The sequence below is a fragment of the Drosophila novamexicana genome, unplaced genomic scaffold (assembly GCF_003285875.2).
Source record: "Drosophila novamexicana strain 15010-1031.04,08,12 unplaced genomic scaffold, DnovRS2.1 tig00001062-arrow-arrow-pilon, whole genome shotgun sequence".
NCBI classification, from domain to species: domain Eukaryota; kingdom Metazoa; phylum Arthropoda; class Insecta; order Diptera; family Drosophilidae; genus Drosophila; species Drosophila novamexicana.
Window position 1 is genome coordinate 1 of NW_020824838.1, and position 116,836 is coordinate 116,836.

Genomic DNA, 116,836 nt, shown 5'->3' on the forward strand with positions numbered 1-116,836 from the left:
AAACCATGAAGAAAAATCCGAACTTCGTGAAAATCGGATGAGATTTGACCGAGTTATGGGGGTGGTAATTTTTGACCCATGTCTATATACGAATCTTGGGGTAAGATTTGGACATGAATTTGGACTAAAAAATCGATGTTCCGATTTGAATGCCAGACTAATCTAGAGGGAAAACCATGAAGAAAAATCCAAACTTCGTGAAAATCGGATGTGATTTGACCGAGTTATGGGGGTGGTAATTTTTGACCCATGTCTATATACGAATCTTGGGGTAAGATTTGGACATGAATTTCGACTAAAAAATCGATGTTCAGATTTGAATGCCAGATTAATCTAGAGGGAAAACCATGAAGAAAAATCCGAACTTCGTGAAAATCGGATGAGATTTGACCGAGTTATGGGGGTGGTAATTTTTGACCCATGTCTATATACGAATCTTGGGGTAAGATTTGGACATGAATTTCGACTAAAAAATCGGTGTTCCGATTTGAATGCCAGACTAATCTAGAGGGAAAACCATGAAGAAAAATCCAAACTTCGTGAAAATCGGATGTGATTTGACCGAGTTATGGGGGTGGTAATTTTTGACCCATGTCTATATACGAATCTTGGGGTAAGATTTGGACATGAATTTCGACTAAAAAATCGGTGTTCCGATTTGAATGCCAGACTAATCTAGAGGGAAAACCATGAAGAAAAATCCAAACTTCGTGAAAATCGGATGTGATTTGATCGAGATATGGGGGTGGTCATTTTTGACCCATGTCTATATACGAATCTTGGGGTAAGATTTGGACATGAATTTCGACTAAAAAATCGGTTTTCAGATTTGAATGCCAGATTAATCTAGAGGGAAAACCATGAAGAAAAATCCAAACTTCGTGAAAATCGTATGAGATTTGACCGAGTTATGGGGGTAGTAATTTTTGACCCATGTCTATATACGAATCTTGGGGTAAGATTTGGACATGAATTTCGACTAAAAAATCGATGTTCAGATTTGAATGCCAGATTAATCTAGAGGGAAAACCATGAAGAAAAATCCAAACTTCGTGAAAATCGGATGAGATTTGACCGAGTTATGGGGGTGGTAATTTTTGACCCATGTCTATATACGAATCTTGGGGTAAGATTTGGGCATGAATTTCGACTAAAAAACAGCTGTTCATATTTGAATGCCAGATTAATCTAGAGGGAAAACCATGAAGAAAAAGCCAAACTTCGTGAAAATCGGATGAGATTTGGCCGAGATATGGGGGTGGTCATTTTTGACCCATGTCTATATACGAATCTTGGGGTAAGATTTGGACATGAATTTCGACTAAAAATTCGGTGTTCAGGTATGAATGCCAGATTAATCTAGAGGGAAAACCATGAAGAAAAATCCAAACTTCGTGGAAATCGGATGAGATTTGACCGAGTTATGGGGGTGCTAATTTTTGACCCATGTCTATATACGAATCTTGGGGTAAGATTTGGATATGAATTTCGACTAAAAAATCGATGTTAAGATTTGAATGCCAGAATAATCTAGAGGGAAAACCATGAAGAAAAATCCAAACTTCGTGAAAATCGGATGAGATTTGACCGAGTTATGGGGGTGGTAAATTTTGACCCATGTCTATATACGAATCTTGGGGTAAGATTTGAACATGAATTTCGACTAAAAATTCGGTGTTCAGATTTGAATGCCAGATTAATCTAGAGGGAAAACCATGAAGAAAAATCCAAACTTCGTGAAAATCGGATGTGATTTGACCGAGTTATGGGGGTGGTAAATTTTGACCCATGTCTATATACGAATCTTGGGGTAAGATTTGGACATGAATTTCGACTAAAAATTCGGTGTTCAGATGTGAATGTCAGATTAATCAAGAGGGAAAACCATGAAGAAAAAGCCAAACTTCGTGAAAATCGGATGAGATTTGGCCGAGATATGGGGGTGGTCATTTTTGACCCATGTCTATATACGAATCTTGGGGTAAGATTTGGACATGAATTTCGACTAAAAATTCGGTGTTCAGGTATGAATGCCAGATTAATCTAGAGGGAAAACCATGAAGAAAAATCCAAACTTCGTGGAAATCGGATGAGATTTGACCGAGTTATGGGGGTGCTAATTTTTGACCCATGTCTATATACGAATCTTGGGGTAAGATTTGGACATAAATTTCGACTAAAAAATAGGTGTTCAGATTTGAATGCCAGATTAATCTAGAGGGAAACCCATGAATAAAAAGCCAAACTTTGTGAAAATCGGATGAGATTTGACCGAGTTATGGGGGTGGTAATTTTTGACCCATGTCTATATACGAATCTTGGGGTAAGATTTGGACATGAATTTCGACTAAAAAATCGGTGTTCAGATTTGAATGCCAGATTAATCTAGAGGGAAAACCATGAAGAAAAATCCAAACTTCGTGAAAATCGGATGTGATTTGACCGAGTTATGGGGGTGGTAAATTTTGACCCATGTCTATATACGAATCTTGGGGTAAGATTTGGACATGAATTTCGACTAAAAATTCGGTGTTCAGATGTGAATGTCAGATTAATCAAGAGGGAAAACCATGAAGATAAAGCCAAACTTCGTGAAAATCGGATGAGATTTGGCCGAGATATGGGGGTAGTCATTTTTGACCCATGTCTATATACGAATCTTGGGGTAAGATTTGGACATGAATTTCGACTCAAAAATCGGTGTTCCGAATTGAATGCCAGACTAATCTAGAGAGAAAACCATGAAGAATAAGCCAAACTTCGTGAAAATCGGATGAGATTTGACCGAGTTATGGGGGTGGTAAATTTTGACCCATGTCTATATACGAATCTTGGGGTAAGATTTGAACATGAATTTCGACTAAAAATTCGGTGTTCAGATATGAATGCCAGATTAATCAAGAGGGAAAACCATGAAGAAAAATCCAAACTTCGTGGAAATAGGATGAGATTTGGCCGAGATATGGGGGTGGTAATTTTTGACCCATGTCTATATACGAATCTTGGGGTAAGATTTGGACATGAATTTCGACTAAAAAACAGCTGTTCATATTTGAATGTCAGATTAATCTAGAGGGAAAACCATGAAGAAAAATCCAAACTTCGTGAAAATCGGATGAGATTTGACCGAGTTATGGGGGTAGTCATTTTTGACCCATGTCTATATACGAATCTTGGGGTAAGATTTGGACATGAATTTCGACTAAAAAATCGATGTTCAGATTTGAATGCCAGATTAATCTAGAGGGAAAACCATGCAGAAAAATCCGAACTTCGTGAAAATCGGATGAGATTTGACCGAGTTAGGGGGGTGGTAATTTTTGACCCATGTCTATATACGAATCTTGGGGTAAGATTTGGGCATGAATTTCGACTAAAAAACAGCTGTTCATATTTGAATGCCAGATTAATCTAGAGGGAAAACCATGAAGAAAAAGCCAAACTTCGTGAAAATCGGATGAGATTTGGCCGAGATATGGGGGTGGTCATTTTTGACCCATGTCTATATACGAATCTTGGGGTAAGATTTGGACATGAATTTCGACTAAAAATTCGGTGTTCAGGTATGAATGCCAGATTAATCTAGAGGGAAAACCATGAAGAAAAATCCAAACTTCGTGGAAATCGGATGAGATTTGACCGAGTTATGGGGGTGCTAATTTTTGACCCATGTCTATATACGAATCTTGGGGTAAGATTTGGACATGAATTTCGACTAAAAAATCGATGTTCAGATTTGAATGCCAGAATAATCTAGAGGGAAAACCATGAAGAAAAATCCAAACTTCGTGAAAATCGGATGAGATTTGACCGAGTTATGGGGGTGGTACATTTTGACCCATGTCTATATACGAATCTTGGGGTAAGATTTGGACATGAATTTCGACTAAAAATTCGGTGTTCAGATGTGAATGCCAGATTAATCAAGAGGGAAAACCATGAAGATAAAGCCAAACTTCGTGAAAATCGGATGAGATTTGGCCGAGATATGGGGGTAGTCATTTTTGACCCATGTCTATATACGAATCTTGGGGTAAGATTTGCACATGAATTTCGACTAAAAAATCGGTGTTCCGAATTGAATGCCAGACTAATCTAGAGAGAAAACCATGAAGAATAAGCCAAACTTCGTGAAAATCGGATGAGATTTGACCGAGTTATGGGGGTGGTAAATTTTGACCCATGTCTATATACGAATCTTGGGGTAAGATTTGAACATGAATTTCGACTAAAAATTCGGTGTTCAGATATGAACGGCAGATTAATCAAGAGGGAAAACCATGAAGATAAAGCCAAACTTCGTGGAAATCGGATGAGATTTGGCCGAGATATGGGGGTGGTCATTTTTGACCCATGTCTATATACGAATCTTGGGGTAAGATTTGGACATGAATTTCGACTAAAAATTCGGTGTTCAGGTATGAATGCCAGATTAATCTAGAGGGAAAACCATGAAGAAAAATCCAAACTTCGTGGAAATCGGATGAGATTTGACCGAGTTGTGGGGGTGCTAATTTTTGACCCATGTCTATATACGAATCTTGGGGTAAGATTTGGACATGAATTTCGACTAAAAAATCGATGTTCAGATTTGAATGCCAGATTAATCTAGAGGGAAAACCATGCAGAAAAATCCGAACTTCGTGAAAATCGGATGAGATTTGACCGAGTTATGGGGGTGGTAATTTTTGACCCATGTCTATATACGAATCTTGGGGTAAGATTTGGGCATGAATTTCGACTAAAAAACAGCTGTTCATATTTGAATGCCAGATTAATCTAGAGGGAAAACCATGAAGAAAAAGCCAAACTTCGTGAAAATCGGATGAGATTTGGCCGAGATATGGGGGTGGTCATTTTTGACCCATGTCTATATACGAATCTTGGGGTAAGATTTGGACATGAATTTCGACTAAAAATTCGGTGTTCAGGTATGAATGCCAGATTAATCTAGAGGGAAAACCATGAAGAAAAATCCAAACTTCGTGGAAATCGGATGAGATTTGACCGAGTTATGGGGGTGCTAATTTTTGACCCATGTCTATATACGAATCTTGGGGTAAGATTTGGACATGAATTTCGACTAAAAAATCGATGTTCAGATTTGAATGCCAGAATAATCTAGAGGGAAAACCATGAAGAAAAATCCAAACTTCGTGAAAATCGGATGAGATTTGACCGAGTTATGGGGGTGGTACATTTTGACCCATGTCTATATACGAATCTTGGGGTAAGATTTGGACATGAATTTCGACTAAAAATTCGGTGTTCAGATGTGAATGCCAGATTAATCAAGAGGGAAAACCATGAAGATAAAGCCAAACTTCGTGAAAATCGGATGAGATTTGGCCGAGATATGGGGGTAGTCATTTTTGACCCATGTCTATATACGAATCTTGGGGTAAGATTTGCACATGAATTTCGACTAAAAAATCGGTGTTCCGAATTGAATGCCAGACTAATCTAGAGAGAAAACCATGAAGAATAAGCCAAACTTCGTGAAAATCGGATGAGATTTGACCGAGTTATGGGGGTGGTAAATTTTGACCCATGTCTATATACGAATCTTGGGGTAAGATTTGAACATGAATTTCGACTAAAAATTCGGTGTTCAGATATGAACGGCAGATTAATCAAGAGGGAAAACCATGAAGATAAAGCCAAACTTCGTGGAAATCGGATGAGATTTGGCCGAGATATGGGGGTGGTCATTTTTGACCCATGTCTATATACGAATCTTGGGGTAAGATTTGGACATGAATTTCGACTAAAAATTCGGTGTTCAGGTATGAATGCCAGATTAATCTAGAGGGAAAACCATGAAGAAAAATCCAAACTTCGTGGAAATCGGATGAGATTTGACCGAGTTGTGGGGGTGCTAATTTTTGACCCATGTCTATATACGAATCTTGGGGTAAGATTTGGACATGAATTTCGACTAAAAAATCGATGTTCAGATTTGAATGCCAGAATAATCTAGAGGGAAAACCATGAAGAAAAATCCAAACTTCGTGAAAATCGGATGAGATTTGGCCGAGATATGGGGGTGGTCATTTTTGACCCATGTCTATATACGAATCTTGGGGTAAGATTTGGACATGAATTTCGACTAAAAAATCGGTGTTCCGATTTGAATGCCAGACTAATCTAGAGGGAAAACCATGAAGAAAAATCCGAACTTCGTGAAAATCGGATGAGATTTGACCGAGTTATGGGGGTGGTAATTTTTGACCCATGTCTATATACGAATCTTGGGGTAAGATTTGGACATGAATTTCGACTAAAAAATCGGTGTTCCGATTTGAATGCCAGACTAATCTAGAGGGAAAACCATGAAGAAAAATCCAAACTTCGTGAAAATCGGATGAGATTTGACCGAGTTATGGGGGTAGTCATTTTTGACCCATGTCTATATACGAATCTTGGGGTAAGATTTGGACATGAATTTCGACTAAAAAACAGCTGTTCATATTTGAATGTCAGATTAATCTAGAGGGAAAACCATGAAGAAAAATCCAAACTTCGTGAAAATCGGATGAGATTTGACCGAGTTATGGGGGTAGTCATTTTTGACCCATGTCTATATACGAATCTTGGGGTAAGATTTGGACATGAATTTCGACTAAAAAATCGATGTTCAGATTTGAATGCCAGATTAATCTAGAGGGAAAACCATGCAGAAAAATCCGAACTTCGTGAAAATCGGATGAGATTTGACCGAGTTATGGGGGTGGTAATTTTTGACCCATGTCTATATACGAATCTTGGGGTAAGATTTGGGCATGAATTTCGACTAAAAAACAGCTGTTCATATTTGAATGCCAGATTAATCTAGAGGGAAAACCATGAAGAAAAAGCCAAACTTCGTGAAAATCGGATGAGATTTGGCCGAGATATGGGGGTGGTCATTTTTGACCCATGTCTATATACGAATCTTGGGGTAAGATTTGGACATGAATTTCGACTAAAAATTCGGTGTTCAGGTATGAATGCCAGATTAATCTAGAGGGAAAACCATGAAGAAAAATCCAAACTTCGTGGAAATCGGATGAGATTTGACCGAGTTATGGGGGTGCTAATTTTTGACCCATGTCTATATACGAATCTTGGGGTAAGATTTGGACATGAATTTCGACTAAAAAATCGATGTTCAGATTTGAATGCCAGAATAATCTAGAGGGAAAACCATGAAGAAAAATCCAAACTTCGTGAAAATCGGATGAGATTTGACCGAGTTATGGGGGTGGTACATTTTGACCCATGTCTATATACGAATCTTGGGGTAAGATTTGGACATGAATTTCGACTAAAAATTCGGTGTTCAGATGTGAATGCCAGATTAATCAAGAGGGAAAACCATGAAGATAAAGCCAAACTTCGTGAAAATCGGATGAGATTTGGCCGAGATATGGGGGTAGTCATTTTTGACCCATGTCTATATACGAATCTTGGGGTAAGATTTGCACATGAATTTCGACTAAAAAATCGGTGTTCCGAATTGAATGCCAGACTAATCTAGAGAGAAAACCATGAAGAATAAGCCAAACTTCGTGAAAATCGGATGAGATTTGACCGAGTTATGGGGGTGGTAAATTTTGACCCATGTCTATATACGAATCTTGGGGTAAGATTTGAACATGAATTTCGACTAAAAATTCGGTGTTCAGATATGAACGGCAGATTAATCAAGAGGGAAAACCATGAAGATAAAGCCAAACTTCGTGGAAATCGGATGAGATTTGGCCGAGATATGGGGGTGGTCATTTTTGACCCATGTCTATATACGAATCTTGGGGTAAGATTTGGACATGAACTTCGACTAAAAAACAGCTGTTCATATTTGAATGTCAGATTAATCTAGAGGGAAAACCATGAAGAAAAATCCAAACTTCGTGAAAATCGGATGAGATTTGACCGAGTTATGGGGGTAGTCATTTTTGACCCATGTCTATATACGAATCTTGGGGTAAGATTTGGACATGAATTTCGACTAAAAAATCGATGTTCAGATTTGAATGCCAGATTAATCTAGAGGGAAAACCATGAAGAAAAATCCGAACTTCGTGAAAATCGGATGAGATTTGACCGAGTTATGGGGGTGGTAATTTTTGACCCATGTCTATATACGAATCTTGGGGTAAGATTTGGACATGAATTTCGACTAAAAAATCGGTGTTCCGATTTGAATGCCAGACTAATCTAGAGGGAAAACCATGAAGAAAAATCCAAACTTCGTGAAAATCGGATGTGATTTGACCGAGTTATGGGGGTGGTAATTTTTGACCCATGTCTATATACGAATCTTGGGGTAAGATTTGGACATGAATTTCGACTAAAAAACAGCTGTTCATATTTGAATGCCAGATTAATCTAGAGGGAAAACCATGAAGAAAAAGCAAAACTTCGTGGAAATCGGATGTGATTTGATCGAGATATGGGGGTGGTCATTTTTGACCCATGTCTATATACGAATCTTGGGGTAAGATTTGGACATGAATTTCGACTAAAAAATCGGTTTTCAGATTTGAATGCCAGATTAATCTAGAGGGAAAACCATGAAGAAAAAGCCAAACTTCGTGGAAATCGGATGAGATTTGGCCGAGATATGGGGGTGGTAATTTTTGACCCATGTCTATATACGAATCTTGGGGTAAGATTTGGACATGAATTTCGACTAAAAAATCGATGTTCAGATTTGAATGCCAGATTAATCTAGAGGGAAAACCATGAAGAAAAATCCAAACTTCGTGAAAATCGGATGAGATTTGACCGAGTTATGGGGGTGGTAATTTTTGACCCATGTCTATATACGAATCTTGGGGTAAGATTTGGACATGAATTTCGACTAAAAAATCAGTGTTCAGATTTGAATGCCAGATTAATCCAGAGGGAAAACCATGAAGAAAAAGCTAAACTTCGTGAAAATCGGATGAGATTTGACCGAGTTATGGGGGTGGTAAATTTTGACCCATGTCTATATACGAATCTTGGGGTAAGATTTGGACATGAATTTCGATTAAAAATTCGGTGTTCAGATTTGAATGCCAGATTAATCCAGAGGGAAAACCATGAAGAAAAAGCTAAACTTCGTGAAAATCGGATGAGATTTGACCGAGTTATGGGGGTGGTAAATTTTGACCCATGTCTATATACGAATCTTGGGGTAAGATTTGGACATGAATTTCGATTAAAAATTCGGTGTTCAGATATGAACGGCAGATTAATCTAGAGGGAAAACCATGAAGAAAAAGCCAAACTTCGTGAAAATCGGATGAGATTTGACCGAGTTATGGGGGTGATAAATTTTGACCCATGTCTATATACGAATCTTGGGGTAAGATTTGGACATGAATTTCGATTAAAAAATCGGTGTTCAGATATGAACGCCAGATTAATCTAGAGGGAAAACCATGAAGAAAAAGCCAAACTTCGTGAAAATCGGATGAGATTTGGCCGAGATATGGGGGTGGTCATTTTTGACCCATGTCTATATACGAATCTTGGGGTAAGATTTGGACATGAATTTCGACTAAAAAATCGGTGTTCAGATTTGAATGCCAGATTAATGTAGAGGGAAAACCATGAATAAAAAGCCAAACTTCGTGAAAATCGGATGAGATTCGACCGAGTTATGGGGGTGGTAAATTTTGACCCATGTCTATATACGAATCTTGGGGTAAGATTTGGACATGAATTTCGACTAAAAATTCGGTGTTCAGATATGAATGCTAGATTAATCAAGAGGGAAAACCATGAAGAAAAAGCCAAACTTCGTGGAAATCGGATGAGATTTGGCCGAGATATGGGGGTAGTCATTTTTGACCCATGGGTATATACGAATCTTGGGGTAAGATTTGGACATGAATTTCGACTAAAAAATCAGTGTTCAGATTTGAATGCCAGATTAATCAAGAGAGAAAACCATGAAGAATAAGCCAAACTTCGTGAAAATCGGATGAGATTTGACCGAGTTATGGGGGTGGTAAATTTTGACCCATGTCTATATACGAATCTTGGGGTAAGATTTGGACATGAATTTCGACTAAAAATTCGGTGTTCAGATATGAATGCCAGATTAATCAAGAGAGAAAACCATGAAGAAAAATCCAAACTTCGTGGAACTCGGATGAGATTTGGCCGAGATATGGGGGTGGTCATTTTTGACCCATGTCTATATACGAATCTTGGGGTAAGATTTGGACATGAATTTCGACTAAAAATTCGGTGTTCAGATATGAATGCCAGATTAATCAAGAGGGAAAACCATGAAGAAAAAGCCAAACTTCGTGGAAATCGGATGAGATTTTGCCGAGATATGGGGGTGGTCATTTTTGACCCATGTCTACATACGAATCTTGGGGTAAGATTTGGACATGAATTTCGACTAAAAAATCGGTGTTCAGATTTGAATGCCAGATTAATCTAGAGGGAAAACCATCAAGAAAAATCCAAACTTCGTGAAAATCGGATGAGATTTGACCGAGTTATGGGGGTAGTAATTTTTGACCCATGTCTATATACGAATCTTGGGGTAATATTTGGACATGAATTTCGACTAAAAAATCGGTGTTCAGATTTGAATGCCAGATTAATCTAGAGGGAAAACCATGAAGAAAAAGCCAAACTTCGTGAAAATCGGATGAGATTTGGCCGAGATATGGGGGTGGTCATTTTTGACCCATGTCTATATACGAATCTTGGGGTAAGATTTGGACATGAATTTCGACTAAAAAATCGGTGTTCAGATTTGAATGCCAGATTAATCTAGTGGGAAAACCATAAAGAAAAAGCCAAACTTCGTGGAAATCGGATGAGATTTGGCCGAGATATGGGGGTGGTCATTTTTGACCCATGTCTACATACGAATCTTGGGGTAAGATTTGGACATGAATTTCGACTAAAAAATCGGTGTTCAGATTTGAATACCAGATTAATCTAGAGGGAAAACCATAAAGAAAAAGCCAAACTTCGTGGAAATCGGATGAGATTTGGCCGAGATATGGGGGTGGTAATTTTTGACCCATGTCTAGATACGAATCTTGGGGTAAGATTTGGACATGAATTTCGATTAAAATTCGCTGTTCATATTTGAATGCCAGATTAATCTAGAGGAAAAACCATGAAGAAAAAGCCAAACTTCGTGAAAATCGGATGAGATTTGACCGAGCTATGGGGGTGGTAATTTTTGACCCATGTCTATATAAGAATCTTGGGGAAAGATTTGGACATAAATTTCGACTAAAAATAGGTGCTCAGATTTAAATGCCAGATTAATCTAGAGGAAAAACCATGAAGAAAAAGCCAAACTTCGTGGAAATCGGATGAGATTTGGCCGAGATATGGGGGTGGCAAATTTTGACCCATGTATATATACGAATCTTGGGGTAAGATTTGGACATGAATTTCGACTAAAAATCGATGTTCAGATTTGAATGCCAGATTAATCTAGAGGGAAAACCATGAAGAAAAAGCCAAACTTCATGAAAATCGGATGAGATTTGACCGAGTTATGGGGGTGGTAATGTTTGACCCATGTCTAGATACGAATCTTGGGGTAAAATTTGGACATGAATTTCGATTGAAAAATCGCTGTTCATATTTGAATGCCAGATCAATCTAGAGGAAAAACCATGAGGAAAAAGCCAAACTTGGTGGAAATCGGATGAGATTTGGCCGAGATATGGGGGTGGTCATTTCTGACCCATGTCTATATACGAATCTTGGGGTAAGATTTGGACATGCATTTCGACTAAAAAATGGGTGTTCAGATTTGAATGCCAGATTAATCTAAAGAGAAAACCATGAAGAAAAAGCCTAACTTCGTGAAAATCGGATGAGATTTGACCCAGTTATGGGGGTGGTAATTTTTGACCCATGTCTATATACGAATCTTGGGGTAAGATTTGGACATAAATTTCGACTAAAAAACAGCTGTTCATATTTGAATGTCAGATTAATCTAGAGGGAAAACCATGAAGAAAAATCCAAACTTCGTGAAAATTGGATGAGATTTGACCGAGTTATGGGGGTGGTAAATTTTGACCCATGTCTATATACGAATCTTGGGGTAAGATTTGGACATGAATTTCGACTAAAAAATCGGTGTTCAGATTTGAATGCCAGATTAATGTAGAGGGAAAACCATGAATAAAAAGCCAAACTTCGTGGAAATCGGATGAGATTTGGCCGAGATATGGGGGTGGTAATGTTTTACCCATGTCTAGATACGAATCTTGGGGTAAGATTTGGAATGAATTTCGATTAAAAAATCGCTGTTCATATTTGAATGCCAGATTAATCTAGAGGAAAAACCATGAAGAAAAATCCAAACTTCGTGAAAATCGAATGAGATTTGGCCGAGATATGGGGGTGGTAAATTATGACCCATGTCTATATACGAATCTTGGGGTAAGATTTGGACATGCATTTCGACTGAAAAATCGGTGTTCAGATTTGAATGCCAGATTAATCTTAAGAGAAAACCATGAAGAAAAAGCCTAACTTCGTGAAAATCGGATGAGATTTGACCCAGTTATGGGGGTGGTAATTTTTGACCCATGTCTATATACGAATCTTGGGGTAAGATTTGGACATAAATTTCGACTAAAAAACAGCTGTTCATATTTGAATGTCAGATTAATCTAGAGGGAAAACCATGAAGAAAAAGCCAAGCTTCGTGAAAATTGGATGAGATTTGGCCGAGATATGGGGGTGGTAATTTTTGACCCATGTCTATATACGAATCTTGGGGTAAGATTTGGACATGAATTTCGACTAAAAATTCGGTGTTCAGATATGAATGCCAGATTAATCTAAAGAGAAAACCATGAAGAAAAAGCCAAACTTCGTGAAAATCGGATGAGATTTGACCCAGTTATGGGGGTGGTAATTTTTGACCCATGTCTATATAAGAATCTTGGGGAAAGATTTGGACATAAATTTCGACTAAAAATAGGTGCTCAGATTTAAATGCCAGATTAATCTAGAGGAAAAACCATGAAGAAAAAGCCAAACTTCGTGAAAATCGGATGAGATTTGGCCGAGATATGGGGGTGGTAAATTTTGACCCATGTATATATACGAATCTTGGGGTAAGATTCGGACATGAATTTCGACTAAAAATTCGGTGTTCAGATATGAATGCCAGATTAATCTAGAGGAAAAACCATGAAGAAAAAGCCAAACTTCATGAAAATCGGATGAGATTTGACCGTGTTATGGGGGTGGTAAATTTTGACCCATGTCTATATACGAATCGTGGGGTAAGATTTGGACATGCATTTCGACTAAAAAATCGGTGTTCAGATTTGAATGCCAGATTAATCTAGAGGGAAAACCATGAAGAAATAGCCAAACTTCGTGGAAATCGGATGAGATTTGGCCGAGATATGGGGGTGGTAAATTTTGACCCATGTCTATATACGAATCTTGGGGTAAGATTTGGACATGAATTTCGACTAAAAAACAGCTGTTCATATTTTAGTGCCAGATTAATCTAGAGGGAAAACCATGAAGAAAAAGCCAAACTTCGTGGAAATCGGATGAGATTTGGCCGAGATATGGGGGTGGTAATTTTTGACCCATGTCTATATACGAATCTTGGGGTAAGACTAAAAAATCGGTGTTCAGATTTGACTGCCAGATTAATCTAGAGGGAAACCCATGAAGAAAACGCCAAACTTCATGAAAATCGGATGAGATTTGACCGAGTTATGGGGGTGGTAAATTTTGACGCCCAAAAAAGGACATTCGATACCGGAATTTTCTTAAAATCAGTCTAATTTTTCAAAAACTCAAGACTGAAAAAATTGAAAATTTTTTAAAAATAAAAATTTTGAAATTTTGAAAAAATTGAAAATTTTTAAAAATTGTAAAAATTCATTTTTAAATTTGTACTATAAATCTTATAATAAAGTCTAACTTATTCTGCATTCCAAAATTTAGAGCCAATGTAAAAAAAATAGAAAATGGCATATTACTATTACAATCTTTTTTACGTTTTGAAAGAAGAATTTAGTTGCAAACCCAGTTTTAACCTAGCTGAATTTATGCTGCTTGCTTTTTCGATGTATGCACAACTTGTTGTGCCTTATAATTAATTTTTAGTTGTTGTCGTTTTGAGCCCCTTCCGTGTGCGACGCCCCTGTTCTGTTTGCTAATGATACTTGTGTGCATGTATGGGGAAAACCTTTTAATTTTGTCGTTTTCGGGGTTTTGTAAATTGAGCCGCATCACGAAAATCCAAATGGCATATTGGAAATTTTGTGAACGCATCCGATGACATAAAAATGCCTTAAAGGGCGGCTAAATAGGCAGCAACAAGCGGGCAATGGCGACCACTTTTTGCGAGGGGGTTTCAAAAAGCGCCCAGTGAGAGTAGGGGGAGGGGGAGGGGGGCGCACATTGACAAAGTGGCGCGAGATGCTCATCAAATGCCAAGCGAATGGTGTAAAATGCCTCATTGAATACTGCGCGACGTCTCCAAGCACAACTTACCTTCTATATACATATCTAAATGAATATATATGTGAATGTATGTGTATGTATGTGTATGTATGTGTATATGTGTGTGTGTATGTATGTGCATGCTTCGGACCCAATGAAAAGCGCGCGCTGTCTGTCTGTCTGTCTGCTCGGTATTGGGTGCAAAGTGGGGCCTTCTGATGAGCGGCTTTTACTACTGCTTCTTCTTTGTTAACAGCGACCTGCGTTGGCCTCGACGCGACGCTGGCGCAATTGCTTTTTCGGGACTGTTGGAAACAGTGGTGCCAACTTTTAAGTGGCAATAGAATGAAAACTCTAGCGGAAAATCGGGTCTAACGGCGAAGGCAAATAAAAAGCCGAAAAAAAACTTCCGCAATGTCGATATTTTATTTGTTTTACTTGCTTAAAACACATCCCTTTATTATCTCTATTTATTAGCCTTAGCTTTAATACTGTTGCTGCAAATTTATTCAGCCTTATTAGAGAGGTATCGCTTAAGTATGCCCTGCGGCTTGCACGAATCTCATAGTTTTCTCTTGAGGCGTTGATTTGTGAAATTAAACAGTAAACAAGAATAAGGCAAGGAAATTCTTGTCTTGCCAATGCTAACAAAGTTGCAGAAGAGAGAGAGAGAGAGAGAGAGAGAGAGAGAGAGAGGGGGAGAGAGAGAGAGAGAGAGGGGACGAGAGAGAGGACGAGAGAGAGGACGAGGGAGAGGGGGAGAGAGAGTTTGCTGCTCTTCTGTGTAGCGACAGCTTTTGAAGAATTATTCAGTGACCAGCTTAAGGTCACGTACGTATCCAATTCGTAAGCCGCCTAGAAGGCTTTTCATAGCACTGCTTTTCCTTATTTTCTGCGCAAAAAAACTAAATGTTAGTTTTGAAAGAGGATGCATGCAGCACAGCTTAGAGTTGATAAACTTAGTGATATCAGCTTTAAGTTTTGCCTTGTTTCATTTTGCTTTTATTTTTATATAATTAAGAAAAACGAAAAAAATGAAAAGCAGACTTCGTGTCCCACTATTTCATTGACGAACAAAAATTCTGCAATTAAAAAAAGCCAGATTTGACGGAAAATCAGCGGCCATCATGGCCAGCACTAGCGACTGTGCGGCCACCAACAAAACAGACGCTGGGCGCTAGGTGGCGCTGCTACGAGCGTGCGTTTTGCTGAGATTTGTTATGCACTGCGTTTGAGGCAGGCAGACCCGCCCACGCGGCCTAATGTGGGCATGTATACATATAGTGTCTGCTTGTGTATGTGTGTGTGTGCGTATTTGTTTTACAACCACAGCAGGGGTGGGCAGGGTTAGGGGGGAGTTGAAGCTTGGCGGGTCGCAGCCTTGCAAGAAACGCTGCTTTTTATGTGACCATTTCCACAGTGCTGCGACTGCGTTCGTGTTCATTAACGTTGCTATTACATTTTAACACACCGAATCGGAATGTGTCCCGTCGTCGTTGTAGAGCCCAGCCCCCCAACCCCCCTAACCTCCAACCCTGCGTCGCCTTTTACTTTCATTTGTCGTTGCGTTCATTTGTTGAGTTTTTGTGTTCTTGAATGTTGAAATATCCTGTTTAACTTTATTTCATTTTTCCACAGCATCCGACACGTGCCTGCCACACGCAGGCGTGTACGTGCGTGTGTCCTCTGTGTCCATGTGTGTGTGTTTTAGTTGGTATGCATAAATTTTTACGTTTGTTGTTGTCTTATCAGATCATTTATGTCGACTAGGGTAGGCAGCCTGCGGGACCGCTGCTGCTGGTGCCTCTGCTGCTGCCTCTGCTGTTGGAAGGTCGCCACGCATTACTCTTGTTATTTGCATGTTGTAGAAAAATATCAATTTGCGCACCTCCGACGCCGACGCCTCTGTCGACAGCGACGCTAGCGGCGAGCGTTTAACATTTTCCGCTATTTGCAGGCCTTTTGTGTTGTTGTTTTTATTTTTCTTCTACATTTATCAATGGCCCTCACACACACACACGGTTACACTCGTGTATCTAAATGTTGTGCAAATGCTTGGCAAGTGCTTCCATTTGAATGTATATACAAAATTTATAGCGTATGCCGACAACGTTGCGTATACGCAATTTATGTAATTCACAATGCTATTTACATAACTATGAGCACTTTACGCGTTTGTCCTTGCCTGTTATTGTCTTCTGAACTGCAGAAAATCAGGAGAAAAATTGTCAGTGATTCGGTGCATAGCTCAAAACTGGTTTTCAACATCCATGAATTCAGGTTTTGGTCTATGTCATGGTTCGTCACAGTCATCCAAATTTCAAATATAAAATCAAATCATAATTTGAACTTTATTACACTGTCGCAAGGTCCAGCGATTACAGACTCATACTAAATAACTAGATTTCCATGGTATATTGCCGGTCAGCTCATTTCATAGGGATCTAGAGACGAAATTAAGTATAATTTCACCTCAGCCGATCGTCTAAATAATCACAATTGGCTAGACAGCTGCCTGACTCGATCATCTTCTAAAAAAAGCCTTTAAAAAGACATTTCAGCAAGCTGTTAGCACGCTTGTCGTCTTCCTGTGACGACTGACCAGTTTTAGCTTTATGCTAATTGATTTATATATATATTCTTAAGTAGAGCTTCAAGCCTTGGCTGATAAGCAAATAAGTTACATGCCATCTTCGTCTTAGCGTGCATTTATATCACATAAGGTAAGGTAGAAAGACAGTCAGTCAGTCAGATAGTCAGTCGGTTTGTTTGGCAGTCAGCTAGTTTGGCAGTTAGTCAGTCAATTATATCTATCGTCAATCAGTCAGTTAGTCAGTTAGCTAGTACTTAATAAGTTACATAGTTAATCAGTCAAACAAACTGTCACTCATTCAGTCAGTCAGTCAGCTAGTTAGTTAGTTAATCAGTTTCTCAGTTAGTCAGCCAGTCAGTCAGTCAGCTAGCTAGTCAGTTAGGTAGTTAGTCAATCAGTCAGTCAATCAGGCAGTCAGTTAATTAGACGATCAGTCAATCAATTAGTCAATCAGTTAGTCGATCAGTCAGTCAGGACAGATGTTATATTTAAGTAAAGCCTTCTTATGCTCGCTTTTAAACAACAAAAATCCTTTGATTCACTAAGATGTATGCTTAATTGTGCTTGGCTAATTTTTGAGCAGAAATATAAGGAACAAATTTGGGTAACATTGTTAAAAATTAAACACGACTAAACTATTCATTACTTGGGAACAGAACACTGTAAAGTAGGAATTTGTATTCCAGGTTGAAATCAGCAGCCTTGTTGCTTTTTGGTTTTATGCCAAGCATTATGATGATATGTTCTGGTCTCCAACTAGCCGCATAAAATCCATTGGGCCAAGCACTTTTGGCTACTTCATTTTTATTTGAGCTTCCTCTAGCTTGGATTTATCACTGCCGCCCTTTTGTTGCCGCATTAGTGCAAAAGCTGTAGCGAAGGTAAAGTGCAATTTGAGTTGGTGGCATCGAGATTTTTTTTGTTTTTTTTTTTTTTCTGCTAGCTGTGGTTCCATTTGCTTGCTGCCGCTTATTCCCACGAGTCACGTAACTTCCGTTAGCGTCTACGTGGCCGGACCAGAACACCAAGCAGCTAACAGCAACAACAACAACAAGAACAACATCTCCTGCTCGTTTGGGGCATTAATAAATTTTATGCTTAGCAGCAGCCACCAATAACTTTGCCGATAATATCTAACAATCACCCAGGCAAGTAGCCAGAGCTTTAAGCCCACCCAACCAGCAGTCATTCACTCATTCGGTCAGCCAGTTAGCCGTTTGGCCAGTTGGCCAGTTGTTCAGTTGTTCAGTCAGCCAGTTAGCCCGTCGGCAACATCAACTCGCTAAGCAGCTGCTGGCCAAAACATTTGCTCACTCTTTTCCCCCGGTTTCCTGCAGTTTCATGGCTGTGACGCGTTGCATGTCACACACACACATTTTTGGGAGGGGGCGACTCTAATGAACAGCAGCAACAACAATCACAATTCACGCACACACGCACTCGCACATACGCACACAAGCACATATGTGTGTGAAGCCAGCCTGGTAACAAAAAATCACATAACAGACAAGCTCTAGCTACGATTAGACGAATTTGATATACCCTTGCTGATAGGTGTGGAATCAGATCTTCTGAAAATATATAAAGGTCAGATTTTTAGCCATTTGTCCGCTAAGTAATATAATATTTTTGATATATTTTAAGTTTTTTGGTATGTTTTGTTTATTTTCTGCTTCTTAGTATTAGGAAACTTCATACAGAACGGAAAGAAAATTGTTGCTTTTTATACCCTGAACCCATTCAAAATGGGTATAAGGGTATATTGTATTTGTGCGAAAGCCAAATGTATGTAACAGGCAGAAGGAAGCAACTCCGACCCCATAAAGTATATATATTCTTGATCCGTCCGTCCGTCCGTCCGTATGTATGAACGCAAGGATCTCAACCTATTAGAGCGAGAGACTTGAAATTTTAGATGTAGGTGCTCCTAGTGCCTGCGCACATCGAGTTTGTTTCCGATAATCGATAACTTACTCCGTTTCTAAGCAATCGATAAAAATCGATATCGATATCCTGTTTTTTGGGTAATTTTAGTAAATAATAAGAGCTAGAGTCACCAAACTTGACATATAGCTTCTAAAATAGAATATATATATATGCATTTGATGTTGGAAGAGGGATCAGGGTAACCCCTAGTCGGGAGCTCCCGACTAGAACCTCTTACTTGTTTAGGTTTCAGTTATTTGGAAAAGTTGCTAGATATAAGCATTTGTGCAATAGGGTCTTAAAATACTTTCTTCTGCTCTTCATTACCAAGGTAAATTTCTAAGATAAGGCAAAATTCGTGAAACAGTGTTGCATAATGCTTGTATGTTATGTTACGCAGAATTCCAACAGCTCGATTGGAAAATTCGTAGAAAAGGGTTGTGTAAAAGTTTTTCCCATTTCCATTTATCTCAAATTATATTTTAATGATGGTTGTGAAAGTTTCTTGGCGTTCTATTCATATATCAAGCTGGGAAAAGTTGTGTAGGCGAAAGAAAAATTTGCATACAACGAATTTCATGCTGAAATTCAAAGTGCTAGCGAAATGTACATGTAGGACTTATGTCAGATTAAGATATTGATAAGATATAGTTGTCATGCTTCGATCAAATTTAAATAAACAAAATTATGGATCTATCCAAAGCTTTAGTAAGGTACCTTCAAAAGTGGGTTTGGATAGAACTGCCAGACGGACATTGACTCAATATTGTTGATACTGACGCGAATAAATATGGATTGAGGTCTGAGTTACGCATTCTCTAACAAAATCATGACACATTTTGTGTAGGGTAGCTGAAAACGATGGCGATGACATCGCAACTACGCCAACTATTCATGGGTCGTATACTTAATGTGTCTGCTTGATATGTGCTCGCGACAGGGCTAAAGTGAATGAGAGGGGGTGGTGGGGCGTATGGATACGAATGTAGTTTGGCTTGTTTATTTCGGAGACTGAGCATCAGCAACTCGGTTAGCAAAGTGTTTGTTTAATATTGTGCAGCACACTTTTACTCAGATTCAAAAAAACTTTGCCATACAATTGATTTTAATTAAAATACAATAAATACAATTAAAATTCATTTTATTTATTTATGTGAAATTAAAATAGTTTTGTAATGTTGCATAGCAAATTAGGGCGTTTGTTTGTGTTGTGTTCTTGATACTTGTTATTATTTTATGCATTGCTTATGTGTGGCATGCAACAATTGAATACACTGGAGCTCATTACGTATACGCAGCGTGTATTCTTTTGATTGTGTTTGACCCAATTATGTATGTATGCATATGCATGCATATAATAATGAAATTCATCAAAAATGCCTTTTGACATTGACGAGAGCGCATTTACATACTTAATATATATACATTAATAATATACATAAGCGATTTCGCTTCGCTCTATCCCTAGGGAAATGGGCGTCTCTTATGTCCTTGTGCGTGTCCCACATGTCGCTTAAGCAAGACGCGCACATAAATTTATGTATGTGTGCATAATGTGTTGGGGTGGCATGCATGTACCCCCCGCCACCTATTTACTGAGCATATTTAGTTAACGTTGGGCCAAAGCAACAAAGACAAAGATACAAGATACAAGATAAAGATATAGATACAGGCGAAGCGCTTCCTGCACCCCTCCCAACTTCCAACTCACAGCTCGCTATTCTCTTATCGATATTTGCAAAATAATAAAAACGCAAAAGACAACGGCAAAAAAAGAAGTATTTATGTGTTTATAGGAAAAACCAGAAACAACAGCTAGCTGCGGGCTGTCGAGAATTAAATACGCTCACTTAGAAGCTGAAACAACAGTCAAATCAAGCCTGAAAAGCTCTGTTTTTTTTCCTGTAGGAACCGAACCCTGAACCTACAAACCTACAAAATATATAAACTTCGACTTTTGGCAAGTACACAGAAATGTTTGCTGAATAATTCAATTTGTTATTGTTTTGCTATTAAGATTTTTCGATTTTTCCGATAGACCTGATAGATTCTTAAAACACAATATACCCCTTTTATTCTGTAAACGTGTATACAAATTATTCGATTACGATAAATCAAAATTATTCATATCATTTTTAATTAAAAGAAAATTAGATGAGCCAAGGTTTGAACTTTATGGAACGAGCCTTAGGGCAAGGTTTGAACCGTCAACGGATCAATTTTCTTTTATTTCCGTATTCATAATTAATTTATACTCTTAGTTTTCATAAAACAACTTAACTTTACTCCGATTGTGTCTTTATAATAATAAATTGAGTCTCTATAATAAATCATAATAATGTTTATGATATCGATCTTGCTTAAAGAATGAGGCTGTGCTCAAAATAAAATGTGCTCTTAGAAATTTCTATATGATTCAACGAAAAAAAAAAGACAACGCTTCTGGGAAGAGTATATGCCTTATGCGTTGACAGATCTCAGCCTCTATACGTTGCATATATCATGACTAATGCGTAGTACCCTCAGTTAGTGTATAACAGCACAAACACAACTGATACGGCAGACTTTGAGCCCATCTACATGACATATCCACTTGCTGCTGGCGCATCTCAACAGCGCCCATCTGTTTCGATTGTGATTTGCGCATAAGGAGCAGGCGGCTGCTGTAGCTGCGTCGGGCTTGGTCCTGGCCTGGCCTGGTCTGGTCTCAGCTGGGCCAAAAACACTTTTGATAACGTTTTTGCTCGTCTGTGAGAAATTGCCTGTCGCCAATGCGCCTCAGATATGCCGTATACGAATTTTTAAAGTGTCAAAAATATCCGCTTAAGTATGTAAACAAGTATATGCATACATAATATACATACTATAGATATATAAAAGATATATAAGTGTATTTTGGGCCGCATGAATATGTAAACAGATAATGACCGTCTTTTAGTTTCCTTTCCCGCGCCCTTCTACAACTTATTTGCCCGATTTTGTTGGCACAAAAAACAAGCAAAATTTTATGTTTTTGTTGCCTTCCTTTTTTTTTTGTTTGATTTTTCCTTTTTGTTTTTCTTTTTTTTTTTTTTTGGTACACAAAAAGTTGAAATCAACATATTGATTTTTGTTCTTTTGCGGGTCGCTCAAAGAGAAGTGCCTGCAGCATGGACCACAGCGTACGGATACACACGCACACACACAGGCGCACAGGCACACCGCGTGATGTGTGTATCTTGTATCTTTTGTGTGCCTCAAATGTTTGCACACATATTCGCATTTTGCCAATTGTACAGAAAGTTCGTTGCTTGTATGCTACAATTATTTATTAAATATTCAATTTTATGTTAGCTGCAAAAAATTGGAATTTCTGATGGTGCTCGTGCACGGAATTTGGTTGGAATCTATGCTCGTCAAATTTCTAATCAAAAAATTTAGTTTATTAATAAATCCATAATACTCAACCTTTTAAATAGTTTACCGAATACAAAAAAAATGATTACTAATATTTTCCTATATAGAAAATTCTCTGCAATTATGAAAGCTATTCATTTTATTTATTCATTATTTATTTATTATTCATTTAATTATCCAAACAAAAGTGTTGAAATAATAAAAAACATATTTATTCTAAACATGCTTTGGTTGAGTTTTTAGCAATTGATTTGAAGCGAGTTTTGTGCTAGGCAACATTTTTTTACTGGTCTTAAAATCAGATATCAGCCTGCTTAATGTTACATTTCCTGCTCATTCCGCATGCTCGTTTACATATCCATTCCCCATCCGAACAGCTATACAGCAAAAAACAATTGATTCCTGAATGATTAAGCCAAGTTTATGTAAGTAGACCAGCCAGCTGTAAATTAGAATAAAACTCCATGCCTCATTTTATGTGAGGTTAGGTTAGGTTAGGCTAAGTTAGATTATGTTTTTAGGTTATGATCCTAAAGATCGATATAAAATGGGACTATCGCTTCGACGAGAACCCGTTAGCTTCTTCATATCCTTCAATTTATAATTATATAGTGATGCATGGAAAAACGAAAACTACTCGCGGTTGCATACAGGGTATATAGAATTCGTATGCTTGCAGCTGCAAAGTTCTTGTACTTGTTGTGTGCTTTGCTTTTGATTCATTCATTGGGTCAAAGCGAAAAGTTTTTCAAAAAAATGTATTTGCTAATGGTTATTTTTGTTATGCCGGCATATATCTGTGTGCATCTGCATCTGTGTCCGTGTATCTCTCTGTACGGCCATAATATCTGGTACTAGCTCCGAATTCTGTCTGTGCGGCAATATCAGTTTTTCTATACAATTTCATTAGCCATTGAAAGGCTTTTCCAAAGGCAACCTTTTTTTATTTTTGTTCTTTGTTTTTACTGTACTTGACGCTGTGGTGCAGTGTGGTGCGGTATTTTACTTTATCCTTTAGCTCTCCGTTCTGTCGCGCGTCCTACACACACACACAGACACACACACACACTCTTAGCCATATATAGGCAAATACCAGATAAACGGCAATTTAACAATGAAAAATTAAAAGGAAATACAAAGTATTTTTTTGTGCCCTTTGCCCGAAAAGCAGCTTATTTTTCATAGCTTTAACTGAGCGGGTGGGTAATGGACATGCCGAGTAATTACATTTGAATTGTGACTAAAAACAAAAGTTGTTTAAGCAGCAGAGCGAGCGAGAGGGATAGAGACTGAACGAAAGAGATAGCCAGAGATTCTGGCCAAATATTTTTTCGATTTTTCTTTCTTGTTTTCTTTTTTTATTTTATTTTTTTGCTTTGTCGCAGTTTGCGCATATTTGTGCCCTGCCCAAAAGCTCTATAACAAATATTCCACGTGGACCATTTGTCATTGGGTGCTGAATATTGTTTCTGTATTTTATTTTTAAAGTACATTTTCGACTTTTTCCTTAAGCTCGACTACATAATGTTTAATTAATGAGTGAGCCATTAAATATTGCAATTGCAGGGCATTAAATATGTATAAATGAATAAAGCGCAGGCGGAAGACCAATCGCGAAGCAAATCGGACTGCTCGACCCGACGCTGATTAACTAGAAGATACACTGAGGTTAGTTATAAATATGCATACATATATATACGTCAAATATTATCGATTCGATTAGTATTATATATTTTTCCTGCCACCAAGAAATGGGTTATTTACATAGATTTCAATCAATATCTATCTTGGTTTTAATTGAGTATACGCAACGAAAAATAAGTTTTATTTAATAAGATCGATTTTTATCGTTTTTAAAGATTATTAATATTGAGAATCTGCTTTTAAAAAAATACATCGATTTTTATCAATTATTAGCATCGATTTGTATTGCTTAGTAGTACCCATAAATGGGTTATACTTTATATCAATTGATTTCTATCGCTTATTATCTAGATTTGAATTGAGTCGGAGTATACTAACATCGATTTTTATCGATTACCCAAGAAATAGGTACAATTTATTTACATCGATGATTATCCTGATTTTAATTGCCTAGCAGCAACGAGAATAAAGTTATATATATGTTCATTGATTTTTATCGATTATACCTAGCGACTTTATAGATTCATAACTCTGCAAAACGGCTTTCAAATATATACATATATTTTTATCGATAATCATCGAAATTTATTGATGATCAGCATCGAATATAATATCGTATAATCGTTTCTTATTAAAAGATTATTGATTTTTTTTTATCAATTTAATCTACTATTCTATTAGATGATCGATTTTAATCGATAGTTAAAGTAAAGTATCGAGTATCGTTCTGAGGATTGTAAGCCTAGCGAGATTTGTGAATCTAACCTCCCTTATAATTAGACTAGAATATAGAATGCTGGAGAAAGACAACTTAAATTTAATTTAAATTTTTGAGATAGATAATGTGATATACCCATTTCTCAACTAGCCATACAGGGTATTCAAATGTTATACATATTTAAACCTTAAAAATACACCCAAAACCTAACATTAATGCAAAGCACAAATGTTGCATCAAAAAGTATGCTAAATGCAAAGCGAATCATATTACAAAGCGGTGTCTATTGTAGGGTGGGCGAGCGGAAGTCCAATGCGAAGCCCCACATGACCACATAATATGGCAAAAAAAAAGAATAAATAAATGAAAACCCCGTAGGAGACACTTTTAAAATGTCATTAACATGCACGTGCCCCACAACTGAGACTCTACTCTTGACTTCTTACCATAAATCATTGCATATTTCACGGCTTAAAAGCGGCTGTTGTTGTTGTTGTTGTTGTTGTTGCTCCAATGCCATTTGCCTGGTTGTGTCAACTGGGTTTAGCTTATATATATGTATATATATATATATATATATATATATATATATATATATATATATATATATATATGTGCATATATACCTATATACAAATAGGTTCAACTCCAAATTTTGCTCATTCGCTGTGTTTGCTGTGCGTGCGTTTATTTTCTGCCTTTACAATTTACAACGGAACCAAAAAGTTATGAAACTCATTAAAACACGAAACTAATTCAAACGCCCCGGGCCTAATTGCCGCCACATAGCCACCGCGCCCCAACCCCTCTCCCTCTACCTACCGTCTGGCACACTCCTTGGGGCAACAACAGAAATGATTCCCCAAAAATTATTTAGCGTTAATATCCATAGAAAAATGTGCGCGTCAACAGAAATTAAGTGTCCCAGCTAATTTAGCAATGCCGTCCAGAGAGCTCACGGGCTCCAGCTGCGTGGCTCAGCTCCCAGCTGCCCGAGTTGCCCCAGCTGCCACAAGCTGCTACAACTGCTGACGCAGTCCAACGCATTGGAATACTTACAATTTTAATTTGAATAATTTTGCAGGCTTTAAACGTAAATTACCCTCACATTTCGCTGTAGTATTATATGCATATATATATATATATATATATATATATATATATATATATATACTCTGTTAACAAGGTGAAAGCCAGTCTGTTGGTTGTGTACAAAGACTTGAAACTTAAAAAACCATGCTGCTGTTTTTTTTGCCTCGAAGAGTTAACATTACTTGGCTCACTATGGTGCCAACAAAGCGCATAAATCGATAGCTCCCACAGACCTAGAGCTAGAATTGATAACTTTGAGCTTCTCTAAATATCGCTGTTAAAATACGTTTAAATTTTAGATAACAATGGGGGCAAGTGTGCAAGAAATGCTGTATAACTGTAAGCTACACAAGAACTTACTTTGGGCTCTCGAACTCTAAAGAACTTGTTTGAAAAATCGATACTTATCGATATTATTAATTTTAAGGAATCATATCGTTAAAAGAGGATATACTCATTCTATAAAGCTCGAACTATTGTGGTCAGCGCCGTCCAAACAAAGAGCTTACATCAATATTTCCTAAAGACAAAGTTTGACAGTCACTGCCTTGGGCTTAAGGTCTTAGAGTCACCGACTGCGTGCGGCTGTTTAGAGCTTTTGCTCAGCTGTAAATAGAGTATTGCGCAGTCGCGTTCACCCGACTAAAATGTTCTTGCTTGATTTTTTCTTGCTGTGCCCTTTTTTATTTCTCTTTTTTACTCGTTTTTTTTTTGCATAAGCATTTTGAGAGATTAAACTTGGCGTACTTGAATGTTATTATACGTGGCAGCAGCAGCAGCTTCGGTGGCGGCGGAGGGGGGACGGAGGCGGGGTCGGCGACAACGTTGCGCCCAGCGCCAACACTTTCATTTATTATTATTTTTTTATGCCCGGGTTCGCGACACCCAAACCCTAACATCCCGCCCTAGGCAGCAGCGCCCAATTGTTGCCCCAAAACCAAACCATACAGAAAAAAAAATCACACATCGTTAGCTCAGCATTTTTTTTGTATGTGTGTGTGTGTGTGTGTGTGTGTGTGTGTGTGTGCCCTTGTGCCCAGCTCACAGCTCAGAGTCTCATAATGTGGAATTTTCGTAGCATTTTCCATAAAAATTGCTTTGCTTGGCAGTTACCAGGGTCGACTGCGGGAGGGGAAGAGCGCGAGGGTTTTAGGGGCAAAGACGCAGTTGAAGGCACAACCGAAGCTCGGGCCCAGGCTTGTCTTCTGTTAACTGTCCCGTTTGAGTTTGTGGATACATTTGAGAGAACTTGTTCTCACACACACACATGCACACTCATAATGTGTGTGTGTATGTGTGTGTGCTCAAAGTTTCTTTATTTAATTCAGTGAACTGTAAAATGTGCTGAAATGTTAGATTATTGCTTTCCAGCAACAGCCCAGCTCTAGTATAGAACGCACCCAACTAGCGGCCAGAGATACTTTTGCGCATTCTTGCCACACACTTTACTTGCTTCCCCACCCCCCTAGCAACGCGTCCAACCCACCTTCCACCCACCACCAACACCCCATAGACCCCCATAGACAGGCAACTTTTGTTGTTGCCGCGGCTGTTTCTCTTACTGCCATAACAATTTCGAACTGCACTCCTTTGACAAGATAATACGTTGATAGCCCCAGTCCCACAGCCAGCACCCTCTACCTCCCATCGACCAGCATCTTGTTGGGGCTCCACAGTACAACGAAAAATTGGGCAATTTGCTTACACAACCAACAACAAGCACGGCAACAGGAATAAGCATACAAGCAAAATGTTCAAGAAAAACCAGAAAGAGAAAACCAAACAAATATGTGTGTTCTAGTCAAGAGTGCCCAACGGGCAGTTACTCTGTACCGAACTTAAAATTTAAAAACTATTCCCCAAAAAATATAAGGCTCTGCAATATTTTATGTCCTTCGACATTTGAAAAATTCATCAGTTCGGTGTTTCCAAATTTTCCCTATACTAAGTTTATTCTTTAAAGTAAGGGACGATTTGAGGTATCGAAAAAAAACAAGTATTTTGGATAATAGTAAGCTATAGATGGATCTGCATACAAGGATTGGTGAATCGAAGTCTTATAATCTTCCAGTTATGCTTAGAAACCATGTCTAAAAATCGATATTAATCGAAACTTGAAAATTTTGAGCAAATATTGAAAAAAACGATAAACTTGTCTTACGAAAATATATATTTCCACACCAAGTAGTTGCCATAACCATAGTCGAACAGACAGATGGGGGCAGACATGACTAGATACAAGCAGCTCATCTTGATCGCGAACTCCTTAAAAAAAATATACCATATTTTCACAAATACTCAATATATACAGGGTATGAAAAGAAAACCAGACGAAAAAAAAAGAAGAAAAAAAAAACGCAAAAGAAACAGAAAGTAGCAACAGCATCGCTCGCTCAAGTTGAGTTGGGTGTGGATTCTCATTTTCGGTTTGGTAAAAGGTTTGCGGCACGTGTTGACGTCGCTTGCTCGCTCGCTCGAACACTGCCTGCACAATACTCTAGCGAGGGGGGGTAGAAGAAAAATCCAAAGAAAATTCGTAGCTTTTCAATTCAGCCCCTAAGTGGCATGGACGTGCGTCTCTCAAGGGAAGGGAAATAGGCGAGAACGAGAGAGTGAATGGTGTTTGCCTTCATCAATAAAGTTAATTTAAAATTTATTTATTAACATTTCCTAAAAGTATAAGAATACCCTTAGTGCAACTTTCGATTGTCTCGATAACTGAAACTTTTTTAAGCCAGCAAGAATGCGCCAGAAAGCAATTTATGCAGTAACGAAACAAACTTCGATAGGTTCGACCATATAAGTTAAACAATAGTTACATCAAACAATTTCTATGCTAATAGGGAAAAATGTATGGGAATATGCTTAATGCAACACTCGATAGTCTCGATAAATAATACTCAGCAGTAGACATAGCTGGGTGCCAGAATATATTTATATATAGCTTTCGTTCTTCTCTTGTGAGTTACTCAACGGATATTTTAAAACTTGCGATTATTATAGTAGCTTTAAAGGTATTCGATTATTCTACATACAACTTTTGATAGCCTCGACAAAAAACTAATTAGAGTACTCAAAAATTAGGTATCTTATTAATAGACAAAAGCTTATTAGAGTACGAGTTCGACTGGCTCGTCAATTTAAGCGGGAGATAAAAAAGCTTAAGAGTATCCCTAATGCAATTGTCGACAGTGTTGATTATTCAAATTTCGTGATTGATAAAAAGACTAAACAAATTTCTAGCACGTACTTTCGATTAATCAAATCACTCAGCTGAAAGGGTAAGGTTAACGCTTGACTTTCTACAACTTTCTATAGCTCAAGAATATAAACAAATGGATTTATTGATCAATATAATAATGTCAGGTAGAGCGGCTTTTGTGACTTTCCTATAATCTCGATTATTCACAATATGCAACGATATTCATTTACGATAACTTAGAAAGGCTATGTTATCAATACTATCGATAACCTCGAAGCTTTAAAATGAATGAATTTTCTATGGCATTCACTGCATAACAAAGTATCGAGAAAAAAAATCAATTTTAAGCGCTTTCGCTTTCTAAGCTGCTTATGTTCTTAGTGTCCCGGCTAAACTGTTGAGAGTTTTATTTTTTTAAGCGGTATTTGGTGCGCGTTCCCCCATTGTACGAGCTCTCGCTGGCGTATAGCTCTTTGCCCATTCGTTCGTTAAACGAGTTTATGAAAAATTCTGTGCATGCTCTAGCGAAAATATTCGTTAGTCCCCCATAATCTTAATGACGAAACTTAAAAAATTTACGTGAGCTGCCTTGAATAATGGCGGGGCGTGGCACCGCAACAGCTGGGTAAGGGGATTACCTGTTAACAGCTGCCAATGTGGTGGCCTGTCCCCTGCAGGACCTGGCTGTCAGCGATTTTCGCCGCACAGTCCAAAATATTGCTAGCTGGCGGCGGGCATCTCAAGCTGAAGCCAGACAAAAAGCATTGTAAATTGGGGTCGACAGGCAATGGCAGCGGCAGCGACGACGGAGGCGACAGATAAAGTGGCAAGCAGATTGGCTCCTTGCTGGACAGACGCCTCGAATGGGCAATGGCTTTCACTGGCAAATGCAGCGCTCAACATTGACGTTTAAGTTGTGAGCATCCGTGCCAAAGACGGCAAAACGCGCGCGGAGTGTCGACACCAGCAACACGCCCCTTGGCCCGCTCGCTTGTTGAAGGTGCCTCCAGCTCAGGGGCCAACACGGCCCCCCCTCCACCCCCTTTCGATGAGGCTGCCATTGCTGTTTATGTCCTTGCCACGCTGTCTGCTCGTCTGTCTGCTCGTTCGTGCCTAACGAGCTGCACTTCGAAAAAAAAGGAAGAAAATATATACAAAATAAATAACAAAATACAGAAACGTAAAGGAAAATTTATTTACAGACTGCCGAAGTTTGAATACCCTTGCATGTGCAAATGTCTCGTTAAAAACAACAACAAAATTATTCAAAAACTCTGGATGTTAATCGAGCTTTTTTGAGTTTTATTCAAAAAAGGAAAGTTGTTTATCTATAAAAAGTCTGTTTGCGATCGCAAAAATTATTATGAATTTTCACAAGAATTTTAAAGCTCAAGGCTCATTTTTAAATTAAATTTAACTCTAATTCTGGCAGATTGTTCGCTTGAAGGCTTTCTGATATAGTAATCCGATTTGATATAGATATCTTGAACATAAAAGTCTTTCATATAAAAACTTCACCTTGTTTCAATTGGAAATAAAAAGATTCCTTTTTTTGCTGTATTCATGAGGAACATTTTGAAGAACTTAAATTTTGATTATTGTTCAGATATTTCGATGCGTCGATGTTGATAAGATTTAGCTTTAATGTAATTCGTTTTTATGTCAGCTATATGATAAATTTATCCGATTCGGCCGACAGCGACAATTTGTATTGTCTTAAGCACGAAGACAAATCTCTGTCAAGTCTAATCAAGATAGCTTTGGTTGGCATATAAATGGACAGAAAGCTATTTCAACTTGTGTCTGCAGCTACTGATCTAGAGTATATATACCTTCCGCGTGTAACACATGTTGTGCCAATCAATAATACCCTCTGCTAGGGTATAGAAAATGCTTGTGGCGTTCCGCGTAGACGCTGGTGATGGCAATGGATAACCAAGTTGCTGGATGCCTCGTTGATTTCGCTTGATTCCTTTGGCCCCGACGACGACACCGATGCCGACTTCAACTCCATAGGCGACCCCGTACCCGGTCCGGCCATCCGGCCATGTGGCCTTCAAGCTTTCCTCTGCGTGGTTGCCAGGCTGATTGCCAGCACTGTTAAGTTGTTTGGCTCGCTTGTTGTTTTCCACAGATTGTTGATGTTCGATTTAATTTTAGCGCTGCTGATTTTTGCGTTATTTATTTTATTATAATACCCTTTACATTTAACGGCACGATAAGGCATATTGACTTTGACATTAATTGCTTGGCCGTGTTTTTTGCCATTGTTCGAGCCCTAAAGGCATGTCCCGTTACTGCCACTTAAGCACGGCTTTTATTGACGGTCATTAACGTCACCGTCACCGTCAGCCCAGCCGCCCAATCGAGCCAAAAGGATTGCCGCATCCTCCTCGGCCCCATTTTACGTTTTAGTGCGTTTTAGTTTTCTTCGAGCCTGCGAGTCAGAAAACAATTGAATTTTAATTTCATATATCTTAATTGCTTTATTATCATCCAAGTGCATTTTCGCAAACTTTAATTCGATTGCATTAGAAACTTATTGGAAAGATCTATCTTTCGCATAATAACGGAATCGAATTTGAGCTGAATAGAATATAGGAACACTAAATATAGAAGAACAAAAGTATTGTGATAAGAACTTGTTTGTATACCAGGCTGCTGGTTCAAATCTTCGACTTCTGCTGGCATCATAAATAGTTGGCGCCACCACCAGCTGCATAATAAAAGAAAAATATTTAGAAAATAAAAAATCCTTCTGGCATAAGTCCAAGGGGCTTAGTTGCCAGTGTTATTTTTAAATTAAGTGAATAAAATACCAAGAAACGAAAAAGCTTAAGCTATTGTGCGATTGACACCTTTAAGCTGACCCATCAGAGCTGCTGCTTTGGGCAAGAAGAGCTCAAAGCTGTTGATGCCATAAAAGGCACATCGATCAGTCAGGACGTCAGCTTGCAACTTGCTGCACTTGATGAAATTGCCAAATTTTCCAATTTACGCGTTTTACAAAGCTGCCAATTGTTCAAGCTTCAAATACATGCTAACAAAGTAAAATCTCATCTCCTTTTTGGGCCAAATAATAATTTTTCACTTCAATTTTTAAAAGATCTATTTTGATATATATATATATTTTTTAGATTAATCGCTTTAAATAAAAGTTAAAATTTTTAAGCGCCCAATATTAGCCTAAAAGCATGCTATAAATAATCGTAACGCTTTGCTGGTGAACTAAAAAGTTTGCACAGCCGGATCAGGTTCCTTCCAAATTGGCCCATATGACTCTTAACTGGTTCCTGTGCTCCTCCACAAAATCCATGCTGGCACCCTATTTCCAGAAGAAGTCTGAAAAGCTTTGCTACTCAAGCAAGAGACTCCGATTCGTCGCTAGCTTTTGAAACTGGTAACCTTTCAAGAGATGACATAAGACACCGCAAAAAAGGCCTCTCCCCTGGCACAGATTGTGTGCTTTACTTGGAAGAAGATGGATCAATTATGCAAATTGGGAAAGGAGGCAGGCATCTGGGCAAAGAGATTGTCTCACCAGCTCAGAGCAAAGAGAGTACTGATTTCCATTATTAGAGAGGTCAAGGAACTGTTGTTCACTTGCGGCGTGCCAAGCACAATTGTTCTTGTATAAAAAACGTTTTTGTTTTTTTGTTTGTTTTGTAGATATTTTAGCATGTACAAGTTCTACTATCCTCCTTATATATAAGCCAGAGGTTATCTTATCATTATATTAATGGGAAAAATCGATCGTAAAATGAGCATAGAAAACTTTTTTGTCCCTTAAGATATCCTCATCAGCTATGAGCTTCATAACTCTACCCTAGTTTCTGCAAACCCGTAATGTGTTTATAGGTATATGGATTACAATAGCCGATATTTATATAGGTTCATTTGGTGTGCGTTAATCTTTAAACAGGACATTGAAGCTGGTCAAAGGCAGCTCGAGTTTCTCAAGTAACTTAAGCACTCCACACGCACACACATATATACATGCACACGCATACATACTCACTCATGAATATTCATAGTTAGCCAAGGATCTGAGGGCGTTTGTATTTGTATTTGTATTTGCAATTGCCTTGCTTCGCCTTGCAAATAGACACAAGAGGCAACGTGTGTGCCCTGCAATACACACACACTCACATACACACACACGCACGCGCGCAGACACACGTGCCTAATCAAAATGCTGCATTAGAATAATCTTTAATCGAGTCGTATTTTTAGCTGGAAATGATTAACCAAGGCATTTAGAGCCGGGCAACCTTTTCGATGAGCCAAGGAATCTCTGTGGCCAAATCTGAGCAACTTCCTGGGATTAGTCGAGTCATACGAATGCCAACCAGACCGTGTGTGTGTGTGTTGTTATGCGCGTGTGTGTGTGTGTGCGGGCGTATGTGTGTTAGCATGTGGCATTTACTGGGTCTTTACAATTTAACGCACTGCCAAGTTCAAATACACAAAAGCGCTGCCATCGACTTGGCCAAAAAAAAAAAAAAACAAGTATCAAAATTTCAGTCGGGCTTAAGCGACTGGGCCATACTTTGTTTGCAGCTAAAAAGAAGAGTCTGGTTAATTGTTGTCCTTGGCGACTCGATGACTAAGCCCAAAACAGTGGACGTGGCTAAAATATTTTTGGCTCTTTAGACTACATTATTTATCTGCTTATCTGATTAGGGGCTTGAGGAGGAGTATGTCGTTTCGATACGAAGGAAAACGTGTATATATTTTAAGTGTCAAGTCTCTAGCAGACGGACATAGCACACGGCGAATATGCTCCTGTATACTTTGTAAACAGAGTATTAAAAACACAGCGTAAAAGGTGGGACGCTCGGCAGGATCCAATGCACACGCCTCCGTTAACAATAATTTACGCAACTTTGCGCCTCTTTTGTAAAAAGAAAATAGCTTACAAAAAGCGATCCTGAAACATGCGCAACCAAGGGGCAACAAAATGCTGCCCAGATGGACGGCAAAAACTCATAGTAAAAGACCATTAAATTATCCAGCGGGAAACATGTGAATGGAGAGGGCGGGGGCACAACAACAATAAATGTGCGTGTGTGTGTGTGTGTGTGTGGCACATTTGTCAAATTGCCGAACCACAAGTTGGCAGCTTTAAGAAGCCGTCAACAACAAGAACAATTGCTCAATATTTTATTAGTCTAATTTAATATTTGTTACATTCGTTTTTTGTTTTTCGTATTTTTTTGTCAGCCCTGGCAGATTGACGAATTCTTGTGGTGGCCCTCTTTAATATTTATTAAAAGTCCTGTGCGTGCCGCCACTCGGGGGAATTACTTGAACTTCTTGACTCAAGCGTGCATAGCCCAGGCTAAGCATTGCTTGAGTCTGAGGTTTTGCTCTTCTTCTTTTTGTCGACTTTGGGACAGCTTTGTAATATGAGAAATCCATCGCCATCAGCTGTCCGGCTGTCTGCCTGTCCGTCTATCTATTGTTTGATGACTGCTGCTTCCACGTAATTTTGTACTCATTTTCTACTTGTTGTGTTGTTTTTTTTTTTGGCGTCACAAAAAAATTTTGCATTTATTACATCGAACGCCTTCATTACATCCACAGCGAACTGACAAGTGACGAGCGTTTTCAGCGTGGGTGTTGCACAGTGGCACAAGCTAGCGCAAGCAGTGTGCGAAAATGTTTAGACAATGGAAAATACTGTTAATTCAGCATTTAATAGTTGTTACGCTTGAATATATGTGTAAAATGCTGTTGTATAACAGTGGCTTGCAACAGTGAAATATACCAGTGGCTTATGGTATATAATAATGGCGTATAACAGTAGTGTATAACAGTTATACGCAAAATATAACCGAATTGTACCATTTTCAATAAATTTAAATAAATGTTTAGATGCCATCGAATGCTCACTTAATACGTAAAGGAGTAATAAATAGAAAGCAATTAATGTAAGGGAATAATATATTTTGGTCTTCTTAAGAGAAAAACAGGATATCTAAACCAGATTAATATGGTCACGTTTAACACTTGAGAGCATAGTCTATTGATATGCAAATAAGAGAAGAGTCCTTAAGTTTAAGTAGTCATAGTTTCTTAAAGGAAAATATTTGCTAATATGAAGCATCGGTGTTCTTCCCTCGTAAATAAGTAAATTTGAATGACATGCAATATGTTGAACTGTTAAGCGATATTAATTAAAATTTAAATAATTCAAATTGAATCATTGATGACAATTGCCTTTGGCAAAGCCGCACTTCAATAATGACATAACCAGCTTGTAATTAACAGATTTTCAGACCTTCTGTGGCTCGATAAGTGGGTTTAATGAATTTAATTTACTCTGAAATTGATATCAATGCCTGGGCCTCATTTCACAAATGTCGTTGCATTTTGTGCGTATTGAAGGTCGATTACACTGCAAGAAAAACAATAACAACAACACGAACTATGTGGAATTTATCCACTGTGGCGCCGGCTGCCCAGCCTCTTCCCAACAGCAAAAGGCGCATTGCATGAGCCTGCCTCTGCCTGTCATTTAGTATGTAAATTGAGATAAATCGTTTCTTGTGTCTGCCACACACCCACATACACCCGCACACACCCGCACACACAATAATGTACAGGCATATACATATTATATAGCGACTTATATATGCATGTATTGTATATGTGCATATGTATAGGCAACGTAATATATAAGAAGGCCGTAAGTAAGTAACACGTCCTTATGCCAACAACAAAGGCAACACCAAACACCAACAACAACACGAATAACAACGGCAGCGGCAACAGCAACTGTCGCTGATGTATGGCGAGTGCGGCATACGGCGCGTATGAGTTATTTCCTGTACGAAGCCATTTTATTATTAAAAAACCCAGAAGCGTCCGTCAGTTGGAGTGAGATGGCATAACACGAGCCTGGCGAGCGTGACTAGCTTTGATGTTTGACTGAAGGCAGCCACATCATTTGGGGCGTGGCCGCAACTGCAACGGCTGCTGCTGCTGCAACTGCAACGTCTGCTGCTGCTGCTGCTGCTGCTGCTGCTGCACGCCACTTGAAGCTTTAAGTGCATAATTGCCTTAATTAGCCACCAAAACGACGTTTGGCTTGGCTGTTGGCTTGCGTGCGAACTGCCAGTGCTTGCAGCGCTCCTTGCAGGCGCTGCCTCAAGGACTCAACTCACACTCGCCTACACACACACACACACACGCACACATACATACATAAATGCATACACTCAGCGAAAAAAGAAAGGTATTAGATTTCATGCCCTCCAAAAATTACATACGTACATTCATTTTTCAAATAATTTTTTATTATTTTTATAAATCTTTTTTGAATTTAAAATCAACAGCGTGATACTTATTTCAAGAATGTTTAAATTGAAAAAACCTGTACAACGTTATAAATCTTAAAGCTAGCCACGAGAATATTGTCGTCGGTGATTGACTGACTGACTGAAATGCTGGAACTAGTTTAATTCAAGTCCACATTCCATGGGAATTATGAACTTTCTTTCATTTGGTCGTTTTAACATTTGGAAGGCACATTTCAAAATAGGATTTTATCGCACTTGCAGAAATGGTTGCATTTTATTTGGGTACAACATTGTGTTGCCTTTTCTCTGAGTGTATATGTATAATAGCTCTACTCCCTAGCTACCAATGCTAGGGCTAGCTATCAATGTGCTATGGTGCTGCTGCTCTGGCTGCCAAACTGATTAATCGCCCAAACGCTTTGTAAGCACTTTGTATATGCCGTTGCCCCAGCGACCCCATTTAACAGTCCAGCGACCGAAACCGGGCGACCAGCCCTCGCGCCCTCGCACAAATCACAAAAACTACACGAGCTCTTGTAATGCGCTTATAAATTTTGTCTGCACAAATTTTCACCCACACACACACACACACACACACATAGTGGGGCAACCAACCCCAAGCCCAAAACCAGTCCCCGTCATCGTATTTCGATGATGGCTTTCTTTCGTAGAGTCACGAGGTGGGGGGAGAGTCTATTGCGTAAAAGCTATCGATTATTTGTATAGTGTTCGTAATGCAACAAATGCAAAACCTGCAAAATTTTCCCATTTTCCCTCAATTTCTTTATTTTATTCTACCTTCTTTTTTGTTGCTGCCACGTGCCGCACAGTGTTAACAGGCACCTCCATTAAAAGGCCAGAATATTGTGTTTTTTGTTGTACATTTGAAATTCTTGCCAACTTTAAGTATAATTAATTCTTTTTACAATTTTAACTTTTTTCTTGTGAGCTCGGCTTTTAAGCTTGATGAAAAACGCAAACAATTTATAATTTCAATTATTGCCCCGGTTAAATTTAATGAAATTTCTACATGATTGACTTAATTGTTGCAAGTATTCAAAAGAAATGTTTATTTTTTACGAATGCATGAGTTTGATATTTATATTTAATTATTAGGAGACATACGATGGCCGCTAACGTGTTAAACTTTTATAAAAAATAATAGTATACATTTTTTAATAAGCATTACATTAATTTAAAAAAAAATGTTAAAGCATTGGCCGCTTCTAATGTGAGTATTGAAATGAATGCAATTGGTAGCGCAGTTGTTTGTGGGTTTGACGACAATTTCAGTACAAAGCCGCGCAGTTTGCCCTCAAGCATTCGCTTTGAATTTGCATGACAGCATTGCCGTTGACAAAAGAAACGAAATATCAATTTTAATTATTAATAAAACAATAAAAAAAACAGAGATATATAAAAAATAATTAAAAAGAATTGAGTGAATTCATTCAATAATAAAAATAATTTTAACTTTAAAAATTTGCAGCATTTGCTTTTGCCTTTAAGTCCGACGCCTAGACACTTGCCTTTATACCTCTCGTTCGCCAAAGAAACTTGTTGCTGTTTTTGACCACAGATTTTCCCCACTTACAGATCGAATTTATTCAATCCCAACTTAGTTTTCGATCAGAACAAACTCTTATATGTATAGATACACATATATGTATACATAGATCGCAAGTCAGAAAATCTAGTATATATTTAGCTGAAAAGGCTAGAAAATCATAGAAAACTTTCTGAATTACACTGTTTTTTACTCTATTTCATTCTTTTATCTCTCTTTACTTTGCAGCTTTAACCTGCGTCTCATCCTGATTGCATTGGTTTCACTGTGCTACAGGTAAGGCTAAATATATATGGACCAATTTAATTTTCACAGCCGCTTCCGTTGCTTATGTGCTTTTCTGTGTGTGTGTGTGTGTGTGTGTGTAGCGATTGCTGCTCTACCCACACACACGAACACACAACCACTGTTGAACCCATATAGGCGCTTGTTTGGTTGCCTATCAATGAATATTTGTGTGTGTGTATTATTTTTTTATTTTCTTGTTTAGGCAGCTGTATATGTGGGTCGGTAATTGCTTTGCAACGAAATAGAGCATAACAAATTTCACGAGGCGTAAGTTTATGCACAGCCCAGCTCGCTTTACAGCCACAAGCTGCAGCTTGAGCCGCCAGAAAATCGGGCCCAAAAAGCTGAAGCTAACAAGTTAGGCCGTTCTAGTCGGGCGTAAACGACCGCCCAATACTCTAGCCAGGGCTGCTAAGCGGATTTCAAGGGAGCCGACTCGAATCCGAAATTCGAATTTAGTTTTTACAACGAACCGAACCTCAAACCCAATCAAAAAAGGGAACCAAACTGAAACCTGAACTATATGTATTTTTTCAATGCAAATTGCTTGAGCTTAGGCCGTTATAATTGCAATAATTTAACCATATTTGATAGCTGGCAACTTTTCGCAGCGATCAGATTTAATTATTGGAATATTTTCGGTAGAACGAGCAATTGTTAATTAAAAACTAAATTCATTTCAATCTAATTTAGTTACTATATAAATAACAAGGGTTTGAACTAATATCTGGGTTCAATTGTGTAAAACCCCAGCTTCACAAACTGAACCTTGAAGCAAGCAGTTAGTTCAGTATATAAATTATATCAAGTATCATAAGGCATACAAAATATACTCTCTTGTACACTCTGTAAACAGTGTATAAGAAGTGTGGGTCCAGTCAACAGTTTGTTAGCGCCGTTTGTGTGTGTGCGGCGGCTAATCGAAGTTTCACTTAGCAAATCAACAAAGTTGTTCGCATTTGTTGTTGTTTTTGTTGTTGTGCACACCTAGGCATGATTAGCATTCCGAGCAAAGCCACAACGACGCAACAATTTGCAAAGTGAATTAACATGCCAGCGTCCACGTAGTTAGCCAAAATCCATGCCCCTCCTCCCCCGCCGCACAGCCAAAAAAGGACACCAGTCGCGGCGACATGTTCAACTTTGAATACAGGCATTGACGTCAGAATCAGAGCCACAGCCAGTGTTGGGCAACGAGCTGTTTGGGGAATTGTGCGCGCATTATCTCGTTGCTGCCAGCAGGCAGGGTGGGCGTGTGGGCGTGGCACTGTTGGCTAATTGGCCAACGGCAGCACAAAATTATAATTTGCATTTATAATTTTATTGACAATAAAAAGTATTTAATTTTTGGCCCAAAAATCTGATGGCCTCGTGCTGCTGAGCTCTCTGCTGCTGCCGCTCTGAGCTCTGAGCTCTTTTGGCACGCTGCGGGCGTCAACCAGTTACCAACAAGTCAACACTTTAACTAATGCTGCTCCTAACGACAACAACAACAGCAGCAACAACAAGGACACATTGGGCAAGCAGAGCGCCAGAATTTGTCATGAAAAATTAAAAAACAAACTGAAAATTGCATATTTCGACAGCTTTTCAGGCGTTTGCTGACGTGCATAAAAGTGGACAGCGGATGGTTGAGCCACACGGGTCGGGTCGGGACGGGGACGGGGGCGGGGCGGGACGGTTTGGGTAACTGAAAGGCTAGCGGAAAACTCGAAAATCCTCTTAATAATTCATAAAACTTTAGAAAACTACTTAACTCTCTCAAACTACTAACTGAATCAAACTAAACTAAAGCAACTGCTGGCGCTGTTGCGATTGGAGACCGGGCAACTAGTTGGGTTTCCTCTGCTCTAAGGAGGCCAAGTGCCTGGCGGCAATAAAAAAAAATACACACACAAAAGAACAGCTATCTAAGACACGACGAAGATGAAATGCTCTTGTAGATATGTTGCATAGAAATGCGTTCCTTTTCCGCTTGCAATTCTCAAATGGTTTTAGTTACGGCCAGCTTAAGGCTTGTTGCGAGTTGCCAACACGCTACTTTTCTTGTCTTCAGAAGCAATAATGTTCAATAAACGTCGAGGCAGAGCTTTCTTGCTGACAAAAATGATATAACATTAATACACGTTTAATAATATTAGCATTAACTCCCTTACTTTATGAGCGGTCGTATATACGATTCATTTTTAATAACTAATTCATCCTGAGATGAAAATAGAGCTATATGCTACAGTGAACCGATATTGATAAGACTTGGCACATATAAAAGGAGCACAGCTAAACTAATAAATGCCAAGTTTGGTCAGAATATGAGAACTTGATGAGCAACTGGAAGGTTTTGTCATACCAGAACTAAACTTTCGACGGAGGAATGCACCTTCAATATAATGTACCGATTCAGCCCATTTTGATATATATATTGTCCGCGACAGAAAAACATATACAATATTTTAACTTATAAATATACACTCTTTGGTACAAACAAGTTTCCTAGTATGCGTTGCACATGGCATAAGATAAGTATAATACCCTTTAAAAGGGCATAAGAAACCGGCAGAAGAAGTGGGCGTGCCGCTGCTGTTATATAGTTACACCTAGAGCCTACATCTTCAGCTTTTCAGCAGCTGCGAGAGAGAGAGAGCGAGCAATAGAGAGAGCAAGAGAGAAAGCGAGAGCTGCCCGCCGCTGGGCAGTCGTAAACTTGGCCAAGTTTGTCGCCTTCAGACTCGCAACTGTGGCACACAGTGATGAAGTCCGGGCCCGGCAACAGTTCATCATATTTACAGCTTTGTTAAGTTATTTTTGCTAGATCCTTCCCCCTATCCCACTGAAAAAGCGTTGCATGAAAGATGCATGAATGCTGCCCCCTGCAGCCCGCCTCCGACAAATTTAGTTGTACGTATTGTTGAGATTGCCTGTTTAAAAGCTAATTTCGAGCGTGCCAAACAAAAAAAAAAAAGAAGATGTATTTATATATAAAGCTCGTGTATATGACAAAAGTTGTCGGTCGGCAAGTTTTGCGCCTTTCAATTTCTCTTAACTAAGTTTGAGTTGTCTGCTCTGCGCTCCTCCTGGCTGCTTTTGTAAGTGACAAGCCAAATGGCATGTCTTCAGCTACACGCACTGCAATCTAATGCTGCTTCGTTGTAAGAAAATGGCAGAAACAGCAAGAAAAGACATGTTCCTATCTACCCGACGGCGCTTAAATACCCTTGCAATTGCAATTGTTCAAAGTTATTTTTTGTTAGCCAGAAACTTTATTTCGGAACAATTGTTTCTTTTTAACAGTTATAAGATTCAGTTCTCCGTCAAAATAGCAAAAATTCCTAAAAACCTAACAATATCAAGGCGAACCGATTTGCTACTGGGATTGACACGAACAGCTTGCTCAACAGGTGAAGTCTGCCGAGACTAACATTATAGAATTAATGGATTCTTTAAAATTCCTCTTGCTATACATAGTGACTGCCCTATGATTGCATGGAATACACAACAAACGACATGTCCCCTAGATTTATACCCAATAGTTGCAAAATATCTGATACTTAGTTCTTAACACTGCAGGCTTTCTTATCTCTTATAATTATTTGCAAAATTTTGAGAAAAAAAACAATGTATCGATGTCGAATACATTCTTATCCAAAGTACATATTAGTAAGAAGGGAATATATAGTAAAATTTGGAGAATATTTTCAATTATTCTTTTTCGAGTCACGAACTTAATTATGCTCACGTTCAGCTATTCAGTCCATGAATTATTTGATTGTTCCGCTGACTCAAAACAAGCATGAATAGGTTTTTTGGTTTCTCAGCTACACTCAACGAAACGTCACAAATTTCCTGATGAAATGGTCATAGCCTCTACAAAAGGGTATTAGAAGTTTCATATCAAAAAATGAGAAACTACTTAACTATAAACTATAAACAGAATTCGAAATGAATGCCGCTTTTAGCTGGCTTCAGCTGTTGCTGCTGCTCCTGCTACCTTTGCCCATTGAGCTGCTCCAGCTAATTGGGTCAGTTGGCGGAGGTTGGCCATTGACCAATGCAGTTGCCAGCAGTTCGTGCTGTAATTAACTGAAGTCTCCGATGCACACAATTCTAAGGAAATCCAAATCACTCATGTGAACAATTGCCAATTAAAGAATTACCCTTTGGTTGCTACCGGCAAATAACAAAAATATATAAGCAGACGAAGATTATTAAGCCTAATTAAAATCAAGTGCAGATAAGATAGTAATTTAATGGTCAAGGATTCAAAATCTAAATTTATAAAAAATAGAATTAACAGAAAGACACTTATAACATAACAATTGTATATTGAAATGCGAAGCAGAATCTTCATAATCAGTCAAGAAGTTAAACCATGATCAAAATAATATCAAAAGTAAAACTCGCTACACTTTTGACAAAGTCTTAAAACTTTGAGGTTGAGCAATTCATTAACTATGAAATCAGAAACTTCTCATCTTGTGATTCATGCCATTTTTGACTTTAGACCCAGATAAATATGTTATTATTAGAAGAAATTCAACAAAAAACACAGTTCGTTCCTTCTATTTATATGGAGTGTTTTTATATATTTGAATGATATTTTTAATTAACTGAAAATCAACCCTTTCACGGCGTTGACTGCTCTGTAATTATTTGACACATTAAACGTTTTGTGATTTATCCGATGTGAATAAATGAATGCGAACGAGCACAGCAAGGCACAGCCAGGGGGCAAAAGGTGAGACAGGGTAAAAAGCATAAAAATAAAGGTTTGAAATTTTAATCGCTCCTTTGCATGCAGCCAGGAATCCCAGAGGAAGCATTAGAGAGAGGCATAAAAAAAAGAAAACAAATAGAAAAGAAAAAACAAAGCCAAATAAAAGTTAAATAAGAAATGCTTGAAAAGTTTTCACACTCTTCCGTTTTACTGGAACTGAGGAACTGGCTGGTAGCTGCCGGTTGATGATTGTTATCAGAGTTTGACTTGAAGTTAATGTTGTTGTTTCTGCAACATGCTATGCCACATTTCTATACCCTGTTCACAATGTGAAAAAGGGTATAATAGTTTTGAAAAGTCAGTCTTATTGGGTTTGGTTTTTTTACTTCATATAAATATTCTTGTGTACATTCACGTGAGACAAATTTTAAAAGTTATTTTGTGTGGCTTACAGTTTTAGAGTCATCAAGCCACCCTTCTTAAGTATGATTAAAAACTATTTTTGCCACGCCCACGCCCCTTAAATCCGTATAAATTGATATTTGCTTCCAGTTTTCAAGTCACTGCACTCTTAGAATGGCCCACGACTTTCTCTTAAAACTCCACAAATCTACATTTGCTTACAGTTTGAGTCACTGATTTAGTTTTACAGTCACCAAGCTACAATGAAGCAAACTCTTTTTATCTAATTTCATCGATAAAAAATTGTATGCAGAGTATTTCTCAGTCGCTCACACCCCTTTGCCTCATTTTTATTGTTATTTTTTGAGTGCTTTGTAGTTAATTTGCAAAACGCCAAATGATCCAAAGTTGTGACCAGCTACCGGAGACTGCTTAAGGGTCTTGACCTGAGCCATAAATGTTGTTGGCATTGTTTGTTTGTTTTTCTTCTATTTTGTTTATTATTTTTATTTTCTGCCTAGCTTCTGTAATATGCAACACTTAAAAGCCGCTTAATATTCTTCCGCATTGCTTTGGCCGCATTCAGGGGCTGCACCACAGTTCGCTGCGGCCGGGTTATGAACCACCTATAGAAACCCACCGGGTCTAAGGAAATGCAACTAATTTTTGGATAGGCTGCATGCATAAAATTTGCACACACAACAACTGCAGCAGCAGCAGCAGCTGCTGAACTGAAATCCTGTGGGCTCGACCATGTCATGAAAATGAATATATGAGTATGCTATACGAATAACTGCAGTTCCTCAAAACCAAGTCAACATCCTTTTTGGTTAGCAGCAAAACGGAGGCTGAATTACTATTGTTGTTGTTCTTGTTGTTGCACTTGCAGCTGCTGCTGCTGCTGCTACTGCTGCTGTTTGCTTAACACACTTCCACTTTACTCAATGGCCGCTGCAGTGCTTCACACACACACACACACATCCCTTCATATAATACATACATATTCATACGTATGAATGAGCTATGTAAATTCGAGGTGCACCACATAACTCCAAACAATTTCATTTTATTTTCCCACCGGTTTTTTTAATAAATGTCCCTCAAAACTGATTAAAAAATATGTATCTATAGTCAAATAAAAATTAAAACGATACTTAGGGCTCAAAAATATTATTACGATGTTTTAGATTTGTGCACTTAAGCTTCTGTTATTTATATTATTTTTTTCATCAGACAAAATTAATTGTATCTGATTAGGCGACTATCCACAAAACAATCGATCGGCTTACCCTATTACGGATATTGGTTTATCTAAAGAACTTTCGATTCTCGTCAATATCGATCTGGAAATTGTAATATAGTTAACCAAGTGGAAATATTAAAGACTTCTATTGAGATATCGATTTGAAATTCTGTTACAGGTAACCTATTATAAATGATCAAGACCATCGCTTTCTTAATCGGCAATCGGTTCTCCAACTATTAAGCTATAAAATTTGAATTTAATTAACATATTGAGGGCTTATTGTATCGATAGAACTATCGATTATCGTAGCCGTCGTTTGCCAGGTTCCGAAATAGTTGACCCGTACAAAATATTCAGTATTTATACTAAAGACTATCGGATTTTGCACTATCGGACTATCAAAGTTATTGATTTGAAAAACCAATTTAAAAATACTTTGACTATCGATACTTCTATCGACTGTTGCATCGATAAACTTGTAAAGCATACCTCGTTAAACCAAATGTACATACGTGTGAAAAATGGATGTATCTATGCATTCATGTGCGCGTAAGTGTGTGTGTGCGTGTGTGTGTGTGTGTATGTGTGAGATAACTGTGTGTACTGTCGTAATAGACGGCTAGCCTCTTCCTTTTGGCCGCACGTCTGGCCATGTTCTTATCTTTCTGTGGCAGAACTCCGGCTAGCTTTAGCCTTAGCCTTAGTCCTGGCTGTCGTTGTCATTGTTGCATGCTCCTTCTTCAGCTTCTTCTTCTTCTGGTTCAACGCTGCCGCCATCTTATGCCACAGTCGCTGTTGCATCTACCACTTCCGGTTGCGGCATTTCACATTCTGTTGCACGTTTGTTTGTATTGTAATTGTCTGTCCTGACGAAATATATGTGTGTGGATGTCTGTCGCTGTATGCATACAAATAACCGCCGTGTACACACTATCTGTGTGTGTGTGTGTGTGCGCGTCTACAATCGTTGTGTTTATTGTCATTTACCCCTCGTTGTTGTTATTGCTGCTGGCTCAACTGCTTCTGCTCGTCAAACAGATACAAAATTGTGGTTGTTGTCTATACCCTGTAACTATGGCAAACGTTTCAAAAAAAAAAGATAAAATGCATTTTTGCAAAGGCTGTAATATGCTGTGGCAGACATCTGTAGCCCCTTCAAGTTGACTGGATTTATCTATCGATATCAGAGACTAAGCACTAGTAACTGCAAATTTGAAGTAAAGGTACTTAGATTTTTTCTATCGATCCTATATTCAATTTTAATCGATAAATATTATTAAAGCTTAGATTTGAGAGACTTCCGGGATCCATTCGCAGTACAATAAAAGCTTATAAGTCGGGCTTAAATTGATTCGAAGTGCTTTGCAACCTTGTATAAGGGGTATATGCTAGTTGTTCAGGCTCAACTTAAGCACACTTGCTTATTGCGTTTGGCTGTGTATTTTTGCGGTTGCACACAAATATAGTGCTCCCTGGCAAGCCCAAAGCCCGTGCAGCCAGTGCTGCGCGCACACACACGGCCACAGACACACAAAAGGAGCTGGCCGCCTGCTGGCTACCAAATTGTGCCATGTCGCTGAGGTCATGTCCATGTCGCTGGCGTCGCCGTTGACGTCGATGATTTCTGTTGTGCAGAGCGGAGCAGCAAACGGAGTTGGTGATGGAGATGGAGCTGAAACTGGAGACGGCAGCGGGTCCGGCGGCGACGGCGGCTTCGTTGTCAACTGAAATGGTTTTCAGTTGTATAGCTGCCAAGTGCAGCGCAGCTGCTGCTGTAGCGTCAGCTCGGAACGGAATTGCAGTTAGCCACGAGGACACAATGGCAAACAATTGTAAGCTCTGACAAGGCAACAACAACAACAGCAACAACCAGCCGGGCAGGGGTTAAGCATCTTCCTGCTGTTGGCCTCCAAAGGCGAATGTCCTGCCATAGTTTCTTCTCTTCCATCTCCTCTTGCTGCTCACGTACAGCGCGCACTTTGCTGACAGATAATTGCATTGCACTCTGCATGTGTGTGTGCCTGTGTGTGTGTGTGCATGAGTGTGTGTGTGTATTTATGAAACCATTTCCATTTCCGCACAGCAATAAAACTCCCAACACGGTCACTAATCTGCGCCCGAGGCGGCCAAGTGTCATTAATTTTATTTTTCTGTGACATTTTCCGATTATATGCGGGGATTTGCCTGCCTGCCAACTTACTGAGGCGACTCCCCCTGCCGCTCTCTGCCCCTCCCTACCCTCCTGCTTATGGGCAAGTTTTGCAGTTTACACTTGGCTTGTTGTCCTTGAAAGATTGCTGCGCCTTAGCGTTCAAAACAAATAGGCGTGCGATAAGAGCAGCCTGCTCCACTTTTTCATCATTTTTTTTCTTATACATATACCCTGTAAGCATTAAAAAATGAATACACGTTAAGGGTATGCTGATTTCGTGGAAATGCATGCAACAGGCAGCGGGAGCTGCCTCCGAGCCTACATTGTCTACATATACATTTAATTAGCATGAACCGCTCGTTCAGGGACTTTTAAAGCTAGAGAAATTCCAAATTTGAAATATAGGTTGGCCCTATCGATAACTCTTTCCATTCTCCCGATATCGATACAAATCGATCACAGACTTCTGGCTTTTGGAACATAACTCAAAGATTATAAGAGCTAGGGACACCAAAGTTGGCATATACATTTTCGTAGTGTACTTTATAGCCTCGAGCTGAATGAGAGGCAGAAGAAGCACAAACTGTACACTAGAAGGTAGTTCGCTGTGCTGAGGGTATCTACTAGTCAAGCACTCTCGACTGTTGCACTGCTATTTGTTTAATTTTTATTTAGCGCCTGTTTTGCCTTTTCGTTAATGTTTGCTCAATTTAAAAAGTTTTCTATCGCCATTTGCATTCGCACGTGCCTCAGCCTCTGTCTCCGTCCCGCGTGCAGCAGCAGCAGCGGCAAGAACAATGCGAATGGGCGGCGCCCGCGGAGGCGCTGCCAAGTGGCAGAGGCAGAAGGAAAACCATTTGCATACGCACCGTGGTACGAGCTGGACGATGTCAAACTAAAAGTTTTCTTATATACATAAATGTATAAACTTTTTTTTTTTTATTTGCCAAAACTTTGTTTATTTTTTGTGTGCTTCGTGTACATTTTGTTGTTGTTATTGTTATTTTTTTTATTACTATTTGTTTTTTGCACTTTTATTCAGTTTTAATTTGGTAATGCAGCGTCGGCCAGCGACGCCTCTAATTGTTGGTCCTTGAACAATAAATTGTGCTTCGTTTTTTTTTTTTTTTGTATTTTGCTCCGCCTCTCTAGAATTTCAATTTCATTAGTTTCACAAATGAGCGGGGCGTGGCAAGTTTTAATTTACATACTGAGCCACAGTTTAAATTGCACGTCAATTGAATTGCGAGCGGCCAAAGTTTGGGGCCAAGTGTGGCATTGTGGAGCAGGCAAATAAATATATATAAGTTTATGTTATGCGACAATACACATATGTATTTAATTATGTAAAAGTTGTGAAAAAATAAGGGTTTCAATGCAATTACGCCTGTCTTGCATTTAAATTAAATTATACCCTGTACGTAAATTATTTACGAACGCGTCGCAGCAAAGCATAGTAAATATGCTCTTCAGGGATTATGTTAAAGATGAACGATAGAGAGATAAAGAGAAAAAGAGAGAGAAAAAGAGAGAGAAAAAGAGACTGCATAAATGTAACACGCAAATGCAGCTATCTATATTTAGTTAAGTGTGAAATCCTTGTTCAATTTGATGAATGTGTTCAATTGTTCATTTGCGTTTCGTGATAAACGAATAACACTTATACACATTATATAAAAAAGATATTGAATATTGGATGTGCTGCCATTTCAACTAAAATGCACAGCAAATCATTTCTTCTTAGTTTTCTTTTAAAGTAAGAAGTAAAATATCTGTTGACAACTGTTTATTAAAAAAATTTAGCCTTTTTGCTATGCAAATTGTACCTGTTTTAGAACAAAATGTGTATTAAAAATTTGCAAATATCCTAAGCGCATTTATTTAAAAAAATATTGAATATTTTTTAAAAATAAGAAAAAATGCTTTAGTGTTAAACTCAACAGCTTTTCAAGAACTGACTCAGTTCACGGTTCCGTTCACAGTAAAAATTTAAGAGGAACTTTCCAATTCGGAGCGGTTGGATTAATATAATTGAATTTTTGATATTAATATATATTAATATATATATTAATCAAAGGCTTATAGCCTGTGAATCATAAATCAAGTTTTAGCTATCTATAAATATATATATATATCTATATATATAGCTATATGTATCTATATAAATAGTCAAAATCCAATATTCAAACCAAATCGAGTAGCATAAATAACCGCAATTTAATCAATGCTCATAAAACAACACAAGATATGGTCTTAAATTTAAATTCAATTCAATTGATACCTTTTTTATAACTTTTTGTATTGAAATAATATCTAAATTGTCTGGCCAGACCCTTGACCTCGGTCGTGCCAGGCGACAGACTGAAAAGACGTCTCTGAGGGCAACAACTCCGCCTGTCTCAGTCGCGACGCCTACGGGCCAGCATATGCACCTCAGCCACCTTCATTTGGCATTTCAAAGAACTTGTTGTGTTTCTTTTAAATAAGCTTTTACTCCCAGAGCTACTTTTAAATATCAAAGAAATTTAAATCAAGGCCGCAAAGCGGCTTAAAACCCAAACGGTTCGAAACAGTAAATTCAAATCTTTCCCAATCAGAGCACGAATTTGATCCGAATAGGCAGCCCAACTAATAGGCAACACGTAACAAATAAAATTGTTTTGGGTAAGAAACAGTTTCTGTTTTTGATATTTGAAATTGTTTTTGCATTTTTTATTCCATTAACCCATTAAAAATGGATATAAAGGGTAAATTGTTTTCAGGCAGAAGGAAGCAGTATAAAAGTATATATATTCTTGGCCTGCATCAAAAGCCGAGTCGATATTGCCATGTCCTGTCTGTCTGCCCGCCTGTATATATAAACGCAAGCATATCCTGCATGTATCGTCTAGAAGAGTATATATAGGGCAAGTATCTTTCTAGAAGAGGGTTTATCGTATCCCCTAGTCGGGAACTACCGACTAGAGCCTCTTACTTGTTATTCCCTAAAGAAGGAATTATCTCCGACTCCATAAGTATATATATTTTCTTGATCAGGGCGACGAGCTTTCGTCTGTCCCTTTAAATAAAAGCGTCGAACTCGAAAACTTCAGAAACTAGAGTTGTGAAAATTTAAAAGTATTGTTCCTATAACGCATGCACACATTTTCGATAAATATCCATTTATTCTTCGAATTTCTCAAAAATGAAAACAAAGGCCTTGCTCTTTGTTATAAACACACATTTGTTTGCCATATTTAAACAATCTGAAAATAAAGAGAATTATAAAAATTTAATTTCATCACGAATGCGTTTACCTTGTGTGGGGCAAAAAGAAGAAGAAGCACATGCGGTCAATTGATGTGGAAAATCAGGTTCACTTGCATTATAATTTACAATTATACTTTTTTCTCAAGTCTGATATTTTTGACCATGATTAAAAATTAATGTTTATGACAATAATAGTATAAATACTCTTCAAACATTTCACATTGCAGTTCAATTGTTAATTAGCTGGATTTATTCATGCGTGATGCTTGCCCAAGGTCTAGACTCTAGACTCGAAATTCATATCAGCCTCACACAAATTAGTTGTATGTCAATTAATTAAGTTACGCATACGCCTCGTTGGCTGCGTGTGTTTTCATTACAAAACATATCGAACATCAGTTTTATGAACATGCTCAAATGGCAATTAATATTTAATGTTCCGGGCGTGTCAATATTGATTGTAAACGACATTCGCATTGACTTCAATATGTGTGTGCACTTATTGTTGTAATGGAGTCTAAAAAGTTGTACGTTTCTTGGTATTGCGGGCGGTTCTGTTGAAATCTCTGAGGATTTGGTTTCACAAATGATTCGCTTTGTTTTATTGGATGGTTTTGTTATTTTTCTGTTTAAAATATATTGCCTTGTCTTGTTTACTAAAGCGATACCCTACAAATGTTTTGTCAAATGGGTAGTTACAATGCGGAGAATCTATATATAATAAGAGAAAGACTATGTCTTTTGCTTGTAGTGTTACATCTGTACTTTTTACTCGGCCTCAAATTTAATTTAAAAACCTAAAAAATATGAAAAAAATAGTGTTTTGTAGATTTTCAATAATAACTTTTATGGGAATGTTTTTCTTTCCTCAGGACACATATTAATACATTTTCAAAAGATATTAGTAACATATCCTATAAATCATGTATCACAGTTTTCGTAAAATCCACCTTCCAGCGTGGAAAATGTTGGGCTAATGTTTCGATCGACTTTAACTTTATATTTTTTTAAAAATGTTTTTAAATTTAGTAAAATAAAAATACTTTGCTCGGGTTATGTTGCAAAATTCTCGCTTTTAAATCAAATAAATTACGGGGCATCCAAATCGAATTTGTTTCGTTTTTTTAACTTTTTAATATATTTCCAACATATTTGTTAGCTTTCTGAATTTAGGTAAACCAAATTATTTTGGCACAATGGCAGGCACGAATATTGTTGGTGGATGCACAAAGAAATCCAATTATGGCCGACGGCTAACTGATTTTGTTGGCCTGCTTTTTTGTTAGCCACTCGCAAGAGCTTAACTACAAGAAATATATCTATATCTAACTACATAACTGCATTTGGCAGTTCAATCTGCTTAGGCAGCACAACTGTATTGATCTTTATCTAAGCTTATGCCTGGGTGCATCAGTTAATTGATTTGCCTTGCGACATGCGGCTGCAGTTGGCTTTACATATATAAACGCAGATCCTATCATAATATATATATATTTTTTTAATATTCTGCAATCGTTTGTGGATTTTTTCTTGGCAATTGGCCATCAAATTAGCTTTTTGCTTTTGTGGCCCACTGTGCCACATTTATGAATATATCAACGAGCCAACGTCGAGTGTCTACCGCTGCGGATCTCTTCAAGTGAGTGTATAAATGTAAGTATGTGTGTGTGTGTGTGTGTGTGTGTGTGAGTGCTCATAAAGCTGCACAAATAAAACTGTCGACGATTGTAAGGCACAGCTCACACTCACACTCACACACAGACACAGACACTGACACAGTGGCAGCCACAAAAGGCAGGCGGGGAAAATCAGTTGAATTGCCAGAGCAGAGGTAGAGGCGCCGTCATGAAGGGTTGCCTGTGGGGTCGGATGAAGCCCGAACAGGCGCAGCCGTTGCAATTGCGCCCGCCAACTGCTGCACTGGCACAGGAAATATTATCCGCATTGCCAAAGCATCTTAGCCAAGTCAGAGCGCAAAATGGACAGACAGACAGAGAGAGAGAGAGAGAGAGAGAGAGAGAGAGAGAGAGAGAGAGAGAGAGAGAGAGAGAAAGAGAGAGAGGGAGAAAAGTAGATAGAGAAAGATGCGCTATGAATAAGGCTGTCGATGGCTGTTCCGGGGAAGGGGGGGCTTGGTGTGCGGGCAGGACAAAGCGCAAAAGCGGCCAAGTGAATTTCTCAAATACAAATTCAAATGGCAAATTGACAAATGAACCTTCAGAGCATTTTACGTTTCCATTGTGTGTGGGCTGGTGTGTGAGAGTGTGTGTGTGTGTCTGAGTGTGTGTAGGTCAGCAGTTTGTGCAGTATTTCCTTGCTGCAGCAAGGGGCAAATTTCACTTTTGCCTCATTTTCCAGCTGATGCTTTACTTTGAGCGTAAACAAAAAACAAAAAATATGAGAAAAGAAAAAAAAAATAGAAGAAAAAAACTTGTAAAGCAAAAAACACCATTCGACAGGCTTTTGATGCTGATTTTGTGAAGATGCCTTTGCCAGCAGCAGAAGGAGGGCGTGGCACGGGCATCTGTTGGCTGTTGCGCCGCATTGTTGCGCCATTGTTCTCTGTGTGCGGCACCAAGTGGCATGAGTTGGTCTATTGAAACACCCGCCCAACCACTGAATCGACAAACCCAAACCCAGACCCAAACTCAAACCCAGACCCAGACCCACGCCCGGCATGAACAACAAACTACAAATTGTTGTTGATAGGCGATTTTAAAGCTTTGGCTAAAGGCCGATCCCATCGGCCATTGTTTGGCATTCCATTTACTGGCCGAGCTTCGGTAAATTGAGATTACCAATGAGCCAACTACAATTACAATCAAAACAACAACAACAACAACAACAACATGGGCACACAATGCGCATTGTTCCTGAAAATGATGCTCTAAGTAAAGCCGATTTTTTGCGGCCTCCGGAATACATGCTCGTCTTCTTTAAGAGTTTAAGGAGCAGCAACTTCAGCTTCGAGCACTGCCAACACTGCAAACTAATCCGAATGCCGGCCAGTGTTGCCAATTACGTTTTTTTTTTATCGTTAGCTCTAGCTTTTTGTGTCTTTTTGCAGACAAAGTCAAAGGCGTAATAGGCTTGTGGAAATGTTCTTTGCAAAAGGGAGCTTCTGTATATAAACTTGCCTAGCTTCAACTTGTTTAAGTTAAAAGGTTGTTAACCCCTGTTTCGTGTGTAAATCATATAAACTTTAAATCATCTTAAAACAGTAATGACTAATAAATTGTCCAAACCATAAGAAAGTAATCCCCTTTATAAATGTTAAGCAATTTTAATCATTGTTTGAATTTTTTATGCGCCGAACCCTAAAAAATGTATGCTAGAGACGGAAGCAAGCATTTTCGAACCCATAAAGTATATATATTCTTGAGCATGAATATATAATAGATAATATATATACTTGATCAGGATGACACGCTCTGGCAATCTGTCCATGTCTGTCTGCCTGTGGATCCGGAGATCTTCAATAGTTAGTCTCATGTTTTTTGTGTATCGATAAATATTGGTAAAAGCTCGAAAATTATAAAAGCTATAAGATTGAGAATATTTTATTTTTTGGATATCTCCCCCAAAAATTGAAAACAAAAACTTGCTTGTCCGAATCGCGCAGCTAACTTAATATTGTCTAAATTTAATAAGAAATTTTACACTTATTTTGGCAGCAAATTTTAACTTGAAGCATTTTTTCTTGCTCTTCTTAGCTTGTCAATACTGGATTGGACGCACTGAATCCAGCTTAAAGAGAGCGAGCAAGTTTAGTGAAGCGAGAAGAGAGCATCCCTCCACAAAAAAACAAAAAAAAATCAAATTCGATAAGGAACTGTCGCAGTCGAGTGCAACGGAAAATTTGCCTTTTGTCCCAGCAAAATAGCCAAAGTGCCGAGTAATATGTAATGGAGCCCCCTTTCGCCAGCGACGGCAACATGATGTGAAACATGGCAATCGAATCAGCCAAAGCCATTTAGAGTCATCAATTGGCGAGGTCGCGACCGGCACTGGAACAGGTCCAGGCAAAGGGACAGGAACAGGGTCAGGCGTGGGGCAGAACGCAGCGGGACAAATGCACAGCATGGCGCCAAAATGGAGAAGCAAAAGCAGCAGCAGGAGCAGCAGGAGCAACAGGGGGAGCAGCATGGGGAGCTGGAGCAGCATCCGGCTGCCAGGTGAGTTGCACATAAAACAAAAGTCTGAAGCAAAGGTCGTCAATCATTGCTCTTTCGACCCTTGCGGTGGGTATTATTATTTTGCCACGAATTGTGTAACGCATTGAAGAAGACATCTTTGAACCCAATAAATATATATATTCTTGATTTGTGTCAAGAGTCGAGTCGATATAGCCATGTCCGTCTGTCTGAGTGCCTGTCTTCTTCTATGCAAGCTTGTCTCTCAGTTTTCAAGCTACAGTGGCGGCCAAAATATAGGAACAACCTCAGTTGATTTGTTAGATACAGCTTATGATGGACATATTAATTTGTAGGTAAATTGCGTATTTTCTTTTTGACAAGTATACTCATGAGGTAAAATTTAAGTTAAATAGCCTTGGCAGCAAACAAAAATAAATGTGACAAATCGAAAAATCAAAAAATTGCTCAAAATGTAATTTAAAAAACCCTATAAATTAAAGTCTCAGACAAAAAAAGGACGAAGTCGGTTCGAAAGGTCTTTCGTTGGGTTTTTTAGGGTTCAATAGAGTGGAAAATCGAAAGAAAGGAAGACCAAAATCTTGGGGGTATGGGGATCTTCAAAATGAGTTTCTTCACGCACAAGATCCCGAAAATGGTGTAAAAATTTTGTTTTCTCGATAAAACGTTTTAAAGTTGAGTATTTTTCCTCAGAACGGAGAGCTAGGCACTAGAAACATCTATGCAGCACTTTGTTGTATCTTATCGTATATCGTAATATCGTAATCAACCTTTTAATTTTTATACCCTGAACCCATTAAAAATGGGTATAAGGGTATATTGTATTTGTGCAAAATACAAATGTATGTAACAGGCAGAAGGAAGCATCTCGGACCCCATAAAGTATATTTATTCTTGATCAGCACCAATAGCCGAGTCGATCTAGCCATGTCCGTCTGTCTGTCTGCCTGTCCGCCAGTCTGTCTCGGTCAAATCTCATCCGATTTTCATAAGGTTTGGCTTTTTGTTCATGGTTTGACCTCTAAATCAATTTGGAATCAAAAACTGGCAACAGTATTTTTGGTCAAAATTCATGTAAAAATTGTACCCTCAAATATCCTAACTAGACATAAGTCAAAATTTCCCAGCCCCATATCTCGGTCAAATCTCATCCGATTTTCATAAGGTTTGGCTTTTTGTTCATGGTTTGACCTCTAAATCAATTTGGAATCAAAAACTGGCAACAGTATTTTTGGTCAAAATTCATGTAAAAATTGTACCCTCAAATATCCTAACTAGACATAAGTCAAAATTTCCCAGCCCCATAATTCGGTCAAATCTCATCCGATTTTCATAAGGTTTGTCTTTTTGTTCATGGTTTGACCTCTAAATCAATTTGACATCAAAAACTGGCAACAGTATTTTTGGTCAAAATTCATGTAAAAATTGTACCCTCAAATATCCTAACTAGACATAAGTCAAAATTTCCCAGCCCCATATCTCGGTCAAATCTCATCCGATTTTCATAAGGTTTGGCTTTTTGTTCATGGTTTGACCTCTAAAACAATTTGGAATCAAAAACTGGCAACAGTATTTTTGGTCAAAATTCATGTAAACATTGTACCCTCAAATTACTTATATAGACATAAGTCAAAATTTCCCAGCCCCATATCTCGGTCAAATCTCATCCGATTTTCATAAGGTTTGGCTTTTTGTTCATGGTTTGACCCCTAAAACAATTTGGAATCAAAAACTGGCAACACATTTTTTTGGTCGAAATTCATGTAAAAATTGTACCCTCAAATTACTTATATAGACATAAGTCAAAATTTCCCAGCCCCATATCTCGGTCAAATCTCATCCGATTTTCATAAGGTTTGGCTTTTTGTTCATGGTTTGACCTCTAAAACAATTTGGAATCAAAAACTGGCAACAAATTTTTTTGGTCGAAATTCATGTAAAAATTGTACCCTCAAATTACTTATATAGACATAAGTCAAAATTTCCCAGCCCCATATCTCGGTCAAATCTCATCCGATTTTCATAAGGTTTGGCTTTTTGTTCATGGTTTGACCTCTAAATCAATTTGGAATCAAAAACTGGCAACAGTATTTTTGGTCAAAATTCAGTAAAAATTGTACCCTCAAATTACTTATATAGACATAAGTCAACATTTCCCAGCCCCATATCTCAGTCAAATCTCATCCGATTTTCATAAGGTTTGGCTTTTTGTTCATGGTTTGACCTCTAAATCAATTTGGCATCAAAAACTGGCAACAGTATTTTTGGTCAAAATTCATGTAAAAATTGTACCCTCAATATCCTAACTAGACATAAGTCAAAATTTCCCTACCCCATAGCTCGGTCAAATCTCATCCGATTTTCATAAGGTTTGGCTTTTTGTTCATGGTTTGACCTCTAAATCAATTTGGCATCAAAAACTGGCAACAGTATTTTTGGTCGAAATTCATGTAAAAATTGTACCCTCAAATTACTTATATAGACATAAGTCAAAATTTCCCAGCCCCATATCTCGGTAAAATCTCATCCGATTTTCATAAGGTTTGGCTTTTTGTTCATGGTTTGACCTCTAAATCAATTTGGAATCAAAAACTGGCAACAGTATTTTTGGTCAAAATTCATGTAAAAATTGTACCCTCAATATCCTAACTAGACATAAGTCAAAATTTCCCTACCCCATAGCTCGGTCAAATCTCATCCGATTTTCATAAGGTAAGGCTTTTTGTTCATGGTTTGACCTCTAAATCAATTTGGCATCAAAAACTGGCAACAGTATTTTTGGTCAAAATTCATGTAAAAATTGTACCCTCAAATTACTTATATAAACATAAGTCAACATTTCCCAGCCCCATACCTCAGTCAAATCTCATCCGATTTTCATAAGGTTTGGCTTTTTGTTCATGGTTTGACCTCTAAATCAATTTGGCATCAAAAACTGGCAACAGTGTTTTTGGTCAAAATTCATGTAAAAATTGTACCCTCAATATCCTAACTAGACATAAGTCAAAATTTCCCAGCCCCATATCTCGGTCAAATCTCATCCGATTTTCAAAAGGTAAGGCTTTTTGTTCATGGTTTGACCTCTAAATCAATTTGGCATCAAAAACTGGCAGCAGTATTTTTGGTCAAAATTCATGTAAAAAGTGTACCCTCAAATATCCTAACTAGACATAAGTCAAAATTTCCCCGCCCCATAATTCGGTCAAATCTCATCCGATTTTCATAAGGTTTGGCTTTTTGTTCATGGTTTGACCTCTAAATCAATTTGGCATCAAAAACTGGCAACAGTATTTTTGGTCAAAATTCATGTAAAAAGTGTACCCTCAAATATCCTAACTAGATATAAGTCAAAATTTCACAGTCCCATAATTCGGTCAAATCTCATCCGATTTTCATAAGGTTTGGCTTTTTGTTCATGGTTTGACCTCTAAATCAATTTGGCATCAAAAACTGGCAACAGTATTTTTGGTCAAAATTCATGTAAAAATTGTACCCTCAAATTACTTATATAAACATAAGTCAACATTTCCCAGCCCCATACCTCAGTCAAATCTCATCCGATTTTCATAAGGTTTGGCTTTTTGTTCATGGTTTGACCTCTAAATCAATTTGGCATCAAAAACTGGCAACAGTGTTTTTGGTCAAAATTCATGTAAAAATTGTACCCTCAATATCCTAACTAGACATAAGTCAAAATTTCCCAGCCCCATATCTCGGTCAAATCTCATCCGATTTTCAAAAGGTAAGGCTTTTTGTTCATGGTTTGACCTCTAAATCAATTTGGCATCAAAAACTGGCAGCAGTATTTTTGGTCAAAATTCATGTAAAAAGTGTACCCTCAAATATCCTAACTAGACATAAGTCAAAATTTCCCCGCCCCATAATTCGGTCAAATCTCATCCGATTTTCATAAGGTTTGGCTTTTTGTTCATGGTTTGACCTCTAAATCAATTTGGCATCAAAAACTGGCAACAGTATTTTTGGTCAAAATTCATGTAAAAAGTGTACCCTCAAATATCCTAACTAGATATAAGTCAAAATTTCACAGTCCCATAATTCGGTCAAATCTCATCCGATTTTCATAAGGTTTGGCTTTTTGTTCATGGTTTGACCTCTAAATCAATTTGGCATCAAAAACTGGCAACAGTATTTTTGGTCAAAATTCATGTAAAAAGTGTACCCTCAAATATCCTAACTAGATATAAGTCAAAATTTCCCCGCCCCATAATTCGGTCAAATCTCATCCGATTTTCATAAGGTTTGGCTTTTTGTTCATGGTTTGACCTCTAAATCAATTTGGCATCAAAAACTGGCAACAGTATTTTTGGTCAAAATTCATGTAAAAATTATACCCTCAAATTACTTATATAGACATAAGTCAAAATTTCCCAGCCCCATATCTCGGTCAAATCTCATCCGATTTTCATAAGGTTTGGCTTCTTGTTCATGGTTTGACCTCTAAAACAATTTGGAATCGAAAACTGGCAACAAATTTTTTTGGTCGAAATTCATGTAAAAATTGTACCCTCAAATGACTTATATAGACATAAGTCAAAATTTCCCAGCCCCATATCTCGGTCAAATCTCATCCGATTTTCATAAGGTTTGACTTTTTGTTCATGGTTTGACCTCTAAAACAATTTGGAATCAAAAACTGGCAACAGTATTTTTGGTCAAAATTCATGTAAAAATTGTACCCTCAAATTACTTATATAGACATAAGTCAAAATTTCTCAGCCCCATATCTCGGTCAAATCTCATCAGATTTTCATAAGGTTTGGCTTTTTGTTCATGGTTTGACCTCTAAATCAATTTGGCATCAAAAACTGGCAACAGTATTTTTGGTCGAAATTCATGTAAAAATTGTACCCTCAAATTACTTATATAGACATAAGTCAAAATTTCCCAGCCCCATATCTCGGTCAAATCTCATCCGATTTTCATAAGGTTTGACTTTTTGTTCATGGTTTGACCTCTAAAACAATTTGGAATCAAAAACTGGCAACAGTATTTTTGGTCAAAATTCATGTAAAAATTGTACCCTCAAATTACTTATATAGACATAAGTCAAAATTTCTCAGCCCCATATCTCGGTCAAATCTCATCAGATTTTCATAAGGTTTGGCTTTTTGTTCATGGTTTGACCTCTAAATCAATTTGGCATCAAAAACTGGCAACAGTATTTTTGGTCGAAATTCATGTAAAAAGTGTACCCTCAAATATCCTAACTAGACATAAGTCAAAATTTCCCAGCCCCATATCTCGGTCAAATCTCATCCGATTTTCATAAGGTAAGGCTTTTTGTTCATGGTTTGACCTCTAAATCAATTTGGCATCAAAAACTGGCAACAGTATTTTTGGTCAAAATTCATGTAAAAAGTGTACCCTCAAATATCCTAACTAGATATAAGTCAAAATTTCACAGTCCCATAATTCGGTCAAATCTCATCCGATTTTCATAAGGTTTGGCTTTTTGTTCATGGTTTGACCTCTAAATCAATTTGGCATCAAAAACTGGCAACAGTATTTTTGGTCAAAATTCATGTAAAAAGTGTACCCTCAAATATCCTAACTAGATATAAGTCAAAATTTCACAGTCCCATAATTCGGTCAAATCTCATCCGATTTTCATAAGGTTTGGCTTTTTGTTCATGGTTTGACCTCTAAATCAATTTGACATCAAAAACTGGCAACAGTATTTTTAGTCAAAATTCATGTAAAAATTGTACCCTCAAATATCCTAACTAGACATAAGTCAAAATTTCCCTACCCCATAGCTCGGTCAAATCTCATCCGATTTTCATAAGGTTTGGCTTTTTGTTCATGGTTTGACCTCTAAATCAATTTGGCATCAAAAACTGGCAACAGTATTTTTGGTCAAAATTCATGTAAAAAGTGTACCCTCAAATATCCTAACTAGATATAAGTCAAAATTTCACAGTCCCATAATTCGGTCAAATCTCATCCGATTTTCATAAGGTTTGGCTTTTTGTTCATGGTTTGACCTCTAAATCAATTTGGCATCAAAAACTGGCAACAGTATTTTTGGTCAAAATTCATGTAAAAAGTGTACCCTCAAATATCCTAACTAGATATAAGTCAAAATTTCCCAGCCCCATATCTCGGTCAAATCTCATCCGATTTTCATAAGGTTTGTCTTTTTGTTCATGGTTTGACCTCTAAATCAATTTGGCATCAAAAACTGGCAACAGTATTTTTGGTCAAAATTCATGTAAAAAGTGTACCCTCAAATATCCTAACTAGATATAAGTCAAAATTTCACAGTCCCATAATTCGGTCAAATCTCATCCGATTTTCATAAGGTTTGGCTTTTTGTTCATGGTTTGACCTCTAGATCAATTTGGCATCAAAAACTGGCAACAGTATTTTTGGTCAAAATTCATGTAAAAATAGTACTCTCAAATTATTTATATAGACATAAGTCAAAATTTCCCAGCCCCATATCTCGGTCAAATCTCATCCGATTTTCATAAGGTTTGGCTTTTTGTCCATGGTTTGAACTTTAAATCAATTTGGCATCAAAAACTGGCAACAGTATTTTTGGTCAAAATTCATGTAAAAATTGTACCCTCAAATTACTTATATAGACATAAGTCAAAATTTCCCAGTCCCATATCTCGGTCAAATCTCATCCAATTTACATAAGGTTTGTCTTTTTGTTCATGGTTTGACCTCTAAATCAATTTGGCATCAAAAACTGGCAACAGTATTTTTGGTCAAAATTCATGTAAAAATTGTACCCTCAAATATCCTAACTAGACATAAGTCAAAATTTCCCAACCCCATAATTGCGTCAAATCTCATCCGATTTTCATAAGGTTTGGCTTTTTGTTCATGGTTTGATCTCTAAATCAATTTGACAGAACCCATAAGAGCTCGAGACTTGAAATTTTAGATGTAGGTGCTCCTAGTTCCCGCGCAGATCGAGTTTGTTTCCGATAATCGATAACTTACTCCGTTTCCAAGCAATCGATAAAAGTCGATATCGATATCCTGTTTTTTGGGCAATTTTGGTAAATAATAAGAGCTAGAGTCACCAAACTTGACATATAGCTTCTAAAATAAAATATATACATGTTGTATCTTTGATGTTGGAAGAAGAGGGTTCAGGGTATCCCCTAGTCGGGAGCTCCCGTCTAGAACCTCTTACTTGTTTATCTTCACCATGCTCCTAACACATAAGTCAAATCTTATTACTTGAGAAGTTTACTTTTTCAGGATATCTTGACTATACTTGATATTTAGGAGCTGCCAAAAAACGGACATCAGGTCCTGTTTTATCGCATAAAACCGAAAGAAACTGCTTTTTTTTTGTAAATCCTTTCTAAGCAAGCGTATTTCATCTTCGGCATGCTAAAGCTAGACATTCTTTTTTTTACATATTTACTTCGTTTGGCCTATCTATGTCTCTTAAAATCTTCTTTTTCGCTTTTTTTTTGCAGCCTGGCAGCAGCTGTTTTGGGCCCTGTGCCTCACTTGCCTCGTCGGGTGGGCGTGGGCGGACGATTGGTCGCAGAGCTGCGCCTCCAACTGCACCTGCAAGTGGACCAATGGCAAAAAGTCGGCCATATGCAGCTCATTACAGCTGACGAGCATACCGACCACGCTGAGCACCGAACTGCAGGTGCTGGTGCTCAATGATAATCATATACCATATCTGAATCGTGAGGAGTTCTCCGCATTGGGCCTGCTCAATTTGCAGCGCATTTATCTTAAGAAATCCGAGGTCCAATATGTACACAAGGAAAGTTTTCGCAATCTGAAAATACTCGTGGAAATAGATCTGTCCGACAACAAGCTGGAGATGCTGGACAAGGACACGTTTATGGGCAATGATCGGCTGCGCATCTTGTATCTGAATGGTAATCCTCTGAAGCGTTTGTCCGCCTATCAATTTCCCATATTGCCGCATTTGCGCACGTTGGACATGCATGACTGCCTGATATCCTATATAGATCCCATGTCGTTGGCCAATTTAAATTTGTTGGAGTTTCTCAATCTCAAGAACAATCTGCTGGAGAGCCTCAGTGAGTATGTGTTCCAGCACATGGGCAATCTGAAGACGCTTTCCCTGGAGGAGAATCCCTGGCAATGCAATTGCAAGTTGCGCAAATTTCGCAGCTGGTATGTGGGCAGCCGGCTCAGCTCGGTGAGCCTGGTGTGCAAAGGACCGCCAGCGCAAAAGGATCGCACCTGGGATAGTGTGGACGATGAGCTGTTTGGTTGCCCGCCACGCGTTGAGATCTTCAACAATGAGGAGGCCACCAACATTGACATTGGCAGCAATACAACATTCAGCTGCCTGGTCTATGGTGATCCGCTGCCCGAGGTCAGCTGGGAGCTGAATGGCAAAATTTTGGACAATGATAATGTGCTCTTCGATACGGAGAGCATTGCCTCCGACAAACTGTGGAGCAATCTGACCGTGTTCAACGTGAGCAGCCTAGATGCGGGCACATATGCCTGCACGGGCAGCAATGTAATCGGCTCCATGACCCAAAACATTAGCATCTATCTGAGCGAGATTGTGCAGCATGTGCTGGTTAAGACGCCGGAGACATTCTGGTATTTTGGCCTCATCATGGGCATCTTTGGCACCGTTTTTCTGCTCATCGCCATCTCGTTTGTGGTGTGTCTGTGCAAGCGGACCACGCGCCAGCATCGGCACGCCAATAAAGCGGGCGTCAAGACCAGCGTCAGCTTCAATGATCAGGAGAAGAAACTGTTGGATTCAAGTGTGACAACCACAACCAATGATCGCGGCGATAGCTATGGTATTGACAACAATCCCAGTTCCATCAACAAAACCGACTCCAGCCTCGGCTTCAATCAGATCGAGATTCATGCCGTCGACCATCATCGCACGGGCTTGTCCTTGGCCCAGCAGCAGCAGCAGCAGCAACAACAGCAGCAGCAGCAGCAGTCGGCGGCCGTTGCCAGCCAGGCTCAGGCCGTACAGCATATGCGACAGCAGCTGATGACCGTCAAGGATCCCACCTGTGGCCTGATCAGTGTGCCCACCTCGATGGCCAGCTATCAGCATCAGCTGCAGCATCCGACGCACTCGCACGCCCATTCGCATGGCCATGGCCAGCTGTCGGAGGAGTTTCCGCTGAATGTGGGCGTCTTTCCACCACCGCCGGAGTTCTGCTCCAACATTGTGCCGAATCCCACCTTTGGCAACATATTCATACGCGTCTCTGTCACACAGGATATGCTGGATGGCGCCGACATCAACATGTATCCGGATCTGCTGAACATACCCAAACGGCTGCAGGATGTCCAATGCTCAGCCGATGCCAACGCTGCGGGCACAGCCAGCGATGGCCCAACGGCTGTGGCACAGTTTGCCACGCTGCCGCGTCACACCACACGCCGTGGCATACTCAAAAAGGATCCCTCGCTGCAGGCAGCAGCAGCAGCAGCTGCGTCAACGGCGACAGCGGCCACGAATCTTTATCCACATGACGAGATTGTTACGTACAATCTGGAAACGGGCGCCTATCATTGTAGCGGCAACAACAGCAGTGACATGGAGCTGCCGCTGCCGCCGCCACCGCCGCCGCCCGCTGTAACCGCAGTGGTGCAATGCCATCATCCGACGACAACGGCGCCGGCCATGTCCGCGTCCAATTGCGCCAGCTGCATCAATAATGCGCCCTCGTCCGCCTGCAGCACGCCGCCAATTGGCGTGGAGGCGACGCCGTTGCGTGACAGCTCCGCTTATCCCAAATACGATAATATGGGGCGACGCATCACCGCCAGCGGCGGGCTGGGCAATTCGACGCTGTCGCTGCCTGACGAGAACGAGACTCTGTTCAGCGAATCCACGGCAGAGTCGAACATGGCTGAGGCGGAGAACACGGGCGGACAGGATCATCATCATCATCATCAGATGCAGACAACGGAGCCAGCGCCGGGCATGGATAAGGGTAATGCGGGCGGTGGCGAGTTTGTCTCCCTCTAGTATTATGGTACACAGGTGTAAAGCGCGTCACCTGTCGGCCAATAGACTGTGCTGCCCGCGCGCTAGCGCCATCTGTCGGTCAATAGATTGTGCTGCCAAAACAATCAGTTCACAGAGTCAAAAATAAATCCACTGTGGCAATCGTTTTGTTCATATCAGCGAATTCTTCTCAAGTAATTTTTTACAAAACCAAGCATTCAGAATAAAAAAATATTAATTAAATATATAACCAATCTATTGACTTTCGCAGACTTTATGAAGCTGTATGTACAAGATGAAGAAGAAGAACGCGCGATCCAAGAGCAATTTATGTAGAATCAAAAAGAAACACAAAAAACAACCGTGAAAATATGAGAATGTAATGTTAACAGCGTGCAGAAATAATAATCATTTTATTTAACACTCGTAAGTAAAACACGTAGTTTAACTAGACGCATAAACACATGGAAATATATATATAGTTATATATATCTAGATTCATGGTAACCCATTCCTAAATTTAAAACGTATTCCGCTGGACAACATTCATGTTTGCTTTACCCAACGCCAATTATGCCAAAAGCCAATCCAATTGCCATTCACTGGGAAATATAACAGCTAATTTGGGTATGCTATTGCCAACGGTGAATGGCAAATGTTTGAAACTGATTCATTTTAAAATGTCGCTAGCGGAATTTGTCATTAATATTCCAAAGTTTGTCTAATTTGGTAAATGTTGAAAATGCATAGCGTAAAAACAAAAACAATTCTAGACCAAAAATACTTCCCATAAGGTGTATAAAACGTAACAGTACATATATATGTAAATATAAATATATGTGTATGTGTATGTGTATAAGGAAAATATGGACATAGTCGTAATACCGAGCTGCATAGGCTTGAAGAATTTTTGATTTTCAACTTCGTTTTTTTAGTGCTAGAAAATTTACTGCTCATTGTATAATCCACTGTAGCCACATTGATATATACATATAGACCTTAGAGTTCCCAAGTATTATACCTGAAACTTAAAATTAACAATTTTCTAAATGTACGTATATATGCAACCCTTTTAGCCATGCCATAGGCTATATTTTTAATTTTCAAATAGAAATTATTGTGTAAATAGATGAATTTTAGAATTTTTAAAATCAAAACATTGTTTTTAAAGCCCAGCTCAATATCAAAAGCTAAAGGATGCCAAAAATAATTTTATAGCTCTGTTTTAAATGTTAAACATAATTGTTATCGCCGGCGGGCTGCTATTAAAAGTTCATAATCAGCACACTTAGAGATATACACCTAGGTTCTAGTTCTTCCAAAGACAAACGTGAAAATCCCAGCCAAAACCATTGAGTACCTATCTAGAAAAACTTGTTAAGTTTTTTTTTCAACAGAATTAATTAAATCTTTGCCTCAGCTGCTCAAAATTTATTTTACTGATTTCTACGCACTCCTTACACAAACTTATTGTATATAGATGGATGTAAAAAACAAAGAACCCAGTTGAAAACTAACATTTTACTTATTATATTGAAATATGCATGGGTGTAAGAACAATGTATGAGTAAATCGTCTTATATAAAGTATATATATATGTATATGTATATCATGTATAATCGCATGTGTAGCCCAACAATTGCAGCAAAATAATTTTTGTGTAGAATGTTTACAACTCGAGCTTGATAATGTAAATGTAAATTATAAACTTAAACTAAATTTAAGTGCATAAAATACATTTTAAGAGACAGCTAAAGCCAACATACATATATAGTTGATGTACTCACAGTTGGCTGCCAAGCAGTATAAAGTTCATTAGGGCACGAATCTTCAAACTCTTCCCAGCTTTTGGGCAAACCAGACCCTAGTTACTCAATGGTAGACCTTCAATGCAAGTGTTGGAAAATGCGCAAACGAAAGAAGAGCCGTATCTTAAGAAAAACCTGAAAATATTAAGCTCTGATCGCAAACTCACAACAGGTCAATCAGAGTCTTTATACCGATTTTTAGGCAACTGTGAGTATACCAATTTTCGATATATATATATACATGTAATATGTATGTATGTATGTATGTATGCAGTACTATATATGTATTAGCAGCTGTTGTTTAATTAATGTAAGGCCAATTGTCGTATACAGGCGGATTTACGTACTCCAAAAAATCTTGCATAACTAGCAACATAGTAACACATTTAAATATAAATAAATAAATGATGAAAAATGTAAAAAAACAATTGTTTGCAAAAATATGAGTACGCGTCGAATACACAATACTATGCAAGCAAATATTTACACAAATCCACAATACACGCCCCCTTTTTGGTATTTTGTGGGCAAGCGCTCAAAGGGATTTTTGTTTTTTGATAAACAAACAAAGAAACATACAAAACTATTTCAATTGCACGTAACATAAAGAAAAATTCAACAAATTAATAATAATAAATCAATAGAGATAAATGTCAGTAAATAGCGAATTTTTTCCTTCAGATCTCATAGTTCTCCAAAAGTTATAACATATATATGCGTATATACATATATTAAATGCCTAGCTTGTGCACGGATAGAGTATAAGCTCAGTGTATAGATGAAAAATTCTTTTCAATTCAGTTACAAATTTAATTTCAACACATTCAACCATTTATTCACACATATATACAGCTATATAGTTTTTGCTTAAATTGTTGTGGCTCTATAAGGCATGGAACTGATATTATCTTTTGTGTTACAACATATTTATTTACCTCTACAACTTATATACTGCAAACAAAAAAAAAGGAAGAAAAAAACAACAATGTACATATATACATAAAACTATATATATATATATATATGTATCTCTCATGAAATGTAACAAAAAATAACCGAGCTGAAAGAAGAAAAATCTGGCCATGTACTACCTTTTGAAATCGTTTTAACTAATTAAAAAGTGTTGGTAACCGCCAGAATGCAAACAGCACATGTAAACAGCACTAAACTCTGAAAAGACAACATCCAAACTATGCTTTTAAATAAACACTCACACACACACACACACACACATTCTCATTGCGAATGTTGCAAATATAATTTTAATTACACTGCTTAGTACGCTCCGCATGCGTCCATATATACCAAATACCCTTTATTAAGTCAAGTGGAATCAACTCGCCGCACAATGCGTGCTAGCACATCGAAGGCCAATGAGCTGCACACTAGAGATGAGCGCGTGTCGTGCGCGTGCTTCGGTCACGAAACGAATACTGAAAAGAACATTTAAAGGCGCAAGCAAAGGTTGCTTATATTGTTTATTTTTGAGACAATGAATTATTAAAGGCTATTGGATAACTTACTAGCTGACTTAGTATAAATCCTTAATTTTGTTATTTTAAATTAAGCAGTTAGTTCTATAATAATTAGTAATTATAAGGAGTATAAACGTAAAATTTTCTTATTTAGATTTATTACTATTATTTCAGGAAAAAATGTTCTTTAAATTTGAATACTATTTATTAATTCACAATTTATTTGAATTTGATTTAATAATATTCAAAAACAATCACAAATTAATTAACCGAACTTAAGGTATTTTGGGAAAACCTTTTTTCTACTTGATTACATAATAAAAACCTTAGTTATTTCTCTGAGTGTAACGAAACGCTCTCAACTCTAGTGCACGCAGAACCCCACGTGTAATAGACGCATGCAATTACAGAGGCAACTGCTAACATGCAACATGCAAAGCGAGTAAAAAAAAGGAAATCAACTATGTTTGACTTACATCAGCATGCAGAAAATAAATAAATTCAAATGCAGAATCCGTAGTACAACTTTTTTACCTTTACAAATGTCGCTCGGTGTTCCGGATCGCCTGCTGTGTACGTAAATTACGTAAAAAATAACAATTGCGTAAAATGTGCAAAAATAAATACATTTTTTGAATTTTGTTCATTTTAAGCAAAAGGCAATCCGCACATGCAGAATATTTGTATTTTCTTTTACATGTTTTAACCTAAGCGAAAATAAAAAATAAAATCAAAATGAACATTCACACAGCCACACACACACACACACATAGAGAGAAAAACATGACAAAATATTGCCAAAAATAAATAATAAATATATATATAAATATATATGTATATGTAAAACTCAAATACAAGAAGATAGCATTATTCTTTGGTATAGATTGTCAAGCTTTACTACACACTATATTAACATAGATGAAATAAATATAAAAGTAATGAACACGAACGGAAATATGAAATAAATTGAATAAAAACTAAAATACGTGTGTGATTTCATTCAATTTTGATTGCTGATTGTTGACGATTTCATCGCAATTGGTCGACCTGCGGATGCCCTGTTTTGTCAGCAATATACATGTGCAAACAGCCAAGAAACTTTTACATATCATTATCATTATCATTATCATTATCATTATCATTATCATTATCATTATCATTATCATTATCATTATCATTATCATTATCATTATCATTATCATTATCATTATCATTATCATTATCATTATCATTATCATTATCATTATCATTATCATTATCAATATCATTATCATTATCATTATCATTATCATTATCATTATCATTATCATTATCATTATCATTATCATTATCATTATCATTATCATTATCATTATCATTATCATTATCATTATCATTATCATTATCATTATCATTATCATTATCATTATCACTGCCATCATTATATTTATCATCATTATCACTATCGACATCCTTTATGTATGTAGATAAAATTTCTTCAGCTTTTATCTCTATATTATCACAAACACCCATGGGTGTAAAGTATAAATTAATGCAATAACAATTTATTATTTCTCTGTTCTCGTAATGAATCGAGAGTTTTTCTCCCCATTTCTCGTAATCAAAACAGCTTTTAACAATGCGTTCATTGCGTATACGCAATAAATTCGAGTTAAATTCAAATTTAAAGCATATTTTATGGCCTTAGAATGCAAAAGCAGAATGAAATTAAACTGCAAAGAACTTAAAATTATAATTATATTATGATATATGTATAGGTAACTGCTGCCTCCAGGAAATCATATGCTCTTATTTATAAGCCTCGCAACTTATCTGAGTAGATGGGAAGTGGATGGGGAATGTGCTAGAGCTTAGAGGTCGTTTCTGGTAAGCGGTTGGTTAAAGTAATGACCTAAAAAATAATAAATATTCCTGATAGTATCAAATCAAGCTTGAATTACGCATGATGCTAAAATTGATCCTTAACGTTGCAAGAATATGAAAAAAAAGGGCTTGGAAGAGGTACAAAACAAATAAAAATGTTATGCCTGCGGACCCAACCAGGCTTGGCGAAATATCATCTAAGCCAACTGTGAGGTAATAAAAATGTAAGCTATTTTTGATCCAATACAAAAGAATTTATAAAAAAAGTACTTGATTTGAGTACAAAATGCCAGCCTTCTCTGAGTGTATAGGAACAGCTACATATAGCTAGGCTATTGCCTTTGTGCAGGATATTTCCTGGATATCTACTCAGTAAGTGGCATTTATGCAGAGCTTTCAAAAATATTTCAAATAAATGCATGACCTGCTTTTCATTGGATCTGAAAAAAAAACCTAGAGCAGCTGCTGCTGTGTCCCTGATTTCAATTTCAGTTCCTGGCGCACTGTTTATTTTTTCAATTGCGCTTGCAACTGGCAACTTCCTATGCTTCATATGCCTGCATATCCTGGCATATCCTTCGGCTAATCTACATAATTTGGCTGAGCAAAGCGCTTCCTTTTCGGCTTCTATCACTTGTTGATCTAGCTTGCAACTGTATGCATAAATTTCCGTTCGATTCTGTTTGGACAACCTTCAGCCAAGCCCTGTACCCAGTCTTAGCTACCGATTCCCCGCCTCTCCCCCTCGCCAGTCTCAATCAGCATCCATGTTTGTTCCTGCACTCACAGTTTGCAGCATTTCCGCGCTTAATCTCCGCCGCTTCCATGTGGCGCCGACATCAAATGTGGCAATAATGAGTGCCAGGGCGAGGGAAAAAGCCGCAGAGAACTCTGCGAACTAAGAGTGGAGAACCGAGCAAAGAGAGAGAGAGAGAGAGCGAGAAAACAAAAAAACCGTAATAACATTTTCATCTTAATGCACTCAAAACACATTTAGTCAAAGTTGCGAGCAGCTGCCTCGAAACGCCGCCAGCATCCGGTGCTGCAGGAGCTGCTGTAGGAGCTGCTGCAGGAGCTGCCGCTGCGTGTGCTACTGTGGTGACTGCGGCAAAGTCAAACCACCAAGTCAGTCAGAACAGCACACACACACACACACACAGAGACACACATCCACACACAGACTGCCTGTGCCGTCCTCCATCAATGGCTTGGCTTCATTTGTGCGGGTCCTCCAGAGATTGTGACGCATTGAGCACGTAGCGTTTGCAACCACAAAAACCCATATGCACACCCGCACACACCCACACACACCGGCGCACACCCACTCCTGGGGAGCAGCATCTTCTCCTGCACTTCCTTGCCCCTTTTACATTTGTGAATGTAACATTCATTTTTGACAAGCATAATTTGCGGTTGGAACAGCCAATGGCAACGCCATTGGGAACTGGGACTGGGACTGGGAGTTGGATTAGGGCTGCGTCTGAGAGTACGACTGCGACTGGAACAGCCAGTTGGCATCGTAACGTTGGGCTTATTTACAGCTAGCTGGGAGCGAACACTTTTCTAATGCAAAAATGATGCACTGCACCGTGCGGACGCCAAGCCAGGCCACATCAGGCAACGGAGCCCTGAATGCGGCGGCCGAAACATGCATTTAATGCAGCTGCAACAGTCGAGAGTCGTAGCAGGCGCACATCCTGCCAGACCGCATTGGCAATGAAAATTTAGAAACCAATATTTGTGCTAGCCAGAAGAAAGCAGTAGTGAGAAGGAGGCGGCGGCGGCAGGCAGCCAGAACATAGGAGGAGGAGGTATCTTGGAGAACTAATAGGAGCCAAGAAGGCAGGAGCAGGAGGAGGTAGCCAGAAGAAAGCCAGCAGGAGGAGGAGGCAGCTAGAAGAAGGCCGGCAGCCAAGAGAAGGCAAGACACAAGAGGAGAAGGTAACCAGGAGGAGGTAACACCCAGCAGGAGGAGGCAGCAAGAATAGGCAGCAGCCAGTAAGTGAAGGCAGCAGCTAGGTTAAGGCATTAGAGAGGAGAAGACGGCCGCTAGGAGGAAACGGAGGCAGCTGCAGGCAAGCAGTCGGCAACAATGAAGAGGCTGCAAAATAAATCTGTTTGCCAAACAGTTATTGCTCCTGTTTCAGTGCGCCGCCCCACAGCAGCAGCAGCAGCAGCAGCAGCCGCTGCAACTCGTCCTGGGCTATATAGTATGCCCCAATACTTGGCAAGCGCTCAATAATTGGCAATGCCTACACTCAGCGAAAAGGGCAAGCATTTTGCAATTAAATCAAGACTGAGAACCGGTTCTGAGCCGGACCGATTCGAGACCGGAATTCCAATTTACTTTGCATCATGAACCGGGCCTGTTTTTTCACGACTTGAAGACAAGTCAAAATGCAACCAAGATAAAAATTTCTTAAGCTAAGCCAAAAATTATTTTCTTAAGAAATCATTAAGCACAACATAGATAGACATAGACCAAAACAATATTTTTTAATGGTTTGGATTAGATTCACGCTCAGTTAACCGAATATTGAAATTCGAACCGGTTCAGTCCAAAACCGGTTTACAGCTCTGATTCATACGAAATCAAGGAATATTGAACAAAATGGGCTCCACATTTTAGAAACAAAAGGGTATTAATTAGGTTTCTGCTAAATAAGCATTTCGAATGGCGTTTTTCTCTGAGTGCAGCTGGTCAGTGAGGTGGCCATCGTCCCTCCCTCTCTCTCTCTCTCACGCTCACTCTCTCTCTCCGCATCACTGGCGCTCGTTTCTGCATCGCCGCTGGCCCAGCTTAGGGCTCAGGTGCTGCAAGGATTTCTATAAATTCCATTTAAGCGATTATGCGAGTCGCTTCGAGCCTGAGGCAAATGTAAGCCAAAAGCTGCCTGCGGCTCGAAGATCAACAAAATGAAATGCAATATGTTATAAATGGCAGGCGAATCTCTCTCTCTCTCTCTCTCTCTCTCGCTCTCTCTCTCTGTGTGCTTTAAAGGACAACCCGTGGCTAGCTGCATGCCTCAGGCCTTTTATGTTTGTTTTTTTTTGGTTTGTTTGTCAAATCAATATGCCCACGGCCGAAAGGTGCATTTCACCCCATCCCGACTGAGCATTGATTAAAGTGTTTCGTTTGCAAATTTATGTGCCAAATATTAACCCAATTGCTCCCCAAGGAACACTCCAGCAAAGGCAGAAAGCTAACTTTTGCCCGTGCAAAAAAACACAAATACAAAACCCAAAAAAAAAGATGTTAAAACAAGTTAGAACATTGCAGTCGGGCGTAAGCGACTACGCAATACTCTGATCGCAGTGTTATAACAGCTGAAAACAATTCGAAATAAGTCTGCTTAGTGACTCTACAACTGTAAGCCGAATGCAGTGACTTTCAAACTGGAATTTAATTTATTTAAACATTTGTGTTTTTCTCGTATCCTCACTTGATGAATCAAGCACTGCAAGGCAGTTGCTTTTAAACTGTCAAGTTAGCAGAGCTTTGTATTTATAATTTGTGGGGCTTAGGTAGGTGAATATCTCCTTTTATCGTTTGTCTAGCTGACTTTTCAACTGTAATACAGCAGCATGTCCTTTCAAACATGCGAACTTGTGAAGAAAACATATTTTGTAATTGTGGGGACGGTGGCCTAGCTCTCCAAGTGACTCCTAGACTGTAAGCTCGAACCAGTGACTTTTTGAACTGTGCCCTTCGATAATATTGCATAATCCGTTTGTCGGAGGTGGTTTTAGGGTTTACGTCAGTCTAGATGACTTTTAGCGTCATTTAGCATCATTTTGCAAAATTTCCATTTTTTCTCCTGGAGCTGGTCAAAAAACTGACCCAGCTATATCCAAGCATATAGTTCTAGCTGAAAATCTCTTTTCATCATTCAGAGAACCAATATACTCCTTTTCGCTCTAAGGGCAGAGTGTAAAAAATGCGCGCCGAGTAACTTTTTTTTTGAACAGTTTTTGGTTTTTGGAATACAAATTATGTTCGTAATCTCCATGCATTGACATTTTTCCAGCAGCAGGTACACACACACACACACACACACACACCCACATATCGAATTTATGCCGAAATAGGGTCGCATAAGGGCTCTGTTTAGTTCGACCTTTCTGCATGGGTTCATGTGTGGCAACTTTTTGGGTTTGCCGCCATCATTTGCCATGAATATATGAGAACTGCTCTATTCGGGCTTTCTTTTTTTTTTGCTATGTTTGGATGGTAAAAGTTGTCCAAGACTGTCAAAATTTTGTATTGTTTATGGCGACAGCTTAACAAGAGCATTGACAAAAATAATAATTTGTTTTTCACATCGAAAGGTGAGAATTGCTTGGGCTAAGTTAGTCTTGGCGGAGAACTTTGGGTACTCAGTTAATTAAAAAATGAATTCGTGAAAAGTTAAACATAATCTACAAATTGAAATTTTATAAGTATACTTAAATCCAACATATACAATTTGCTCTGGAAAACTAAAACCCCTTTGTAATCTTCATCATTCTGGGAACTAACCAAGTACACAGTACTATTTAGACAAATTTGTTTTTTCTTTTTACCTTTAGAGAGCTTTGTTAATAACTAAGCTTGCATAGGAAGACGTAAAGTTCCAAATAACCACAAATGGTTAAAGATACAGAAGGAATATATTCAATTTAAAAAATTAATTAGTGAATATAAATAATTTTAAGTATTACCAAACTCTGGGTTATTGATTTCTGTGTATATACTTTCATTTGGCTAATTATGTATGTACATATATGTACAATATACATCGCATAGCATAATTTGTAAATCGATATACATATGATTAAGTACTTTTCGCAGCAAGTTTTGCTTAATGCAATAAATTAATGCCACAATAGACACCACCGAAGATTGTACACAGTGCCCAATATAAACATGCATACATATACATATGTATGCATGTACATATAAATACATATGTACATCTGTTTAATCAAACCATCATCTGTTTAACAAAAAACTAAAGTGCCTTTATTAATGCACATATTACGTGTATTGAAATTAGTATTTATTTAATATGTACACAAATATATATGTTTGTACATACATGTACTTTTCATATATTATCATAATCAATGATGAGCAAATAAAATGCCACCACATTGGCACACAATAGCCTCAAAGAGAGCCGCCTAAGAGCAGCTGAGCCGCAAGTGGCAAAGAGCGCGAGCGAGAGAGCGGCATGAAATGAGCGCTAACAGCGTCAACATCTGACTGACACGAGCGAAATGGGCGATTGAGGCGAATTCATTTTCAGTCACTTTGCCGACGCATTGAGTTTGGTGTTTTTTTTTTCTAGTGCGGCTAAATGCAAAGTAAAATCAAAGAATATTGTAATATAACTATTAAATTATAATGAATTAACAAAGAAAACGGTGCAACAGCCGCTGTGCTACTTGATGGCGTGGACTGCAGACCAGAAATAAATATTGCGAGATTGGTAAGACAAATTATAATCGCTTGGTCTGCATATGTATATACATATGTATGTAAATACGCATATACAAAATGTGCATGCTTACATACGTACATACATGTATGTAGACAGCAGCGTGAAAATGCCTGTACATAACAATTGTACGTTTTTTTTATCTTGTGTACATATTGCAGTTGCACGTAGCACAACAACAACCACAACAACAACGTCCGAGTGGCAACCACAACACCAACAACAGCAACAACAACAACAACAAATAAGCAACTGGGAGAAAACAAAGCAGAACGAGCCACAAGCGTGAAATCAAAGCAGAAGCAACAGAAAAAGACAACAAAGTAAAAGTTCATACATACTTTCATACATTTACGTACATAATACATACTGTATGGGTGTGTGTGTTGGCATGCGGCGACATTAAAAATCAAATCCTGGTAAGTAGCATTCGCGAACCTTTTATTTATTCCCTTCCCCTTCCGCCTCCGCCCTCCATCATTTTGCTGCTGCCAAAGAAAAGCAGCGAATTGACAGACTCGTCGAGAAGTTGACGAGTAAAATAAAATTACTGGGTTCACGTTAAAATATTGAAACTAATTTCCCTGCTTTTGCGGTTTTCATTTATTCATGACACTGACTGAATGAATGTTGTGTGCGCTACAGTAAACACACGAAATGTGCACTTAATTGGGGTGCTCACTAAAAATTTATAAAGTTAGCTTATTACCCAAACATAAATAAAATAACTATGAATAAATTATTAAAAATTTGTTGCACATATTTTAAGGGTACAAAAAACGACTCGGTATATCATAATGCTGCCAATTTTTGGGCAGAATCTAACATCTGACTACAATATCACATATCGATAGGCCGGAAATGTGCTTTTCCCGACTATTGAGATATAAGGGCACATCTGTTATATTTCTGAAAGGGTATTTGATGTCGGCTGTTCTTTCTCTTTTCTTGCAATCTTTCCTATTCGATCACTATATGGTATATGTTTTCCTTACAGTCACATACAATCCGCACATGGACAGCAGCGACGACGACGACAGCGCCAAGTCGATACCGCGACCCATCTATGAAGCGACATCGGCGATTGATAGTCCGCCGCCGGATCTGTGGCCGACTGGCCAAGAGCGGGAATCGCTGCCCAACAAGCGGCTGAAGTACGTGGTCAGTTCGCCGCCGGACTCGGCAAATGGCAGCAGCTCCTCCAACTCGAGCGCCTGGCCTGTGGCATCCGCTACAGCTGGCGGCCACGCCTCACTCACCATGAAGCTGACCAAGGTGACGTCTACGACATCGACAACGCCAACGCCGTCGACCTCGCAGCAGATCGAAGCGAAGCCCGCGCACACTTCTACGCCGCGACAGGAGGTCAAGGTGCGCGTACCAAAGGAGATGATTGCCTTGCAGCGCTCTCACAACGAGTCCCAGGTGCTGACCGGCTATGTTTCCGACAGCGCCAAGCTGAAGAGGCGCAAATCCCGTGCCGTTGCAGCGCAGCTCATCAAGCAGTCGTCGGGCGGCCACTCAACCACGTTGCCCGCCACGACGATGTCCAAGGCAACGCTGAAGCGCAGCAAGAGCATACCTGCGCCCATGTGGGATTCACTAGAGGATGAATGGCCGCAGGAGCCGCAGGCTGCGTCCAGCAGCAAGCAGCAGACAAAGCGGCGCAACTACTCCGTGGCCTACGATGATGCGGTCTTCGCCGGCGATGAGCAGCAGCAGCAGCTGGCAGAGCTGAGCGCCGGCGAGGAGGAGGAGGAGGAAGTTGGAGAGGGCAGTAACAGCCAGCCGGCCAGCGGCAGCCTCACACGCTTTCGTTCCCGCAGCAAGACCGTCTCGCTGAGCAGCGAAGAGCGGCAGCCGCGACGCGGCAATATGCGCTCCGAGAACGAGGATTTTGCCCGCAAACGCAGCGCGTTCCTCAATCGCTTCATCAACGACACGCTCGATCCGCTGGAACAGGCAACGCCGGCGGGGGAGGCGGACAGCGGCGAGTGGCGCACCAGCTCAACCGCAGACACGGATCCCAATCTGTCCATGTTCTCGGATGCCACGGATGATACGAAGCCTGCGCCCAGCGCCAGTGCCAGCAATGCGCGCGAGAAGCTGCAGCAAAGGCTCAACGAGGTGTGGCAGCCAGCGCCTAGGGTAATATTTCGATAAATGTCTATCGTACATAATTTCCCCCTATAAATATATGTTTTGCTCTGCTGCAGGATGGCTGGGATCCCTTCTGCTGGAAGTGCCGCGGCTGCGGCAGCCTGGCACCCTGCTCCAAATGCCTGCGCTCCTTTCATAACTACTGCGTGCGACCCGCATCCACCAAATTCGATGCCACCTGGAAGTGTCCCGAATGTGTGCTGATCGAGAGCGCGCCCAAGCGGTAAATTTCAAGTTGGGTTCCATAGTTCAATCAATTAATTTCCCTTTATTTGTTGCGATTTAAAGGCCGCGTCGCAACGATGTCTCCGTGGATCTGCTCAGTCAGCTGCTCACCTTTGCGCTGGAGCGCATGAAACATGTGCGCGGGGTGAGTGAATACATACACACACATGCACACACTTACTACATACGTACATACATGCATATATAACGCGCTTTCCGTAACCGATCGCTGTTTTCATTATCTTTGCCTCGGTTCATATTCGTTCGTTCGTTCGTTTGTCATTTAAAAACAACACGCGAAATATTTGCGCTCACACAACACAATTACATAAAGAGGCGACTATTTCGTCTTTGTGTGTTTATATGCATGTATGCATGTATTTGTAGGTCTTCGGTTTGCGTTCTCTGCTGCCGTCGCTGGTCCGCTTTCTCATCCTCTTGCTCTCTCGCTCTCCGGCTCTCTGTCTCTCGCTGCCGAAACGTGTAGACACCTGAAATGTCTCGTTCTCGTTGCTTTTGCTGGGTTTTTTTATTTTTACTTGGGAGGCATTTTCCCTCTGCTGCTGGGCTGACATATTCTAACAATATATAGATGTACACAAATATGTCCGTTGTAATAATAAATACAGGGACTCATTGCTAAATGCATGAATTTTATATGACAAATGTACACATGTATATTTCTCATTAGAAATGTGTCATAATGTATAAGAATTTGCAAACACTAAAATCCAAGGCAAAAGAACTGGTAATCCTCACTCATATATTACATTTAAATGCAAATTATTAATCATAAAACCCACGCGACATTTTCGATTTGAATATAATGAGACAAATCGAGCTCATTGTAGATAATATTTGAATAGCAATTTTTGAATATCGCGACTTTATGGTTAGAACTTGTGATTTAACGAAGCTTCTAATTTGGAATTTGGATGCAAAGATAATTCAAATACACAGTCATATTTTCCACAAGTACATGTGTATGTGTACATATATGATAAATATATATATATATATATGTATATTATAAATACGTGTTTTTTCATGTCTGTGGCATAATTCTGCTCATTTCGACACAAGTTTATGAAAGTTAAGGGATATTATTTGTGGCATTTGCTTCCTACTTAGCTGGGAGTCAGGGCAATTTTATGCTTGAACATGAAACAGAGACTAGGCCAAAAGCACTCCATAAAGTGTGAAATTAATGCTGCGCACCGCCTCTCTCTCCCTCTCTCTCTAGGGTAAAATGTGCGGGAAGTGAATTAATTAATTTAATGTTTGGACCGTTAGTTAGCAATGAGCGTTAAAAACAATTACAAAGTGGAAACCGCAGACAAATTAACACGCATACATATGTACAGGCTGATGTAATCTATGTATGTATGTATGTATGCATGTCTATACAAGCATTAGATGTACGTAATGTACATCTGCATATGGGAATAGCCGCAGGAAGAAAACAAACACGCCGCAAATCAAAGAAGCAGCGAAATAAGCAGAAAAGAATTCAGCAATAGCAGCGTCATCGCAGAGGAGGTTGCGGTGCGGCGACTACAATGGCGCAATTTATATTTGCCTGGCATTGCCGCGTTAGCTATGTTCGCTGTGTAATTTGAGGTTAGTTACGCTCTCACACACACACACACACGCGCACGGAGCCATAGGAGTGAGCGCTTATACTGACATTTGACTGTTCTGCGTATGGTTGTTGTTGCTGCTCTTCGCTTGTCAAACTTGTTTGTTTACAATATAAATTGCGCGACTCTCTTTGCCGCGCTCTTAAGCGGCGAATTGCTGCCCAGCTGTCTAGCTGCTGGTGCTGCACCTATCAGTCTCATCTGTTTAACGCTCTTTTCGTTATGCTTCGTTTAAAAAGTGAAAAGGGTATATTGGTGGTCACCAATGTCCGTCTTGCATTCCATATGTATTCCGGCTTACCCGCGCCGGACAAAGATTTTATTTATACATCAGAAAGTTTACGGCTAGCAAACGGCTAAAAGACGATTAACCAATTTATCGCGAAATATATATGCATATATCCCAAATATAGCCCGTTTCTTAAAATTGTAAAAACTGTATAACAGTTTTATAAGTAAAAAATCAAGGGTTCTTCTCGACCTATTTGTCGGTGTAAATATAAACTATAAACAGAGTATTTCGCAGTTGGTAACCTCGTTCCTGATTGTTTTTTTTTAGGTCTACAAGCTGCGTTCTCCACAGGAAGTGTTACCGGAAAACTATGGCAAATACTTTGTAAATCCAGTAAACTTTGAAAGTTTAGCGGAACGCATCAAAAATCGCGCCTTTCACAGCGTCGACGAGTTTCTCAGCGAGGTCAAGTGGATGCAGCACAACGCGCTCATCTTGGACAGTGGGGGTAAGTGCTTCTCCTTTGTTGCTCAGATGTGATTATTGTTTTTAATTGATACCCTGGCAGATATTAAAGTGGAGCAAGCCTCCAAGGCGGTGGTCAAGGTGTGCCGACAGGAGGCGAACGAGATAGATACCTGCGCCGAGTGCTATTTGAATGCCAACTCCAGTGATGAATGGTTCGTCAAGGTGTGCACCCAGCCGCATTTGTTGCTCTGGGCCAAGTTGAAGGGATTTCCCTATTGGCCCGCTAAGGCCATGGGCGCCGGTCCCAATGCGGTGGTCAATGTCCGGTTCTTTGGCAAACACGATCGCGCCAACGTGCCTGTGAAGGATTGTTTTCTGTATTCGGCAAAGGATCCCAATACGCAGACCAGTCGACGCTCCGCGCGTGATTTGGCCGAATGTATTCGCGAGGTGGAGGTGCACATTGAGAATATCAAAACTAAAATTGGCTGCTTCAATTATGCACCATATCGCATGCCCTACGATCCGCAAGAGGAGCAACAGCAGCTGGAGCAAATGATGCCAGGCGTAATTGATGTGATCAATAGACAGCTGGCGCCGGCCAACAAGACACCGCTGCAGTTTCTCATACGTAAAACAGCCGGCGACAAGTTGTCCATTGTGAAGAAGACAAAGGCCACCGAATCGGGTAATGAATCCGATCATTCAGCTGTTAGTCCCATCAAGAAGTCCATGCATGATTCAGCCGAGTCGACGCCGCCGCCGCCGTTAAGCAACGAGCACGCGAAACCGAAGAGCAGCAATTACGAGGTGATACCCAGAGCTGGCGATGCTTTAAGGGAATCTCGCGGCTGCACTGTGGTGCTCAAGCGTAAATCCCTGGAGACGTGTAAAACCTTGGTCAAGATGGCATCTATGCCAGCCGGGGAAACGTTGTCTATAATCAAGCGGAAACATTCCCAGAGTGATGCTAGCAGCGAGACGAGTCAGCAGGGCACCAGCTCCTCCGAGCAGCGGCGACGGGCCAAGCATGCGCGCAAGACAGCAGCAGCTGCAGCGGAGCGGGAGGAGCAACAGAAACAGGCAACAGAAAAGGAAGCGGAAGCTGAAACGAAGGAGTCAAAACTGGACACAGCACAGGCAGCAGCATCAGCAGTGGCGGCAGCCGAACCCACTCCAGCTGTTGACTCGGTAGTGGAGCTGGTGCGTCGCCGACAAGGCGTGACCATAACCAAAATACCGCGGGAACAGCAGCTGCAGTTGCAACACCAGAACCAAAACCAGCAGCAGCAGTTGCAGCAGCAGCCACAACTACAGCAACAGCAGCCCCAGCAACCGCAGCAGGAGCAGCTGCAGCACTCGCAACAGCCTACTGCAGCAGTCAAGTCCCAAGAGTCCGCTGCTGTGGATGAAACGGTAGCCAAGCAGCGTGCTGTGGAGCGTCAGCAGCAGCAGCTGATCAGCAAAGTGGTGCCCTTTATAGAGATCAAAAAGGAGGTACTCTCCGAGCCAGAAGATGGCGAAGAGGCGCCCAGTCAAGCAACAGAAGCGCCGCCTAGGCCAGTCGAGCTGCAGCATCCGCAGCAACAGCAGCAGCAGCAGCCTGTGCTGGAAACTAGCCTGCTCGCTGCATCTGGAGCCACAGCAGCACCAGCAGCTGCCACAATTCTGCCAGTTCAAATCAAGGAAGAGGTGCTCAGCGAGGAGGAAATGGACACGGAACACAACAAAAACGAGTCTACGCCAGCAATGCCGCCGCCTCAGCAGGTCGCCTTGCCCGTACGTGAAACTCAAATAGCTTCAGTTCATACAGATCCAGTTACAGATGCAGCAGCCGTAGCTGCAGCTGCTCCAGAAGACTTTGTGCGCTTTGTGGGTGACACGACCATTCAGAGATTGAGCCAGAAGCAGCCACACAAAGGAGCTGAGACGACGACACCAAAGCGGAGCTCGTTGCGTGGCGTGCCGCATGGTCCATTGCCAGCTTCGGCGCTTTCGCCCAATTCCACGCCGCCCCCCTCAGCGCCGGCTTCGCCCACGCCCACGTCTTCAACGACGTCGCCCAAGCCATGTAATAGTCAATCCAGCAGCAATCAACGCCCAAGCGCACAAAGCCCACCCAAGACGCAGCAAGCAGCTGCTCAGCAACTGCGCGTTAAGTGCGACAAATCTTTGAATGCCACAACACCGCCGCCCGCGTCCCACCCACCGGCTGCCACGCCCACATCCAGTCTACTCAAGTCCAACATGGTGGTCATACCCATGGATCCACGCAACACCAACGGTGGCAACAGCAACAGCGGCGGCGTTGGCGGCGGCAGTCTCGGCTGCCAACTCAACAATTCCAATTTGATGAGCATACCGGTGCCGCCACTGCGAGCTGTATCCAAGAGTACCCTGCAACAACCCGGCAGCGCGCTGACAGCCATCACAGCTGTGCCTCTACCACCGCCTGCATTCGGCTCCTCCTCGCTGCCGCCCCCACCGCTGGCCGGACTCACCACGGCGACAACGACAACGATAAGGCCAGTGGCCGGTAGCGCGGAGCCGGTTGGTTTGCTCGCCAGTGCATTGAACGGCCTGCCCAGTGATACCCTGGTCAGTGAATCCACGCCGGCGGAGACTATCGTGCCCGGCGTGGCTACCGCATTAAGTGAGCTGGTGTTGCGCTCGGGACCGCCCAAGTTGACGCTGCGCCCGTGCGGCCCGTTGCAATCAGATGGCTCCAACATCTATCCGTCACAGGCTGGACCGCTCTCCACCAGACTAAAGGAGAATGCGCACAAGGTGAGATGGGTTAAGCTATATATACACTATTTGCAGCTGTCAACCATCTTTGCCCGATTCAAGTGTTATTCTTTAACATTTTGCATAAAGGCAGGTAACAAAAGACATAATCAGTGAATCCGTCAGCCAATCAATCAGTTTTTAAGTCAGTCAGTCAATAGGTCCGTTAGATATTCAATGTAGATAGTCGGTCAGCTAATCTAGTTAATCAACCAACCTCTAAGTCAATCCATGAGGCAGGCAATCAATTAAATAATCATATTTTGTTTAACGCAGATTACGGACTACTTCATCTCGGTGATTGAGGACACCCTGAGCGATCTGGCCGGCGGGGAGCCGAGCGTGCTGCAGGCACGCATTGCTGGCCTGACGCTGGAGAACGAACGCCTCAAGCAGCACTATGAACGGCAGATGGCGGAAATGCAACGTTCAACAGATGTGCTGATAGCCGAGATGCGCAAAACCATGGAGCAGGAGAACAAGCGGGTGATCAGCGAACTGCGACAGCACAGCACTCTGGAGCGAATGCGTGCGGTGGAGGAGGCTAAGAAGAAGCAATGGTGCGCGAATTGCATGCGCGAGGCACAGCTGTACTGCTGCTGGAATACCTCGTACTGTGACTATCCCTGCCAGCAAATGCACTGGCAGCGACACTCGGCCAGCTGCGGCCAAGCGGCCACACTGCAGACGCAGTCGCAGGCGGATGCGGGGCGTGGCAAGCTCAAGCAGGTGACCAGCACAGCGCCAAATCCCAACCAGCAGCAGCAGCTAAATAGAACGAACACTGTGGGCAACGCCAACAAAAAGTGGACGCATCAGTCAATGATATCATTGGTGAATCCCGCGCCGCCCGCCACCGAGGTGCTCAAATTGCCCAACAACACATTTCTGCGACCCGTCTCGCTGCCCTCAACAATGCCCTCTGCCAACACCGGCAGCATTGTTAGCCCAGTCACCCTCATAGCGCCCTCCACATCCACGCATCTGCAGAATACCATCATGACGGGTCAGCGAAATAACATGAGCTACGGTGCCAAGCAGCCGCAGCCCATTGCCGTGCAGCGGTATAATATACCCGTGAGTTTAAACTAATCTAGTTGAATTTCCTTTATTAATGGGGTGTTTGTCTTTCGTAGCTGCCCATCACAGTCAGCAGCAATGCGGCCTTCGGGCACATAACGGAGCAGCATCAGAAGCATGTGGCCAAGTCCACGGGCCGCAGTTCCCTCAAGAACAGCAGTCGTGCCCGCAATTCAAATAATCCCATTAACAACAACAGCAACAACCCGAACGCCCAGGTCATGCGTCACAACCAAATCAATCACGTTTTTCAGCAGTGAGTTTCAAGGTTTTAGTAGAATATATAAGTACAAATTGATGCAACAGCCGGAAGGAAGCATATACGACCCGATAAAGTATATATCAGGTCGATGTCTGTCTGACCGTGTTTTGCACAAATGACGAAGATCTTAAAGACAACATGTACATAACAACATAGTAGATGGACCGACTTTCTAGGAACCTCCCTCCATAACACCCAAAATCGGAAAGCTCACATTTTCAAAGGTCGAACCTTGCATCTTGGTATCTTGTCAGTTGTATTTACCATATGTAAGCCTGAAAATTTAATCAAGATCAGACTTCAAACACCGTAGTTTATTAAGTATGCATTTTTCCGTAAATAGTGTAGAGAAAATGGAGGAAAGAGCAAAACCGCTGCTTCCGCTGTGCAGCTTGCAGAAATATAGAAAGACGTGGCCCAGCGGATATAAAATATTCATATATATTTTTGTCTATTAACACTCAAACGCCACTCTTAGCTTCATTCGATTTTTTCGACTTTTCGCTATCGGCCGCTTCGGATTACTTTTATCATATAATCTTAAATTGAGCAAGATAATATCAGCGTAGACCTTCTATATCCTATAGATGAAGAACTGGGAGGTTTTTTTTTTATAAAAAAGACAAAGATGTGTATGTTGTCTGCATAGGGTAATTAATCGTTTCTTTCTTGCTTTCTAATTATAAATATAACATTCGGTTTGTCATATTAAACACAGATCAGGAATCCATCGGCTAGGTTAAAACCCGTTCTGCTTAGAACTTATACTAATAAAATACTACTAAAATGATACTAAAACTAAATTAACTTTCAGGTGACTTTCCTAAAGTTAAGATCTTGGATCTCATCGCAAGCTGAAACTGGCGCAAAACTGTATAAAATTCACAGAATGTTTTAACCAGATTTACAATAATAGATAATTAGTTGTTTAGGATGTAAGAACGCTACGCGACATTTATTATATTGACATATATATAAATATATATTTTGTTAGTTTTAATCAGGCTCACATAGCACGTAAATTATGATTAACCATAAGATGGACTTTATAATTATTCAACGTTGCCGCAAGCGGGCAACTACTTTTTAGTTCTTCGTAGTTTATAAGATCATCTATCTATCAGACGTCAAACCCATTCAAAAGCATGTGTACATTCATTTTATGTATCAAGGCATCAAAACATCTTGAAATATTTTACTGAACTTACTATATATAGCTCTAAGCTGAATTAAATGAAGACATGTTCCAATCGATCATTTAAAAGAATAAATTAAATACTACTTTAAGACAACTTTATTGTTAGCTCAAAAACACCAAAATTCAGAAAAAAACAAAAGAATTGTATAATCTTATTATTAATCTATATCCAATTTCTTAAAGTTACCCTCGATGCCGAACAGACTTGACGCATTCTTTGGCTTGCCAGGTCTTAACTTTTCGTTTACCTGATGGCGCGTCTCAAATTCAAGCATTTGCTTTCGATTGTCCATTAATTTCTTGTAGTATATATCTGTTTAAGAAAGTGTAATAGATTTAAAAATAACTTTATTTTTAGTATTTATATAGTCCTACCCCTCAACACCTTGGCCTCATCGAGTGGTCCACCATAGTCCTGCGGCAACAGCTCGCGCGGCACAAATTTATAGAACTCGTTCAAATCACTGTGCAAATACAGGATGCTGGTTAATTCCTTATTCATGAATGGACTCATCAACGCCAGTATCTTGTCCATAAAGGGAACAATGTTGATAAAATGGAAACCGATCAGCCGTATGGCAGCAGCTTCCTAAGATATAGGTAAATATATATATATTGAAGGAATTTATGTATGTTAACAAATTTTCATAATTGGAAAGTTTTGTTTCGAGGAATTTGTAAAAAGCTGGGATGCCATCTTCTAATGGCCCTGAATTTATTATTATTTTATAACAAATTTAATGCGGTTAAATACAATTCTAATGCACCATATCCTATTAAAATCTGGAAGCTTTTGGCCAACATAGGGCCATCCTTTTAGCGCAAAAGTATGCAGTATAATGATTAATTGTGAATCTCAGATGCAGCGCAAAAGTGTGCAACAGTCTCTTGGTGCTAGGCAATTCTATTCTTATAGATGCATTTCATTTAAACTCAAAATCAAAATGATATGTTTTTACGCTCTTAGAAGTCGATTGTTCGCCTTGATAGATAGATATATTAAGTATAGGCTATTTAATTTGCAACTAACCTGCACATAGAAAAGGAACTTTTTCATCTGAAGTAAACCGATGCGCGCCACATGACCCAAGGAGCAGCCTTTGAGGTCAATCACAATCACATGTCCCGGCTGTATGCCATCCTCGCACATCCAATAGTCGAAAATCATGCAGTAGCTGGAACACATGAGTTTTCTCGGTTCAATTTCGCGGCAATTGCATTATTTTCATTACTAAACAATAATTATTTAATAGCTAATCATTAAACAGTAGATTGTTTTTTGTTTGTATGCATCTGACAATATGTATCTGCATTTTTAACTGTGTCTGTATCTGTATCTGAATCTCTTACTGTATCTGTATCTGAAACTGTGCCTGCATATGTATCTGTATCTGTGTCTGGTCGTGTCATGAGTTGTGCGTGTTTTTTTTTTTTCTTTTTTGATTTGTTGCTCTGACGTCTTCACCAGCTACTGACTTTAAGCACTTTGATCTTTGAATCCCATGTATTAAACCCTTTTTTTACTTGTCATAATTATAGCTGACAATACTCGAAATTGACTTGTCGCAGCACGTAGCCCACTAGCAGTTGTTATTAGCACTTATGAATGCTATTGAACATTTCAGATGTCAGTAATACAAGTAATTAAGCTTTAAGAAACATACTTAAACTAAACAGATACCTAATGACAGTGATATTACATATTTCTAACTTCAAAATGCTTTATTAATATTAATTGTTAAATTAAATTAATACTTATATTTTTTACTGTTTACTGTTGACGCAACCCGAAATGCTACGAACCCCTCAGAACCTGAAAATAACCAGTTCCTAATTTTATTATCTGGTTTACGGAGTGGACAAAATGCAAACTACAGGCCGCAGAAATTAAAATTTATAAAAATACAATTTTTTGATCCAATAAGGCATTTAAAATAAATCATTCGTACCACTCCCATAAGCATGTATCTCCTTTAACCGTACAACACCAATCTGTGTCCGCTTATGGGAGCTTCCACTTCGCGTATATCCGCGTCATGTTTAGCTTTAAGATATCGTATCTTAACCAACTCAGACGTTTTACAACTCGACCAATTTTCTATATAAAAACGTTTAGAAATGTCCTTAAAAATATCTTCAATATCTTTCGAAGTTTTCAAGAATGTTGTACTATAATATTGTAACGTAAACTGTTCAACAGAGAAGTAGATATGTATGTACGACCCCATAAAGAATCTATAATCATGATCGGGTTATTGCTGTGTCCGTCTGTTTCTATGAAAACAAGTTTCTCAGTTTCTATCTTGATCAAAATATAAAAGAGATTCAGTACATCAATCGGATCCACCGAATCGTACGACTATTCCTTATAGACCCCATGGGAATGATCAGTCAAAAGATTTGGTTTGCTTATTTTGTCTAGACATAATAGTAAAATCTTATGAACAGGCTGCAATATTACATAACCCCTATGGTAAATAATGTTATATGTTATATATACACCGAACATTCCATCGGGATATTAAATAGGGTATTAAATGTTCGGTAACCCTTCTCCTACTTACAGTTTCATGATATCCGCATAATTGAAATTGGATGCATTCGTATCCTCCAGCTTGCCCACAATGACTCGATAACCCTCAGGCGTAGAGCCAGGCAGTGGAACTATGGACCTGCAAATGATATGCTGGTAATACTGGAGGAGAGCATAATCAAATCCGTGGCAATAACTTACACCGTTTTCATGGCACGCTTCAGTTCGTTGCTTTCAATGTCCAGATTCACAAAGAAGTCGTCCAGGTGAGTGCGCGCCGTCAGATTTGTGTCCAGCACCTGTTTGGCCATTTCCATGCTGCATTTGCAGGCATAGAAAAAGTGCAGCGCCTCCTCCTCGGAAAACTGGGCGGAGATGTGCGGCTGGGCATGAATCCAATTGACAAACTTTTGCATCTCCTCGCGCTTAATCTGCGGAAAGCGAGCATATTGCTCATCCAGATCCGCCAACTTCATCTTTCAGTTTTGTCCGTTTCGATTCAAATGATGTTTAAAAATCGAATTTTTTCAGATTCTTCTTTTTCAGGGAGCTGCGTAATCCGTTCGCAACGTTCGACACTCGAATGAAATTGAAATTAAAACTGTTTTTGCTTTCGCAAAATGCGAAACTGGTTGCGCGTTTGCGCTGCCGCCGCCGCACAGTGTGGCCTTAGACCGAAATCTTGGCAAAATTTAAAAGTTTTATAGATACTCAAATTAAAAATAACCACATAAATCAATTTATATATAAAATTGTAAAATATTTTATTGAAAATTGATTTTAAATGTTGGCACATCTGCGCGTATTACAGAGGCTTGAACGAAAAGTTTGACACACTCTATAAACGTTGCACCCTGTGTGATCTGTCTAACAGAGATTATTTATTTTTTAAACATTATACAATATACTGTTTAACTTGGAATCCATGATTTTTGCCACGAAAAATGTCAAAAGGCCCCACTGTGCATCTCTGCCGCTGTTTGGCAAATTCGTTTTTCCATTTTCCCCTGCTGTTTGGAAAAGTGCAACTGGCTTTTGCTAGACGCCTGCTCATTTCACTTGCGTGAAAATTCAGGTTTTGCCGTTTTTTCATCTTTGCAACTATTATTTTTATTATTATGTTTTGCTTGCGCAATATCTGTCAGTTGGCTCTGGAGTTGGGGGGCGTACGTCTAAGCTATCCCACAGCTGTAATTATTTATCATGAACCCCATTATAAACGCGTGCTTTGAGCTGCTCTTGGGCCTCGTTCAGTTTTGAAAACGCGTTACGGTTGAGTGCATAAGCTAAGGCATGACAGCAAAGGGCTTATGCCGTTAAATTCCAATATTAATATTATCTCATCTATTTTCAGTATTAAAACATTTATATTTTTCTTTTATTTGGAAAGTCACATATATAATCAAAACGCTGACTCCTAGGGGTTTAAGCTTCAAATTTAATTATCGTATTTTTAACCATTGTCCTTCTCTGCGATTCTCAGGAATTTACGTAAGCCTTGCAGATGTTCATGCTTGTGCTAAAAGTGTTTTATTGTTTTGTATATACATACGTTTTAATATATATACATATGTAGGCAAGTGTGTATATATGTACGAATGAACGAATGTATGTATACACATATGGGTTGGAATATATGTATGTTTTGTACGTATGCATGTGTATGTCTGTTCGCTAATACCAAACCACATGCATACATACATAAGAAGATCCGCTACTCTAAAATTTAAATAGGTGTATTTTTATACCCTGAACCCATTAAAAATGGGTATAAGGGTATATTGTATTTGTGCAAAATCCAAATGTATGTAACAGGCAGAAGTAAGCTTTTCCGACCCCATAAAGTATATATATTCTTGATCAGCATCAATAGCCGGGTCGATCTAGCCATGTCCGTCTGTCTGTCCGTCCGTCCGTCCGTATGTATGAACGCAAGGATCTTAGAACCTATAAGAGCTAGAGAAATTTTAGATGTAGATGCTCCTAGTTCCCGCGCAGATCGAGTTTGTTTCCGATAATCGATAACTTGCTCCGTTCCCAAGCAATCGATAAAAATCGCTATCGATATCCTGTTTTTTGGGCAACTTGACATATAGCTTCTAAAATAGAATATATATATATATATATATGTATATATATTTGATGTTGGAAGAAGAGGGTTCAGGGTATCCCCTATTCGGGAGCTCCCGACTAGAACCCCTTACTTGTTAATTGTTACCTTAGTCTGTCAATATAATGAACGTATGTATGTAAGTATATATGTCAAAGCTATTCAGATCTGGCAGTATTTATCTCCTAGTAACTCCATAAATTGTAAGTGGAGTATAAAAAAGTAAGCACCGGACAGAGGAAAAAACAAATTTCACAAGCTATTATTGAGTTTATGTGGGCATATGCTTAAACAATATTTTAACCTTAGCCAACGCTTCAGACAAACATGTTGATCCCAGAGAGCAAGAGCTGGCAAATTTGGTATTTGGGCTTATATTAACATTTTGCAAAGGCCAACCCAATTGCATGGGCACTTTCCATGCATGTTCCCAGTTCTGACAGACAAACTTTTGACATTTTGCCAGCAGACGTTTAAGCAGCCAATGCCAGCAAGCCACCATGCCACCATGCCACCATACCACACAGCCACCATGCCACAAGCAGACAGCTACTTGAGGCGTTTGCAGCAGCAGCTTCAACGGGCTGAACCTGTCGCTGGCACAGTCTGTGTCTGCGACTGTAACAGTGTCTAACGTCAGTCTGTGTGCCAGTTTGGCGTGTCTGAAATTCCAGCGGATTAGAAGTTGCGCGTAAAGAGCAAACGGCATTTGCAACCAATGGGGGCAACAACAGCAGCCGCGTGAGCAACCAGTTTTGCAACGGATGAGGCCTTGCTGATTCTGGGATCGCGGCACAGGTGTCAGCTATAATATCTAGGTGCCCAGCCAAAATTAATTACCACACTTCGCTTGGAGCAAGGGGACGGGGAGGGGCAAGCGGCCTTAGAGGTAAGCCCCCTTTTGACTTGTGACTGACATGAGTCACTTTTGTTGCTACCAGCAACTCGCCTGACCCCAAAAACCAATTGCAGGAATGTGCGCAGACAACGAAGACAACATCACTTGCTATACCCTATACGCATTGAAAGCGTTTGAGACTTGGGGTATGGTGGTTTTGTGCATGATGAATGTGACATATGCTTGATTGGCAGCAGCATCTAAATCGATTAATTTAGAGATTTGGGGAGAAATTTACATGAAATCGATCAATATCGATTTGCTGCCGTTGCTTTTTGTACATATCTCAAAGATTTCAAGAGCATACAAATCGCACAAGAAACAGAGGGAATTAAAGAAATAATAAAGTTAAATAAAGGCACAGGCGCAAGGAAAGAAATAAGAAATCCATTTGAAATCAACTCGCAGACGTTTACAGGGTATCTCAGAGTTAGGCACCCAAGTAGCAGCTGCTGTTGTTGCCGGCAACGTGCCTCGTTTCAAGTTGCCGTCACGCAGCGGATCCTACAAGGCACCTCCTTTTTTTGGGCTTGGCTTTTGGGCTGCGCGCATGAGCGCACGCTGTTGTCCTCCTTTTTAGACCGGAGACCGCGCTGCGAATCCGCCCGCAGCTCCTCCTGTTGCCCATGCAAATTACGGGTGGTTGTTGTTGTTGTTGGTTTTCTTTGCTCTTTTTGATATTTTTCACGCATTTGACTGCATTACTTAACCTCAATTTGGCTGACGACGTGCCGCATGTTGCCCACCTCTGCCCCTGCCAATCCCCTGCAGCTGCCCCGTGCTGCTGTTTCCGTTGTATGCCCCAGCTCTGGCATTGGCGACAAATGAAGTTGTCGCTTTGAGCACGCCCGCCTCCTACCCGCCGCCCACTTGTTAATGCTGTCCAGTTACTTTGGCCACTGGTTTTGCATTTCTCAACAATTGTTGCCGACTGCAGCGGATCCTGCCTGTCCGCGCCGCTGCCTCCGCCGCACTCCATTTCAATTGGCGCGGCGACCTGTCTGACTCATTTGTATGGGTTGCCCTACGTTGGGCTCAGCTGGCTCCCCGCCAGCTGTACTTGTGTGCCGCGCCTGCTGCTGCCACGCGTTTGCCGCTCGCCGGCAACAAAATAAAAAAAAAACGAGGGAGAGAAGAGGGTTCCAGTCGAGACTGCCCGACTAGGAGATACCCTGAGCCCAGCGCCTAGCTGACGTTACAAACCATCCAGCTTTCTTTTTTACATATGCTAGGTGTTGTGCTTCTTCTTCCCCCGCCCTTCTCTATGCATGGAAAATGCATTCCTAGTTATCTTCGGTTCTTATGACTTACATCCATTCCCTTCTTCAAGAATATCTATATACTATATACTCGTGTATCAAATTTGTTGATTCTAGCTCCTATCCCGAGATATATATAGAACTACAAGCAAATGTATAAACCCGAACTGAAAGAGTAGTATATTTACATATATATATGTATATATATATATATATTTGATCAGCTGATTTTTACAACAATCAGTTCTGAAGTTTCCAGTACAGGAAGATAAACTTGTTCTGCGTCAGATATGAGAGAATAAATACATCAGTTTTGATTGATATGGAAATGTCTAGATCGACTTGGCGCGTCTTTCTGATCAAATATATATATAATATATACCATATATATGATCAAATATATATGGTATATATATGGTATGTATATGCTCTTTGAGTGAGGCTACATACACATGCACAACACCATTATGACCTTGTTTGGCCACTTTTAATGGGCTACAGGGTATGCAAGTTTCGATAGTGATTTCGATTGACCGCTTGCCGCACGTTAAGCCACCTCCCCTCATACCCCCTACCCCCTACACAGCAACCCATCCGCCCGCTGCTCTATGGGATCGAAACTCGTTTGAGCCACATTTTGTGACTTTTTCTGTTATTTTAGCGGTTTTTGTTTTGATTTCTGATTGCCGTTTCAAGCGTCTTTTTTTTGTTCGCTCTTCGCCCGTTTTTGTTGTCGTTGTTGTTGTTTTTACTGCTGTTATTCGCTTTTATTTACAGTGGCAAGTGCCGCTTGACAAATTGATTTTGATTTGTTGGCTTTTTGTTTTTGTGGTAGTTTTTGTCTTATTTGCCATTTCCTTTAGCTTGAGGTTAAATTTATAAATTCTACAAATTGCTGAAGTTTAAGCTAACGCTTTGGGCACAAACTATAAGAATAAATAATAAAATAAAATTATTCAAATCCCTATGAGCTTTTATCACGTCTTAATCAAAATTGAGTAAAAGCTAAACATCCAAAATATATTTTTGATAGTTCAGCTGAGGGTTCGCGAAACTGGAATCGAACTAATGAATTTTTGTTGGGCTTGCAAAGTTCATATTTGTGTAAATGGTACATGATATTTTCTGTTTAATATTTTAGTTTTTTAACATTAGTAAATTTCACATATTTCTAGTACTTAAAATATTTTTGAAGAAAAATACAACTTTTTTGTGCTCAGGTTTTGGTTTGGGTTTATAGTATAAAATATTGAATAACGTGCTCAAATTATTTTAATTCAAAGCCGATTTGCAGACCTAAAATTAATCATAATATTATTTAAACTTATATATCAAATATCAATTTAAAATTCAGCATTTATCTTCTCAGCTGTAAACGTCAATTAGTTTTAACGCCCAGCGGAAATTGTCCGCTCAACACACCCTGTAAAAAGAGAGAAACAATTAAGTTTATAGTTGTTGCCAACAGGCAATCAAATTAGAAACCAAACAAAACTAGCAACAGTTGAATGTTCTCTCGCATGGGGTTAAAGCCAAATCGACAGAAATGAAACGAAGTCAAAATAACAAGAACAACAAAAAATAAAGCCCGTGCATTTACACGGTCGTTGGCATCCTGTTTCATGCAAGACCAAGCAACAGGATGCTCAGGAAATTAATGCCCAACACTCAAAAAAATAAAAAAAAGACGTGAGTGAGGGTCGCTCAGGAGCAACAATAGCGGCAATTGCCACTCAGATTGACAACAAAGAAACAAAATTGAACAAGCCAGCGCTGCCCAACTTGGGTATACCCGCACCCAGTTCGATAGAACGATAGATATTCAAGAATAATGTATTTCTAAAACGTTTGCAATATCGGTGGGAAATTGATTAAGTTTTTATTTTATTTTCTAAAGTTTGTTAGCTTGGCAATCGAGCTTGGGGATTCTCAATTCACTTAAAGTCACTTAAATTTTTTTTGCTTATTATAAATTATTTTCCTGTTTAGAAAGTATAAGTAAGTATAAGTATAAGTTTAATAAATGAATCAATTTAAATACAGTTTATGAAGTATTTTAACAAATAAAAAAATGTTGAAAATAAAGTATTAAAAAATAATTTAAAATTAGAATTAACAATTTATTATATTAAATATTTATATTAAAGCATTGTTAATATAAAACATTTAATTTAAATATCTAATTTTGATTAATATCAGAAAGTATTTAAAAAAAAAACTTGTTTTTATTTCTGATATGAACAAAAAATTAAACATTGACTTTAAATGTTTTAATATTAACAATATTTTCTTTTAATTTTTTGTATTTTATATTGTTGTATTACTGGCTACGAAACAGTTCCAATTAAATTCTTTCACCTCAAAAGTTGCTGTGAGCACAAGTCTTAGCTACCCCATATGCAATTCGAGTGCAGGTATTGGATATGTCGGCACAGCGAAAGCCCAGCCGATTCGACTGTAACGTACCGGGAATGGGAATGGCGGGCATTGAGGCCGAGACAAAGGGAAGAGCCCGGCGAGCGAGTGATAAAGCGACCTTTTAGGGGAGCCTACGAGGATCACAAAAGACGTTGAAGAAACGCGAGGCAAAGCGAAGAAGAGGCAAAAAGCATTAACGCATTTTGAAATAATTGAAACGGCAGTCAGGACGAAAGTCAGCCGCAGACTCGAAGTCATAGTCAGAGTCGGAGTCGGAGTCGGAGTCGGGAGAAGGGAGACGGGAGTCAGGGTCTGTTGTGGCATGGCAAACAAAGGGCATGGCCAGCGTTTGTTTGTGCGCAGCGGTGCGTCGCCGAAATCCTTGAGACGTGCAGCAGATACACCTGATGATGACTACACCGACACCTGAGCCATTGCCAGTCAGCTAACCTCAGCGTGCCTCGAGAGGCACACTGGAAAAGAAATGATAATTAGATGGTCTAGCAACCCTCCTAGGCAGCTGCTGAGACAGGTAAGCAGTTGATGGTGGTTCCTTGCTGGTGCTTGGTGGTGGAATCACGGTGTCTTTGCGAGTGTGAAGCGATCGTTTGAATATTTAAATGTTGTCGTCGTCGTCAGGGGTGGTTTGGCAGTGGTGCCGCAGGAAGAAGACCAGGAAGATGCAACACGCCACATCGCGTCGCGGCACGTCAAGTGCAAAGTCCTAAGCGGATGCGCTTGAGCTGATTGCGACCGTTAGCGAAGGCCTAGACGGCGCCCTAATTAGTGGCAGCAATAGTTGCTGCATACGCCCAAGAATTGCATATATCCGCATGCATACACTCAGAGAAATAGCCAAGCAATTGGTACCAAATGAAGTACATATATTGTTAAAAGCAGCCAAGGTTGACTTTTATTGGCTGCGTAGGAAATTATTATTTCAAAAACTTTTGGTTGGGCATCAACAATTTCTAAATACGAAACTTTAAAAATTTCTATAAATAATTTCGATTAAATCTGTTCAAAAATTAAAACAAATTTAGATTCAAACTTGAAGTTCGCTATCTTTAAGTATACAAATTCTTGTATTTTGTAAAATGTTCTAGCTGTGGATTATACCTAATTAAAGATTATTCAAGAACATACTTAAGGATTATAAAGAAGATAATGACCATTTCATTTCGGCTACACTTGAATTTAGAACTGCGTTTTTCTCTGAGTGTATATTAATCTTTAAGTCTTGATTTGAACATAATTATTCATTTAGTATTTCCATCTTTTATTGCTTTTTTTATTAATCTTCAGCTATTTATTTATTTAATTATTATGTCATGAATTTATTTGAATGCCGAAATCTTAAGATAAGATAGGTAGATAACAGAACTGTGCTTAATCTTAGAAATTTAGTAAATTTAGTAGTAAAGCTTATTTTAAGTTTGTAAGCTCTTGTATTTATTATTCGAAAAAAATCCAAGTGTCAGTAATCAGTCTTAATTTAAAACTTAATTGCTTGCTTAATTAAAATTATTTGAATTAAAGTAATATGAAATACATTAAAATAATATATATCATTTATGTGTCCTGCTTATGTGAAGACTGATAATTTCTTAATTAATCATACTTGACTTTAGAATATCTATTTTCTCTAGGTGTATTTTTATCTAGATATCAAGATAATTATTAATTTAATATTTCCTGCACTTTTGCCCCAATTTTTATCCTCTCTCTCCCTCTCTCTCTCTCTTTCTCTCTAGCCGCGTCAGCAGAGGGGAAGCGAACACTTGACAGCAGAAACAAAGTGCAGAAGGACCAGAAAACCAGAACTGAAATGCGATTGTAGCAATCCCTATCGAGAGGGGGCTGGGGGTCTTGAGGCAGCGGCAGGGGTATGTCGGCATGGCGACTGGCAATTATGAGTCCATTGCCGGATGGTGAAATTATATTGTACAAAAATTGGGAGCAGAAGAGAAAGCATTAAGGAAACAAAACGCAGCGAGAGACCCGCTCAAGATTTAAGTGGTGCCCCACAGTCAGGAGCCAGTCGCCAAGTGTTGAAGGCGAGTGAGTGGCATGCATAAAGGAAACTGACAATTGATACATTCATAAAACTACATACCTACACACACACATCCACAGAGAGAGAGAGACATATGTGCATATTAATTGAAATGAAGAAAAAGTGGAAATTATCCGCTTGATAGATGCCAGGCAATTAAGAAGGGAAGCTGAATGGAACAAATGTGCCCATCAATTCAAAGGACCCGCACAATCGCACTAATAAACATACAAAACCAAAAGGAACCACATTAATGGGTAAGAAAACAAAAGAGTTACGTATATATTAGTGCTAAAAAAAGAATTATAAAACAACATGAAGTATTCCGATGCATTTATCATTATGAACTTTCAGTTCATCCAAGTTTCTCTATTTCGGTTTTAAGTACGAACTCTTAAGCTTCAATAATATTCAATAATAATACGATACGATGTTTTCCGGAAGATTCATCATTAGTAACTTTCAGTTCTTCCAAGTTCTCTATTTCTATTATAAGGACAAACTTTTCCATTCCTTTGGAACTTGATAATATTCATTTAAGTGTTCAGATATATCTTTATTTAAAATATAATCCTACTAATTGGTTTTTAAGATAATCACACGACATTTTACAGGAATAATAATATATGAAATAGTTGTTAAACAAACAAGAAATATTCGGAATGCCGAAGTTTTGATACCCTTAAAGATATTTATCAGATTTGCATTAAACTCAATTTTCAACTGATCCTTCCTCTATAAAACTATAGATTTTATGAGTCTGATAATGATAACAAATTCAGCTTTATCTTCTTATATAATATTATTCGATTTTTAGGAGTTGATTATGAGTTTGGTTATTGTATGCACAATTAAATACTTTTATTAGGAACAAAGGAGACATTTCCGAGCTTGGCTAGAATATAAAAATGTACATTTCATAATGATAATGAATCCAATAGGAAGGATTCCAAGATATATTACTCCCATGTTGAAAAGATTTTGTATATCTTTTATGATCATATTTAAACTCGTAATTGCTGAGAACAAAAAAAAAAGATGCTTATATCTATCCGTTTCTTTAGCTTCTATATGATATTTTAGTCTCATCAGAAACCAATCTGAAATATGCAGGAATATTCTACAAAACCTTAGATCCATTTCAACTTTCACACATCTATTTGGCCTTAAAGCCCCTTAAAGTCCATCAGGTCAGGCAGCAGGGGTTGACGTTTCAGATCAACTTGGATACTTTAAAGAACTGCTCGTGAATGCCAGATGGATGCGCAGCTGGCGAGCTTTCCATGGAATTCTATGCAGCGACAAATTCCAGGGCCAAATGGAATGTGCGCTCTGTGCTGGAGCTGGCAGCGCCCCGGGCTTGGGGGTATCCATATCCATTAACATTGTAACGCTTTGTGCTTTCGTTTCGTCCGTGATGCGCCGCTGCCCCGGGCTCTGCCCCTGCCTCACACTCTTATGCTTTTGTAGTTGCGCTTGGACACAATCTAGGCGCGCTTGCTCACACATGTGTGTGGAAGGAGAGGAGCAGAAAGAGAGAGAGAGAGAGAGACAGGGAGCGAGCGAGTGCTACATGCGGCTAGGTTCGTTGAACTTCTCGGCTGTTGATTTGCGCCTAGTTTCTGGACGCAATTGCCGCTCAGTCCAAATCGGGGGTTAGATTCTTATTTTCCTGCTGCTGAGGATGATAAATAATGAGACGATCTTCTTCGAGTTCTTCCTCACGCTCGCTCTCTTTGAAAGTACACACAATGAAAATCTGTTAATCACATCATTTCACACCCCCTCCAGCCTCAGTCTCAGTCCCTGTCTCAGTCTCAGTCTCAGCTCCAGTCGCAGTCCCAGTTTCAGCTCCATTCTCAATCTTTTGTTGCCGACTGTGAAGATTCGTTGACTCAGGGAGCTGTCCGCTGCGCTTGCCATAGCTGGTGCAATCTCTTATAGAACTCATCTGTTTTTACTTATTGCAATCATTCGTTTGACCTAAATCAGCTGGAGAAGATGTTCCCGAAAAGACTTTTTCAATGTATATTTCGACAGTCAAGAGCTGCACAAATTATCTTAAACAAATTATATGCTAGCTTATTTTATGTTTAGTATTTCTTGTAATTGAAAGAAAAAATGCCAAAATTTCCGCATGATCTCGCTATAACTATTTGAATAGGAACTTATCGCTGGATTATAATATATATAAGTCAATACTAGCCATTTAAATATCAGGATCACAAATTGTAGAATTTCTATGATTTACGAAAATTTTATTATAATTACTTTAATATAAAACTATATCCTCCTATGAATACTTGACAAGATCATCATGAATCGAAAAACGACCTATGCAATTCTTAAACAAGCCGGATTCATACTAAGAATTCAAAAATCCCAGTTTGTAGATTTTTTTATTATCTAACCTAAATAGATAAGTGCCTATCGGATCTATGTAAATCCTAATACCCTTTGTTCTTGTCTTTCAGGATCAAAAAAGTCTCACATTTTCCAATTGGTATTTCAAGATCCTGACTTACGAATTTGACAATTTATTAAAAAAGAAGTTTTAGAATAATTATATTATTATTCTCAATAGAACAAAATTATTGTATGATAATTTACCAGAGCTTCCTTCTTTTGATATTATCAAGTAGTCTTTAAACATATTTAAAAAATCTGAAAAGAAACTCTCAAGAACCAAAAACATTATGAGGAAAGTTTCGGAATATAATCTACAGAAGTTCTCTTAAAGTCTACTCAGTATTTCTTAGGATCAAAAGAAAACTGTTCAAGAAGTTTGCATAATTTCTACAAAATGTTGTCATAGCTACTCGCATAGATCTTATCATAGGAACCTCTCGGTCGTTGACTAAATTACGTAGTATAAAACCAGTGAAGCAGGGAAATTTTCGTTTGCTTCGTGGAAAATGCACGTGCATAACGTTAAGACAATTTTCTTGGGCCGCCAGAGGGCGTGGCCCTCCTACATATATATACACACAATATATATATATATATATATATGTACAACAGGGTAAATAGATGAGCTCATTTATAAATTTCAATAATGCGAGGAGGCGCATGTGGAGGCATGTGCAACCCTCAGTTGAAAAGTCAGCGGCGCATGCACCGTTTTAATTGTTGCTGTACAGGGGCACGAATTTGTCGGGGTGTGTTTCGCGGATGTTGTTATTGTTGCTGTTGCTGTTGCTGTTGCTATTATGAGCTTCACAAGGACATGGTCATGAATCCCACATAATATTTGCATCTCATTTCCGGACACTTGGGCGCAAATGCGAGGGTCCGGCCCATGGTCCAATGTGCGGGCATTCAACATGCCCAGACTAGTATTTGAAACGGAAATGCCCACACTCACAGTGAGGGGTGAATAATTACATTGATTCCTTGCCAGGGGCGCGCTTGTTACCAATTCAAACGGAGAACAGTTTTTTTCTGTAGCCAGCGCCTGTTGCAGTTGCATTTACCCCAACAGAAAAATCGCCTCTAACTAATTTTTTCAACTCTTCAAATATTCACCTGACAAAAATCAAATTATTTTTAATACCCTGACAGAGGGTTACTTTAACTTTATCTTTAAATATGTAACACGTCCGATTTTCTACAGTTTATATGTATATTCTTGGCCAACAGTTGCATCGATATAGTCTTATAATGGAATATATATATATATATATATATATATATATACATAGGTTCAGTTTTTACAGTCCGATCCTTATGCATTTTGCAGGCCCCATGTATGGCACCCAATAAGGCGCAACTCTTTTCATTTTCGGGGGAAATAGGAAAAATGTATCCAAAAATTGAAATATTCCTAAGCTGTGCATGCCATACAATAACCTATATACGAAGTTTGGTTTATCTAGATCTTATAATCTACCAGTTATGCTTAAAAATGCATTCTTCAACATCGATATTTATCGATATTACGAAAATGTTAGGAGATATCGAACAAAACCTTTAACTCGTTTTGTGTATGGCCAGGGAGACTATGTATCTTAAATTTCATGTCTCTAGATTTTGTAGTTTTCGAGTTAAAGACAGGTTGGCGGACATAATTGGCTAGATATAGGGAGAATACCTTTCAAAACCTTTTACCATTTCATTATTTTCGATGGGTCCAGGCCATATAAATGGAGCTTTGAGTTTCTTCATGAAGAGCACATTGTGTGGCTGGGCATTGCAAATCCGCAGTTCAAATATCTGATAGTGTATTTAATATTCGCCAAATCGCATATAATTTTATTCTAGTTCTCATTGAATTTCAATGCATTCGTTACGCTTACGACTCTTATTTGAAAAGCCTGGGCTGGGATTTATGAGCGGTGCGCTATGCGTGAACCTGTTACAGTTAACCGTAGATGGAGAGGGGTGGAGGTGGTTGCAATGGTGGTTTTTATTGGTGGTGTAGGTGGTCAAGCTGACAGTTTCCCATGACTGTGACAACGGCGGTCACAGAGTGCAGTTAAATCTTTTGGCTGTTTGGCATTTTGAGCTTGTTGCGTAATGTTTTACCTGATTTTATGAGGGTAGACAATTATTTTAATGGGCCTCTGTGCTTGGTACATGCTAATGAGTTGGCCAAGGAACTCTCGTGACGCTGTTGATAGACATTGACTTTACCACTTCATGTTAAATATAATGCCAAGCCGCCTCAAAATAGTAAAAGTATGTAGAAACTAAGTTCCATTAAGTGGCATGTTCTGGTGGCGCCATCTATTGATAGGTAGTTGTCGGATTTGAGAAGTAACATTGTTAAATTGTTTAAAAATCTATAAAAAAAAAACTTCAATAAAGCAAGTTAGAAGAGACTTATTTGAACCGAAAAGGAACAAATATTTAATCCTACATCATTAATTCCCTTGATCCCCTATAATATTCCGAATTGTTCTAATTGAAATTGCAAATATTTAAAAGTCATAATTTGATATTGATCTGATAACATTAAAAAAGCTAGAAAGCTAAAATATATATCAAAATTAATATAGTTTTTAAGCTTAAAATAAAAAAATTGGAAAACATTCCAGAATCCAGCAGATCATTTATGCTTAATATGGTATAGAGTCTTTAGGGTCGAAAAGAATTCTATCTAATATTGATTATAACATCAGCTTAGCCTGCCCAAGGCTATCGTAGAATGCGAATGGAATTAAGCAACTTGGATAACCCGATTTGTTTAAATGTATTTTTTTTAAGTTTTTACTGATCATTTGGTCAACCGAAAGATCTATTGAGACCTTGTTTTATATAAATTGGCTTGCAGTGTTGTTTGGATGGAATTTTTATTGAAAACATTAAGCTAGTGATATATGAGGATGCCAGGCAAAACGCGCAGCGGACTTAAATGCAACTTAAATATTCAAGCAAATCATATAATTTGTGTTTGGAGTTTAGCTTGAGTAGATCTTCAAGATAAACCTCCCGCTCAGAAATCCGACTGATTTTCAAATAATGATAGATTACATTTAACTGGATTTGTAAACGTGTGTGTACTAATAATGCGAGTGCCAGGCTACACACAATTTAATTTCGTTGGATGTTGTAAAGAAACCCATTAATCATAGAGAGTACCCTATGGAGGCCACACTCAGGTTAAGGTATACAAGCTGATAAAGTCCCTGGTAAAAGTCAATGAACCGTGCGTCCAAAACAAATCTCTGGACTTTTTCGGCAACAGCTCGTCAATAGATCAAAAAATGCCCACTCGCATTATTAATCCTCAGCGAAGACCAAAAAACATAGAGAGAAAGACTGAAGAAACTATCGCACACACACACACACACACACGCACACACAGGTTGGAATGTGGATGTGGGCAGCGCGCTAGCTTCCCATTCCCCACACCCAATTGCCCATTCCCAATTCCCATTCCCATTGTAGGGTTAAAACCCACAAGCGTTTCTTTTTTCTCTCTCTCTCTCTATATTTTTTTTGGAAATCATCAAACAATAGAAAGCTAGACGAAGCAGCAGGCGAAGAAGGCAGTCAGGAAGAACCGCGAAAGAAGCGACAACAACAAAAGAGGGACGGCCGTCCGTTTACGGTCATTGAACTGGGCGAGCGAGGAGAGCGAGGAGAGCGAGGTGAGCGAGCGAGGCAGCAGGAGAGAAGTGAGATCTTTGCTTTCGAGACTTCGTAACAGTAAAACATATGTATAAAAGCGCCTCAAATAATGCGTTGCAACCTGTACCTGTTGTAGGTAAGGCCAGGTCCGTCATGCACTGGCCTCAAATCAGAGCCGCGCTTAGGACTCCGCCCGCAAGCTGTACGCGTATTTTTATTACTTGTCGCCTAGCATGGGGGCCAGGGCCATAAATGGGAACACACGCCCACAAAAACTTTCGTACTTCCTAAGCCAGGCAGACGGTTAATGGTAAGAACATAGCTAAAGATCCTAAAATACAGACCATATGAAAAATCATTGGGAACAGCATGCAAATAATTCCTGGAAATAGACGAATAGTCTTGAGATCTTAGTTATGCATGGAAAGCAAATAATGTCCATATAGGCTAACTATACGTTAACCAAGTTTTTTTTGCAATTAGGTACTCTTTATAAAAACTGAAAAATATCTATTTATCCCGCTCTAATTCGAAAAATCTTGAAGATATATGTGATAGAAACGAATTACACTTAGAGAACTATGCAAAATATCTACAATTCGCTATAATCACGCATATCTTTTATACTTACTATATTATATATGCATTTGAAAAAGTATGGTGAACCTAAATATTTTCACATCTACAAGTACCTTGAGTATTTTTAAATCTCAGATTCCGAAAGTCCTTGTATCACTGGAAATACGTTGATCCCCTATATCATGTTATCAAGGAATAAATCAGGAATTTATAAGTTTTCTAAAAATCGGATAGCTATAATACTTACGCATGCAACCTTACATACATAGGGGACATATCATCAAAATTAAGCTCAACATTCCAAAATGGGTTGTTAATTAACTAGAAAGTGTTACCATCATCATTTTGGCCAATTAACCATCGCACTTGCTCCACTGTGCTTAGTCCGTTTGACAGTGTACCGCTGCCAGTTAGCTGGCGGTGGGCCACCTGACTCTGCGTCGCCGGCCCAAAAGTGGAAAGTAACTTCGGCATGGGCCGCCGCCAATTTACATGCGTTCGCGCCCAGCCACGTCTTTCATTCATACAGATTTGTAACTGTATTTGTCTCGCTATAGATGTAAGTTGTGCGTGTGTGCATGTGTGTGTTTTTTTTATGTTAAAAGCGTCGCGCATTTCTTTATTATTTTGTATTTTTATGATACGTTCGAGTTTAAAGAAAGAAACCCTTTCTCTCCCTTTTGCCGAGGCGCTTTCGTTGTTGCATTCTTGTGTTTTTGGTATTGCGTAAAAATGTACCGTTAGGCTGCTTGGATTCTGATTATTTTTTCTTTCTTGATATGTAAATTAACGCGTGGGACATGTGGCCCAATGCGAGTGCCACCAGCCACAAATACAAGGCCTGCGAGAACCTGCCAGACAAACGAACAGGCAGTTAGCCCGCCAGCCAGTTGCGCAGTGGCTTGATTTTACTTGCCTGTTCAAAAATGCCAAGAGAGTATATTAGTTTCATACGATTAATATTTCACAACGTCACAGTTTGACAGTCGCTGCTATGGGCTTACTTAGTTTTAGAGTCACCAGCGAATAAGCAGACCCTTTTCGACTGATTTAATTGGCAGTTACACAGTGAAGTGAAGAAGAGTATTCCGCAGTCGATTCAACTCGACTAAAACGTTCTTATTTGTTTGTTTTTTGGCCCAGTTGAAGCTCAAAGCTTTGGCACAGCATCCGCTACAGCTCACGGCTGCTGCTGCTGCTGCTCCTCTTCCTCATTTGGTTTGTAGGTGCGCATCCGCCTTCAATGCTAGACAAGACAGCATCTTTGACTTGGACTTTGACGACTTGTTTTTTGAGTTGCTCTTTGTTGTTGCTGTTCGTTAGTTTTGTTTTCCTTTGTCGCGTCTGTTGTTCCCACTCATTTGTTTAATTTCAATTTCGTTTCGTTGCCATTTGTGGCACAATGACCATGAACGGCTCTTTCAGCTGTTGCTGTTGGTGTAGATTTTGTATTGCGGAGGATGTAACTGTTCATTAGAAACAAGATAGATGGGCTGTGCCCGCAGATAAGAAGCTTTTTTGATGATATCAACATCAGCAGGGCTTTCCAAATGTAAAAGCACACCCTAAACTTTAATTGGAGAGTAGCTTGCGCAACGGCAAGCTTTTTCCTGCCAATTGAGCATGCGTCACCTGTGTCGAGCGAACTTTTCCAAAGCTTTCAACAACAACAGCAGCAAAAACCGTAACCTGAATGAAATGAAGCCACAAACTTTGTCTTGACACATTTCATTTCATTATCCAATTAACATAATTAGTTTTCATCAATCAATTAATAATTCGAAGCAGAACCGCAGCAGCAGGCGCATCAGAAATACAAAGAAAAAACAACAACAACGAAATACACTTGTTGCGCCCAGTATTGAAAACGAAGCCGAAATAAATGTGACTTGGCATTCTACAACACCCCAAAAGCCAAACGCAACAACAACAACAACAACAGCAATAAACATCAAGAGCAACTGCCAAAACAATAACAAGCCACAGTGGCAGCGCTCTCCAACTCTCCACACACAGGTCTGAGCTGCGCTGAGCTAAGCTTTGCGTTGTGTAGACTTGCGCTCTCAACGCTTGGCGGCGACGGCGCAGTGGCAGCGCAGTTGACGTTGTATTGGTGTGGCCCGCATAAAGCAGAGTGTGGCGTCGCCGTGGGGCTTGGCTGCCTGTTGGCGTACGGAGCTGCATTATAAATCTCTAACGAGTCGCTCGCGCGCGCTCAGTTGCCGCTCAAGAGCTGTGTATGAGCGTGTATGCTGCGCTGCGCTGCCCTGGCTACGTGTATATGTGTGTGCGAGGTTGTGAGGAAAAGGGTTCTTGAACTTAAAAGGGGTCAAAACATAAAATGAAACTCGAAATGCCTTCGCAGATAGACAAACTTAGTTGCGTGTGTGTGTGTGTGTGTGTGTGTGTGTGTGTGTCAGTGTGCGTGGCTACGTGCCGGTGGTTTGGTGCTGATGGTGTCCGTTGTTTATGCTGCCTCTGCTGCTGACTCTGTTGCCTCTGCTGCTAGCTCTGCCACTTCCTCCATTTGCCTTTTGTCTATTCCATTTTCTATTTGATTTCTACCTGTTGTTGTTTGCCTGTTGTTGTTGTTGTTGTTGTTGTTGTTGTTCTTGTTGCTGGTTTTATGTGAACTGAGTGGCTTTAAGCCTGCTGCTCCCCTTTTACACCGCCTGCTCCTCGCCAGTTACACACGCACAGCGCTGTCTCATTTAATAGGGTTAGCTGGAATTCATGCTTGAGCCTGAAACTTTATAACTTTTCTCGTAATCAACAAAACTTGAGCTCATCTTTATTTTTAGCTGGCGAGCGTGCGTGTGTGTGCGTGGAGGATCTACAGCCATTGACCCAAAAATAAAACCCAAAATAAAATATTTTTTTTTCTGGAACACGCCCGTTTCGGGAGTTTCAGGAGTTGCGGACCTGGTCACCGCGCGCCGCCTACGTGAACCATTTGTGTAAACAATATTATTTATGACTCTATGTTTGTTGTTGTTTGCTCACCCTCTCTCTCTCCTTCTGTACTCTTCTTCCTCATTTGGCTTCTTTTGTATTTTGTTTTCCATTTGTGGCTACTTTGTCTATGGCAGGCTCCTCCTCTGTCCTTACCTTTACGCTCTGCTGCTTTCCCTAACTTCTCTTCTGCTGCTGCTGCTGCTTCTTCTTCTTCTTCGTCTACTTCGTCTTTTTCATCCTCCTCTTCTGCTTGAATCACGTTTGTCAATCTGGGTTGCTCTGCCTAGATGTGTGCCCCAGGGCGACGTCGACAGCGGTCAGCGACCTCCGTCTGATTACACGTGTTGTAAATTAGTTGAGGATTCCATTTATGCCCTTCATAGCTAGGAATATTGATGTTTTGTTTACTTTCCTGTAGTCCATTATTGACCCCAAAGGTTTCCAATTTGTTTAGGCTACACTCTTCTGACTGGACAGCATGTGTTGTTATACTTTATTTGGGTGTCTTGGGTTCTCTCTATTGATCGTACAAATTTGAAACTAGATTTTATAAAAAGACTAAAATTTAAAAAATATTTGTAATCTGTTCTTAACTCAAACTGAATATAAATATCCAAATTAAAGAAGCTTCGAGTTCTTAACTAAATATCCAAGTTTTAACTGATTTAGATAAAAGAAAACTTCCTGACTTATATCTTACAAACTTTCAATGCTGATAATTATAAAACTTAAAGTTTAGATTAAGGTGAAAACTTGTCTTTTAGTCAAATTTAGTTTCTTAGCATTTTCTACGCGCATCTTACAAATACCACAAAACTTTCAGTCCACAAAAAGTCGGTGTAACAGTTCCTGTTACAGAAACACTGTGGGATAATCTCGATATAAAAAAAAATTAATGTTCATAAACAACTTTTCACACAAAGATGAATTAGACAAATGGCAAAAAAAAGAAAAACAAGAAGAAACCGAGAAACTCGAGAATCCCAGAGGTACAATAACTTCAAAGATACATTAGAGCTCGAGAAGGGTTCCGCTGTTAGCTTTGGCCTGCGGCTTCTCTCTCTCCCTCTCACTCTCTCTCTCTCTCTCTCTCTCTCTCTCTCTCTCTCTCACTATCAATCTTTGAAGAACAGACTGCGCTTAGATGACTTTGCGCTGTCCAGAGCTGGAAATTATATTGTAAAGATTTCTAAATTATCGACTCGGCTGTGTGTGTGTGTGCGTGTGTGTGTTTGTTTTTGGCAGGGGGAGGATCTCAGTTATTGTGTGCTCACGACGTCAAGCAGCGCCCTGCCAGCAGACGGCACCTGATTCAACACCAGAAGATCTACAGATATTTCACACCTTGTGACCCGTTAGAGACAACAACACAGCACAACCATGGCCAGCGGGGGGGTGGCTCTGTCGAGGGGCCTGGCTAGCGACAAAGATCTTGTAGTTTTTGAGGATCTAACAACCGGTTCGAGTCGCTGTCTGCGACTGCTGCGGCTGCGACTGCGGCTGCTGTTGACTGCGACTGCGACTGTGACTTGTGATTACTAAATTAGCACTCTCCTGATTGCTGTAACTGCCCCACCCCTCCCCCCCTCCCCCCTCCCCCTCTACGCCTCACCAGCCGACCCCCTTGACATTTCTAATTGCTTGTAAAAAGAGAACGAGTGATGAAAATAACGATGTAGCCGGCTGCAACCCAACTGCGCAATACCCTGTTTACACATCGTTGGTTCGGTTCAAAATTCACTTCAGGTTTTAATAAGAACCGAAACTGTAAAACGATATTTATCGATTTGTAATATTTCAATGAGTTATGTTCTGTACTCAAAAATGAAAAGCATCACTGGTTCGGTTTAGGATTCAGTTGACGATTGGACTTACAATTGGAGCTAGTTGATTTCAGCCACAAGATATAGTATAAAAATCGAATATGATAATGGGTACTTATCGATTATTAAAACATTCTCAATGAACTATGTTCTGTACTCAAAAATTGACAACATCGTTCGTTCGATCCAGGTTATAGCTCAGGGTTAAGCTTGCAATTGCAACTAATTATCTTAATGATAATCGATCCCTAACATTTTTAAATGTTAGATTTGGGTTAGGGTTGGCCTTACAATTGAAACTAGTTGTTTTAAGCTAAAAGATTAAGTCCAAAAATCGCATATATTAATCAATACTTATCGACTTTTACGTATAAAAATAGCTTTTATTTCTAGTGTCAACCAGCTCGTTCTCCAATCAGTTTCCAATCAGAGCGCAATGTCCAACAAACTTTGCAGTAAACCTATATACCCTTTATCAGTTTGCAAACAGAGTATGTAAAGACACAGAAATTCCTTTTTAATTAGCAGTCGAAGCGCAGCCGCCGGGCCTTTTGGTTCTGTCATCGCAACGGATCATTTTCAGCAGCTGCTGCCCCAAGACAAAGTCTTGGCCAAAAAGAAAATAATGTTGCGTCATAATTGTCGTCTTGTGGGAACTTCCGATGCGCTGCACACGCATACGCACACACATACACACGCACACACTCGCACTCATGGCAGTCTCTAATGTTGCCTTAACTTCTTTTCTAACTTGGCTAATGACGTTTTTTGGGCTTTAAATCCGGAAACATTGTATTGTGGCCCTTTTCTTCCGGATATGACCATGCACTATCAAAAACCGGGCACTGACTGTACCTGTAAAACGCGTGTGAACCAAATTCGTAGAGCATGTTGTCCGGTAGCCGCATCTTAAGGACCATTAAATTACCATAAAATTCTTGGCTGGGTTGCCTTGGTGAGCTGCGTCCAATTACGGAGCGTGCATAATTTTCACGCGTCTTGGGTCGCGTTCACCCCCTGATTATCCTGTGAAAATTGAAATGAAAATATCAGAGGCACCTGCACGCACACACAGCTCGTTATCCTGTCTCCCTTCGCCCACCCCTCGATCGCTCCACCGTCACGCTGTCATAATTAGGGCCAACAAGTAGCGACTTTCACCCCTGCCCGCAATTGGGGAACAGGCCACAGCCAAATCAAGACACACTCAACTGGTTTTGTTAGCCGAGTGCCCAAAATAAAAATTTCCCATGATCTCCTTTTTGGGCTACTCAACTGGCCCAGAAGCAGGAGTCTCGCATGTGAACGACAGCTCAAGATTTCATTTTTATTTTGATTTACCTTACGTATACCCTTTACATATTGAGAGGGAACGAAAAGAGAGGGTATACTTTAGTAGAGACAATGACAACCATGATACGTATAGAAGATATATATTCGCGGGCATGATGGCCTCGAGCAGCATGTCAGTCCCTTGAAGAAGAAATCGGTGTATATTCTTTTTGAGGAGCTTGAGCTGATATCGATAAATGTATCGATAACTAAAACCTTCTAGATATTGTTTCTTAATATGCATATTTTCGAATTCCACACCGAGGCAAATGCTTACCTTATTCTATAGCTTCTGCTTTTACCCAAAATCGATAACTATCGATTTACCATCGTGTTTCTTTTTACAAAGTTCGATTACTTTAGAAACAAAAACAGGCAAGTTTTAATTATTTATAGATAATAATTGATATTCAAAAAACTCGTATTTTCTCTAAATCGAAATATATCGATTTTTAATCTGTACTTTGAAGGGCTGATGTCACACGCTTAGCTATTCAAGATATTGTATATATTGTTAGAATCGACTTTTAGTCCCACCTTTTTAGGCACATCTCTAAATTTCTAATAGATAATAATCAAAGACGATAATAATCGACTTACAAATCCAACTTTTTTGAGCATGTTAAGAGTAGAGGTTGAGATGATAAAGTTACTGTTTTGATTTGATGGCAGGGCATTTGCCTGTCGGCCATATAGAATTGTTTTATTTTTGATTTTTCGGTTTTAATGGGCTTGGAGCTACTTAATGTACCTTGACGTGCAATATCCTTTAACTTCGCTTCATTTCAACTCAACTCTTTCCTTATTTGAGGCCTGTCAAACACAGATACACACACACACACATGCAGGAACTTTTAGCCCCGGGTCCAGTTCTCGGGTTTTTTCTTTTGCTTGAATCATTCTCCCACGTCGCTTGGCCGCGTCGATCCTTGGCACAGGATCGATGCAACCCCGATTTAGATACATTTTGATATTTATGTATCGCTGTCGCTGCTCTTTTTTCACCCCCTCGACTGTGTTCTCCCCCGTTCGCAGCGCTATTTACACGCAATCAGTTTCTTAAGCCGGGTTGGCTGTCTGGGAACGCGGATCCTCGATCCTCGATCGTCGAACCTCGATCCTCTTTAAATAGCTGGTATATTGACATAAACACCTGGCCATCATTACAGGCAAATATTTGAACGGGTTTGTTATTCCTCACAAAAAAGAACCTCGTTTATTCGTCATGTTTGTCATATTTGTTGGTTGATTTTAAAAAACGGTCCTCAGCAGTTGTTTTTTCTTTCATTCTTCAATTGATTAACGCTTTGCGTAATTACAGTGGGATCAGCTAAGATCCTTAACTGCTCGTCTGATCGAGGCTGTAAGCTGGCTTTAAACCGAATCAGCTACAAATTTGATAGACTTAAAAAGAGTATTACAATTTATTTGCAAAATCTGACTCAACATCGGACCAATATATTATATAGTTGCCATAGGAACGATTTGTCGAAAAGTTGGTTCTGATATGGAAAACTTTCTTTACATTAAGATAACTTGACCAAACTTGGGATTTATTAGCTTCATTATGATTCTCATATATATGCAAAATCTTATCAACATCGGTCCTCTATATCATATACCTGCTATAGGAAAGTTCGGTGGAACACAGTAGACTTATAAAGCAACATTTTCTGTTTTCAAAGATATTTCAACAAACTCAGCATTTCCGAGCTACACTATTCTAGCATATCTGCAAAGGTAAATGTCTAAAAGGGTATAAAATCTTCGACATGCCGAAGATATCCTCACCTTCTTGTTTACGTTCAACTACATATAAATTGGACCTTAAACCGATAAAGTTACTTAAAAGAAAAACATTTTGGGAATTGTTTCCCCTTTAAGCCGAAACATTATTTTTGCACGCAATCAAAGTTTCAATCTAGTTTTTCCATCGATCTGGTTGTAAGCAAAGATATTCAATATATCACAATTGCAAGTGGAATTTCCGAACTGTTTGTAACGCGTATTCATTAGCTTTTATATTGGGTTTTGCAAATAAGTTTGCCTGTCGTAAAATTCTTAGGAATGAGTTTAAGGCCGTTCGAATCGTAACCAACAAAGTTTCACTCAAACGCGTGGATTTTAACAGCCATCAAAATTTTAGCTTCCTAGCTTTTACGGCTTGGACTGTGCTTTGATCATCAATCTGTCAATCACTTGATCAATCAGTCCGTCTTTCATTTTTCTATATATAAAAGAAGGTGTCAAGCCAAAAACTGGCTTCAATGTTGTGCAAAACCAGGTTCGAGTCCCGAACCGAACCGGTAACAATTTTTTCTGAGCAAGCAGCCCGCTCAAGGCTATGCACACAAGAGGGAATTACATGGGAAAGATAAACTGAATTGCCCGATCGCCCCAAAAACTGTTCCCAGCGATCGGTGCCCTTCGCTTTGGTGTCTTCTCTTTGACTTTGTTTTAGGGGTGGGGAGGAGCACTTGAGCAACAAAGAGCTGGCACTGTCTGGAGCGCTGCGTGCCTGTGCGCGAGATGTTTGCCCGTGGAGCAAAGAGGAAAGCGAAGCAGAAGTATATATATATATATACTTGGTATACAGCATATCCTGTACCCTTGCCAAGACATTGACTTTCATTATCTTTTGCGCCACTCACAGGGACAGGAACAGGCACAGGGACAATCAGCGCGTGGAGCCGAAGGGGTCGCCAGTTGCCCTGGCAAATATATATGAGGCTGGGGCGGAGACGGAGACAGAGTCGGGCGCTGAGAGCTGGGGCTGCGCTCATATGAAATCTCAAGCACTAAGCAGCGATCAAATATGCGAGATATATATGAGTGTGTGTGTGTGTGTGTGTGTGTGAGCACCTACCGTAGCGAGGACGTGCGGCAAACAATTGGCTCTCGCCGCCACAGGGTGCAGCTTGAAGACGGCCGCAGAGTCAGCCGAGTGTGGCCAAACACAGCTACAGATACAGATACAAATGCACAGCTACAGATACAGATACAAAAAAAAAACGAAGAAAAAGTACACAACTATAGCTTTTGCCTGTTGCCTTTGTGGGGGGATCGCGCCGAAGTTATTTATTTTGCGCACCGCTTCGTGCCAGCCTCGAAAGCCAGAGGATACTTTTATCGCCTGTGCCTGGAACGGGGCCCGCGACATGGCAGGGGCTGTGACTGCGACTGTGGCAGGAGCGGTGGCGGTGGCGGTGGGCGGGGCCGGGGACGGAGCCATTGATTTGCATTCCAAAGTGTGTGGCAAGGCGGGCCCAACCCAAAAAGCAAGCCCTACATTCGTTGCGCGCCCTCTGCCTGTCTCCATCTCATTCCCTCTTTCTCTGCTTCTCCCTCTTTCTTTCTCTCCTTCTCTCTTTGCCCTGCTCCCTGTCTCCTACTCTGTAAAGGGTAGGCGACTTAGGGGCAAGAGGCTGACAGACTACTCGCCGTAATTGTAACGTGCGAATTGCACAGCTCGAAAACTTTTTTGCATACCCTAAGTCAATTGCGAATGGGCTTAAAGGGGGTATGTTACAGCTGTGCGAGTGGTATGTTCCAAGTTCGATAAAAATCTATATCTATTTCTGAGCTTATATCAGCTGATAAATCCTATAGACTCTCCTAGTTTTACTACGTCTACGTCAACTTGCGAATATTATCAAATTATTTTCCCGAAATCGAAAAATATTTTTACATTTTAGAAACTTACCTCTATTCATCTATTCCACTATTGAAAAAAGTTTGGAAGTCCCAGCTATGATCTTAGGTATACGCACACTCATGAATACCATCTTGAAATGCTGCAAATTTCATAGAAATCATTTTTAAAATACACAAGCGGTAAAGGGAGAAGAAAAGAAGAAGTGCAGTGACTGCCTAAAGCGTATGCATGTGTGCGCATGTGTGCGCATGTGTGTTTATGCATGCATATTGGCCATAGGGCCTGTATGTCGAGCTGCTTGATTGCAGGGTATACTTCTGGTCGGTCAAGAAAACTTTTACTTGTTGCGTTTTTTTTTCTTTCCTTTTCAATTTGCTAAATAATATGTCATTCGAGGAGGCGATCAATCCTTGCATGCGCATAATACATATGTATATACATATATATATGTATGTGTTTATACATGCATGTATATGTGTGTGCGTCTGTATGTATGTGTGTGTTGCATGTGAGCACGCTGAAACGGGAGTTGAATTTTTATTGCAATTCGTTTTAATTTATATATGTGAGCATATGAGGCCGTGCGCGATATTTGAATATTTTATGGCCTCTGCCCGTTTTGTGCCGACGTCAAGAATTAATGAAATTTCAGCCTGAATTTATATCAATTTTGTGTGTTGTTCTTGCTGCTGCTGCCGCTGCTGTTGCTACTGTCTGTGGCCGCAGCAACAGTTGCCGCTGTTGCTGCTGCTGCTGCTGCTTATCGCTTGCATCTTCTTGCATTTCAACATTTTCCTTTGAAATTTTCTCAGCGAAAGGTTGAGGTCCAGCCTAATTAACCCTACGCAGTTGCCTCTGCACATAAAACATGCGCTCGCCGTGCATTTTGTGGGAAAGGCCATAAAAAATACATATATATTTTGATTGCGTTTTATATATAATCTCTGCTCCTGGCTGAAACAATAACAAAAAAAGGAGTAAGAAGACGCGGTAGCATTTTGTTAACAGTTTTTATGACTTTGACAATTGACCCCGGAGCAGCACCAGCAGCAGCGGCAGCAGCACATCAAAGTGCATTGGCGCCCAGCTGACCACCAAGGTGGTTGCTGGTGGCAGGATCTCGACTGGCCGCATTCATGTGGCAAACATTTGTGGCAGCTACCAAATAAGCGATGGCCGCAGCGCTTCCTGAGCCGCATTTGTGCATTTGAATGTTTCATGTTTACGACTCGTGTCGCATTTTATTTATTTACTTTTTTTCAAGTCCAGACTTGGCCATGACAAGCCAAGCGAAGCAATCCTTTCCAAGAAACATAACGCACTGAACATGAAATCCATTTGTAAAACATGCTGTTGCCGCAGCAAATGTTGCTGCTGCTGTTGTTGCTGCTGTTGCAATTTGAGTTGCTGCCACGCCAAAACCGGGCCAATGCACCGCTTCCAATCGACAGTACGCAGTCTGCAGTCCCGCCGCCAAGTCCATTGGCCATCCTTCTGGTTCTTGATCTCTCGTCTCGGTGTGGTCATACCTCCCAGTTGGCAGTCGGGCTCCAGCAGCTAGCTGCCAGCTGCCGGCTGCGGCATTAGACGTCGCTGGCGACTGCGCAGCCAGCTGCAGTCAGCCAAGCAGCTAGCGCCGAAGCCAACCAGCCAGCCAACCAACCATCTATCCAGCAATCCATCCAGCAGTCCATCCAACTGACTATCCATCCAAGCAGCCATCCAGCTAGGCTAGGCAGCTACACTGAGCGAAATCAGTCACGATCATAAAGAAATAAAGACACTTTTTTTTAGTAGGCAAGGCAACCATAAGGGAACTTAGATGAAGTAAAGAAATATTTGTTTGTTAAACTTTACTTTGTATTATACAAAATACAATTCATTAATTGACTTAAATTAAATGAAATAACACAAAATGATGCAAACACAAATAGAATTCGATTGGAACGTGGAAACACTAGAAAACTAAACATAAAACATATCGAAAAATAAATAAAAAACATATGAATAAGAATATAAAAATAGAAAACTTGTATAGTTGTTAGTATTTTACGTTAACCTTGTATTTAATAGCTGCTAACTACTTGATAGCTCTGATTTTTTTGACTTTCCTCTTACAAATCTATCACAAAAACCGAATGTTGTTAGTTCAATTAGACTTGCCAAAACAAGGTACTCTTCGTTATATTTATTTATTTTCCTGTAAATACAAAACTTTTGAGTTAGCATAAGATTTCTCGCAGTGTAGTGGTGGAGCTGGAGCTGCTGCTCGCTGCTGTTGTGCTGAAGTTGAATGAACCAAAAGAGAGTAGGGCACATACATATACGAGTGTGACTGTGACTGTGTCTGTGGCTCTGGCTGTGGCTGTGGCTCTCTCCTGCGCCACTTTTGCACCACTCGTGCGTTTCCTTCAGCAATTCCGCAGCCGATTTGCCAGATGCCGCAATGGTGCGCAAATGGGGTTTCAGAGCTCGCTGCAGATCGAGTCTGGGCGCTGTGGTTGCGATTCCTTCTTGGTCTTGGCACAAAATTACGTATACGGTGCTGAGCGGGTAGCCAAACGCCGGCAGTGGTTGTGGTTGTGGCAGCAGCTTCCTGGGGGCAGCGCCCCACACCCCACACCCCGCCAACCGCCCACCACCAGCCCACCAATCGAAGCGCGAGGCATTGCTCAATGCAACCGCAGTTGGCAACAACACAAACAACTGGTAACTGGCAGTCGGCAATGGCAAGAGCTATAGACAATTTCCTTGGGAAAGCTGGCTTAGCATGAAAAACCATTTAAGTGCTTTCCCAGGCGCTGATCCGCCAGCAGCGACCAATTGTTGCTGGCATCCTGAGAACCTGAGCAACAGGTGAAGTGTTGCCACCACCGCAGCCGATGACGTTTCTAATCTTGGCTAACCCAACTTCCCCACACTGCCCCCCGGCTGACCCCTTTCCGCCTCCCTTTGGGCTGTGTCACTTGACTGGCCAGGCGAGGAGCGCACAGAACCCTTCATTACCCGAGCAATTGCCGCCGCAAAACTAGGGCTAGAGCCGCAAACATACAGGCATAAGCAGGGCATTCAACTTGTTACAGACACACACACACACACTCACTTACACACATACATTTAAAGAGACTTTTCACACAATATTTTCCAGCATTTGTGTTTCGCCCTTTTCTGCTGTTTTCCTGAGCCCAACGGCTGGCTGTTGCTCGAGTTGTTGTTGTTGCTGTTGTTGTTGTTGTTGTTGTCGTTGTTGTTGTTGCTGTTGCTGTTGCTCTCTGTGTGGATGTGGATTTTCTCTGCCCTGCTGTTGCCTTTTTGCTGCCTCGCATTTGCGTTTGCGCACTATTTTCCATAACAATAAAAAACCACGAAGAGTCTGTGTGCGCTTGACTAACAAAATACCCTGTACTTCTTAAGCACTTATTCAACAATATATAATACAATATACATAAATATACATATACAAAGCCTCTAGGCTGTTCCCGCCTAAACTCTGTTTCACACTATAAACATTTGTTGTAATAACCATTTTATTCTTTCACCAATTCGATTGAAATTTTGAATACCTTAAGAAATAAACTTAGATTTTTTTAAAATGTAAAATACACTTCAACCAAATTCAATAGAACCTAGGCGCAAAGTACTTATATATATGCACAGCTAGTTAGATAATATAAGCTTATGATATATTTGATTTCTATACATCTATATTTCTATTATTCGCAAAACAATGTTGTGCCCAGTTTGATGAGCTTTCTGCGTACAGGGTATACACAGTTGGTTGAAGTTCAGCTCAAGTGCCTTTCTCTAAGCAAATGCCGTTCGAGGGCTTTTGCTGGCATGGATCCACAGCTCCACAGCTGGACCCACTGCCATTTGCTTGGCTTACAAAAACAACAAAGAGTTATCAGCAGAGCAGAAGCCATTTGAGGAAGCTCCACACACACACACACACACACGCACACACTTACACACATGCACACCTATTTACTTAATATGCACCGCACAAAGTTGAGCCCAGGCAAACAGAGTTGACAAATTTCTCCACTTACGCGCTTAAGAGCTAATCCATCCTGATTGAGATAAAACGTCACCCGCCAAAAATGTGAGTCGGGTCTAAAGAGATTCATGCTGGATTAGTTTTAGTCAGAATAAAGTATAAATGAGTAAAATGAATTATATAATTTCAACATCGGGCGACTTGGATTTGGTTTAGAAACTTTTTTGCAAAATAATTTATTTTTGAATTATGTATTCCATTTCACCGCAGAGAAAAAATATTCAACAATTTCTTTTTAACATATTTGGCAATAATTTAACCTAACCGAGCGATCATAATTCTTGCATATATATGGATACATATTAATATATACATTTCATACATAAGATCGAATAAATCTTTTTATTTTATTTAT

The 116,836-nt window shown here is 39.6% G+C and overlaps 3 protein-coding genes and 1 long non-coding RNA gene across 7 annotated transcripts; 3 read left to right on the forward strand and 1 right to left on the reverse strand.

Moving 5' to 3' along the window:
- Positions 1-23,981: 23,981 nt before the first annotated feature.
- LOC115766153 lies at positions 23,982-53,834 on the forward strand. Its single transcript, XR_004018186.1, has 3 exons — positions 23,982-24,028; positions 38,116-38,163; positions 53,649-53,834. It is a non-coding gene; the product is annotated as an uncharacterized LOC115766153 (long non-coding RNA).
- A 245-nt stretch (positions 53,835-54,079) lies between these two features.
- Positions 54,080-65,111, forward strand: LOC115766023. Its single transcript, XM_030709794.1, has 2 exons — positions 54,080-54,110; positions 61,553-65,111. Exons 1-2 carry the CDS (start codon positions 54,080-54,082, stop codon positions 64,075-64,077), a joined length of 2,556 nt encoding a protein of 851 aa, XP_030565654.1. The 3' UTR covers positions 64,078-65,111.
- A 9,789-nt stretch (positions 65,112-74,900) lies between these two features.
- LOC115766060 (protein kinase C-binding protein 1) lies at positions 74,901-84,427 on the forward strand. Of its 3 annotated transcripts, XM_030709856.1 has the most exons (9): positions 74,901-75,101; positions 75,680-76,830; positions 76,899-77,065; positions 77,131-77,212; positions 79,267-79,447; positions 79,508-82,194; positions 82,471-83,271; positions 83,331-83,530; positions 84,351-84,427. In XM_030709856.1, the coding sequence occupies exons 2-9, from the start codon at positions 75,697-75,699 to the stop codon at positions 84,352-84,354; spliced, it is 5,256 nt and encodes a 1,751-aa protein (XP_030565716.1). In that variant the 5' UTR covers positions 74,901-75,101; positions 75,680-75,696; the 3' UTR covers positions 84,355-84,427. The 3 variants fall into 3 exon arrangements, with proteins under 3 accessions (XP_030565716.1, XP_030565715.1, XP_030565717.1); XM_030709855.1 differs by having other exon boundaries at positions 74,901-76,830; XM_030709857.1 differs by lacking the exons at positions 82,471-83,271; positions 83,331-83,530; positions 84,351-84,427 and having other exon boundaries at positions 74,901-76,830; positions 79,508-81,174; positions 81,233-81,336.
- A 445-nt stretch (positions 84,428-84,872) lies between these two features.
- On the reverse strand, positions 84,873-87,836 carry LOC115766061 (retinaldehyde-binding protein 1). 2 transcript variants are annotated; one of them, XM_030709858.1, is made up of 5 exons: positions 87,469-87,836; positions 87,299-87,406; positions 85,765-85,909; positions 85,110-85,323; positions 84,873-85,047 (listed from the first exon to the last, which is right to left on the reverse strand). In XM_030709858.1, the coding sequence occupies exons 1-5, from the start codon at positions 87,741-87,743 to the stop codon at positions 84,893-84,895; spliced, it is 897 nt and encodes a 298-aa protein (XP_030565718.1). In that variant the 5' UTR covers positions 87,744-87,836; the 3' UTR covers positions 84,873-84,892. The 2 variants fall into 2 exon arrangements, with proteins under 2 accessions (XP_030565718.1, XP_030565719.1); XM_030709859.1 differs by lacking the exon at positions 84,873-85,047 and having other exon boundaries at positions 85,130-85,198.
- Positions 87,837-116,836: the final 29,000 nt, after the last annotated feature.

Excerpts from the sequence above, each read along its gene's own strand:
- LOC115766061 (XM_030709858.1), bottom strand. The coding sequence starts at position 87,743 with ATGAAGTTGGCGGATCTGGATGAGCAATATGCTCGCTTTCCGCAGATT. Across the intron at positions 85,324-85,764 it reads AGTTCCTTTTCTATGTGCAG|GAAGCTGCTGCCATACGGCT; the intron begins GTTAGTTGCAAA and ends CCTATATCTTAG. Across the intron at positions 85,048-85,109 it reads TGAGGCCAAGGTGTTGAGGG|ATATATACTACAAGAAATTA; the intron begins GTAGGACTATAT and ends TTTCTTAAACAG.
- LOC115766060 (XM_030709855.1), top strand. The coding sequence starts at position 75,544 with ATGTGCTTTTCCCGACTATTGAGATATAAGGGCACATCTGTTATATTT. Across the intron at positions 76,831-76,898 it reads TGTGGCAGCCAGCGCCTAGG|GATGGCTGGGATCCCTTCTG; the intron begins GTAATATTTCGA and ends GCTCTGCTGCAG. Across the intron at positions 83,272-83,330 it reads TGCAGCGGTATAATATACCC|CTGCCCATCACAGTCAGCAG; the intron begins GTGAGTTTAAAC and ends TGTCTTTCGTAG.
- LOC115766023 (XM_030709794.1), top strand. The coding sequence starts at position 54,080 with ATGGGGAGCTGGAGCAGCATCCGGCTGCCAG. Across the intron at positions 54,111-61,552 it reads GAGCAGCATCCGGCTGCCAG|CCTGGCAGCAGCTGTTTTGG; the intron begins GTGAGTTGCACA and ends TTTTTTTTGCAG.